At 46.9% G+C, this 144,179-nt stretch overlaps 2 protein-coding genes and 2 long non-coding RNA genes across 4 annotated transcripts; 3 read left to right on the plus strand and 1 right to left on the minus strand.

The window, feature by feature from the left end:
* Nucleotides 1-3,789: 3,789 nt before the first annotated feature.
* On the plus strand, nucleotides 3,790-24,737 carry UBE2M (ubiquitin conjugating enzyme E2 M). The gene is made up of 6 exons (XM_077250451.1): nucleotides 3,790-4,313; nucleotides 12,289-12,383; nucleotides 18,688-18,726; nucleotides 21,154-21,257; nucleotides 22,979-23,042; nucleotides 23,209-24,737. Exons 1-6 carry the CDS (start codon nucleotides 4,205-4,207, stop codon nucleotides 23,347-23,349), a joined length of 552 nt encoding a protein of 183 aa, XP_077106566.1. The 5' UTR covers nucleotides 3,790-4,204; the 3' UTR covers nucleotides 23,350-24,737.
* A 3,737-nt stretch (nucleotides 24,738-28,474) lies between these two features.
* On the plus strand, nucleotides 28,475-35,967 carry CHMP2A (charged multivesicular body protein 2A). The gene is made up of 6 exons (XM_077250452.1): nucleotides 28,475-28,862; nucleotides 29,535-29,717; nucleotides 29,853-30,032; nucleotides 30,345-30,475; nucleotides 30,970-31,031; nucleotides 35,498-35,967. The coding sequence occupies exons 2-6, from the start codon at nucleotides 29,550-29,552 to the stop codon at nucleotides 35,617-35,619; spliced, it is 663 nt and encodes a 220-aa protein (XP_077106567.1). The 5' UTR covers nucleotides 28,475-28,862; nucleotides 29,535-29,549; the 3' UTR covers nucleotides 35,620-35,967.
* A 17,208-nt stretch (nucleotides 35,968-53,175) lies between these two features.
* LOC143764649 (uncharacterized) lies at nucleotides 53,176-99,817 on the minus strand. Its single transcript, XR_013213246.1, has 3 exons — nucleotides 99,562-99,817; nucleotides 69,917-70,005; nucleotides 53,176-53,764 (listed from the first exon to the last, which is right to left on the minus strand). It is a non-coding gene; the product is annotated as an uncharacterized LOC143764649 (long non-coding RNA).
* Nucleotides 99,818-134,381: 34,564 nt separating this feature from the next.
* On the plus strand, nucleotides 134,382-140,738 carry LOC143768896 (uncharacterized). The gene is made up of 3 exons (XR_013214104.1): nucleotides 134,382-134,864; nucleotides 137,666-137,756; nucleotides 137,982-140,738. It is a non-coding gene; the product is annotated as an uncharacterized LOC143768896 (long non-coding RNA).
* The last annotated feature ends 3,441 nt before the right edge of the window (nucleotides 140,739-144,179 follow it).

The raw sequence follows: 144,179 nt of genomic DNA on the forward strand, positions 1-144,179 counted from the left end.
CTGTGAAGCCACCTCCCTGCAGGACCCGGATGCCGCGGCCATTTTGGATCCGGGCCTGCTGCAGGGAGGAGGAGGTAAGAGACCCTCTGAGCAACGCAATCACATTGCGTTGCTCCGGGGGTCTCAGGGAAGCACGCAGGGAGCCCCCTCCCTGCGCGATGCTTCCCTATACCGCCAGAACACTGCGATCATGTTTGATCGCAGTGTGCCGGGGGTTAATATGCCGGGGGCGGTCCGTGACCACTCCTGGCACATAGTGTCGGATGTCAGCTGCGATAGTCAGCCGACACCCGGCCGCGCTCCCCCCGTGAGCGCGGCCGATCGCTATGACGTACTATCCCGTCGAGGGTCCGATAGGCCCAGGTCACCTCGACGGGATAGTACGTCTAAGGTCAGAGAGGGGTTAAAATATAGTATGCCAGGGATGAATATCTCAATTTTTCCCATGTATTGTGTAAATGGGCCACAAAAAATGGTTGACTCTGTATTGAACTTTGAAATTGTACTCCCTTTTAAGTCACATCCCTTAACGAACCCACTTTTTTTTCCTTTGATTTTTTTTGAGAAAAAGATAACAATTCTAGTGGAAGTGGCCATCAGAGTTTGCTACCTAACCCATCCAAGGGGAAGGGGGGATGTGCATTAGGAGTCCTGCTACCTTAGTCTCTGAGCCATTCCTTTGCTTTTGGGTGTGTGTAGGGGATGCCATTGGCTTCATCTGCTTAGGGCACCAAAATACCCTGTCACGGCCCTGGCTGTGGGGGACAATATATTGTATAGAAGGGGCTGGGGGAACCAATATACTGTATCAGGGACTGGAGAGTCATGCTGTATGTGGAAATGCGGGGGCCATAATACTGTAAGAGGTGCTGTGTGGGCCATCACAATGTATATTGTGCGGCTGGTGTGCCCATCATACTGTGTAGGATGACACTGAGGAGAGGACAACGTGGTGGGCAGTGTGAGGACATAGTGTGAAGAGAGGGCAGAAAATGGATGTGGAGAGTGGGCAGTGTGCAATGGGGACACATTATGGAAAAATGTTAGCATGGCGGGTGGACAGTTTAAAGCTAGAGAGAGTGTAAGGGAAAACACTGGAGAGGGGACAGCCATCGTATAGGCCATGCTTCATAAGGGGAGATTGTGTGGGGGGTATATCTGATAATGGCAAGACAGTGGTGTGGTTATAGCTCACAAGGGCAGAGTGTGGTGGTCATATACCATAAGAGGCTTATTTGGGGCACAGTATAGACAGATCTTTTTATGCAGAGGGCAGTTTAATAACACTGTTATTTTTAAGGGCACCGTGTCGGGATGTGCTGCAGAAGACTGGAGAGGATGAAAGTCTGTAGAGACTAGCTGTGTATGAGAGAAGTCATCATGGCGCCTGTAAAAGATGGAGACGAAAAGAAAGACTCCAATCACTGGAGATGTCACCTGTAAGGTACTTGGACGTGATCCTGCCTGTATCTCATCAGTACTATGGTTCCTGTATGGTCCGCAGTCTGATAACAACTTCCAGCATCTCGTTACCATTGTTAAGGACATACTGGGAGTTGTAGGTTCATGCAATGCAAAGATGGGGCTGACCTGACATTACAATTGATTGCGGTACTAAGCTTTGCTCTTGTATTCAAGTACTTATGGTGGCTCTGTTGATGCATTCATGTACTTATGATGGTACTGACGTATTGATTTACTGATAGTGGTTCTGGTGATGTATTTGTGTACTATTGATGGCTCTAGTGTTCTGTTTATGTAATGATTATGAGTTTGGTTTCATATTCATATACTGATGATGGTTTTGGTGATGAATACGTCACTAGAACAACCATGGCTACATGAATACATCACCAGGACCATCATCAAGACATCATCAGAACCAAGGGCTCTGGAGTCAGTAAGCCAAACCTCAAATTCCCTGACCCCACAAAACTGGTCACTACTGAGCATGTACATAAAGTGCAGCACAGATTCATCCCAACTAACAGCCCAGAGCCTTAGATCAGGACTAGAACAGACATTTATAGGCTATTTCACAACTTTCTCAAATTCTTATGAAAAAAATTAAGGCACATACTGCATTGTAGTACTGTACCCAATTTATTATATATTTTAGGAGTCTGAATCTGCCCATGTTATACCAACATCGACTCCAGGACTCCGACTCCACAGCCTTGTGAGAACCATCAGTAGTACATGAATACAGCACTAGAACAACCATTACTACGCAAATTTGACATCAGAACCACTATCAGAACAGGAATATATCGCCAGAACCATGACCAGAACAGTAATACATTGCCAGAACCACGACCAGAACAGGAACACATCACCAAAACCATGACCAGAACAGGAACACATTGCCAGAACCACGACCAGAACAGGAACACATCGCCAGAACCACGACCAGAACAGGAATACATCGCCAGAACCACGACCAGAACAGGAACACATCGCCAGAACCACGACCAGAACAGGAATACATCGCCAGAACCACGACCAGAACAGGAACACATCGCCAGAACCACGACCAGAACAGGAATACATCGCCAGAACCACGAACAGAACAGGAATACATTGCCAGAACCACGATCAGAACAGGAACACATTGCCAGAACTACGACCAGAACAGGAACACATCGCCAGAACCATGACCAGAACAGGAATACATCGCCAGAACCACGACCAGAACAGGAATACATCACCAGAACCACGACCAGAACAGGAACACATTGCCAGAACCACAACCAGAACAGGAATACATTGCCAGAACCACGAACAGAAATACATCACCAGAACCACGATCAGAACAGGAACACATCGCCAGAACCACAAACAGAACAGGTACATCGCCAGAAACACGACCAGAACAGGAATACATCGCCAGAACCACGATCAGAACAGGAACACATCGCCAGAACCACGATCAGAACAGGAACACATCGCCTGAACCACGATCAGAACAGGAATACATCGCCAGAACCACGATCAGAACAGGAATACATTGCCAGAAACACGATCAGCCGAGAGAGTGATTTTATTCGCTGGCACGGCCGATCTCGTCGGCCAATCATTGTGTAGGGTCACGGCTGGGAATGAGCGCTCTCGTTCATCGTCTTTGGATACATACAGCAGGAAACCATCTGATATCATCTGTACAGTAATGGCTATAAGTACTCTGGCTGACGTACATCAGTATCAGGCGCCCCGTCGCCTTAGGCTTCTTTCACACTTCAGTTGTTTGGCGTCAGTCTGCTCCGACATAGTGATGGATCGACGGATCCGTCACAATTGTTGAGAAAACGGTTCTAACGGATCCGTTTTTTTGACGGATCAGTTACTTGGGGGTTGTCTGGGAATAGTATCTACTTTTTGGAGCATGCGCAATTGAAAAAGCGGATTGGGGCGACGGATCCGCCGAAATGACGGTCGCGATGGATCCGTCGCCCATAGGCGGCCATTCTATGGAATGGCGGACGCGACGGATGCGTCGCGAACCGCCATTTCAGCGCAGACAAAAAACGTTATAATGTCCGTCAATGTCTAGACAACGTCCGCCAAATTTCAACGGATCCGTCACATGGCGGATGGAACGGACGACCATCCACCACAATCCGTCGCTAATGCATGTCTATGGGAAAATAGCGGATCCACCCAAAAAAAATGGCGGATCCGCTACTTGAGGAAAATGGCGGTTTTAGACTGACGCCAAAAGACTGAAGTGTGAAAGAGGCCTTAGGTGTGACCCCACTCTGACATACTGGAAGATAAACGGCGCTTTTCGGCAGCATCGTTTCGGGCTCGGTGACTTTTTCCGAACGTTTCCGGAGTTAGCCGAGGGCAAGAACGAGAATTTCCGAACGCCAAGTCTTCTGTATCCGGAACTTGCCGAGTGCCGGGACCAGCGTTTCCGAAGCTGCGCAGTAGGAGCGGCAGAGTGAAGCGCCCGCAGAGCACAGTGTTTCCGCTGCCGGGCTCGGGGTAGAGCCGGCCTAGTGTTTGCTGCGCTCCGGACTCCTGACTAGCGCCCTCCTACGTAGCTGACAGCGGCGGAGACATCACCGGCTGCGGCCTGGCTTGTACGTGAGGCGGAGGGAGGAAAGGACGGAGGGAGGCCGGGAGCTTCCCCCGGTGCGGGACACAGGGAGAGCCGGAGGTACCGGGTGAGAGACCGAGAGAGGCCCGCGGGGAATCCAGCACCATGATCAAACTCTTCTCCCTGAAGCAGCAGAAGAAGGAGGAGGAATCAGCCGGCGGCACCAAGGGCAGCAGCAAGAAGGCGTCCGCCGCACAGCTCCGCATCCAGAAAGGTGAGAGGCCGAGCGTGTGGACGGCCTCTGGGGGGCGCTGTCCTGACACTGAGCTGTCCGGCCTCTGGGGGGCGCTGTCCTGACACTGAGCTGTCCGGCCTCTGGGGGGCGCTGTCCTGACACTGAGCTGTCCGGCCTCTGGGGGGCGCTGTCCTGACACTGAGCTGTCCGGCCTCTGGGGGGCGCTGTCCTGACACTGAGCTGTCCGGCCTCTGGGGGGCGCTGTCCTGACACTGAGCTGTCCGGCCTCTGGGGGGCGCTGTCCTGACACTGAGCTGTCCGGCCTCTGGGGGGCGCTGTCCTGACACTGAGCTGTCCGGCCTCTGGGGGGCGCTGTCCTGACACTGAGCTGTCCGGCCTCTGGGGGGCGCTGTCCTGACACTGAGCTGTCCGGCCTCTGGGGGGCGCTGTCCTGACACTGAGCTGTCCGGCCTCTGGGGGGCGCTGTCCTGACACTGAGCTGTCCGGCCTCTGGGGGGCGCTGTCCTGACACTGAGCTGTCCGGCCTCTGGGGGGCGCTGTCCTGACACTGAGCTGTCCGGCCTCTGGGGGGCGCTGTCCTGACACTGAGCTGTCCGGCCTCTGGGGGGCGCTGTCCTGACACTGAGCTGTCCGGCCTCTGGGGGGCGCTGTCCTGACACTGAGCTGTCCGGCCTCTGGGGGGCGCTGTCCTGACACTGAGCTGTCCGGCCTCTGGGGGGCGCTGTCCTGACACTGAGCTGTCCGGCCTCTGGGGGGCGCTGTCCTGACACTGAGCTGTCCGGCCTCTGGGGGGCGCTGTCCTGACACTGAGCTGTCCGGCCTCTGGGGGGCGCTGTCCTGACACTGAGCTGTCCGGCCTCTGGGGGGCGCTGTCCTGACACTGAGCTGTCCGGCCTCTGGGGGGCGCTGTCCTGACACTGAGCTGTCCGGCCTCTGGGGGGCGCTGTCCTGACACTGAGCTGTCCGGCCTCTGGGGGGCGCTGTCCTGACACTGAGCTGTCCGGCCTCTGGGGGGCGCTGTCCTGACACTGAGCTGTCCGGCCTCTGGGGGGCGCTGTCCTGACACTGAGCTGTCCGGCCTCTGGGGGGCGCTGTCCTGACACTGAGCTGTCCGGCCTCTGGGGGGCGCTGTCCTGACACTGAGCTGTCCGGCCTCTGGGGGGCGCTGTCCTGACACTGAGCTGTCCGGCCTCTGGGGGGCGCTGTCCTGACACTGAGCTGTCCGGCCTCTGGGGGGCGCTGTCCTGACACTGAGCTGTCCGGCCTCTGGGGGGCGCTGTCCTGACACTCGGCTGCCTGGCCTCTGGGGGGCGCTGTCCTGACACTGAGCTGTCCGGCCTCTGGGGGGCGCTGTCCTGACACTCGGCTGCCTGGCCTCTGGGGGGCGCTGTCCTGACAGACATTAATCTCTCTGTTCCCACAATGCACTGGTTTAAGCAAGTGTGTTCTCTGATCCGTAGATGTCAGGGCCGGTCTCTGTGCCCTGGGGAGCGATGATGTCGGGGCCAGGCTCCGTGGCCTGGGGAGAGATGATGTCATGGTCGGGGCCAGGCTCCGTGCCCTGGGGAGAGATGATGTCATCGTCGGGACTAGGCTCCGTGCCCTGGGGAGAGATGATGTCATGGTCAGGGTCGGTCTCCGTGGTTATGGCCTGTCCATCCTCCACACTTTCTATGCGCCGTGTATAGAGATGTTCTGTGCAGTTGCTGTTTTGCCTTTACCTTGTAGCCATAGAGTGTGACACCCCATTGGGGTACTTTGCGGTATTGGAGGGGCTCTCATCGGGGTGTGCGTGGCTCTGCTCTGGAGGACTAATGGTGGGGCATCATATCTATTAGTGAGAGCATAGTCACAGAGATCTCTTGCGATCTGAACTGTGGGCAGCGTCCATTCTTGCTGCCATTGATCCTGTGTCTCACTTGATATGTTCTATTAGATAACTCTTTAATTTTTGTTTCCTTCGCCAGCCGATCATGGAGCTCCTCCAAGCAGCTGATAACAGAAAACAATAGATTCATCTGAATAGTGCCATATAAACACTAGAGAAGTGTTGGCAGGTGACACTAATGTGTATGGCAACTGATCCCCCAAGAAAAAAAATGTAATTAATAAACTGTAATGACCCCCTAAAAAGTAACACTGTGTATAAGGCTTCATCCTCGGCATGGCTGATCCTCTTGTCCCAATACTGCCGGACTCCCTGTTCCTGAGCCCACATCCTGCCCAAAATGATGGGCTTGTCTGACACGTGACATGTACAGGAGATTAACTGGTTCAGGAGTGACCTCTGCTTGATCTGCTGCACATCATCCACCACAAGGAGCTGCCTTGTCAGTCATAGACTGGTACTTCACAGTTGACCTGTTGATTTCGGCACCTACAGCCGCCCCGCACTGCCGCCCCTCACATTCCTCAGCATGCACCGTCTACACACAGTAACATCCACTGCAGACTCACAGCATTTACTGAGAAAAATCGCTATACCAAGACCCACATTATTAACAGTCAGGCATTTCATCCCAATCCTTGTCTCGGGGGCTTCTCAATGGTAGTATTCAGTTCAGGAGATTTGGGGTGGTCCACCAGTGAGATTCCCTGAAATAAGCAGTCCCTCACCTGACTGGGTATGTGTAGTAACGCAGCTAAGCTCCATTGACATTAACGGGGGCTGAGATACAATCGCACCCACCTACGGGCTACTTTTTGTTTACAGACCTTCAGTAGTGCCCCCCTGCCTGCTGCCGAGTCTCCGTAGCTGGTGCCCCCTCCCTGCTACCTAGTCTCTCTAGCCGGTGCCCCCCTGTCTGCTGCCGAGTCTCCGTAGCCGGTGCCCCCCTCCCTGCTACCTAGTCTCTATAGCCGGTGCCCCCCTCCCTGCTACCTAGTCTCTATAGCCGGTGCCCCCCTCCCTGCTACCTAGTCTCTGTAGCCGGTGCCCCCCTGCCTGCTGCCGAGTCTCCGTAGCCGGTGCCCCCTTCCCTGCTACTTAGTCTCTAGCCGGTGCCCCCCTGCCTGCTGCCGAGTCTCCGTAGCCGGTGCCCCCTTCCCTGCTACTTAGTCTCTAGCCGGTGCCCCCCTGCCTGCTGCCGAGTCTCCGTAGCCGGTGCCCCCCTGCCTGCTGCCGAGTCTCCGTAGCCGGTGCCCCCCTCCCTGCTACCTAGTCTCTAGCCGGTGCCCCCCTGCCTGCTGCCGAGTCTCCGTAGCCGGTGCCCCCCTGCCTGCTGCCGAGTCTCCGTAGCCGGTGCCCCCCTGCCTGCTGCCGAGTCTCCGTAGCCGGTGCCCCCCTGCCTGCTGCCGAGTCTCCGTAGCCGGTGCCCCCCTGCCTGCTGCCGAGTCTCCGTAGCCGGTGCCCCCCTGCCTGCTGCCGAGTCTCCGTAGCCGGTGCCCCCCTGCCTGCTGCCGAGTCTCCGTAGCCGGTGCCCCCCTGCCTGCTGCCGAGTCTCCGTAGCCGGTGCCCCCCTGCCTGCTGCCGAGTCTCCGTAGCCGGTGCCCCCCTGCCTGCTGCCGAGTCTCCGTAGCCGGTGCCCCCCTGCCTGCTGCCGAGTCTCCGGTGCCCCCCTGCCTGCTGCCGAGTCTCCGGTGCCCCCCTGCCTGCTGCCGAGTCTCCGGTGCCCCCCTGCCTGCTGCCGAGTCTCCGTAGTCCACCGGTGCCCCCCTCCCTGCTGCCGAGTCTCCGTAGCCGATGGGACACATTTAGAATTGAACGTTCTGTAGGGTTTCTGGACTTAATTTGTTCACCTCCAAGCCGGGCTTTCCCTTCTTCATGAGGTTTACAAGCTGAAGTCTGAGTCAGGTGCTCACTAGCAGCTCACTTGTTGCAGCAGCCGCACCCGTGGTGTGTTTTGTGAAAATGGATAACATAATAGGACTTTACAGTGACTCTGCCTTTTGTTAAATTAGGTTTAGAGCAATACATTTATCATCTAGCCACAGGTTAATTGATGTATCATTCATTGTTTGGGGTCCAACCACTATAACCCCACCAAACTGGAGTCTGGAAGCCTTGTGCATGAATCTGTGTCCGACCGGCGGGAAAAGTAAGAATAGTCTCCTACCTGGCAGTACCAGCTCCTCTTCAGGCTCATCACTTCGCAACAATGATGTGGCACCAGAGATGCTGCTGGGTAGCAGAAGGTTCCTAGGGCCCTCGGCCACAGGTTATTGGCATGGCCACTTAAATGAATTCCATGAATTGATTTGCTCAATCTTTAGTAGCTAGGGGTTCAGCATGGGTCGAGGGAGCAAGCCGCATCTGGGAGGACCCCCAAACCGAGTAACTCATATAACTCTGCCAGGGCTGTGGAGTTGGTAAGCCAGACCTCCGACTGTTCAATTTCTCTGACTCAGACTCCCTCATACACAGCTCATATTTAAGTGATCGTAAAATGGTAACATCAGGCTTTTTATCACCATTATGATACAATAATCAAGCTATTTAGATAGAACATAAAATATGTTTATTGGAATCCAACTTTAGAACACACAGAACTTTAATAAATTGTAAATATGAAATAGACTATGCGTAAGTGGGAAAAAAAACAGTTTTCAACAATAACGTACTGAATAACATTTGTGCTGACTATGATTTTGTTCTGAGAAATAGTATCTCCTCCAATCAGATCCTTCTTCATGACCTCAAATCTGATCTATTTCCTTTAAGTCTAGAGAACAACCTCTCTACACTAACTTGGGTGGGTGGCAAAGCGGTAACCACACGGGTAACATCTCTAACAACCTCAGGTTAAAAAGGAATTGCCTCCTGCACAGTCAGTTTTGATGAACGGTACTCCTCATCTGGTGAGGCTGAAGATAATGGTGGTAGAAGCACTGGTAAGACGCAAGTCCTCTTGGCTGTCCTGTAGCCCACTCATCCTAACCACTACTTCAGTCAGAGCTTCTTTTCCTTTAGTAAGCTGTTGATCATCCAGCAATATACGATGACTCGGGTCCACATAAACAGCTGCCAGAAGAATGTTATTTTCTAATAGCAGTGTCTCTCCGTTTAATTAAAGCAGCAGTACCATCTGCGATTAAATCTCTTTGGGACAAGAAAAACAGCAAGTTCCTCCACTCCTTAATGAAAATTCCAGGAGTTAAATCATCAGGTTCTAATTTTTTTTGTCACTGTAAATGGGTGATGAAGCAATTCCTTCAATTCAGCCACCTGTGTCCATTGACCTTCATGTAGTGTTACCTGAGGGATGGCCATGTCTACAAGAAAGGGTTTCAGCTCAAGCAGTCACTCATTCTTTAATTAGATGCTGCTGCACCTAGTGGCTTGATCTACAATTGCCCCTTTTCCAGCACGTCTCTTCAAGATGGAATCAATTGTAGGGGTTCTGGCAGCAATAGTCAATTTCCTCACTTTGCCAATCAGCATTCCAGCTTGTTCCTCTGCAGACTATATCTTACAGCCAGCTGCAGCATGTGCACAACACAGCGCATGTGATGAATAGGAGAAAGCTTTGAAGCAGCTTCAACAATATCATCCAATTGTAAAGTATCATCTTGCTGCTGTTCTTCTGTAGTAATATCTGTCTGTTCCTCAGTTATAGGAATGTGGCCTTCCATCTCAAACATACTGAATCTGAAGTTTTCTTCTAGCTGCTGTTCACCTTCATTATTCTCATTAATCAGTTTATTTGTACTCATCATGTTTGAAGCATTGTCAGTTACAATAGCAAGAACTTGATATTTTTTGAGTTCATAGTCTTGCAGAACTTTTTCCACTAAGGCCTGGAGAAACTGGCTGGTGTGATGAGCTTTAGTATCTTTTACTGCAGGTGTCTTGGTAACAATTTTCTTGTTGTCACAAACAAATCAAATGTTGAGAGCAAAATAGTTCACTCTGTGACTTCTGCGGGCATCCTTTTTAAGAAATATAGTGTTTCCTGAGAATCTTTTTAAGTCCTCCTTTTGGTTAAGGGCTTCTTCAGTAACTAATTTTCTAATACTTTCTCTTTCAAGAGAATCACCATGTTTGCAGGCCATTTGTGATGAGAAATACGTCTAGGGGAGAGAGCATGATTCTTCGTTTCCCTACCTACCAGCGGAGGTTGGCACCCTATGGGGAAATGCAGTGCTGTCCCCGCTCCACGTTGGCTCGCCCTAACTGACCCTGATGGGGATCCCTCAACAAGCCGCCACCAACATCCGTAAAAGTGCAATACAAATTTTCTGAAACCTGATACTACATTCCCTTTTGGTAGTAACTGTGTGAGTGCCCGTTATTTAATACATGTAGATCACTATGTTCTCACTTCCTAGGTATGTTATTAGATAAATGAATCCCTCTAATCGTCATAAAGATTGTTGCAGCTGGACCAAGAATATATTTACTGGGATCCAGCAGTGGGGGTAGGCGCTCTAATGTGAAGCGGTATGCGCCCCCACTCCACGTCGACTGGCCCTAGGGTCCCTATAAAGTCCCTAATTAGGGATAGAAAGATGAGAAAATGTACCAAAAACACCCCTACACCCAAAAAGAAATTAAATATAATAACAAAAAAGAAAAAATCAAAAGGTCAAAAAATCAAAAACTAGTGAAATATCTCACCTATTGCATAGATACACAAAAATATTCATATATCGGGCATCTGTAGATAGAACAGAGTATGCCCCATCAAAACTAAAAGAGGTAGGTGAACGAGATGTAATAGTATCAATATTGTCCAAAAGATGAAGCGTATATCCAGCTTCCTTGGGAGTAAAACAGATACGTGTAGGATGCCATAATGCAAATAGAGTATTCACAGAAAAGATAATAATGTTACCTCCTAAAATCCAAGGAAATATAGCCTGGATAAGAAAAGCGCCTATTCAATATTAATAACAACAAGCTGATGCTCATTCAATAGTAACAAGCTGGTGCTCAGGACATGCATATAAATCAGCAGATTATATCTAAACTGTTTTCAGTGTGCACTACAATATAGAATGTCCGTAAAAAAGATAATCAGGACATATAAACAAAGCAATAAATCATGTCATTGCCAATTACAGTGCAATATAATCTGTCAAAACAAGACCCACAAGCCTGGGGACCCCAGAGAGGCAATATTCCTTATAAAGGGACCCAATCAATGCAAGGATAATGCTATAACATTAATACTCATCTGTAGGCTTGTAGTGCACTTGTTAGCACCGCTAGATAGAAGAGTCACATCAGGCGCTATACAGCAGTCTCCCCAAACAATGCCCGACGCGTTTCTCCCCCATACAATATGGTGGGGGTTCATCAGGGGTAATGTAGCCGCAACAAAAGAAAGAGCTCTTGATTTTTTCTTTTTTATTATATTTAATTTCTTTTTGGGTGTAGGGGTGTTTTTGGTACATTTTCTCATCTTTCTATCCCTAATTAGGGACTTTATAGGGACCCTAGGGCCAGTCGACGTGGAGTGGGGGCGCATACCGCTTCACATTAGAGCGCCTACCCCCACTGCTAGGTAGTATTTTCCCATAGGGATTTTTTAGGATTGTTTCAGGTTTCCCTATATAGGGATTCTTAGGGACGTTTGAGGGTAAGTCTACGTCGAGTGGGGGCACCTACCGCAGTAATTTAGGGTGCCTACCCCCACTGCTAGGTAGGATTAAGTGTAGTGATGCCCTAGGACCTAACAGGTACATAACTTGTTGTGTGTTATTATTTTTGATAGTTTATGTTAAGAGAGCTTTTTAACTGTTGCTAAATAAAAGTTATATTTTAGGGATCCTTGTGTTTAGGTGTTCTGAGTTGTCTAGGATTCCACTATATCCTGTTTTGTGGTTTGGTTTTTCAACTCTTTTAGGTACTAGGGCATATAGTAATAAGTTGGTGGTGGCTTGTTGAGTAAGGGCTAAACCACCAAAGCAGCAAGTCTCAAAACTTTTGGCGATAACTGTAGACTGAAAAGTAATGCTAATTAAAAAATATATAATTTTCAATCATCTGGTCGCTTCGTCTACATAGCACTGGGTTCTCCTTGCATTCACCAGGCTGTTGTTTGTATTTCAGATATTAACGAACTAAATTTGCCGAAGACGTGTGAAATAGAATTCTCAGACCACGACGACCTTCTTAATTTCAAACTAGTTATCTGCCCCGATGAGGTAAGTGTCTGTTGGTCTGGTGTGAAGCCCCCAGGACTTGCTGGCCATAGTCCCTATTAGAGCGTACTGACTGTAGGTATGCCTGGACGGCAGCCTATGTACTACCGGGACAAAGTAATGTACTAGCATCTATATGTGAGGGGCCACATTATTAGGGACACCCATCTAGTAGTGCATTTCATCTTCATAACTAGTAATTCATTGTTGCATCAACTCCAATGGGTGATACAAGCATTCTGCTGGAATATTGGTCCATGCGGATAGACCGCTTCTGGATCATGGAAATTCAGAGTAGCCCTTACAATCAGATAGACCCCCCACACGGCCCAGTAACAGTCTGTGCTCCCATGTGATGGGCGTTGGGCACAGCTGAGGTTGCAGGGGGCGCTGTGATATTTGGCCGCTGTGCAGTATCCATTTCATTATAGGTATTTATGTTGTAGAGTAGCCTTCACTTGTGATAAGATGCTCAGCTGCTACTCTGCAATACATAGCATTTATTAGTTTTCATTTTCTGGCGAGGGAAATATAATTTAGTGCATTAATAAAAAGCATTCATGCAACTTTTTACTGGGTCTTATCTTGGATGCCAGATGCTGAATACTGAATTACAGGAGACACTCTTCAGTAGTCAGCAATGGAAATGTTTCATTTTTTCCCTATATTTCTATTATTAGGTCAGTTGTAAAAGTGATGGTGCTGCGAGTCACAATAGTGGTGTAATTTTATCACAGCTCATGGATGAGTACTTGTCTCTGTGCAGCTTTGATCACAGTTTACCGCTATATGGGCAAAAGTATTGGGCTAAATTTACATTACACCTACAGGAGGTTTCATGACATCCCAATGTAAATCCACTGGCATTAATATGACCTCCCCTCCATTGCTACTAAAACAGGAACCTTCTACAGGACTTTGGAGGTGTCTGAGGGATGGGCGAACCCAAACAGTTTAGTTCAACGTCCGTACCGAACACCTACTGTTCAGGTTCGGCCCCTGGAACTACTGGTGTTTCTCGTGCTGTCATCTGCACGACAATGCGAGAAATACTGGTGGCTCTAATCGGCAGTAAGATCATTACCACTGGTCAGAGCGCTGTGGCTCCCACTCTGCTGTGAACGGAGGTAAAAAGTTTACCTCTGGTCACAGGTGTAAGCTGATGGGACTACTGATGGGAATATTCATCAGCCGGCTACAAATAAATACCGAATATACTCGTGTATAAGCCGAGATTTTCAGCACATTTTTTTGTGTGGAAAACACCCCCTCGGCTTATACACGAATCATGGCCCAGAAAGCCGGCGGGTGAGGGGAGCAGCGGCAGGAGCCGGCGGCTGTGATATCATACTCCACCTCCTCGCACCTTCGCTGAACGTCCCTGCATATGCGTTTTCCGGTGCTGCAGCGCTTCCTGTGCGGTCACGTGGTACTTCTCATTAAGGCAATGAATATGCATGCGTCTTCAATCCCATAGGTGTGGCGGAGGGTGAGTATGATGGGGGGGGGGACGGGGGAAGCCCAGCCATGCATACAGGAGGGGGGGGAGAGAATGGGGGAAGCCCAGCCATGCATACAAGGAGGGGGGGAGACTGGGGAAGCTCAGCCATGCATACGACGGGGGGAGGAAGGGGGGGGGAGCCCAGCCATGCATACTAGGATGGGGGGAGCTCAGCCATGCATACAAGGACAGGACGGGGGAGCCACACAGAGCAGGACAGGGATGAGGGGACAATGCATTACCTGGCTTATACTCGAGTCAATAAGCTTACCCAGTTTTCCAAGGCAAAATTAGGTGCCTCGGCTTATACTCGAGTATATACGGTAGTAAAAAAAAATGGCGTGGTTTCCCCTGTATTTTTGATAACCAGCCAGGCAAAACAAGACAGCTGCGGATTTCACCCTTCAGGTGTCATCGTTACCAAGGCTGGTTATCAAGAATAGAGGGGACCCCCCCCCCCCATTGTTTTTTTTATTTTATTTTAAATATTAAATAAAAGAAAACAATGTGGGGTCCCCCACCATTTTTGACAACCATCCAAGCTAAAGCAGGCAACAGGGGGCTGGTATGCTTAGGCTTGTAAGGGGTCATGGATATTGCCCCCTCCTAGCCTAAAAATAGACCACAGCTGCCAGAAAAGTCGCATCTATTAGATATACCAATTCTGGTGTTTTGCCCGGGTCTTCCCATTTGCCCTGTAGCGGCAGCAAGTGGGGTTCATATGTGTGGGGTTGATCTCGCCTTTGTATTTTCCGGTGACATCAAGCCCACGGATTAGTAATGGAGAGGCATCTATAAGACAATAAACACACAGCCAGGTTGAAGTCCTTTATTTGCAATAAAAATAAAAATCTTTTATTTATAAGCAACACACACAGTTATACTCACTTAACCCCCATTTCATTGAAGCCAACGTCTCCTGTAAAAAAATAAAAAGCAATCGGAGTGAAAAGGTCTCGCAGGGTAGCGCTGAGCTCAGTCTCAAGGTGAACTCGCTAAGCTCAGCGCTGCACCGACTTTTTCTCACCATGCGAGCGGTAATCACACAGAGGTCACCGCAGTTCAGGGGCCCGGCTGGGAAAGCAGCCTCAGTGACCTGCGGTAACCTCGATGACATTACCGCTACTAGCTCATTCCCCAGTGGTTTTCAGCCTGGACGGTCGCATCTTGGCATCATCCAGGTTGAAAACCAATTATCACAGACATGGCGTGGGACAGAACATCGGACAGGTGAGGAATATGGTTGTTTTTTTATTTTTGTTTTTTACAGGAGACGATGGCTTCAGTGTAATGGGATTTAGGTTAGTATAACTGTCTATTTTTAAATAAAAAAGTAAAAATGGGGAGGACCCGGGCAAAGCGCCAGAATTGGCGCATCTAATAAAAATGGGGTGGCTGTGGGCTGCTATTTTTAGACTGGGGAGGCAGGTGGAGGATATCCATGGCTCCTTATCAGTCTGAGAATACCAGCCCCAGCTGTCTGCATTAGCTTGGCTGGTTGTCAAAAATGGGAGAGACCTAACAACTTTTATTTAAATTATTTAAATAATAATAAAAACGCTGTGGGGATCCCTCTATTCTTGATAACTAGCCTTGCTAACGCTGACAGCTGAGTTATCAAAAATCAGTGGGAGTCGCAGCTCTCTGACCGGCGGTAATGGTCAGAGGCCATGTTTGCTGCGCTGTCATGTGCACGACAGCATGGCAAACACCGGATGCTCGGGCCCCCCATTCATATGAATGGGGTCCGGGTACTGTTCTGGTACCTGAACCAAACTTTTTTTTTTTTTTTTTTAACTGTTCCGCCGAACCCGCCAGACCCAAACATGCAGGGGTTCGCCAATCACTACTTGTGAAGTTAGACACTGATATTGGAGGAAACGGCTGGGCTCACAGTCTCCATTATAGTTCATCCCAAAGGTGTTGGATGAGGCTGAGATCGGGGCTCTGAGCTGCCAGTCATGTTCTTCCACACCAAACTTCCCCAGTCATTTCTTTATGGGCATTGCTTTGGGCACAGTCATGTCAGAAAGTGTCATTCGCCCAACTGTGCCCCACAAAGTATGAGACTACAATTGTCCAAAATACCTTGCTATACTGAAGCATTGAGCCCCCATTGCTAGAATTAAGGGACCGCTGACTGCTCGTATAAAACAACCCAAAGCATTATCTCTGTCCCACAAGCTGTACAGCGGGCACAGCGTGGTCAGACAGGTAACATTCTCCCAGAATTCACCTTAGTCCAGACTCATCCATCAGACCCCAGATAGAGAAGTGTGATCCATCACTGCACAGAATACGTTTCCACTGCGTCAGAGTCCAGTGGTGGCAGCTTTACACCACTCCGTCCGACGCTCAGCATTGTGATTGGTGATGTAAGGTTTGCATGCAGCTGCTCGGCCTTGGAGTTCCTGGCGGGGGTGCAATGTTTTTGCTGGTGTTAAAGGGGTTGTCTAGTCCAAATTGATAAGTCTGCAGTCACTGCAGAGGGTATGTCTGAGTTGTGTATATACTCCCGGCAAGGGCCCATCTGGTGGGTGCGGCCTCGCTCCATACACTTGAATAGAGCGAGGTCTGCCCCGTCCTACTGATGCAGCCTTCCAGTCAGCATGGCCAACTAGAGGCTCTGGCCAGGAGTATGTATAACTTATGCATATCCTCTGGTTCCGGCTCAGAAACCAGCGAATACCCAGGAGTAAATAAGTCTGCAGTCACAGTGACTGCAGACATCGATTTGAACGGGTCAACCCCTTTAATGTTGATGCTGTTAAATGGGGTTTGAACTTTGCACTTGTGGAGTCAGTAGGGCGTTTGTGACTTTTATTCACTCGTTGACCCCACTCTGTAATGTTCGTGGCTGAGTTGATGCGGTTCCTAACACTTCTCAATTAGCTGCCGCCTCACCAACCGCCCGAGCTGCCGCATCCCCGACCTTCTGTCTCTTCAGCAGGATCCCGTAGAATGTAAGTCCGCAAGGAAAGGGTCCTCTCCCCTCTGTACCAGTCTGTCATTGTAAATTTGTGTACTGTAAACGATATCTATAACCCTGTATGTAACCCCTTTCTCATGTACAGCACCATGGAATTAATGGTGTTATATAAATAAATAATAATCATATCACTCACAAGTGATGGCGGAAGATTTAGGAGGAAGAAATGTCATGTTCTGACTTGCTACACCAGTGGCTCCTACTACAGGGCGGCACTGGTATCAGTGATCTCTGCACCACCAGCCGTTCTGTCACATGTTAGTAACTACGGACAGTATTGTGAGGGGCCGGATGTTCTATACCGGGGCCGACATCATGGCGAGGGGCCGTATGTTATATACCAGGACTGACGGCATGGCGAGGGGCCGTATGTTATATACCAGGGCTGACGGCATGGTGAGGGCCCAGATGTTCTATACCTGGGCTGACTGCATGGTGAGGGCCCAGATGTTATATACCGGGGCCGACTGCATGGCGAGGGTCCAGATGTTATATACCGGGGCCGACTGCATGGCGAGGGCCCAGATGTTATATACCGGGGCCGACTGCATGGCGAGGGCCCAAATGTTATATACCGGGGCCGACTGCATGGCGAGGGCCCAGATGTTATATACCGGGGCCGACTGCATGGCGAGGGCCCAGATGTTATATACCGGGGCCGACTGCATGGCGAGGGCCCAGATGTTATATACCGGGGCCGACTGCATGGCGAGGGCCCAGATGTTATATACCGGGGCCGACTGCATGGCGAGGGCCCAGATGTTATATGCCGGGGCCGACTGCATGGCGAGGGCCCAGATGTTATATACAGGGGCCGACGGCATGGCTAGGGCCCAAATGTTATATACCGGGGCCGAAGGCATGGTGAGGGGCCGACGGCATGGCTAGGGCCCAGATGTTATATACCGAGGCCGACTGCATGGCGAGGGCCCAGATGTTATATACCGGGGCCGACTGCATGGCGAGGGCCCAGATGTTATATACCGGAGCCGATGGCATTGTTAGGGCTCAGATGTTATATACCGGGGCCGACTGCCTGGCGAGGGCCCAGATGTTATATACAGGGGCCGACAGCATAGCTAGGGTCCAGATGTTATATACCGGGGACGACGGCATGGCTAGGGCCCAGATGTTATATACCGGGGACGACTGCATGGCGAGGGCCCAGATGTTATATACCGGGGACGACGGCATGGCTAGGGCCCAGATGTTATATACCGGGGCCGATGGCATTGTTAGGGCTCAGATGTTATATACCGGGGCCGATGGCATGGCGAGGGCCCAGGTGTTATATACTGGGGCCAACAGCATGGTGAAGGGCCAGATGTTTTATGCTGGGGCTGACTGCATGGCTAGGGCCCAGGTGTTATATACCGGGGACGACGGCATGGTGGAGGGCCAGATGTTTTATGCTGGGGCTGGGTGTTAGACATGGGGGATGACTGATAGATCTGAATTCAATGATTAAGACATGGGGTTGATACTTTTCTCCATATAGTGTATATACCACCTTCATAAATGGACAATTGGAATGGCCAGATTTGGTAAATGCTATTAATACTATTGCTTGGCGCCATCTAATTTGATTACATGTACAGCTGCAGGTTAGGTTGGTAAGCCCAGTGCCAGTCTGCACCAGGAAAGCTCTGGAAATATTGTCATTGTTTCTGATACAGGTCTGTAAGGAATAATACTGAGGCTTTTAAGAAACTGATCCCTTTAATCCATTCACCTGGAGAGCTGTATCTTGCTATATAGGATTGTTGTAAATCTGATCAGTATTGTGTAACTAACTGTCGCTCTTTTTCTTGCTTTAGGGCTTTTACAAAGGTGGAAAATTTGTTTTCAGCTTTAAGGTAAGTTATCTGAAGGAGTCCACATCTTCTTTCCAGAACAGGGACATTATATATGTATCACCAGGATCTGATGATTTAACGGGATCTGTTGACCCTGTCTCTGGAAGAAGTCCCCAAACTGTGACTGGGGTTGTATGTGCCTCCCGGCTTCCTGCTGCGCAGCGTGTCCTGAGTTATGACCGCATGGAGTGACATTACTGTAGGTAGTGTTCAAAAGTCGCGATAGTAGCAGACACCAGATAGCAAAACCCAATGACTCCATCACATGTAACTAAAGAACACAATCAGGTGTCTCACATCCTCGGTATAGTCGCACCAAAGTGAGACACAGAATCCTACTAGGTGACAAGCCTAAGGCCCGTTCACATGAGCGTATAAAAAATGTCAGTTTCATCCAATAGGTGGCACTAAAGTTCAAGTCCTCTGAAGAGGCAATTTGCATATTTAACTTCCCAGAGGAACATTACAAGGCTTATAAGTCTCCTCACATTGGCATGTCACTCTCCACAACATTACCCCCTTAGATCTTGCTTTGATCAGAGTATTCTTTTTCTCACTTGTCTCCGTGTACAATTTTTTTGCAGCGGTTATTAAAATTTACAAAACCATTTACTGTTTCCTGATATGGAATTACAGGGTGTCTGCTAAAAAAAACCCGGATGCTATACCGATGTGCTGTATGACCTTCATTTTCTGAGTTTTCTTGTTTTGTTTTGTTTTGTGTTTTTTTTCTTCGCTCCCATAGTCTGACCCAGCAAACTAGTACCTACTACAATTTCTTTTTCACGTGTAGATTCAATCAGTGAAAAAATAAAAAAGTCATCTGAAGCCCAATTAAATAGCGCTGGTCTTTTCACAGACAGCATGCTCATGTGAAACCAGCCGCAGGAAAAGTTGAGACTTGACCACAAGTGACTTCAGTAAAACATTCTAACAAAAGAAACTCTAGAGAATGTTGAACAGAAAATTGCAAAAATAACAATGGCAATGTAGAAGTAAGACAGATTAAAAAGGAAAAAAAAAGTTTTTGTAAAAGTTTTTTTTCTCTCCTTGTCTTTTTATTTTATTCTATTATTTGCTATGTGAAACAATGTTTAAATATTGGAATATTGTGTATGTTGTGATATTCACACTTGTTGATCGGTTACACGTGTTTGCATATAATGAACTCTAGTGATGTCACAGTGGGGGGAGCGTTAATGTATGTAAATGAGGGAGGGACATTATAGGATTAAGACGTCGACACCAGAACACTGCCCGCTTTGTGATCTGTGTTAATTGGATATGTAATAAAGCTGACAAGATTATCGGAAACACCAGTTTTTTCTTTTCATTTTTTTCTTTCTTTCTTATATTGAAAATGTAAAATACGCAAGGATTGAAACCAGAAACCCACCAGGTTCGCCATATAGCGGATGTAAGGTCCTGACCTCTGGGGTCTCCCACATGCAGCAAATATCATCACAAGTCATATAGAAAGTGCTGCCTGCTGCTTCTATGCCCTCTACCACGCTCTTCTTTTTTTCTTTTTTCTACCATGACTCCATCTTTCCAGCAAAGTGTAAGATCCTCAACTTGGCTCCCTACACAGGGAATTGGTTGTAACCTCCCAGCCACATGGCCATAGCGGGCAGCGCGTGGTGACGGATTGTGTCTGTCCATTGGCCCTTTGGACTAGATACTATGATAGATGTGGTGCTGACCCCCGTGCACGCCAGGGGCTATTTGTAGTCAGACATTTATCATCTTTCCTTGGGCTTTGCAGGGTCTTGAGTCTGTTTGGCTTGATACATGGCAGGATGTTACAGAGCAAGAGGAGCGGATCTCACTGATACATTGTACATGTTTGTGGGAAAAGTTTCAGCAATACTCTCATGTTATTCTGTAGAATGTAAGCCCCCGAGGGCAGGGTCCTCGCCCCTCTATATCAGTCTGTCACTGTTAGTTTACTGTAAGTGATATCTGTAAGTTGCATGTAACCCCCTTCTCATGTACAGCACCATGGAATCAATGGTGCTGGATAAATAAATAATTCATAGCATAGGAGTCCAGTGGGCAGTCCTACTATTTCTGCATGCACAGTCATGGAGACAGCAAATCACTGAATAGGACCGCCCACTGGACTCCTACACATACAGACCACAGGGATATCAACGAATACACTACAGGAGTCACACCTCTTCTGTTTTTTGGCTTACGAACACTGATGGCAATAAGGTCTTGTATAGAGCAGTGCTGGCGGCGGGGAGCACGAGGCCTCTATACACCGGATTTGCAGATACTGATATTCCTGCAGCGCTGACGCCCCCATACGGGAGGATTGTGGTTTGCGGTGACCGACCATAGGGTTATATGTGGGGTTGATGGCTGCTTTGGTTGGTCATTGATTGCTTGTGTTTGACTCTCATGGTGCTTGTTCTTCTGCAGGTTGGACAGGGCTACCCTCACGATCCGCCAAAAGTGAAGTGTGAGACAATGCTATATCATCCAAACATAGACCTAGAGGGTAACGTCTGCCTAAATATTCTAAGGTATGCCGCCTCATAAACCTTGGGCGATTGGGGTGTGCGTCCTTCCTGCCACCCTCGGGCTGCATTCACATCTGCGCTGGGCGACCTGGCGCCCCCATAATGGCCGAGATCCTGGAACCGTATTGAAGCATTTATTTTGGGCATCCTAAACACTTATGAATGGATAGGACAGGTCGCCATCATTGCATCCCTCCTACAGCTGCCTCTTCTCACCCTTCGCCATGCACCTGAACCCCTGTTACAGGCCTGTGCTCCTGGCGGCACTATTGGAGATAGTATAGTATTATATTAATCCGGTATATTATTCTCCCTGAGGCATTTCATAGAAAATGTACTTTGTAGAGGTAAAGGTGACGGACAGGTATACAAACTTGATATTTTATTTGGCATTCCATAAAACAAAAAACAGAGAAATATTAAAAGACACAAACAAAAAATACCCTGAAGGCGGAACCCCAGCACTATCCAGCAATGTAATGGTAAGTAAAAAATCCTGCACTGGAGCCCTATCATTAGGTGGACGTCCTGAAAATCCTAAAAATGAAAGTAACTGTTCAGGAGCAAGGGCGCAGTAATATCTAGTGTAGGATAAAGGTGCTGCCAAGAGAACAAAGTATAAGGAGTAAGTAAAATGGCTCGTCAAACAAATCTGCACCTAAAGATACATGAAGAGGCCAGAGGAAGCCCCGCCGACGGCATAAATGTAATGCCATGTAGAAAATTATAAGCCGCAGTACCTTGAACACTTGGACCACAATGGAGGTGATACTGGATTGTTCGGGCGTTCCCCCTCACCCTAACGCATGTTTCGCCCTGAGCTTCTTCTGGGGGGCGTGAACTCATGCTGTAATCATACAGACAGGCTAAGATTCTTTTGCCAGCTGACTGGTTCCCTTTAAAGGGAATCTGTCACCAGGTTTTGCCATCTAATCTGAGGCAGCATAGTGTGGTGGCAGAGACCCTGATTCCAGCAATGTTTCACTTACTGGGATGCTTGCTGTGTAGTTTCAATAAAATGACTATTTTATCAACAGATTATCTCTAGAGGACTAGTAAACCTGCTGCCATGTAGTCCTCGACATTCATGAGCTCTGTATAACCCCGCCCCCACCACTGACTGGCAGCTGTACACTCTGCATAGGCAGAAAGCAGCCAGTCAGTGGTGTGGGTGGGGTTATACAGAGCTCAGCATTCAGAGACTTGGCAGATCCACAGCAGATGAAAGGGATTTTATCAAAACTACAGCAAGCTGCTGAGGAAGTGACACTGCTGGAATCAGGGTCTCTGCCCCTACATCATGCTTCTTTCAGATGGGGTAGCAAAATTCTGATGACATATTCCCTTTAAAAGTAATTCTCAAAATTGATCTTCAGGAGATGATTGACAGCTCAGACCAGTAGTACGGTTGAGCCGCTGGTTCAAACAGTTCAGTCTTCCATACTACAAGCGGAGGCAGCATTGTCTCTGCAGCATTGGAGGAGCGCAGCAGGACTGGAGCTGGTGAGATCCGGCGGTCCGGACGTTTTCAGAGCAGCATTTGCTCCTAATATAGGAGACTGTCCTCCTTTTGGTAGATTGCAGAGGTGGCCTACGTAATGAGCAATACAGAAAAAGAATTACAGCTTGCAGGGTTGATTGTTTTTACAAGCACGGTGCATTATATTAATTTAACAAATGTTGAACAAATCCCTTTAACACTTTTTGTTTTTCTGTTCACACAGGGAGGACTGGAAGCCTGTACTCACAGTAAACTCTATAATATATGGCCTGCAGTATCTGTTCTTGGTAAGTAAAGAACCAATAGTTTCTAGAAAGTGTTGTTTTTTTTAATCATAATTCTATGATTTGAGTATGTTAAGTTTTGTCACATGGCTCATGTAATGCCGGTTGCTGCCTGCAGGGGTCGCTGTTGCCATTACAAGCATTCATTCTGCTTTTTACCCCCCTATAGGAGCCAAATCCCGAAGACCCTTTAAATAAAGAAGCTGCTGAAGTTCTTCAGAATAACAGACGCCTGTTTGAACAGAACGTGCAGCGGTCAATGCGGGGGGGTTACATAGGATCCACCTACTTCGAACGCTGCTTGAAATAGAACTACGCAGCTTTTGAGTGCGATACCCGCCATCCAGCTGACCCACCTGTTTCTACCCCTTCATCCTTTGCCATATTAACTCTCTTCGCTCATTTATTCAAGAGTTAACCCCATTTACATTCAGCCAACCCCAACAAAAATAATAATAAAAAAATGATCAAAGATGAGCTCCCAATGTGGAAAGAGCTATGCAAGGCCCTGCGCCTTCCCGTCCCTTTGCCTTCCCGTCCCTTTCTCCTCCGGTCCCTTTCTCCTCCGGTCCCTTTCTCCTCCGGCAGGGAGCACTCGTGCGCACACATAACATAGTACTTGTTGTGCCGCCACCTGGCTCTGTGATACCTCACCATGCTCTTACGTCCTTCTATAATGGAGCGGCTGTTATTTCCTTAGGTTAATAATTGTTCTTGCCCTTTTGTTTTCTCATTTTTTTATGCCATCAAACATAATTCTGAGGTTTTTTCTTTTTTTATCCCCCCATTTTCTAGTTTTGACACACCGTGAGTCGTTTCATCATTTTTTGGTGGCCTTACAATTTTATTTGTCTCATTAACTTGATTTTTGACATTATAAATTCTTCAGAGGGGAAAAAAATGATGGAATTGAACCCAAAAGACAATTTTTATTTAATTTGTAGCAACCATTCTATGAGCAACTTCGTATTTTGAGGCTCTTCTCCATTGTCTGGGAAGGGGGGGAGGGGATATTACATGCAACAAATCGCATATGGACCCCCACACTGTTTACTCGAGGCCTTTTTATTTTTAGTTTTTCTGGGGTCAAACAGCATATACTTCCATAAGCTCAGCCGAGTGGTCTCTGTTAGTGGGATTGGGGGCTCGGTGCATACGAGGCACTGTCCTCCTCCACCCTGATTTGTCCTTAGTCCATATAACAGCCTCATCTGCCCTTTCCCTCCCTTCCTCTGTGCGGGATCAAGGCTTTTTAAGTGCACGTATTTATTAATGAATGGGTTGAATAGACGAGCGGGGGTATAAAGAGCTCCATTCTGGACCTGATCTAAAAACCTGACTGGCATTTTCACCTTCCACGTGAGGAAGCTTTTTCTTTTTTTTTTTTTTGGTGGTCCTTGGGTGGCGATGGGCTCTGTACTCATCAGCTTAAACAGGTTTTAAGGCCAACATAATGGTGCCCCTCTCCCACCTCCTTTAGGACAGCCATGCCTGCGCCCTGATCTGTACGTCAGCGTGCCCGGGGGGCCAGAGGGTGCCCTTCTTCAGATATAGAGTCTCATTCTCAAAACTTGGATTACTGTACAAGTAATGGGTACGTCAGGTTTTGATAAAGGGGCTCTTGGAGTCCACTTATTGATGTGTATGGTTTTAAATAATAAAACAAAAAGACAAAAAATAAATAAAATGTAAACCTGATCCGAGTGGCGTCCAGTGTTTCATGCGGGCACGAGGCGTCCATGGTGCCCGAGAGGAACCACAAGAGCATTTACTGAGTGGTGGTTGTTCCTTTGGGGGGGATTTCGCTTTTTGATTTATGTTGAAGCGTTCACCATGGTGTTTCCCAATTTTACAATGTCAAAAAATGATACTGATGAAAGTGCTAGCACCCCTGCTATGTCCTCATAAACTTCCTCACCCCCTTTTGTGGCACTGGTCAACCTGTGGACTACAGTGGTCCAGCTATAGGAAATGCTGCTCCATTGAAATCAGGGGGAATTAACAATAAAAACTGTATAATTTATTACTTAGACCTGATGAGTCTGGTGACTTACTTTGAAAATCGAGTTCAAAATGGCTGTAGCATCCTGATGCTATGATGAGCATTTCATGAGTTCAGCTATAGAGTCATAGAGCTCATGAGACCAAGACCCCGATTCATCAGTTTTTGGCCTAAATATGTAGCTATGCAAAAGTATAGAGACTTTTGTCATTTTTTACACCAGTCCTGACAGCTTTGTGACAAAGTGGGACTAAGCGAGTCCAAGCCCAGCCGGACAATTCCTGAGATATACTCCAGTTCCTGACCGCTTACACTGGGGCACGGCAGCTGATAGATGCGCCTGAATCACATCTATTAAAGAATGTGTTACATCTTACTCCAGAAGACCTTTCGTCAAGACTGGAATACAAAATACCAGTTTTGATGAATTGGGGGGCCTACGTCTATTCAATCTCTGCCCATCCAGCCTGACTGGCAGCTGCAGCTTGTAGTGAGCAGTGTGAGATCTCAGCAGCAGCTTAGATTATCAAAGTAACTACACCAGTTTCATCCGGTCTGAGAGATTGATTGAATAATGCATGCAGTTCATATCGTGAAATCTGGTGACGGCCACTTTACAGTCAGTCTTCACCTAATATTTAACTTTGAAGGAAACGGTTCATATAACTTTAGGGGTATGTTCACATGATGACATTTTCACCTGGATTATGTGGGAACATATTAATTCTATTGCTTTCAAGGGGAAATCTGCATCTCTGTTCAATGTGGATTTCTTTTTCTCTGTGGCAGAAAGTCACTTGGTTGCCTTCTACAGTGGATCCTCTGCAGGAATGGTGACTGTGTAGCCTCCTACAGATTAACCATGAAAGTGTCTCACCTAGAACCGTCTTATGTGACCACAGCCCAGGTCTGAATTGCTGTGACTACATTCAAGCTGTCTTAATGCTCTGTCAGATAAGAATATGAAAAATCCCATTTTCATCCATATTTCTACAGCAGTTAATGTATGTGATCAAATTCAGTTTCCTGTTAATAATTATAATAATCATTTTATTTATATAGCACCAACATATTCCGCAGCGCTTTACAACTTATAGAGGGGACTTGTACAGACAATAGACATTACAGCATAACAATAAACACAGATCAATACAGATACCAGGAGGAATGAGGGCCCTGCTCGCAAGCTTACAAACTAGGAGGAAAAGGGGAGACATGAGAGGTGGATGGTAACAATTGCTTTCATTATTCGGACCAGCCATAGTGTAAGGATCGGGTGTTCATGTAAAGTTCCATGAACCAGTTAACAGCCTAGGTATGTAACAGTACAGACACAGAGTGCTATTAACTGCATAAAGTGTATGAGAACCTGATGCAAGGAATGGTTTAAAGTTTTTTAATAGGCCACACAGGGATAGTTAGGTTAATGCGTTGAGGCGGTAGGCCAGTCTGAATAAATGCGTTTTTAGGCCAATCTTAAAGTTGTGGGAATTGGGGATTAATCGTATTAACCTGGGTAGTGCATTCCAAAGAATTGGCGCAGCACGTGAAAAGTCTTGGAGACGGGAGTGGGAGGTTCTGATTATTGAGGATGCTAACCTGAGGTCATTAGCGGAGCGGAGGGCACGGGTAGGGTGGTAGACTGAGACCAGAGAGGAGATGTAGGGTGGTACTGAGCCATGGAGTGCTTTGTGGATGAGGGTAGTAGTTTTATACTGGATTCTGGAGTGGATGGGTAACCAGTGTAATGACTGGCACAGGGTAGAGGCATCGGTGTAACGGTTGGTGAGGAATATGATCCTGGCTGCAGCATTCAGGACAGATTGGAGAGGGGAGAGTTTGGTAAGAGGGAGGCCGATTAGTAGAGAGTTACAATAGTCCAGACGAGAGTGAATGAGTGAAACTGTGAGAGATTTTGCAGAGTCGAAAGAAAAGGGCGACTTCTAGAAATGTTTTTCAGATGCAGATAAGAGTGAGCCAGTGATCGGATGTGGGGGGGAGAATGAAAGCTCAGAATCAGGTATGACCCCAAGGCAGCGGGCATGGGTACGCAGGCCAAGCGGATGCCTCCGCATAAGTCGTTTTGACGCGTCGAACGCAACATGTTGCATTTTGTTGTGGTCGGCGCAGCGTCAAAACTATGCATTCGGAGGCATCCGTATACATCCGCATGGCCTGCGTGCCCAATGTTAAAGATAGGGGTACGCAGGACGCATGCCGACATAGGTGGAGCTGAATGGAAGAGGTGTGGCAGTGGGTGGGGCTTAACGGAGGAAGTACGCAGCTCTGTCCTACACAAGTGTGAACCAGCCTTAGAAAGTTGCATATTGTTTTATTCCCCATTCCGCCAGTGGTGCCATGCGATTCTTAGTGCGCATGGTTTCATCTTTGTCCGTGCGTCTGATGAAGGCCTGGGATTGGAGCAAACGTTATGCAGTGAACTGTGTTTTGCACTTGTACATAAGACCACAATTTGCAACGTTCTGTGAGCCCCAACTTCCTTTACTTGTCCCATCCAAATCGCCCAGCAAACCCTGCAGAAGACGACTGCAGCGGCCCTGATAACGGATGATAACGGTTGCTGGTAAGTATCAGACATGGGGCAGTTTCTTCATTTCACCACTGCAGTGGTGCCTTAAGATGACTCCTCTATGTTGAAGCTTGTGTAAAATCCACACCTGGTCCCCAGCTATCAAGTTGACATGGGGGCAGATGGCACTACTTGGACCGTAAGCTCTGCCAGCTCCTGCCCCTACCCATGCCTACCCCGGAGCCGCTCTCTGAGGACCAGTAAAGTGCGGATGACTCTTTTGGGGGGATGTGCTTCACCTAAACTAAAAAAAAAACCAACGAGATGAGTTGCTGGTATAGACTGAAGGCGTATAATTCACCTCTACCCATAGGACGTGATGGCGACGCTCTGTGGGGCTGCGGCCATTGGGACCAGCACCGTTCACAATAGGATTGGCTGCAGTTGGGGGTTATCCCATCTATTATCTATAGGACAGGGTGACAATGTGCTGGGAGCCCCGAGTCCATCGGTGGCGGGGGTGAGACCCTCCACTATGTGACTCCAGCACCCAGCTTTATCCAGCAGTCCCATCGACAATGAATAGAGCTGCGGTGCTCACCCCGCCACCGCTCCATTTAGGGGGGGCTCTGCTCTCGGGATCGATGAGGCCCAAGTGGTCAGACCCACAAATCGATCAGTTTCCTGTGGATAACAGATAGGAATGACCCTTTAATGCACCCAGTGTGATGGGGATCGAGTCCTCTTAAGCCTGGGGTACAGCACATCCCAGCACTATCACCCATAGCAACCACTCCAGCTGTCCATTACTAACTTATATTTGTAACATGAGAGCTGGGCGCTGATTGGTTGCCTGCCCCGGGCTCCATAGACCATCATCCACCTGTGCGCCCCAATAGCAGCACAGGCAGCGCCCTCACAAAGCAGCACTGAGCTCAGGAGCCAGCTGGGAAGCGTTACTGCATTCCAAACACTAGAGGACAAGACGCTCGCAGACAGCACTTCTCGGCGGCCGCCATTTTCTTGAAGACCATTTTACAACAGAATCACATGGACAGCAGCGACGTCACACGCTCCTGCACTGAGGACACCTGGTAGAGCAGACGGTATAGTGCGCACTCACTGCACGAGTCGCTCACCGACATCTCGTCACCGGTGACGAAGCGGCGCTCCCACGTAAAAAAAAAAAAAAAAATCCTTGTGACCGGTGACGTCACGGACCGGACAAACAGGAAGAGAGTGAGGAGACAGAGAGAAGCCCAGGACGAGCTGCGGACTGACCCGGGAGGAGGTGAGTGACGGCGGCGCTTCATGCCATGGACTGGGAACATCACAACTGGGGGGGACGCTGAGCTTTGGGTCTATAGTGCTATACAGGCGGCTGACAGCGGCTCAGACACTGCAGGACTACAAGTCTCAGCACTTCCTGTACTACCTCTCCTGCCTGGGTTATGCTGGGACTTGTGTTCGTTTTGTCCTGTAAAGCCTGGAGTTTGGCGGACATGAGCGTGATCAAGTTCTCCTATATTGCCCCCCAAAATGTGGAGCTGTAATACCTGAGAGGGCGGGTGTCCCTATGATAACTCTTCCTGTCCCGGGATCCTTCTTAGTGATGGCGGAGAGCTTCCTGTAAGCTGCTGTCCTGGCGTGACCTCTCCTTACCGGCCTGATGTAAACAGTGACTCCGTGCCTCCCCATGTGTAGTGGCGCTGCCAGGTACTGCAGATCAGCTCCCGTTCCAGAGCGCCGGGGCTGATCTGCAGTACCTGGCAGTGGCCACTACACGTGGGGCGGAGCTGTGCAGCGCCTGTCAGGCTTTCCAGCGCTGATGACCATTGGGTTGTCGGACCCCCACCTCTCCAATGCTGATGACCTCTCATCAGTGCTGTGGGCCCGCAGAGCCCTTTTCATTAGCTGTTTTCTTAGTGTCTGTGACTCAGAGTTTGATGCTTCGTCCCATCAGATCTAAGAAGCAAAGATGGATTTTTTATTTGGCCGCCGGAAAACCCCAGAGGAGATGCTGAGGCAGAATCAGAGGGCCCTGACGCGCGCCATGAGAGAGCTCGACCGAGAGCGGCAGAAACTGGAGCAACAAGAGAAGAAAATCATAGCGGACATCAAGAAGATGGCCAAGCAGGGGCAGATGGTGAGTGTCGGGGCTTGGGGAGCGGTATGTGACATGCCACAAGGGCTCGTCCATCTGACATTGGGCCGGCATACTGCATCCACGTGTGATGCCGGACTGTACGTCTGATATAGGTGCTGCTTCTGTCTCTCCCAGGACGCTGTGAAGATTATGGCCAAGGATTTGGTTCGCACTCGGCGATATGTGAAGAAGTTCATACTGATGCGGGCAAACATCCAGGCCGTGTCCTTAAAGATCCAGACCCTGAAGTCTAACAACTCCATGGCTCAGGCTATGAAAGGCGTGACTAAAGCCATGGCCACCATGAACCGACAGGTACAGCCTGACTCCACCGTGCTGGGCACCATTAGGCGTCACTACGGAGAGATACCTATGCATATACCACTAGAATATGGCTACAAGTATCCTTCTAATTTTACTTTCTTTTGGCTGGTGTTAGGTTGGCGCTCCCCACTGGGTTTTACCTTCTTTTTTTTTTTTATGTCTACGAACTTTCTTATCGTCGTATCACTAAAAGATTCAGGTTGGCTCCTAAAGCCCCTGGTATTCCTACTCCCCTGCTAAGTATTGGAGGGTTTGTCCTGGTTCTCCGACTTCATGTCTTTAACGTTACTCCTTTTCTTGTAGTTGAAGCTTCCTCAGATCCAGAAAATAATGATGGAATTCGAGAAACAGTCAGAAATCATGGACATGAAGGAGGAGATGATGAATGACGCCATTGACGATGCCATGGGCGATGAGGACGATGAAGAGGAGACGTATGTAGACTTCTCTTAAAATGTCTTTAGTATGGCGGATCAACTAATCCTGTAGATATAGGATTAATTGGGTTCAAAGGGAAAGTCCACCTAAAAGTGACCTCCTGCTTTTGCATAGACATGTTAGAAGATGACAACTGTGAAGTCCATGATTACCCATCTCTGCTCGTTTCTAAAACTAGACCGAGCCCTATGGCACAAAACTGTACATCAGTAGAATCAGACACCGTATCCTAAAGGGCCGCTACAACTATTGGAGCTTTATGATAATGTCATAGATTTTTTTCTTTTAATAGCTAAAGTTGCCAACGCACCTTCTATAAAGGGCCAAAGTCCTCTTTGGGCTTTAAATGATTAGTGATCAGAACTTTATATTTCAAAAGGTCACTTTTGGGTGGTGTTCACGTTATCATTTTTGGAACTGAGGATTTTCTTGGGGTGGGTGGTGTTATATTTTCTAGTACTGTGATTCATTAGTGCTCTTCCCTCTGCAGCGACGCTGTGGTCTCACAAGTACTGGATGAACTGGGCCTGACCCTGACTGATGAGCTGTCCAGTGAGTATTATTCCCTTGTTGTCCTTAAACCCTTGGTCAATTAAAGTGCAAATTCTTTCTGTCAGTCCAAAGCAACGGCACCAGTGGATATTTCATCCGAGAAGACATTACAGGTGATGGGAAGTCAGTTTAGGTCAATTATTCGGCTATCTAGCCCTCCTAGTACCTCTGACCACTTGGGTTTTTATCACATATAATTTTGAAGCTTCACACCTGGTCTGCTGAACAGTTTTATGGAGTGGGGAAAGTCCGTGCTGCTTTGGACTTGTACTTTGAACAGTAAATCCGTTCTGCCAAAGGCTGATTCCCCAGATGTTTGGAAGTTCAGCATGTGGTGCTTTGCAAAGGTATGAACTGACCTAGGAGAGGCTGTCCTGTAGATGTGCTCAGTTGTTACGTAGTTCCTCTACCTCCCCTTGGTCAAATGGGTCCTTATAGTTTGAGGGGACTGAAGATCGTCCTCATAATAGCAGATGGTAATTGTCTGCCTTATCCACCTGGATAGGGAACTTTTAGATACTTTTTCACTTTTTTTTTTTTTTTTTTTTAAACGAAAGGGAATGTTCTGATTTCTTATATTCTGTGATACGATCCACATATATCCTTAGAGATTTTCCTATATTGAGGGAGTGTAGCCTCCTCTCTTCCTAAGCAGGAGGGGTCAGGATTAAAAGCTGCAGCTCTATCTGCTGATTTATATTGTAGGAGGATGACACCATGGGGATAAAGGACGTCAATGTCCTAAGGAGGACTAGATCCTTCAGGGGTATTAAGTAAAGGTCGAAGGAAGTTAGGGCTTTTCTCACTTGCCTTTCTGGACAGTTTTATGACCACCTGAAGACTGGTTTTGAAGATCAGAATTTTTGTCGATTCAAGAGGTTTGAAAAGCTTTTAGCAGAACTTATCTAGGACAAGGCAGAGATCCCATCTGGGTTACTGGGTCTGAAGTAGTTGTAAGAATGCTCTGGGCTGCCTTGATGAACTTCTGGATGAGTGGCTCCTGGAAAAATCTTCTGTGCAGGATTACTGAAAGAGCGTATGGTACCTAATGGCATTGGGTCTAAGGCCTCCTTCCAACACTTGTAGGAAGTTTTGTATATCCTGTACTCTAGCAACAGAGCTGATACTTGGTTTCTGGTGCATCAAGTAGAAAAACTCTCAATCATAGAGTAGGTCTATTGATGGCAGCACTTCTGGAATTGAGGGGTGCATTCACCACAGCACATGAAAACCCAGTGCTGTTCAGAACAGAGCAGTCAGCCTCCAAGTCTCATGTAGTTGGTCCAGGTGAGGACAACATTGACCTCCCTGGGTTAAAAGAAGAGGAATGTTATAAAGCTTCCAAAATGTCCCCTTGGTCATCATCAGAGACGTTCCCTGAGGTTTGACTAGAAGAGCTTCTCCGTCTCCCTCCTGCCCTCCACATGTGAACTCCATCCTGTTAGAGATGCATCCGTTGCTATCTCTGTCCACATATGGGGAGCAAATGATCTGCCATTGCTTAGGCGCAGCCACCATCTTGTGTAGGATTTTCTCTCTTGAATGGATCATCATCTCGTCCATGGATTGTAGGTCTCTGTCTCATTTTCTGCTGTGACACGTGCCACCTGGCCCATTCTATCACATCCCTGGCTACTGTCAAAGTCCCAGTGTCCTCCACATCTGATGAAGGGACAGTGATCCGAGTAATAATCTGATTTCTGACAGCCAGAAGTCTCGTCATCAGAAGCGATATTGACATAACCTTGGTATTCAAGGCAAGCCCAAGAAAACAACCCTCCTGGGATTTAGAAATGTAGGACATTCCCCAATTGATCATCTATTAAAATATAAAATATCAGAAAGTATTCAAATACCATACTTCGATAGATAAAGAGTCACTTGGGATGGAGTCTTCATCAGCCAATCTCCTAAACATGGCAGTCTCCGTCTCCCTCTCCCTCCCATTGGTGGTAGAAGTGCGGTAAACTCCAACACCCCGTTTCCCACTGTGGCGTCAGAAATCCTTCTTGTTGGCTAACGAGGGGTCCTGGACGCATCCGCTTACGCATACTGGAAAGTCCTTCTTGATGTTGGGGCTCACTCTCTAGCTTACTGGTGGTTCATCCTGGCTTTTCTGCTTGGGCCACACACATATATCTCGTGTCTTGGAAAATCTGTCTGATATTAAGGAGAAGTTCCTCCCATCAGTGCATTTAGCTGTACCCCATAGAGATGGCCCGCCTGATATTCCATAGTGAAGAGGGCATCCTTAGAAGGAACATCTGCACTCCATGGTGCCATGGAGCGAGTGGCAATTGCAACCATTTCGACAGCATCGTTACATAGAAAATTAGATGCTGATGCCACCTGTGTAACACTTCAAAATATCATTCCTGCGTACTCCTTTATCGGGGTCTTCCATGTGGATACCTAAGGTCTTTTTCTATTGTGTATGATGCTTTGGCTTATGCAGAGGCAGGCAAATGGCATCTGTGTAAGGCCCCTTTCACACATCAGTTTTTTGCTATCAGTCACAATCCGTCTAATTTTTTAAAAAACCTGATCCGGCGACTGATGCCGCCGGATCCGTTTTTTTCTCATAGACTTGTATTAGCGACCGATTGCCTCACGTTTCATTCGTCGTTCGCTGGATCCGTCGAAAATTGTTTGTCCGGCGGCCGGAGACAACGGACAAAGTAACGTTTTCTGTGTCATTAACCCTTCAGTACCCCATATCCCACTTCTACACAGGAGTGGGAAGAGAGTGGCCAAGTGCCAGAATAGGCGCATCTTCCAGATGTGCCTTTTCTGGGGTGGCTGGGGGCAGATGTTTTTAGCCAGGGGGGGGCCAATGACCATGGACCCTCTCTAGGCTATTAATATCTGCCCTCAGTCACTGGCTTTACCACTCTGGCGGAGAAAATTGCGCAGGAGCCTACGCCAATTTTTTCCGCAATTTAACCCTTTAATAGCTAGAGGGCCCAAATTTTGCACATACACACTACTAACATTAGTAGTGTGGAATATGCAAAAAAAAGGGATATGAGATGGTTTACTGTATGTAAACCATGTCTCATATCATGTTGGGTTTGGGAAGGAGATGGCAAAAGCCGGCAATTGAATTACCGGCTTTTCTGATATCCGGCTTTTCTCTATAACACCGGTGCGTATTTCTTGCAAGTCACACGCATGGTCTGTGTGTAATCCGTATTTTTCTCGCTCCCATAGACTTTCATTGGCGTTTTTTTTTTTTTTTGCGCAATACGGTGACAAACGCAGCATGCTGCGATTTTCTACGGCTGTACAAGACCGTATAATACGGATCAGTAAAATACGGCAGATAGGAGTTAAGCCATAGAGAATCATTGTACCGTATGCAATCCGTATTTTCTGCACCTCTCATACGTCCGTAAAACTCGCTAGTGTGACGCTGGCCTTAGGATCAGGAAAATTAGAGCTGTCCTCACGAAGTCTACTGTATGTTTAAAGACTGTCACCTCTGTAACTATATTAGGGGTCCCCCGATTCTTTTTCTTTTCTGCATCCACAGCATGCATTTTATTGAATCTCTAGTTCAGGAAAGGCCGTTTCTCTGCATCTTTCTATTCATTTATTATTGGCTTTTTAATCATGTGGTTTACTTTAAATACTCGGGTTTTCTTAGAAACTCCATATTTCCCCATATTGACCTTATTGGAGTTAAGATATTTAGTAATTTTAGACATTCTCTCTAGTGGAAAGAGATTGATGTCTGTCACTCTCGCTTCCTGAAAGGGAGGAATAAAGATCATCTATGACCATGAAGTGACCAATATCATCCATCTCTGATGAGTAAAAACTGTGACCTGAACACAGGAGACCTCGGCAGATCTTCCTCCGTCCGTCCTGGGAGGAAGAATTCTTGAAGGGGTGGTCCGAAATCAAGAGTGAACTTCATTCTAAATGTCTATTTTTTTTCAATGATCCAATCACTTTTCTAATATACTTCAATTAAGAATCCCCTACTCTAACTTTCCTGTCTGTAATTTTTTTTTTTGTTTCAGTATACCAGCATGCTCATGGCACTATAATCTTTTCAATGTGCAGTGACAGTGCGCTCCCTTGCCTGTTCTAAGGAGATGAGCCAGAAAGAGAGCGCACTGTCACTGCACATTGGAAATGAGAGAGCAAGGTCTTCAGAGAGAACAGAGACCAGCCCCTGAAACAGGATGTACATATAAAAATCTATGGTGGAAATCATAATGTAATAATCAAATACCTTCCATCTACATGGACCCATATAGACAAAAATTTACAAAAAAGTAGATAAAAATAAGTTACTGCCCAACACTGACACCTGAGTGTCTTTCGCTAAGTTGATCTTTTTCCCAGTGGTGTTCCAACAGCCGGACCCCCATGACTAACCCCACCCCCATTGTACCTCATCCCTATAGAATTGTGCATCCTGTATTCTATAGACACTTACAATTCTTTCCATCTTGCAGATCTTCCCTCCACCGGAGGTTCCCTCAGCGTAGCCGGAGCCAAGAAAGGAGAGCCCACAGCCGCTCTAGCCGACGCGGATGCAGATCTGGAGGAGCGGTTGAACAATCTGCGACGGGATTAACATGTCTGACCCTGCACTACAGACTCTGGGTTTTATCTTTTATTTTATTTTCTGCGTTGTACATGGGGGTGTAGGTTAATGGCTCTGAGCTTCATATACTGAGAGCATTAGGGTGGCTGGATGGCAGACAGCGTGTGTCTGGAGCAGAGTCTCCAGTCCCCGGCCATTAGCTGCCCCTGATTCTGCTCCCGTCCGTGCAGTAGTATCCGGACAAGGAAGACTGTTCTGATTTTTTATTATTCCCTCTTGTGTTGCCGAGTTCTCATTCTCGTGTTCCTGTCTCTATTCCGCTGTCATACAGGGCAACCGGTGTCGATTTCTGTAAATAAAACTTATCTGAGAACCAAAGCTTTTTCTAGCACTCCCTCTGTGTCTCTCCAGCGCCAAATGGAGAGTTACCGTTTTGATGGAAGGAAATAGGTTTATACACAATTAGGCTTTGCATCAATGTAGTCTGGAGAAATGTTAGCAACCAATCCACAGCTCCCATGGTAGTTTAGAACATACACATAGAATACAAATTCAGTTTTATTGTTTATACACAGAGTTAAAGGGGGTTGTACGGGACTTTTATATTGATGACTTACCTTGAAGATGGGTCATCAATATCTGATAATGTGGCACTTGGCTCCCCGTCGATCAGCTGTTCCCGGAGTCGGCGGTGGCTGGGTGTGATGAGTTCTGGAGCTCCATCAATGGATTATTACCTGCGGCTTTGTACTGCAGATCCACCCCCTATTGGAATCAGTAGGGGGCCGATGTGTACAGTACCTGGCCGCGGACAGTGTGCGGTCGATGGAGCTTTGCTTTGCTCCTCATCGGCCGCCACCAGCATCGTGAACAGCTGATCAGCGGTGTGCTAGATCTTAGATATTGACCTATCCTTAAGGTAGGGCATAAGTATAAAAGTCCCGGCCCACCCCTTTAATTCTCTGCATAAGGATCTATGTATAAACCATACACATAGGAGGAGAGGTCACATGAAAGGAAATGTCAGGCACAGAAAAGTCCGTCATGTTTCCAAGGCTGCGTATAAGTGTAGGACCTTTAACCAGATGATGTCTCTGCAGTCCGTCTTCTCCTATCTCCCGCTTACTATTCCCACATGAAGCCGCCACCTGAATCTCTTGATAATTATTGCTCAGCCTGGCATCCATCAGTCCTGCAGGTTCTTACAAAGATTGGAATTCTTGCTGTTTTTAGGATTATCGGTTTGCATTGTGTTTAGTAAAAGCTAATTATTGTGGCTGATGGGTGTATTTGGAGTGGTGAGACTGTGTCTGTGCCCAGGCTCCATATGGACCAGGTCCCATAAACACCCGCACTCCTGTAGGTTAATGGACAGACTTTCTTAGGGCATATTCACGTGCGGCAAATTAGTTGCAGAAATTTTTGCAACAGAAAAATGGGATGGTTTGGAGGAAAGCGCATGGGTTTTGTTGGCCTCCTTTAGACGAATGTAACAAGTTTCTGCCATCTGTAAGTTTTTTTTAGGCTACGTTCACATTCGCGGCTAGCGCCGCAGCGTCGGGCACCGCAGCGGCGCCGCATGCATCATGCGCCCCTATATTTAACATGGGGGCGCATGGACATGCGGTGCACTTGCTTTTTGCGCCGCATGCGTCCCTGCGGCGCCCGCGTCGGGGCGCAGAGGACGCAGCAAGTTGCATTTTTGCTGCGTCCAAAATCAATGGAAAAAAGGACGCATGCGGCGCAAAAAGCAGCGTTGTGCATGTGTTCACATTTGCGCTGTGCGTTGCGGCGGCGACGCTGCGGCGCACACCGCAAATGTGAACGTAGCCTTAAAGGGGTTTTCCTTTGTAATAAACTGCAATGGGAATAACCCTTTTAAACTTAAAGTGCTTATAAAAATCAAGAAATTTGAAGTTGTCTTATTCCAGCTTGGCCTGTTCTTCCTAAATTTTTACTGCTCCTTGCTAAGAAGCCTGGCCGCTGCGCAGGGCTTACAAGCTCTTTGATTGTGAGCTTGCCATCCTCAGGGCAGTGCTTTCAATCTATAGGCGACATGTATCATTCATACCTGGTGGCTTTGCCAGCAATCACATAGACTCTGGATTAGTGTTTTTTCTCTTTCTCTGTTATAGGTCATAGTTTACCGGAAACCCCTTGGGAGGCTATAACAAATAAACGCATCCACAATATGTTCCTGTATCCTTATTTCTTTCATGTTCATTGCTGCCAAACTATTGTTTCAGCCTGGAGAAAATCAGGCCTTGACTTCTTGGAAGTGAAGAGATGGATCTCTTGGTATATGATTAATGATAAACTCTCACCTATATCATCCAATAAGGGAGATAAAGTAGAGTAAATGTGGTCACTGTGTGCAGAATAAAGTAACCAGACTCTTTAACAAGTCCCATCCATTATATAGGGTCGGGCTTCCTCTCCCTAAATGACAGCACGCTGCCCAGTAAGTGACACGTCGCTGGCATCAGGGTATCTGCCCATATATCATGCTGCTATCAGATTACATAGCAAACATGCTGACGGATTCCCTTTATAGAGACCTGTCCTGGCAGCAGGATCCTCTCCAACCTAACCAGTTTGACTGTTATGAAGACTTTCTGCAGTTCATCTGGGCAGGACTGTGTCCTCATCTTGTGTGTGGATATAATAGTAGTCTGCTTCCTTTGTGACTCATGGACTCGTGACTACTGTGAGGTGAGCAGTGGTTGCGTCACCTGGAGGGTACGGGCCGGGCTCCGTCATTACCTGGGTCAGGTGTCTGCTGGAAATGAGGTCATGAGCCTGAAGGTGTCGAGCGATAAGTGACAGGAAATGTATAAATCTTATTATACAGACCTCATGGTAATGTGATTCAGCCCCTCTACCACTAAGAGGTGTAGATGATGAGCGGCAGTCAGGCGGGGGCTGCAGTCCGTGCCCCGACAGGATTTACTAATGTTCTCCCACAACTTGTCTTATACTATATATGTTATTTACTACCCATATACGTGCTATGAGCAGATGAGCGCACTGTACTTCTTTCTCAGTTTACTGCATAGACAAAAGTGAGCGTTCCTGCATTGCCCAGCATGTTTCTAATATTATTATTTTTTTAGATCGAAAAACTACATTTCCAAGAATGTGAAAATCAAATGGTTACCTTTGACAATTATGACGCATGTATATTAGTTCTACTAGCCGTCAGTGGCGAATACATAAAGCGTCTACAATCATGGAAAACATATACGTGTTCAACGCTATATACGTGAAATCATATAGGAAAAAAAATGCGTATACTGAACAATTACAGAAACAATCTTTATTATAAATAAAACACAAGGGATATGATCCCCATCACATACATAATGCAAGAAAGAGAAACACACACCTGGAAACCATATGTGTGTAGCATTGGTGAGCCAACAAAAATGAGTGGCACCCCTCTAAGTGTATATAAATATCAAAAGAGAAAAAAGAGCTGGAACTGAACTACCACGTGTTATATCTAGGTAATGGTGGCCAAACCAATAATAGTATAATATAGGTAATAACTAGAGTCAGACCATCCTAACATCTAATATAATATTAAGGCCACTGTGGCAAAAAAGTCACTAGATACCAACACGCAAGATGGCAATAGTTAGATAGACATATAAACCAGACAGTAGTGAAAATACCTTACCCAAACACTCAGAGGATGGTGCCACGACCCCTACGCGCGTTTCGGCGGCGTGCCTTCGTCAGGGGGAGTCGGGGAGCCCCTGACGAAGGCACGGCGCCGAAACGCACGTAGGGGTCGTGGCACCATCCTCTGAGTGTTTGGGTAAGGTATTTTCACTACTGTCTGGTTTATATTTAGCACAAAAACTAGATTCATAGTGGTGACTGGAAATCAGTCACCCCACAATAGGATGTACTTCCATATACCAAAGATGCTTAAACAAGAGAAACAATGGAAGCTTTTATAGAAAGTTAAAATACAATCTTTATTAAGAAATAACACATAAAAACACGGCACATACCAAAATTGTGATGATAGTGCAATACAAAAAAGAATGACAAAACTGACATAAGACACCAGATAAGTGAGATTTGACCGCACAAAAAGTGTAGTATGTTAGGGAGAAGTCCCATAAAAAAAGGCATAGGCATGTGTCTTAAACCTCCAAAACACCCATAACCGTTCTCAGGGATATATCATAAATCCCTTGCTTGAATTTGTAGCGGAAACTGGGTCCATACCAGGAACCGGTAATCAAATATAGGGGAAAGAGCGGAGAAAGCTGAAAGATGCCTCACCTAAATGTGGGTAAACCTCTGTACGCACCCCGACGCGCGTTTCGCCGCCATTATGGCCTTGCTTCTTCAAGGGGAAGTGTGTTATTAGTTGCCTACAGGACCTTAAATAGTGTAACACATAAACCACCTGATAGATCACATGGCGCTGTGTGTATATAGCGCATGCGCGCGACGTCGTCCGGGTCCGCCCACCCGCGTCCGGACGTGCCCAGCCCCGGAGCCGGCGAGAACAGCTGTTCTCGCCCGAAGCCGCTGCAGGACGTTGCCGGAAGCAGGGGGGCGGAGCCAAGACGGAGCCGCGCGCACGCGCATCGCAGCGCCAGGGAGAACCGCTCAGTACCAACCATTGAGACGCCAAAAGACACAGCGCCAACCGAGGAGATTCAGAAACCATTAGGGCACAAACAATCAATAAGACAATGAACATCTGAGAAAACTTTCTACACATCCAAAGATAATTATAAAATGCCCATAATGTTCAATAAATATACCACATGAGAAAAATGAATGAAAAATACACATAGAAAAAGGGGGGATCCTCAAAAACTTTCTCCTTAGTAGTGCAGATATTGCAACCCATTTGTCTTCTGGGTTCATGGTCTATTCTGATGTTAAGCGGATTTCAGTTCGTTTACAAGAGTCCCATGATGGAGGATGAACATCAGATCCAGGTGGGGAATAAAATCTAGACACAATATAATATAAAAAGAACATGTTAAAAACAACAACTTATATACACTTAAAATACAGGGTCAGGGAGAGTGTAGGGAAGGCAGACACAAACAGGCACACAAGGTAATGAGAACGGATAAAGAACCGCGCATATCTTTTACAAATAAGGCGCAAAATTGAGTGCTTCGTTCAATCCAGCGGGTTTCGTGGTTCCAAGTGTGACAATCCACTTTAGTTCCCGCTGTGCTAGTAGTTTCTTTACGTTTCCACCCCTGATGCCGACATGTACCACATCAATGCCCCTAACTTTGAAACTTTTGGGATCACTCTTATGTACTAGTCGGAAATGACGTGGAATTGTCTTTAAAGTTGATATGTCTTCCACAGATTTGGCCGCACCAATGTCCCTCACATGTTCTCTAGTGCGGACCCTCAATTCACGCGATGTGAGTCCCACGTATATTAAGGGACAGCCACATGTTGCGTAGTAGATTACGTTTTTCGTACTACATGAAATGTATTCTCTGATATCAAATATTTTGCCGTCCACCGAGCTAAATGAGGATGTTTGAGAGACATTGGTGCATGCCAAACAGTGGCCACATTTAAAGCAGCCCTTTCTGGGTTGTGTTACACCAAAAAAGTTGCGACTTGGGGCCACATAGTGGCTTTGGATAAGTAAGTCATTCAAGTTTTTAGAACGACGAGGGGTCATGAGTGGTCTATCAGCCAGAAAAGGTCTCAGGGAGGGCTCTGCGCTAAGAACGGGCCAATATTTAGTCATAACACTCCGCATAGTATCCCATTCGTGGTTAAACACTGAGATAAAACGTATCTTGTCATCATTTTTCTCCCTAGTTTTTTTATGGTACAGCAGCACGTCCCGAGACACCGACTTAGCTCGATTGTAGCCGTTTTTAATGCATCTTTTACTATAACCACGCTGTTCGAATCTTTTCTTCAAATCCGTGGCTTGAACCTCAAATTTTTGATCCGTTGAGCAGATCCGCCTCATCCGTAAAAACTGCCCAACAGGAACGGCCCTGACTGTGGAGTGGCTATGTGCGGTGGTAGCATGTATTAGAGAGTTGACTGATGTCTCCTTGCGGAAGACATCAGTCTGAATCACGGAAGAAACATCAACCTCTAAACTAATGTCCAAAAAATCAATTTTGGTTCTATGATATCGGTAAGTAAGTTTGATATTAAAGTTGTTGTTATTTAGCATAGCCATAAACCCATCGAGCTGCTGCACCGTCCCCCGCCACAAAAATAATACATCATCAATATAACGTAGCCAGCACAGCACATGGTCAGCGGCCCCCGCCCCCGAGCAACCAAAAACCAACCTCTCCCAAAAACCCAAGAAGAGGTTGGCGTACGCGGGGGCACAGGCCGCGCCCATGGCTGCGCCGCGCTTCTGATGGTAAAATTGGTCTTTGAAAGTAAAAAAATTGTGGGTGAGAACAAAATGCAGCAGCTCCAGGATGAGCTCACACAGTGGACCGTCCAAATTGGACATCTCCAGAAAGAAGCGGACCGCTCGGATCCCATCATCGTGACCAATACATGTATATAACGTTTCAACGTCTGCAGTCACGAGGATGGTCTGTTCATCAACAAGGAGGCCGTCAACCCTAGCGAGGACGTCCGTTGTGTCCTTTACATATGAAGGTAATATCTCTACAATCGGTTTCAAGTAGAAATCGATGAATTTGCAAATGGGATCACACAAACCATCTATTCCTGACACAATCGGACGTCCCGGAGGGTTGACGGCATCCTTGTGTATTTTAGGGAGCAAATATAGTGTCGGTGTCTTCGGGAACTGTACTGTCAGACCATCAAGAACTTTTTTGCTAATGATACCCAAATCAAATGCCTTACCAAGTATTTTTTGAAGTCGTACCGAGAAAGACACCACCGGATTATACCCCAATTTTGTATAAACCTGACTATCCCGCAATTGTCGGAAAGCTTCACGTTCATATTTACTCGTAGGCCAGATCACAATGTTCCCTCCCTTGTCAGCCGCTTTAAAAACCACATCGTCCAATGCCTGTAGCTGCCGTATTGCCACTCTTTGTCTCCCAGTTAGATTGTCAAAACGGCGGCGTGAGGATAGCATTTTAAATTCGCTAGACACTAGTTTAGTAAATACCTCAATGGCTGGGCAGAGTGACAAGGGAGGGAACCTTGTAGATCTGGGGAGGATGGACTTGGGGATGCCGACCTCCTCATGTGCTGTTTGCTCGTCGAGTAGTTCCTCCAATATACGTATGGTGTCTCTCTCCGTAGCACTCCACTCTTCCAAATCATTGGTGCCCTTACAATGTAATTTCTTGAGAATCAACTTGCGTGAAAAAAGGTGGAGGTCTTTCAACGCTGTAAAGTAATTAAAACCATTAGTAGGAGAAAATGATAAACCTTTACTCAATACCTCTAGTTGAATATCTGTTAGCACATGATTTGACAAATTAATTACCTGTAGACCTCCCTGAGACTTGTTCTCTGGCTGTTTCCCATCAGGTCCTTTTTTAGCATTTTGTCTGGTATTCATTTTTGTTTGGCCCCCACTCATTAAGGTCCCTTCGTTATCCGTATCTGACCGATTTTTACTCATAGTTTGCTGCTGCATTCCTCCTCGTCTCGATTTGACGGAGTTTGACCGTGACCGTGACTGAGACTCATTTCTATAGAATGACCGTGCTCTTTCCCCTGAGTTTTTCCATTTATACATCTTATTTTGTTGTTTATCATTAATATCCCTTTGGAATTTTTTTGACTTCATTTGTTGTATTTCATCAGCCAATTTTTGGGTCTCATCCTGTATTTCATTATTGAATTTTTTTAGAGATTCTGCTGTCATCTCAGTCCTAATATTAGTTTGTAATTCTTCCATCTCTTTTTCAATATTTTGGAGTGACTCAGTGTTCATCTGTTTCAATATCTCCATAAACCCAAAAGAGCATATATTGGCATGACTTTCCCATTTTTCTCGTATCTCTAAATTTTCAACAGGAAAAGAGGGGAACACTTGGACTCTCAATCCTCTCGGGATTAGTCCTGTCTGTAAATATTTGTCAAGGAATGCACGGTTCCACCAAACTTTGGTCCTTTTTCTAATGAGATCCTTGAATTTACCCGTCATGTCTACCAATCCCCCACTCCCCTCGGCACCTGTAAGACTGGTGTCTTTACATACGTCATTCAGCTGTGAGAGCCATGCTCCGTCGCGGGCTCTGAAATCCATTATGATAATTTTAGAATCTACTGTGAAAAACACAGAAATCAATATAGTTAGCACAAAAACTAGATTCATAGTGGTGACTGGAAATCAGTCACCCCACAATAGGATGTACTTCCATATACCAAAGATGCTTAAACAAGAGAAACAATGGAAGCTTTTATAGAAAGTTAAAATACAATCTTTATTAAGAAATAACACATAAAAACACGGCACATACCAAAATTGTGATGATAGTGCAATACAAAAAAGAATGACAAAACTGACATAAGACACCAGATAAGTGAGATTTGACCGCACAAAAAGTGTAGTATGTTAGGGAGAAGTCCCATAAAAAAAGGCATAGGCATGTGTCTTAAACCTCCAAAACACCCATAACCGTTCTCAGGGATATATCATAAATCCCTTGCTTGAATTTGTAGCGGAAACTGGGTCCATACCAGGAACCGGTAATCAAATATAGGGGAAAGAGCGGAGAAAGCTGAAAGATGCCTCACCTAAATGTGGGTAAACCTCTGTACGCACCCCGACGCGCGTTTCGCCGCCATTATGGCCTTGCTTCTTCAAGGGGAAGTGTGTTATTAGTTGCCTACAGGACCTTAAATAGTGTAACACATAAACCACCTGATAGATCACATGGCGCTGTGTGTATATAGCGCATGCGCGCGACGTCGTCCGGGTCCGCCCACCCGCGTCCGGACGTGCCCAGCCCCGGAGCCGGCGAGAACAGAAATTACATTGGTACGACTTCAAAAAATACTTGGTAAGGCATTTGATTTGGGTATCATTAGCAAAAAAGTTCTTGATGGTCTGACAGTACAGTTCCCGAAGACACCGACACTATATTTGCTCCCTAAAATACACAAGGATGCCGTCAACCCTCCGGGACGTCCGATTGTGTCAGGAATAGATGGTTTGTGTGATCCCATTTGCAAATTCATCGATTTCTACTTGAAACCGATTGTAGAGATATTACCTTCATATGTAAAGGACACAACGGACGTCCTCGCTAGGGTTGACGGCCTCCTTGTTGATGAACAGACCATCCTCGTGACTGCAGACGTTGAAACGTTATATACATGTATTGGTCACGATGATGGGATCCGAGCGGTCCGCTTCTTTCTGGAGATGTCCAATTTGGACGGTCCACTGTGTGAGCTCATCCTGGAGCTGCTGCATTTTGTTCTCACCCACAATTTTTTTACTTTCAAAGACCAATTTTACCATCAGAAGCGCGGCGCAGCCATGGGCGCGGCCTGTGCCCCCGCGTACGCCAACCTCTTCTTGGGTTTTTGGGAGAGGTTGGTTTTTGGTTGCTCGGGGGCGGGGGCCGCTGACCATGTGCTGTGCTGGCTACGTTATATTGATGATGTATTATTTTTGTGGCGGGGGACGGTGCAGCAGCTCGATGGGTTTATGGCTATGCTAAATAACAACAACTTTAATATCAAACTTACTTACCGATATCATAGAACCAAAATTGATTTTTTGGACATTAGTTTAGAGGTTGATGTTTCTTCCGTGATTCAGACTGATGTCTTCCGCAAGGAGACATCAGTCAACTCTCTAATACATGCTACCACCGCACATAGCCACTCCACAGTCAGGGCCGTTCCTGTTGGGCAGTTTTTACGGATGAGGCGGATCTGCTCAACGGATCAAAAATTTGAGGTTCAAGCCACGGATTTGAAGAAAAGATTCGAACAGCGTGGTTATAGTAAAAGATGCATTAAAAACGGCTACAATCGAGCTAAGTCGGTGTCTCGGGACGTGCTGCTGTACCATAAAAAAACTAGGGAGAAAAATGATGACAAGATACGTTTTATCTCAGTGTTTAACCACGAATGGGATACTATGCGGAGTGTTATGACTAAATATTGGCCCGTTCTTAGCGCAGAGCCCTCCCTGAGACCTTTTCTGGCTGATAGACCACTCATGACCCCTCGTCGTTCTAAAAACTTGAATGACTTACTTATCCAAAGCCACTATGTGGCCCCAAGTCGCAATTTTTTTGGTGTAACACAACCCAGAAAGGGCTGCTTTAAATGTGGCCACTGTTTGGCATGCACCAATGTCTCTCAAACATCCTCATTTAGCTCGGTGGACGGCAAAATATTTGATATCAGAGAATACATTTCATGTAGTACGAAAAACGTAATCTACTACGCAACATGTGGCTGTCCCTTAATATACGTGGGACTCACATCGCGTGAATTGAGGGTCCGCACTAGAGAACATGTGAGGGACATTGGTGCGGCCAAATCTGTGGAAGACATATCAACTTTAAAGACAATTCCACGTCATTTCCGACTAGTACATAAGAGTGATCCCAAAAGTTTCAAAGTTAGGGGCATTGATGTGGTACATGTCGGCATCAGGGGTGGAAACGTAAAGAAACTACTAGCACAGCGGGAACTAAAGTGGATTGTTACACTTGGAACCACGAAACCCGCTGGATTGAACGAAGCACTCAATTTTGCGCCTTATTTGTAAAAGATATGCGCGGTTCTTTATCCGTTCTCATTACCTTGTGTGCCTGTTTGTGTCTGCCTTCCCTACACTCTCCCTGACCCTGTATTTTAAGTGTATATAAGTTGTTGTTTTTAACATGTTCTTTTTATATTATATTGTGTCTAGATTTTATTCCCCACCTGGATCTGATGTTCATCCTCCATCATGGGACTCTTGTAAACGAACTGAAATCCGCTTAACATCAGAATAGACCATGAACCCAGAAGACAAATGGGTTGCAATATCTGCACTACTAAGGAGAAAGTTTTTGAGGATCCCCCCTTTTTCTATGTGTATTTTTCATTCATTTTTCTCATGTGGTATATTTATTGAACATTATGGGCATTTTATAATTATCTTTGGATGTGTAGAAAGTTTTCTCAGATGTTCATTGTCTTATTGATTGTTTGTGCCCTAATGGTTTCTGAATCTCCTCGGTTGGCGCTGTGTCTTTTGGCGTCTCAATGGTTGGTACTGAGCGGTTCTCCCTGGCGCTGCGATGCGCGTGCGCGCGGCTCCGTCTTGGCTCCGCCCCCCTGCTTCCGGCAACGTCCTGCAGCGGCTTCGGGCGAGAACAGCTGTTCTCGCCGGCTCCGGGGCTGGGCACGTCCGGACGCGGGTGGGCGGACCCGGACGACGTCGCGCGCATGCGCTATATACACACAGCGCCATGTGATCTATCAGGTGGTTTATGTGTTACACTATTTAAGGTCCTGTAGGCAACTAATAACACACTTCCCCTTGAAGAAGCAAGGCCATAATGGCGGCGAAACGCGCGTCGGGGTGCGTACAGAGGTTTACCCACATTTAGGTGAGGCATCTTTCAGCTTTCTCCGCTCTTTCCCCTATATTTGATTACCGGTTCCTGGTATGGACCCAGTTTCCGCTACAAATTCAAGCAAGGGATTTATGATATATCCCTGAGAACGGTTATGGGTGTTTTGGAGGTTTAAGACACATGCCTATGCCTTTTTTTATGGGACTTCTCCCTAACATACTACACTTTTTGTGCGGTCAAATCTCACTTATCTGGTGTCTTATGTCAGTTTTGTCATTCTTTTTTGTATTGCACTATCATCACAATTTTGGTATGTGCCGTGTTTTTATGTGTTATTTCTTAATAAAGATTGTATTTTAACTTTCTATAAAAGCTTCCATTGTTTCTCTTGTTTAAGCATGTCTGGTTTATATGTCTATCTAACTATTGCCATCTTGCGTGTTGGTATCTAGTGACTTTTTTGCCACAGTGGCCTTAATATTATATTAGATGTTAGGATGGTCTGACTCTAGTTATTACCTATATTATACTATTATTGGTTTGGCCACCATTACCTAGATATAACACGTGGTAGTTCAGTTCCAGCTCTTTTTTCTCTTTTGATATTTATATACACTTAGAGGGGTGCCACTCATTTTTGTTGGCTCACCAATGCTACACACATATGGTTTCCAGGTGTGTGTTTCTCTTTCTTGCATTATGTATGTGATGGGGATCATATCCCTTGTGTTTTATTTATAATAAAGATTGTTTCTGTAATTGTTCAGTATACGCATTTTTTTCTATATGATTTCATTTCCAAGAATGTGTTGTGCTTGTCCTACCTCTCCTCTCCGCTGCTGTTTCCACACATCCCGCCCCCGGTGTCCTACCTCTCCTCCCTGCTGCTATTTCCACACCTCCTGCACCATGTCCTATCTCTCCTCACCAGTTTCCACACCTCCCGCACCGTATCCTACCTCTCCTCCCCGCTGCAGTTTCCACACCTCCCGCACCCTGTGTCCTACCTCTCCTCCCCGCTGCAGTTTCCACACCTCCCGCACCCTGTGTCCTACCTCTCCTCCCCGCTGCAGTTTCCACACCTCCCGCACCCTGTGTCCTACCTCTCCTCCCCGCTGCAGTTTCCACACCTCCCGCACCCTGTGTCCTACCTCTCCTCCCCGCTGCAGTTTCCACACCTCCCGCACCCTGTGTCCTACCTCTCCTCCCCGCTGCAGTTTCCACACCTCCCGCACCCTGTGTCCTACCTCTCCTCCCCGCTGCAGTTTCCACACCTCCCGCACCGTGTCCTACCTCTCCTCCCCGCTGCAGTTTCCACACCTCCCGCACCCTGTGTCCTACCTCTCCTCCCCGCTGCAGTTTCCACACCTCCCGCACCCTGTGTCCTACCTCTCCTCCCCGCTGCAGTTTCCACACCTCCCGCACCCTGTGTCCTACCTCTCCTCCCCGCTGCAGTTTCCACACCTCCCGCATCCTGTGTCCTACCTCTCCTCCCCGCTGCAGTTTCCACACCTCCCGCACCCATGTTTTTGCATGCAAATTTTCGGCTGCGTTTCGCAGTACCAGCAAAGTCAATGAGATTTCAGATATCTCACGTACACACATTGGGTTTATTTCCTCTGTTTTGCCAAAGAGCTTGACATACTGCATTTTGGAAAAAAAACACTCGTTTCAGCATTTTTCACCCATTGAAAGCAATGGGTAGTACAAAAACACTCTAAAAACTAGGTAAAAAACACAGGTATTAGGTTTTGTCTTTAGTGCCAAAATCTGATGAAGTTGAATCATCTTTTATGCACTTTATCGGCATGCACAGGAGACAAATGTACCATGATAAAACCACAGTAAAAAAAAGCCTTTTTTTTTGTAAACGAGGATCAAAAAAACTCACAATAAAAATGCAACGTGTGAACGTAGCCTATTTAATTAGGTTTATGGAATGCATTTGGGCATGTTAAGAATTGTGGTAATATTAAACAAGAACAGGGACCCCCAACCAGTGGCGTTCAGGACCATAATGTGTGGTTCGTGGCGGTCTACCAGCGTGGTGCATTAGTACCAGGTCTAGCAAACTGCTATGAAGAGCAAGTTTACAGATGGTGACTTTTCTGAGTAGCCCCAACATAAAAGAACTGATCTGGATGTGCAGGTACCACCTCTGGGGTAGGAAGATAAGTGTGAAGCTGCACATAGGATGTATGCTGGATAGAGGGGGTGCTTGAAGCTGGATACCACAGTGTGGTGGGAGTACTTGATGCAAGAATCAAGAATAAGGGTAAGGTGGGAATCCCTTGATGTGATTTCTGTGACGGAACCAATGCTGTCATTGTACAGATGATGGGGGCTCTGGGTGTCACTATTGTGGGGGTGGCAGCAGCTGAATGTCACTATTTGGGGAGGGGTGGGGGGAAGAGCAGCCTACGCATATTGCTCTCGACGTTAGTGCGGCGCCCCAGGGTATTGCTTTCCTCTCGGGGAGAGTGATGCTACGTTTGGAGGCAAAGAAGGAGAACTGCATCCAGGTATCACAAACATGCAACACATTTCACACTCCAGACCACAAGGGGGAGCGTCTGCTCCTATTTATTAGGTCACTCCCCATCTATAAATAACTGGTAGTCTGTAGGGAGAGTTAGTAAGTTCCAGACCAGAGTCTGAGGAGGATGGAAGGTAAAAGGAGCTGTGCATGCCCTCAGAGCTGCAGCTCCCAGAAAGAGACATTCAGAAGGCAGAACTGTGTTGCAGCGAGTGTGAAGGAAGTCGTAGCAAAGGAGAGGATACCAGAAGAGGACCAGCCCTACACAGGCTGCCTCCTTCTGAGGTGCAGAATCCCGGTAGCCAGAACACCGAGGGAGTAAGGACCTTTATGCTTTGCTCCAGAGACCGGCAGGACAGCTAATTTCAAGTTACCTGTCTGCCCTACACCCAGGAGGCACGGTGGCAACCATTGGAGGCCGGGGTGTGCTAGAGTCCCTATAAACAGCCTCAAGCCACCAGTCATACGGGTTCTCCCCTATCCGACTACGGGGGACAGTGAGAAAGACACCACATCTGTGAGACCCTTATGTGAAGCCATAGGCAGTAAGGGACTACACCATTGCAGCGCAAGGGAAGGCTACTGATTTCCACCTGGACAAGGGGACTCTGGACTTGCCTCCAAACCGGCCGGACTCTGCCTGCCCTGTGATCTGGTGCCCTGGACTGTGGATGCTGAAGACTTCAGTAAAGGTAAAGAGACTGCAACCTTGTGTCCTCGTTCTTCTCTGCGCCTCTCACCATCTACACACCGGGAAGCCCTGGGGACATACTTCACCTGTGGGAAGGTATACCATCTAGCTGCCATAACATCACCCCAGCGGACCCCTTAAAGCAGCATCGGTCACCCTGAACGAATGCCACAAGGTGGCGTCACGAACACAAACTTTATCCCTTTAAAGACCTTTCCCTTTTACACAGACGTCCCAGGGCCACGGACCGGGTCAGCCACCGTGACATCCCCCTGTGAACCCCAGGACCCTGTACCGAGTTGGGGATCACTGAATTATATAGGAGTATATTGTAGGATTGTACATCCCAGTGGGATGTCATTAATTTATTATCCACCTGACACTGCACAATATTTTGAAGTGCTGTGGCCGGGACCCCTAGAAAACCTGTATAGGGAATTACTCGACTAGTAATAATTATGCTCATTTACTCCACCTGCAAAACATAGAGTGCAGTTCTAGAGTATAAGCTGCTCTGCTTACCCAGCCAGCTCTTTAATTACATGTACAATTCAGGCTCAAAGTAAATGTAAGTAAAAATGTATCCTCAGTGCTGTACTGAACTGGGGATCTTCAACAGTAATGTGGTATTTTTTAACCAATTTTCTAGTCTAAATTTAAAAAAAATATTCTGAAACAGTCTGGATAAATCTACTATTTTGTCTATACAGCTTCTAAGCAGATCGTTCAGAGACTTGTGAAACCCCCTATTCACCCCCTTGACTTTTTTTTGTTTTGCTGCCTCAAACAACAAATAGGACAAAATAACTGAAAGCTTCAATTTGCATATCTATTCACCCCCTAAAGTCAGTACTTTGTAGAGCCTCCCTTTGCTGCAATCACAGCTGCAAGTTGCTTTGGATGAGTCCATATGCACTTTCCACATCTGGCCACTGGGATTTTTGCCCGTTAGTCAAAGTAAGGGTGGAGTCACACTAGCGTATGGCATCCAATGCGAGAGCATCGGGTGCGATATGCTAATGACCCTCGGCTCCTGCTCTGCTGTCAGCAGGAGCCAAGTGTCATGCGTCTGTGCTCCAAGCCTGTCGCACAGAGCGGATCGGAGCTCAGCTGCAGAGGAGGCAGAGATTAATTTCTCCATCTCCTCCATTGCCGGGGTCAGCGTACATCGCACATCACTCGGATGATATCTGAGTGATGTGCGTTGTCTCACTCTCACTCATAGGCTTATATGGGTGAGAGTGAGACGAGACTCAGATGAGTGTTGGTGACAATCGCAGCATGCTGCGATTTCACTCGCACGTTGAAAATGGCCAATGAAAAAAAACGGTGAAGTGAGCGGCCCCATAGAAGAATTCTGGTCTGAGTGCTATGCAATTTTTTTTTTTTATCTCATAACACTGGTCTGTATTATACTGTAGTGTGACTCCTTAAACTGCTCCAGCTCCTTCAAGTTTCCTCTGGTGACCAGCAATCTTCAAGTCTGACCACATTCATAATTGGATTATGGTCTGGGCTTTGACTAGGCTACTCCAAAACATTTATACTTTTCCCCTTAAATCACTTGAGTGTTGCTGCAGCAGTATGCTTTGGGTAATTGTCTTGTTGGAAGGCGAACCTCCATCCCAGTCTCAAATCATAGACAGACTGAAACAGGTCTTGCTCAAGAATAACAACCCATCTTACCCTCTATTCAGTCAATTTTCCCATTTTTCCTGTCCCTGCTTCCAAAAACATCCCCACAGCATGATGCTGCCACCACCATGTTTCACTGTGGGGATGGTGTCCTTGAGGTGATGAGAGCTGTGTTAGTTTGGCTCCAGACATAGCGTTTACCTTGTTGGCCAATTTTCGTCTCATCTGACCACAGCACTTTACTTGATACGTTTGGGAAGTCTCCCACATGTGTTTTTGCCTACTGAAAATGAGCCTTACAATTTTAGTTTGTACGTAAAGGCCACTTCTATGGAGTGTACAGCTTATTGTGGTTGTATGGACAGATCCAGTCTCTGCTTGGAAACTCTGCAGCTCCTTCAGGGTTATCTTTGGCCTCTGTGCTGCGTCTCTGAATAATCCCCTCCTTGTCTGGGCTGAGAGTTTTGGTGGTCATCCCTCTCTTGGCAGGTTTGTTGTGGTATCATGTTCTTTCCATTTGATGATAATGGATTTGATGGAGCTTCGGGGATCTACAGAGATTGGGATATATTTATAACCCAACCCTGACTTGTTCTTCAACAACTTTACCACTTACTTGTTTGGAGATCTCCTTGGTCTACTCTTCATGGTGGTGTTTGGTTAGTGGTGCCTCTTGCTTAATGGAGGTGCAGCCTCTGTGGCCTTTCTGAAAAGGTGAAGTGTATATACTGACAGACCATGGGACACTTAGATTGCACACAGGTGGACGTCCTGTCACTAAGTATATGACTTATGAAGGGAATTGCTTGCACCAGAAATTTTGAGGGGCTTCGTAGTAAAAGGGGTGAATACATATGCCCATGCCAATATTTAATTATTTGATCCCATAAATTTAATTACTGCCAATATTTTTCTCACTTGACCAATTTAGACTATTTAGGGCTGATGCATCACACACAAATTAGGTTACAAAAATATTTAATCCAGGGTGTAATGTAACAAAATTGGTAAGCCAAGAGGGGTTGGGGGTTGAATACTTATTCAAGCCACTGTATGTGTCTCCATAGTTACAGACCACAAGCAAACGCTGTAGTCTGATCCTACAGTGACGTGTTACACTGTTCTCTGCCCCCTCTATGGGATGGAGAAGTGGAGTATAGGACCTGGGGTGGGGTCTGCGAGGAGACTTTATAATAAAGATTAAAGTGATAACTTTCCACTCAACAGGTAAAATATTCCTTTTATTGATAATCCCAGTATCGGCAAATGTTTCCATGTTTTTACAAGTTTCTGAGGCTGACAGGGCACAGGCCACTGCAACAGAAAAAATGTCCACTCTGCCTGAGTTTCCGTTTCATTGATGGACAACATGGACCCACAAAGGAAATCCCATAAATCAGTGCTTACATATTTGAAAAATGTCCGACTTTTTTTTTTTTTTTTTAAATCATGTCCTGATATTATTTTCCCTGTTTAACTTTATTGACGGGTTCTCCTAATGCACCTGTAACAATCATACATAAGAAATAAGATAAATTCTAGACATATACAGTTTTATGGTGGTCATCGTGGTTCCGAGGTTTCTGGCAGCTTCGTCCGAGTCTGCTTGTAGCCCATTGATGGGAGAAATTGTACAAGGTAGAGTAAGAGGTGACCAGCAGCTAGGACACACTTACACAGCTCGTCATCTCATGGAGCAAGGCTCTCCCACCGAATGTCCAAAGAGAGTGGTCAGATGTGAAGAAGACAGGTTTATGATGGGAAAGTAGAGGACTCGGAACACACACACCCTCTTAGGAATGACGGAACCTGGTGAGAAGAGAAGGAAAAACAGAAATGTTAAACAAGAACCTTAAATGTGTTACTGTTGTTACCAAAAACAGTATTATTTCCCTTTCTTAATGCCCAATTCCACCTGCTTTTACCTCTTGGGCCCCTTATCATGAGTTCTCCATAGAAAACTTTACGTTTCTTATCATAAATATGGCATTTAACCATTTCCTACCATGACATACAGTTACGTCAAGGGTCGAATCCTGACTTTGATGCCTCTAATAGCTGCAGGTGGAGCGGAGGTGTTAACATATTAATTCCCACTGTCAATCTCTGACAGTGACATTTGACGCGCGTCTGGGGCGCATCTTTCCAGAGTACTTGATGAAAAATGCCACTTCTCATAATGAAAAATTTCAAAGTACATGCTGTGCAGTCACTGACCAAGTAAGGAATGCTGGGAGATTTCATTCCTGAAGGTTGCAGAATAGTGAGTGCAGCTCTGGGGTATAATGCAGGATGCAACTCAGGATCAGTACAGGATAAGTAATGTATGTGCACAGTGATTGCACCAGCAGAATAGTGAGTGCAGCTCTGGAGTATAACACAGGATGTATCTCAGGATCAGTACAGGATCAGTAATGTAATGTATGTACGCAGTGACTGCATCAGCAGAATAGTGAGTGCAGCTCTGGAGTATAATACAGGATGTAACTCAGGATCAGCACAGGATCAGTAATGTAATGTATGTACGCAGTGACTGCATCAGCAGAATAGTGAGTGCAGCTCTGGAATATAACAGGATGTAACTCAGGGTCAGTAAAGGATAAGTAATGCAATGTCTCTACCAGCAGAATAGTGACTGCAGCTCTGGAGTAAAATACAGGATGTACCTCAGGGCAGTACAGGATCAGTAATGTATGTACGCAGTGACTGCACCAGCAGAACAGTGAGTACAGCTCTGGGGTATAATACAGGATATAACTCTGGATCAGTACAGGATCAATAATGTAATGTATGTACACAGTGACTCCACCAGCAGAATAGTGAGTGCAGCTCTGGAGTATAATACAGGATGTAACTCAGGATCAGTACAGGATCAGTAATGTAATGTATGTACACGGTGACTGCACCAACAGAATAGTGAGTGCAGCTCTGGAGTATAATACAGGATGTAACTCAGGATCAGTACAGGATCAGTAATGTAATGTATGTACGCAGTGACTGCATCAGCAGAATAGTGAGTGCAGCTCTGGAATATAACAGGATGTAACTCAGGGTCAGTAAAGGATAAGTAATGCAATGTCTCTACCAGCAGAATAGTGACTGCAGCTCTGGAGTAAAATACAGGATGTACCTCAGGGCAGTACAGGATCAGTAATGTATGTACGCAGTGACTGCATCAGCAGAACAGTGAGTACAGCTCTGGGGTATAATACAGGATATAACTCTGGATCAGTACAGGATCAATAATGTAATGTATGTACACAGTGACTCCACCAGCAGAATAGTGAGTGCAGCTCTGGAGTATAATACAGGATGTAACTCTGGATCAGTACAGGATCAATAATGTAATGTATGTGCACAGTGACTGCACCAGCAGGATAGTGGGTGCAGCTCTGCTCAGCTGCTACTCACTGTGCTGATTGTGGGTGCGGTCGCTGCTGAACCTGCAGTGTGCTCCTGAGCTCCTGAGAACCACCACCTCTCCACCCGGGGACCTGCTCTCTCTCTTACCCAGGGAGGGAGTGGGTTTCCTGGGATGAGTGAAGGAGCCAAGTCCCAGGCTTCTGCTTCCCGGACCAGGCTGGCGGGGGGCAGAAGGAACCAGCAACCAGCCTGCACATCAGAGGATTCGGGGGTGAGACGCTCCACCAGGAGTCGCAGCAATGTGGCTCCTACTCCCCCCAGGTCTGCAGAGACCCAGAGAAGCCGCAAGGCTTCCATGGAGGAGAAGCCTGCTAGTGTGCAAGACGGCGGTCCTTCTGGAGGAAAGCTGAGTGCTCACGGAGGTGAAGCCGACCTCGCTGAGGAGGGTTGGGCGCTGCAGAGCCCCCGGGAGTCTGTGTCCACCTATGCCTCCCGGGTCATGAGCCACCTCCGTGAGTATGAAGACGCAAGCAAGACCATCACGAGGCTCCGAGAGGAGCTGCGCTGCACAAGCAACAAAGCTGCAGGTTCCTCCAAACCGAGGAAGAATCAGCTCCAGGCAGAGGTAAGGAGACTGAAGGATGACATCAATGAGCTTGAAGTCAGAAAAGCTTTCATCAGAGAAAAAAGTGGACCATTTAAGGAAAAACTTATTAATGAAGATCGATTCAGAGAAATGGCTGATAACAGAGAGCAAAGGCAGATGGGGCTGCAGCCTGAGTGCCAGGTGGATGATGATGAGGAGGAGGAGGATGATGACCAGCAGAAAGCCCCACCTGGCAGCCTGCTTAGTCACTCACAGGCCACGTGCAGCGAGCTCCCTGCTGGACAGGCGACAATGACATCTCGTCGCAGTTCTGCTGGCTCTGGGGAGGACAGTGACATCGGCCAGGGAGGGGCACTAATGGCCGAGATCAAGCTCCTGGAGTCCCCAGTGTGCCTTCAGAACTTCCATCTTGGTGATGATTTGCCAGAGGAGGCACCTGGGGGCCGGAAAAAAAAGGTGAAGAAGATCAAACCTAAGCTGCAGGAAGCGGTAAGCTATGTATATGCCCCCCTCCCTGTACCCCCTGAGTCGGCTGCAGGGTCAGCTCGCTGTATAAGCCCCGTTGCCCAGCCCAGCCCGGGTTCTGCTGTGGATCCGGTGCAAAGGCGCGGGGAGACTACAAAGCAATGTAGTGAGGCGCAGAGCTCCGTTTCTGCTTGTAGTAGCGGGGACGTAGCAGCAGGTGCATCAGCCGAGAGGCTGGACAGTGAGGGCGGCCCGGCGGCGGGCGAAAAATCAGGCCACGATACTGTGGTGCGCTCCCCAGTGGGAGGGGGGAGCAGCCCGGTGTCAGGGGCAGCTCCGGTAGCCTCGGTGCCCCTGAATGCTGTTGCCGCTGATCACTTAGTTGAGAAGCGGCGGCAGTGTGAGGGGGTTACCGGGGCTGGGCGTTCCGGTCCTCCCACCAAAGTCCTGTTCTGTGTTGGCGCCGCTGGTCAACAAGATCCTGATGCTAAGGATCAGCGGTGCCTCACAACAGCGAAAGATCAGCGGCGCCTGGTAGCAACCATGAAGCAGCGGAAAATATCAACTGATGATGCGGAGGGCACACATAAAACCAGGGGTGAGGTCACCTCCAGTTCTGTGGAGGAGACTCAGCCCCTTGTGCCTGATGATGCGGAGGCCAAAATGTCACCCCCTGTTGTCACTGGTCCAGCAGGAGTGAATGTGGTGGTGGGTATGGATGAGGAAAACTCTTTGTCTAGTGGTGTGGTTGCTGGTTTGGTGGAGGGTGAGGAGGTTATGGAGGTGGGTAATGGTGATACTGTTGGTGTGGATGTGGTCACTGGTCCGGTTGCCCCCCCGGTGGTGGCAGCACCTGTCAGGAGTTATGCCGCTGTCACCTCCGGGGGAAATAGGGCGTCCTCCTCGTCTCTGGGCTCTGGGGACGGCATGTTGCAACGGCATCTCCTGGAGGCTCTAAAGAAGGGAGAGAGATCACTAATGGTAGAGGGTCGAGAGGTTGATCTATCCTTCTGGATAGAGAGGCATGGCCTCGGGGCCTTCCGAGAGCAAAGAGGGGGGGATACAGTGTGGTCCCTCCCAACAGCCGGGCCGGGTAGTGTGCGTAGGAATGTGGTCCGTCTTCGGTGGAGGGGCAGTGATGCGTGTCCTCCAAGGTCGAAGGTTGTGGAGCTCCTGCTGAGGATGGGCTTCAAGGCGATTGACATCTACGCCTTGATACATCCCTATTCCACACCTGAGTTTGATGTCAGCTTTGTTCGGCCGGAGGGGCTTGAACTTTTCTGGTCGAACTATGAGTTGGCAAAAAATGAGCCCGGCTGGCGAGACTTTGCCGTTCAGGCGGTGTCTCGCCAAAATCAAGTCAAGAAAGTGACCGTGATGACATGTAACGAGTCGCTTTCTTGTTATGACATCATGACGTGGCTTGGCCGGTATGGAGAGGTAGTGGAGATGCCAAAGAAAAACCGTGACGAGTTTGGTATCTGGTCAGGGGCCTGGACGTTTATGGTAAAACTTAAGCGTTCAGGTGGTACGGTTGCCCACATACCATCATCTGCCTTCCTGGGTAGGGATCGTATCCTGGTCTTCTACCAGGGGCAACCGAAGCTCTGTCACAAGTGCGGCGACCCCACACACTTCAGCGCAAACTGCACTGTGCAGAAGTGTGCATTGTGTGGGGATGTCGGCCATCTTGCTGCATCTTGTGTGGAGATTAGGTGCCACCTGTGTGGTGAGTTAGGTCACCCATTCAGCCGTTGTCCTCGCTCCTTCGCTAACGCAGTCGTGACCCCGGTGGGAGAAAGCCGTGAGGCTGATTCTGCTGGGGAAGGGACTAGCAAGGGTGAGGGAGCTGAGGGGCCAAGGAAGAAAAGCAATAAAAAGACGCCTGCCCAGCTAAGGCGTCTAGACAAGCGCAGACAGGATAGGGAGCTGGGCGAGCCTCGGGCTACTGGGGCGGCCCCTGTCCTGGATGCCAGTCTTGCTGCTGAGGCCCCAAGGGATGATGAGTTGGATGAGGAGGTCAGGAGGATCCACAGGGAGGAGAGTGCCACTGCCTCAGAGTCCTCCCATTATGAAAGTATGGATGAGGATAATAGGCAGTGGCTAGAGGACAAGCGTAAGCTCGGCACCAAAAAGAAGAGAAAGAAGGGAGATAAAAAATCTTCTCTCACTCTGACCAAGGTACCTAAGGAAGGAAAAACCGACTCCCCTCTGGTTGGTCTTTCTAACCGGTTCCAAGCCCTTGAAAACATCTCTTCCTCTGAGGAGGAAGCTGAGGGTGAGGTTCTGGCTTCGGCGGGGCTCACAGGGGGCGCCGAGTCTCCTCCTTCTGGGAACGTAAGATCCTTGGAGGGAGGGACTGGCCCAGAGTCTGGAGACGAGGACGAAAAAAATAAAAAACGCGTGGAAATGGATACCTCCATGTCATTAAAGAGGGGGAAGGATTCCTCCTCTGAGGCAGAGGATAAGGGGAGTGGGAAAAAGAAAGCCATCTAACTCAATCACCAATGATGGCGGAACCCACTCCGTTGACGCTGGCGTCCATTAATGTCGCCAGCATAAAGTCAAATACAGCTAGATTTGCGGCCTTTGATTTTCTCAGCCGGGTTGAAGCTGACATTTTCTTTTTGCAAGAGACCAGGCTGCCAAACATGGCAGATGTGTTTAAAGCTAAGAGGGAGTGGAGACTCGGGCCCTCCTATTGGTCTCTTGCGGCCGAGCCGTATAGCGGAGTGGCGGTCCTTTTTACCGCACCGGTGGAATGCCGACGGGTTATTGAGTTAGAAATGGGGAGGTGCCTGATCTTAGATGTCCTCATGAAGGGACAAGAGCTCCGGCTCATTAACATCTATGGTCCCCAATCTAAGTGGGACCGGAAGTGTCTCTTTATGAGGATCAAGCCCTACCTTTTTACAAGTCGGCAGGTTGTCTTTGGAGGGGACTTCAATGCTGTCACGAGGCCCCGAGATAGAGGAGGTTCCAGAGACAAGCTGACTTATGATAGCGTCGCCCTTAATAGTATAGCTAGTGAGGCTCGCCTGGTGGATGTCCACATTCGGCACACCCCAGGCCACGAGGGGTTCACCTATCATAGAGGTAACTGTAGGTCCAGAATAGATAGGTTTTATTTAAAGGAGGAAGCTGTCTCTTCAGCAGTGTCTGTTGTTGAGGTGGAGTTCTCCGACCACTGTTTAATTTTGTTTTCTCTGAATGTTACAGAGACCCTCCGGATGGGAAGAGGCTTTTGGAGGCTCAATTCGTCTCTCTTGGAAGAAGCGGAGATAAGACAGTCCTTTGAGGATTTTCTTCAGAGCCAGGTACCCTTACTGGATCTTTGTAGTAGTAGGTCAGAGTGGTGGGAGATGTTCAAGGAAAGGGTGGCGAGATTCTTCCGCCAGCTCTCGAGCCTCAGGAGTCTGAGCAGGTACCGCCTGTATCAGGGTCTGAGGAGGAAACTCGAGCATCTTGTCTCAACTGGAGGTAGCCGCGAGGAGATCTCCAGAGTGAAATCTTTGCTTATGAGGTGTCAGTACGATAGACAGGCATCTTTGGTTTTTGAGAGGGATTACGGGAAGTACCGCTCACCCGACCCTTACAGAAACTGCAAGATGTCAGTGAATAGTAAAGTGGTTACAGGACTGGTCGACACTACGGGGTCCCTGAGGCGATCCAGATCAGGGATCCTGGAGGTTGTCAGATCCTTCTACTCGCACCTCTTGGGGAAGAGGGATCTTGATTGGGATGAGATGTCGGCTTTCCTGGCAGAAGCTGTCCCCGAACCAGGGGTAGACCCCTCTCTTGACGTTTTGACAGAAATGATCAGGGAAGAGAAAGTTCAGTTGGCGATTGAAGGGCTTGCTCCCAAAAAATCGCCTGGTCCAGATGGCTTAACATCTGAATTCTATAAGACCTTTAAGGACGTTTTGGTTCCCCTCTTGACTGAGGTATTCAATGAGTGTCTTTCCTCGGGCACTCTGCCGAAGTCAATGAGGAGGTCTGCTCTGATCATCTTGTCAAAGGGTAAGGACCCGTCTTGCATTGAGAATTGGCGTCCCATAGCGCTTCTCAATGCAGACAGGAAGGTTCTAGCAAAGGTGCTGTTTAATCGGCTGGTGAAATTTGCACCCCGACTCCTTTCGGGGGCCCAGCATTGCTCTGTTCCAGGCCGCAGCACATTTAGTGCTGTGCTCTGTGTCCGAGAGGCAGTGGAGCAGGGTAGGGCTGGTCACTGGAAGGGGTACATGCTGTCACTGGACCAGGCAAAAGCGTTTGATCGGGTTAATCCGAGTACCTCTGGTCCGTCCTTCTGAGATATGGCCTGCCGGGGGGGTTTGTTGATTGGCTTAAGACCTTGTACAGTGGGGCAGAGAGTTTCCCGCTTGTGAATGGTTGGATTGGTAGCTCTTTTGAGGTTGGGTCCGGTGTTCGCCAGGGTTGTCCCTTGAGCCCGCTGCTGTACGTGTTTGCGATTGACCCTCTTCTTAGGAGGGTGGAGCGTGGACCGTTGGCCGGGATCGGGATGGATCAGGCAGCACCGGAAGCCACTCTGAGGGTGGTGGCGTATGCCGATGATGTCACTGTGTTTGCTTCCTCTCACGAGGAGGCAGGGTGGCTGATGTCAGAGGTAGATCGCTACTCGGAGGCATCCGGGTCCAAGATCAACCGGGATAAGTGTGAGAGTCTCTGGCTGGGAGGAGGAGATCCTGAGCAAAACTTACCTGCTCCCTTTACTGATTTATCTGGGCAGTGTGTGCATCTTGCCGGAATCTCTCTGGACTCGGGTCTACAGTTTGTTCTTCCAACTGTTATGGGGGAATAGACTGAACCTGGTCAAGAGGGAGGTTACTTACCGTACGAGGAGACTAGGAGGGTTGGGTATGGTCAACCCTGTGGTATTCCTTGTGGATACCTTCATTAAGATCAATATCGCAAACCTCTGGAAAGAGAGGGCTCCTCCGTGGGTATTCTCCTGTAGGGGATGGTTTCAGCCTTTCTTCCAGGAATGGGAGACAGGAGGGCAAGTGAAGGATCTTCGCACACCGCATGGACATCTTCCGGCTTACGCTACCTTGGTTCTGAAGGTAATTCGTCGGTGGGGTCTGGGAATGTGGGAGATCAGGACTCTGCCAAGGAAACTACTTGACAGTAGGGTTCTGTTGACCCATTTCCAGAGGTCTCTGGCGCTCAGGGACTGCCCAAGTCGGGATCTTGGGGTGGGTTTGCATCTTTTGAATTCTATCAGGATCCCCTCGAAGTTTTGGGACTTGGCTTGGCGCTGCTTCCATGGGAAACTGTGTGTGAGGGACAATCTGAAGTGTAGGAGCTCTGAGGACAGGAATTGTCCTCGGGAGCATTGTGGTACCTTGCTGGAAAGCATGGACCACTTCCTGCTTCATTGTCCCTTCAACACAGAGGTGTACAACAGGGTGGGCGCCTTCATTGGCTGGTCTCGGCTGGCCGGTCTCTCCTATGCGGAATGGGCCTATGGAGCATTCGGAGACCTGGGTGGTCGGGACCGCTGCACCTTATTTCTAGTTAGCGCAGTGGTTAGGTATCACACGTGGAACGCACGGTGCTTAGTATCGACGCAACGAAAAATCCTCCCAGTGGACGATGTGTTTAGGACCATACTCGGTGACCTGGTGAAGGTGCGCTCTCTGGAGTATGGGCGACTGGGCGCACGGAGGGCCGCGCTCCTCTGGAGGGGCTTTTCTTTTAGTGTGCCCTAGTCTGGTCATCTCCTTTCCTGGTGGTGGGCTGCTGCTGACACTGTAGATTTTTGTTTTGTTTGATCATTATACAGTGATGTAGGGCTGCAGGCGCCGAACTTGGGCTTCGTGTTTTGTAATTATTGTGGTGTGTGCTGCTGTATATAATGTATATATTGTATATGGGGATATAGATTTGGGTGTAGGTGTTAGGTTGGGTGGTGGGAAAAGGGGGGAGGTGGGATTATCTTGTGGGACTATGGGACACTGGGTTGTTTGGGGGAAAAACTGGCACTGCCTGATCTGGCCTATGGACGTTGGACATGGACTGAGGCATGAGACGCAGGACCAGCTCTCAGGTCAGTGCGGGGGGTTGGGAATGGAGGATAGCTTGTAGTATTGTATATATTTGTTTAATTTGTAGTTATTTTATTTAAAACTAAAAAAAAAAAAAAGTTCCTGTATATAGTCTTTGTTTTCCATTGTTTATTTTATTTGTTATTATTATTTTTTTGGTGACCGGACCTGAAGTTATTGTTCTGTATATACTGTATAATATGTGTGAGAGGAGAGAATGAGCGGCTGGACCAGTGTTCAGTATACTGATTATTTTCTGGCTAATATTTTTGTTATGTTTTCTGCTATTATTGTTATGTTTTTCATTTTTATAATAAAAGATCTACAGGATGTAACTCAGGATCAGTACAGGATCAGTAATGTAATGTATGTACACGGTGACTGCACCAACAGAATAGTGAGTGCAGCTCTGGAGTATAATACAGGATGTAACTCAGGATCAGTACAGGATCAGTAATATAATGTATGTACACAGTGACTGCACCAGCAGAATAGTGAGTGCAGCTCTGGAGTATACGACAGGATGTAACTCAGGATCAGTACAGGATCAGTAATGTAATGTATATACACAGGGACTGCACCATCAGTATAGTGAGTGCAGCTCTGGGGTATAATACAGGATGTAACTCAGGATCAGTACAGGATAAGTAATGTAATGTATATACACAGGGACTGCACCATCAGTATAGTGAGTGCAGCTCTGGGGTATAATACAGGATATAACTCTGGATCAGTACAGGATCAGTAATGTAATGTATGTACACAGTGACTCCACCAGCAGAATAGTGAGTGCAGGTCTGGAGTATATATACAGGATGTAACTCAGGATCAGTACAGGATTAGTAATGCAATGTATGTACACAGTGATTGCACCAGCAGAATAGTGAGTGCAGCTCTGGAGTATAACACAGGATTTATCTCAGGATCACTAATGTAATGTATGTACGCAGTGACTGCATCAGCAGAATAGTGAGTGCAGCTCTGGAGTATAATACAGGATGTAACTCAGGATCAGTAATGTAATGTATGTACACAGTGACAGTACCAGCAGAATAGTGAGTGCAGCTCTGGAGTATAACACAGGATGTAACTCAGGATCAGTACAGGATCAGTAATGTAATGTATGTATGCAGTGACTGCATCAGCAGAATAGTGAGTGCAGCTCTGGAGTATAATACAGGATGTAACTCAGGATCAGTAATGTATGTACACAGTGACAGTACCAGCAGAATAGTGAGTGCAGCTCTGGAGTATAACACAGGATGTAACTCAGGATCAGTACAGGATCAGTAATGTAATGTATGTACACGGTGACTGCACCAGCAGAATAGTGAGTGCAGCTCTGTGGTATAATACAGGATGTAACTCAGGATCAGTACAGGATAACTAATGTAATGTATGTATACCGTGACTGCACCAGCAGAATAGTAAGTGCAGCTCTGGGGTATAATACAGGATGTAACTAAGGATCAGTACAGGATCAGTAATGTAATGTATGCACACAGTGACTGCACGAGCAGAATAGTAAGTGCAGCTCTGCAGCATAATACAGGATGTACCTTATGATCATTACAGGACAGTAGAGTGACTGCAGCAGCAGTAACTCAGGATCAGTAATGTATGTACACAGTGATAGTACCAGCAGAATAGTGAGTGCAGCTCTGGAGTATAACACAGGATGTAACTCAGGATCAGTACAGGATCAGTAATGTAATGTATGTACACGGTGACTGCACCAGCAGAATAGTGAGTGCAGCTCTGTGGTATAATACAGGATGTAACTCAGGATCAGTACAGGATAACTAATGTAATGTATGTATACCGTGACTGCACCAGCAGAATAGTAAGTGCAGCTCTGGAGTATAATACAGGATGTAACTCAGGATCAGTGCAGGATCAGTAATGTAATGTATGTACACAGTGACTCCACCAGCAGAATAGTGAGTGCAGCTCTGGAGTATAATACAGGATGTAACTCAGGATCAGTACAGGATCAGTAATGTATGTACACAGTGACTGCACCAGCAGAATAGTGAGTGCAGCACTGGGGTATAATACAGGATGTAACTCAGGATCAGTAGAGGATCAGTAATGTAATGTATGTACATGCAGCGCCCCAGAGTCCTGGTCGTTGCAGTACTGTGGCTCCGCCACTAAGGGGAGCTATGGTACGTCTGATGGCACTGAAGGAGTTCATCTGATCAGGTATCACAGACACCAATACATTTCACCGCCGGGCCTCCAGGGGGAGCTAAGGGTTCTATTCATTAGGCCACTCCCCACACACTGGTAAAACTGGGGGTCAGGCAGGAAGTTAGACAGAAGCTGACTGGGTTGGAACCAGGCAACACCTTGTGGCAGAAGGTGTTGCGGGAGAAGATTCGGTAGGGTCTCTGTCAGGGGTGGGATCCTGACAGAGGCTTGGCAACTTGAGCGAACGTAACGGGACCGTGCCTGCTCAGTATAGCGGCGGTACCCAAGGAGGGATTGAAAGCGAGATAGATTGTGCTGAGTGAGAAACGAGATCAAAGCAACAAGGAGAATACCAGTAGGGGTCGTGCTGTAAGACCGAGGCAACATCCTACTGAGGCACATAACCGGCGGCCGGAACGCCGAGGGAGTATTACAATATCAGCTTCAAGCAATACTCTAAACCAACGGCAGGACAGTCAGTCTATGGCGGGCTGTCTCACCTAAATCACCTATGCAGTCTTGGGGGGCAACTTGTGGAGAGGGGCGACTCTAGGGTCCCGGAAGAGCTCCGAGCCTACCCGTCATACGGGTGCCGTTCCAACCGTAACATCAGGGAGGGACGGAGGATTAGCAGAACATCATCTAATCGAGTTGTGAGGGAACTTAAGAAACGGACACAACAGTTGTGGGGACTTTCCGTAAGCACAGCAGGGAAGGACCGCAACACACAGCGCTAGGAGGTAGGCGCAGATTTCCACCTGTTAAGAGAACTCTGGAGGTGCCATTGGACCGGCCGGACTTGCGCAGCCTGGTGATTCGGACTCCGGACTGAGGACCCAGAGATCTTCAGTAAAGAGGTAAATAGACTGCAACCTGGTGTCCTCGTTATTTACTGCACCGCACCACTACAGCCTCACCACCACCATCATCCATCATATCTATCACTGTACGCCCCTCAGCAGGGTCACGGACCGGGCCTAGCCACCGTGACAACCCCAGAGCAGAGACTCAGAGGCCCGGTACCGGGTACCCCTCGGCCCTGCGGCAGTGGGGGCGCTACAACTTGGCGTCACGAACAGGATCTACTTAAGCCTGAAGAATCAGGTCATGTGTGCCTTGGAACTGTGATTTATCGTGCTTGGACTGTGCTTTATTACAAGGACTGTGTGTTGCCACTTGCCGCCAGAAGTTCCCGCCAAAACCGCCGCCATTACAGCGCTAAGGAGAGCGCAGGAGAAGAAGAAGGGCGTGGAGTGGGCGTGAACAAGCTGAAGAGCGCGAAAGACAATGGCCGCCCAGTCTAAATATCTCGGCCCCTTGAGGACATGTCCGTCAGCAGCCGAGATCCGCCTCCTGATCCTCAATGGTGGGCAGAGACAACGAAAACGAAACCGCCCACGAAGGAGAGAGCGGGAAAAGGACCAGGAAGAAGAAGTCAGTGACATGGAGGACGACATGGCGAGCCACCCGGAGCGGGAGCGTGGGGTCGGAGCCGAGGACTCCCCCAGCTACCCGGAGAGGCACCGCAGCCAGACCTCCACAGCTGACGCTGACCTCCAGCAGACCAAAGCGGACGAGCTGACCCACCAACTCCTGCAGACGCAGCTGAGCACTGAGGCCGGGTGGAAGAAGACCATCATCGGGAGCCTCGCCAGACGTCTGTCGGCAGCCTCGTTTGGTCCAGAGCAAGAAGGAAGTTACAGCACTCCAAAGCCAGAAAGCAAGGCTCTGCCAGAAAGCGAGATGCTGCAAACGGAGATGACAACGCCGCAGCGCGAGGCCCTGCAACCAGCGCTACAGGCCGCAGTGGAGACGGAGCAGACCGGCACCGGAGGGACCGCATCTGAAGCAGGTATGAAGGACGACCCTGCCCTGACGACCGACACCACTCCAGTGACTGCTGGTGCCCCAGCTGCTGACTCCGTTCCAGTGACTGATCTTGCAGCAGCCGCTACCTCTGCTGCAGCAAATGCCCATACTCAAGCTGCGCAGACCTCCATCGCTGCGCATGATTTAACTGTACATGAAAGACGGATTAACGGCGTTTGTCCAGCACTGGGTGCAACCCTGGACCTCACTTTGCCCAGGCCAAGAAGGGTTAAGTGCCAGGTGCAGCCCTGGAAGCCATCCAACTAAACCTCGGAAACCTGAAACTGTACATAGTTAACTGTTTGTTTCCCTGCTTTTTGCTACTTTAAACCCGACCTGGGTTATTCTTAAAGGGATCCCTTTGTTTACCCGGGATCCCTTCTTCTGCTTTTTGTTTTGTTTCCTGTTTATTCATCATTGAAAGAACTGCTGGATCATGAACAGTGCATGATACAAACTGCTTGTAAATAGTCTGCACCTTCTTAAAGGTGCTCCCTACTGGTTTTACTTAAAGAAGGACTCTTTGTGAAGTTACCGCACCGGAGCCTTTGCTGAGTATGGACTGGTAGCTTGAGAAGATGTGCTACCTCATAGAGACTTGGTCCCCTCTTAAAGGGGATGTTCACTTGTTGCATTTAAAGGATAGTATTGCTTTAAGACTGAAAGATAGCAATAATGTCTTGACAGAAAGAAAGTGATGATGATGCTTACATGTAAAAGTTATGTGTATTTAACAAGTTAATTGTGGAAAATGTTTGATAATGTTGATAGAAAGATGAGGACAGAGAGTGAACCCGTACGGGGTTAGTTAGCGAGTCCTCTTAGGAGCCTTGAAGAAATGGCTCATTGATCCTAAACTGAAGGTAATGTTATGTTCTATACTGTGTATAGTAGTTGAAAAGACAGAAGGCTCGGGCTGAAAGGAGCGGTCCTGTAAGAAAGGAGAGGCAGTAGGTCTGGCGCCGTTAGGACAGGCGGTCCTGCAGATTTAAAGAAGGAGAATGTAAAAGTTAAATTGCCTTATAATGTGATTATAAGAAGGTCTTTAGCGGATTCAGAGTGTACGTCCTTAAAGGCAATGTTAAATTATTGTTCAAAAATTTGTACTAAGTAGAATACCCGGTTGGGTAAGAAAAGTTATTTATAGCATGTTGCTATGATATTTCACCATGTTTGTAACGTTCAAGTGTTCTTACCTCCCATAAAGGGAAGCTCTGTTTAAATATGCTTATTGTTATTGCACTCAACAAATTGTATGTCTTTTTGCTAACCTGTATTGTTGTTTTCTTCCCAGTCCCGGAGTACTGGATTTAACCGGGGGGGAGTGCAGCGCCCCAGAGTCCTGGTCGTTGCAGTACTGTGGCTCCGCCACTAAGGGGAGCTATGGTACGTCTGATGGCACTGAAGGAGTTCATCTGATCAGGTATCACAGACACCAATACATTTCACCACTGGGCCTCCAGGGGGAGCTAAGGGTTCTATTCATTAGGTCACTCCCCACACACTGGTAAAACTGGGGGTCAGGCAGGAAGTTAGACAGAAAGCTGACTGGGTTGGAACCAGGCAACACCTTGTGGCAGAAGGTGTTGCGGGAGAAGATTCGGTAGGGTCTCTGTCAGGGGTGGGATCCTGACAGAGGCTTGGCAACTTGAGCGAACGTAACGGGACCGTGCCTGCTCAGTATAGCGGCGGTACCCAAGGAGGGATTGAAAGCGAGATAGATTGTGCTGAGTGAGAAACGAGATCAAAGCAACAAGGAGAATACCAGTAGGGGTCGTGCTGTAAGACCGAGGCATCATCCTACTGAGGCGCATAACCGGCGGCCGGAACGCCGAGGGAGTATTACAATATCAGCTTCAAGCAATACTCTAAACCAACGGCAGGACAGTCAGTCTAAGGCGGGCTGTCTCAACTACATCACCTATGCAGTCTTGGGGGGCAACTTGTGGAGAGGGGCGACTCTAGGGTCCCGGAAGAGCTCCGAGCCTACCCGTCATACGGGTGCCGTTCCAACCGTAACATCAGGGAGGGACGGAGGATTAGCAGAACATCATCTAATCGAGTTGTGAGGGAACTTAAGAAACGGACACAACAGTTGTGGGGACTTTCCGTAAGCACAGCAGGGAAGGACCGCAACACACAGCGCTAGCAGGTAGGCGCAGATTTCCACCTGTTAAGAGAACTCTGGAGGTGCCATTGGACCGGCCGGACTTGCGCAGCCTGGTGATTCGGACTCCGGACTGAGGACCCAGAGATCTTCAGTAAAGAGGTAAATAGACTGCAACCTGGTGTCCTCGTTATTTACTGCACCGCACCACTACAGCCTCACCACCACCATCATCCATCATATCTATCACTGTACGCCCCTCAGCAGGGTCACGGACCGGGCCTAGCCACTGTGACAACCCCAGAGCAGAGACTCAGAGGCCCGGTACCGGGTACCCCTCGGCCCTGCGGCAGTGGGGGCGCTACATACACAGTGACTGTACGAGCAGAATAGTGAGTGCAGCTCTGCGGCATAATACAGGATGTAACTCCGGATCAGTACAGGACAGTAGAGTGACTGCAGCAGCAGAATAGCTGTCTGACAAATTAAAGGGGTTGTCAGACCTTAACTTCAAGTATGCAGTCAGTCTATGACTATGCGTGCTGTGAGGATTCTCTGGTGGGCGGCCATGAGAAAACAAGTATGTGATTTACATACTCCTGGCCACATTCCGGCTAGACGTGGCCAACCGTGCTCAATGCACTTACACTGAGCGACACTTCGCACGTCTAGTGGGCATGTTACCCCATATATGTATCTCGCATACTTGCTGCCATGTACCTCCACTCTCGGCAGCGGAGAATTCCTACAGCATGCAGTGCAGGCAATTTTAGTATTCACAAATCTGCAGTCACACAGAGAGACAGTGGACTTGTGTCCTAAGGCCGGACAACCCCTTTTAAGTGAACCAGCTGGCACATGCTGCCTAAGCCACGGGCATCATGTATCAGGCAGTGGCTATATGATCCCTGCCAGGTATGTGTGACCCTGAGACACTGCAGCCTTCCAGAGAAAAACCTAGATTATAATCACTGGGGTCCGAGCTGCGCTGTAGACTAGTCAGACTGGCGGATCCCCTGCGGTTCTCCCTGCCCGCTGCCCTGGAGTGACAGGTCTCTGTCTATACATGTGTAGTATACCATTCATGCAGTGGTCCAGGAGAGATGGTGCCAGGAGGATCTATGGGATGAAGCCAGCACAGGCAATATGACGCCTTGAGCTCTGCCTTTGGTGTAGATGTTACTTGGACACGCATCATCCACCTAACCCTGGTGTAGACCCCGCACAGCAGTCCCTAATGGCAGTGACCTCCACCTCACCGTCCGCCATGTCACCCTGCACGTCGCTCTCACCTTGTTAGATTTGCAGTCCCAGAGATTTCATACATTCTTTATAGGCTTGGATTAGGTCCTGGCACTTTTCTTCTCCTCTGTCCACGGCACTGCAGTAACGAGAGCAAGCAGCACGTTACAGTCACACTCCTGCCGGCATATGGAGTCTGCCTATATTCAGGCCTCACTTTTATTGACAATGTATTGTCATCTAACTTTCTCAGAAACAGACATTCCTATCTGCCTTCGCTGTGCGCTCCCACCCTGGAGTCCTAGACAATATTGCAGGGATTTGTCTATTCTGCAAACATCTGAGAGTCAAGGACGGACTTATTGGTGCAACGTGTGCCGCACATGTCTGAGATTTTGAAAAGCTGCAAAAATTTTTGCAAATGTTTTCCTACACTCTTTAGTGATTTTATGTACACCGAGATTTTTGGCATAAATTTTGCAAAACTCCGGGCCAAAAAGTGGCAAAGAAGGCTAAAGACAAACATAAAGACCATTTTTGACTTTGGACAAAATTCTTGAACCGTGTGCGCCATTTTGAAGAATTAGGTGCAAAAAAGGTAAGAAATATCTCAAGCCAAAAAAGTTACTTAAACCCCCCTCCCCTCACATAATTAATGGGGTGGGGGGCATCTTTGTGTTTTATTTTCTTAGTTCCATGTGTAATAGAATCAGTGTTATAGCACCCTCTTGTGGTGTAGTGCTGTAACATCACACTAAAATATGTGCAGTACCTCGTCAGAGAGGAAGAGCAATTCTAAGGCTATGTGCACACGTTGCGGATTAGGCTTAGGAATTTCTGGTGCGGATTCTGCATCTCTTGGCAGAAAACGCAGGTGCGGATTTGATGCGTTTTTTTGTGCGGATTTCTTGCGTTTTTTACCCCTGCGGATTTCTATAATGGAATGGGTACAAAAACACTGCAGATCCGCAAAAAAGAAGTGACATGCTACTTTTTATTCGCAGCGTTTCTGCATGGAATTTTCCGCACCATTAGCACAGCATTTTATTTTTTAATATTGATTTACATTGTAGTGTAAATCACTTGCGTTTCTGCACCACAAAAAAACAATCCGCAACGTGTGTGCATAGCCTTAAAGTCTATATTCACTTTTTAACCCCTTTACAAGCAGAGAGGTATTTCCGTTTTCGCTCCCCTTCTTCCCAGAGCCATAACTTTTTTTTTTTTTCCCGTCAATATGGCCATGTGAGGGCTTATTTTTTGTGGGACGAGTTGTGCTTTTGCACAACACCATTGGTTTTACCATATCGTGTACTAAAAAAAGGGAAAAAATTCCAAGTGCAGTGAAATTGCAAAAAAACGCAATTTAACATTTTTTTTTAAATTTTTTACCATGTTCACTAAATACTGAAACTGACCTGCCATTATGATTCTCCAGGTCATTATGAGTTTATAGACATCTTTTTTTATTTAAGAGGTGAAAAAAAAAAATCCAAATTTTGTTGAAAAAATGGCGCCATTTTCCGATACCCGTAGCAGCTCCATTTCTCGTGATCTGGGGCTGGGCGAGGGCTTACATTTTGCGCTCCGAGCTGATGTTTTTATTTATACCATTTTTGTGCAGATAGGTTCTTTTGATCGCCCGTTATTGCATTTTAATGCAATGTAGCGGCGACCAAAAAAATGTAATTCTTTTTCTATATTGATATATCGGGCAATTCTGAACGCGGCGATACCAAATATGTGTATGTTTGATTTTTTTTTTCTTTGTTTTATTTTGAATGGGGCGAAAGGGGGGTGATATATCAGCGCCCAGTGCCGCAGCCTGCAAAAACAGGGGGATTCCGACATCGGTATACTATTACGCCCGATGGCGGAAAGGGGTTAATGACACTTGCCACGGGACTTATGATACAAGCCAAACCAGACACTATTTTCAGATGCATAACCTATAAATCTCCTTATGCTAGTTTGACTCTCCGCAATAGAGACGTTACCCTTTAGATCCCCATCAGAAACCTCTCACCCAGCCAAATTCGAACTCCTGCTTTGCACTGAGGAGGGGCAAACATCCTGAAACACCTATTTGCAAATAGATTCTCTGGCTGGCTTTTAATCCAAGTCGTGTGGCAAGGTTTATTTCTAGGATTGCTTCCTCCAATAGTTGGCGATAGCGTTCAACTCCTCTTCCTCTCTGAAGACATACATTTTCAAATTTATTTTCCTAGAGGAGCATTGCACGGCCTATAAGTCTCCTTACACTTGGCACTCTCCAAAAGGAAAATTGTTACCAGTTTGGACATCACACTGAAGGCATATGCGCCCTTATGACCTGGATGGGTGATTTTACCCTAAAAGCAACTAAGACATAGTAGACCCCAAAATATATACCTTAAACTGACATAGAATTATGTAATCTCTGCCCAGAAACTAATTTTCATTTAAGATACTAAAAAACCCCTGCAAAACCAAAAATCAGAATGATATTCCATCTTCTCTATTCACAGCCAGAGCTGCATTCAGAATCCTTTTAGCAGCAGTGTGATGGCAAAGACAACTTACCAGGATCCCATATTGCATCGGTGAGTGTACTGCTGAGGCCAGTGATTGGCTGCAGACATATCATGGCTGCAGCATAAAGACCATTGTGGAGAAGGAACACGGGGGGGTTTATCAGGGGAGAAATATGCCTCCTTAATTTATGCCATTTACCTCCTATGGCCAAGCAGGGCCGGTTTTAGGCAAAGTGGGGCCCTAGGCAAAGTTTATAATGGGGCCCCAAATGCTAACATATTGCACATCACACAGAAGCATTTCGTTTGTATTTACATTCCCTGAGTTCAGGCCGCTAAACGAGTGTGATCGACAATACTGAAGTTGTTGGACGCTTGTTTTCCGGCCTCTTTCCACCTTCTGAGAAAGAATGATGGGACAGAACCATCACTAATAGATCACTAACAGATCACCATATAGTATCATGTTATCAGCAGCACATCTACAGTTTACATCGGCGATGTGCTGCTGAGAACAATGATTTTTATTCCGGCATAAACAATCCAATCACCCAATGAATATGCAGCATTTTGCTTGTTTAGTATAATACACCCCATACTCCTCCATATATTATAATGTACACCACAGTCCTCCATATTGTAAAATGCACACCCCATAGTGCTCCATATAATATAATGTGCCCCATAGTCCTCCTTGTAGTATAATACACTCCTCATAGTCCTCCATATATTAAAATACACTCCTCGGTCCTCCATATATTCATAATACACTCCTCACAGTGCTCCATATAGTATAATGCACCGCCATAGTCATCCATGTAGTACAATTCACTTCCCATAGTATAATGCACCCCATAGTTCTTCATATAGTATAATGTATTCCCCATAGTCCTCAATACAGTACAATGCAGCCCACATATAGTATAATGCAGCCACCACCCCAGAGTATAATGCAGCCACCCCACAGAGTATAATGCAGCCCCCCAGAGTATAATGTAACCCCCCCACAGAGTATAATGTAACCTCCCCATAGAATATAATGCAGCCCCCCCATAGAGTATGATGCAATCACCCCTCATAGAATATAAATATAATACACCCCCCCCATAGAATATAATGTAGCCCTGAACAGGATATAATACAGCCCACCTCCCCATAGAATATAATGTAGCCCCATCAATAATAATAATCTTTATTTTTATATAGCGCTAACATATTCCACAGCGCTTTACAGTTTGCACACATTATCATCACTGTCCCCGATTGGGCTCACAATCTAAATTCCTTATCAGTATGTCTTTGGAAAGAGTATGCAATCATCCCTCATAAAATCTAATAAAGCCCCCCACAGAATATAATGCAGCCCCCCATAGTTTATAGCACAGCCTCCTCCATAGAATAATGTATAATGTACCCCCCAAATATATAACAGTCACATAGTATATAACACAGCCTCCCCCATAGAATATAATATACCCCCATAGTATACAGCACAGCCCACATAGTAGTATATAGCACTGCCACGTACTATAGAGCACAGCCCACACAGTAGTATATAGAAAAGCCCACACAGTAGCATACAGCACTGCCCATACAGTAGTATACAGCACAGCCTACACAGTAGTATACAGCACTGCCCAAACAGTAGTATACAGCACTGCCCACACAGTAGTATACAGCACTGCCCACACAGTAGTATACAGCACAGCCTACACAGTAGTATACAGCACAGCCCACACAGTAGTATACAGCACAGCCCACACAGTAGTATACAGCACAGCCCACACAGTAGTATACAGCACAGCCCACACAGTAGTATACAGCACTGCCTACACAGTAGTGTACAGCACTGCCTACACAGTAGTGTACAGCACTGCCTACACAGTAGTATACAGCACTGCGCACACAGTAGTATACAGCACTGCCTACACAGTAGTATACAGCACTGCCCACACAGTAGTATACAGCACTGTCCACACAGTAGTATACAGCACTGCCCACACAGTAGTATACAGCACTGCCCACACAGTAGTATACAGCACTGCCCACACAGTAGTATACAGCACTGCCCACACAGTAGTATACAGCACTGCCTACACAGTAGTATACAGCACTGCCTACACAGTAGTATACAGCACTGCCTACACAGTAGTATACAGCACTGCCTACACAGTAGTATACAGCACTGCCTACACAGTAGTATACAGCACTGCCTACACACACCAAGTAGTCTTCTGAGACTGGGAGACCTCTTCTAGGCACAAACAGCCACTCAATGGACAGAGGCAGTAATGGGATATGACATTCTGCAGCCTGAGAGACAACAGGAACTCAGCAGAATTTTGAATGCAGCTCTGGATGTGACTGTAGTATAAGACATTATGTAACTCAAGAGCAATATGAAATCCAGAATATGAACACATGATAAAGAAATATGAAATTCTGTATACTGAAATTTAGGCCGGGATCACACATGCGAGAAATACGGCCGAGTCTCGCATGTTAATACCTGGCATTGCCGCCGCCACTCAGGAGCGGAGCGTGCGGGTACATAGCAGCATAGCATAGCAGTACATGGAGCTGCATGCTCCGCTCCTGAGTGACGGCGGCAATGACGAGTATTAACATGCAAGACTCGGACGTATTTCTCGCATGTGTGATCCCGGCCTAACTGGAAGAAAAAAAAACTTTGAAAAATTCTGACTGCAGCTCTGGCTGTGACCTGTTTTCTCCAGATTAATGCAAGTTACCAAGTATGTAAATATTATCGGCGTTCTATATAGGGTAATGGATCAATGCCTGTGGGTCACATCTGGAGAGTAACAAGAAGAACGTCATTGGTTCCTAGTAGATCCAGTGGATTATTAGGTCTCTGTGAATGAAAGGTGCTATAAGTGCTCAGTGACCCCCATCATGCACCAGGTCCGGAATGCAGAAACGTGTTCCAGAACATTCTCAGCCTGATGGCCCGAGGCCGATCTGTGCTCTTCATTTCCTGCTCGGCGCACAAACCGAGAGGACATGGGTCATGGAGCAGATGGCACAATCACAAGAAGACACGAGAGCCCCGATGTGCACATTTATAGAGTGTACAGGGTTAATCCTGGCGTTTCCATGCCACTATCGGTGAATTTGGGGCCCCTCCAGGTCTGGTTATAGGGCCCCTTTATCACTAATTTTGTCTCTGTTAGCGTGTTTTCATTTTTTGACCGGTAGGTTAGGATTGTGCTGCGCGCCTCCTCCCTGTGTATGTCAGGCAGATAGGGAAATATGGGGGACTTGTTACTGTAGATAAGGAGATGACTGCGCCTGTGGTCAGAGGATAGGAGTAGTAGAAGATAGCTAATCGTGGAAAGGGTTAAAAAAAGCGCCTAATCATCCTATAGTGAAAAATTCTGCAATTTCCAATATGCTTTGTGCTCCGATTCCTCCCCATTTTCAGCATCTCTGCTTGCTGCCTATGAATGCGAACACTTTTCAGAGGTTGCCCCTTTATAGATTTATTACTTCCCTCAGCTGAAAATTTGCTATGATTGTACTCAGTCTAGACCGGTGGGCACAACGTTTTTTGGTCCAAGGGCCACACTGTCCCGCTAAACCAACCCGGGGGCGCAGTAAAAATTAAAGGGGTATTAGCTTACCTTGTAGCATAGTGGAAGCATATACCATAAATGTCTGCTTACAGGACTCTCACCTCCCAAAATGAGCCCCTCTGAGGCCGTGTGCTCATGATGAGTTTTTCATGCGTTTTGACTTTGCTTTTTTTTTTTGTTGCATCAAAAACATGGCGTCTTACATTTCAAGCAGAGCAGATGGATTTATAGAGATATCCGGCCCCGTGTGCTTTATGTTACTCAGTGTATACTGACCCACGGTGCGGGGTTTCAAATCCACAACATGTCAATTTCTCTTACAGGTACGCTGAGTTATTTGGGCATAATTTACCCATGGACTTGTATTAAAATCCACAGGTAAAACCGCAAAGGAAATACAACAAGAGCGCATGGAATCCACAACCTAAGTATATCAATAAAGTTTTGTTAAAGGGAACCTGTCACCACGTTTTTGGAAGATGGGATAAAAATAGCGTTAAATAGGGGCAGAGGTGGGCGTTACATTAGTGTGTTTGTTATGCGTTTATTACCCACCTAAGTTGCCGAAATACCTTTGCAAAGTCTCCGTTTTCGCCTGTCAATCAGGCTGGTCTGGTCAAAAGGGCGTGTTGTCTTCCCCCAGATTTTGCGTAGTTTTCCGTTGGTGGCGTAGTGGTGTGCGCATGTCCAAGGTCCCGAATCCTCTGCCAGGGGATTTAAAAGAGCGCGCTGTTTGTTATTTCATTGGTGATCGGTGGGCGCGGCCATCTTCCTTTGGCCGCGCGTGCGCAGAAGCGGCGCTCTGCTGGCCGCGGCTTCAGGAAAATGGCCGCAGGATGCTGCGCGTGCGCAGATGGATATCGCGGCGGCCATTTTCCTGCCGCTTCTGCGCACGCGCGGCCAAAGGAAGATGGCCGCGCCCACCGATCACCAATGAAATAACGAACAGCGCGTTCTTTTAAATCCCCTGGCAGAGGATTCGGGACCTTGCGCATGCGCACACCACTACGCCACCAACGATAAACTACGCAAAATCTGGGGGAAGACAACACGCCCTTTTGACCAGACCAGCCTGATTGACAGGCGAAAACGGAGACTTTGCAAAGGTATTTCGGCAACTTAGGTGGGTAATAAACGCATAACAAACACACTAATGTAACGCCCACCTCTGCCCCTATTTAACGCTATTTTTATCCCATCTTCCAAAAACGTGGTGACAGGTTCCCTTTAAAGCCAAATACCAGGAAGTATCAAAAACAAAGCAGCTTTATTTAAAACATACAGTAACATGCAAAAAAGAGACAAAAAACACAGCGTCAAAATTGGCAATAAAACTCATGTTAAAAAAAATGCACACAAACGCATGAGAAATGCAAGTAAGCTGCTGTAATTTAAACAATAGATGCAGAAATTCTGCAGCCTCAAACCTCACCGAAAGCTCATTGTGGGAACGTTGCTTAATGGTACATTCACACTGAGGTTTTTACACGAGGATTTAGAAATTGATTCTGTTCCTATATACACATCAAAAATCACGTCAAATACTGAATACGTTGCCGACTGATTTTTAGTGGGAAAAGCTCCTTTAGTGCACACAGTTCTGTTTTCTTCACGTTATTTGTAATAGTTTGCAGTTTTAATAATTCAAAGTTTATTCAAAGAGTATTTGAAGCATTTTTAGGTGGATTTGCTGTAAAATCTGCTTCTAAATACTTGTAAAAACTCTGTGAATAATATGTGGGCTCATACTGTATATAATAGGGTTTATGTGGGGCTCATACTGTATATGGGGTCTATGTGGGGGTTCATACTGTATATAGAGGTCTTTGATAGGGGCTAATACTGTATATGGGGTCTATGTGGGGGTTCATACTGTATACAGAGGTCTTTGATAGGGGCTAATACTGTATATGGGGTCTATGTGGGGGCTCATACTGTATACAGAGGTCTCTGGTAGGGGCTCATACTGTATATGGGGTCTATGTGGGGGTTCATACTGTATACAGAGGTCTTTGGTAGGGGCTCATACTGTATATGGGGTCTATGTGGGGGCTCATACTGTATATATGGGTCTATGTGGGGGTTCATACTGTATATAGAGGTATATGTAGAGGCTCATATTGTATATAGAGGGGCTATGTGGAGCTCATACATATAGGGGTATGCAAGCATATTAAATTCTGCTTAACCCTTTTACCCCCCAAGGTGGTTTGCACGTTAATGAGCAGGCTTATTTTTACAATTTTGACCAGTGTAACTTTATGAGATAATAACTCTGGAACGCTTTAACGATAAGTCACACAAAATAGTTAATAAATAATATTTCCCACATGTGTACTTTACATCAGCACAATTTTTTAAACAAAATATGTTTTTTTATTAGGCAGCTATAAGGATTAAAATTTGACCAGCGATTTCTCATTTTTTCAACAAATTTACAAAACCAATTTTTTTAGGGACCACCTCACACTTGAAGTTACCTTGAGTCGTCTATATGAACGGAAATACTCAAAAGTGACACCATTCTAAAAACTTCACCCCTCAAGGTGCTCAAAACCAAATGTGGGAAAAAAATGAACATTTTACTTTTTCTTACAAAAATGTAACTTGAGGCCCAATTTTTTTATTATCACAAGGGTAACAGGAAAAATGCCCCCCCCCCAATTTGTTGTGCAATTTCTCCTGAGCATTCCGATACCCCATATGTGGGGAAAAGTACTGTTTAGGCGCATGACAGAGCTCAAAAGGGAAGGAGCACCATTTGACTTTTTGAATTAAAAATTGGCTGGAACAATTAGCGAACATCATGTCGTGTTTGAAGAGCCCCTGATGTACCAAAACAGTAAAAATTCCATTTTGGAAACTAGACCTCTTAGAGAACTTAACTAGATATATAGTGAGCACATTGAACCCCCTGGTGTTTCACAGAAGTTTATAACCGTGAAAAAAAAAAAAATCACATTTTCCCCACTAAAAAAAATTTTTGCCCCAAATTTTGCATTTTCATAAGGGTAACAGGAGAAATTGCACCATGTAAATTGTTGTGCAATTTTTCCTGAGTATGCCGATGCCACATATGTGGGGGAAAACTACTTTTTATGCACAGTGCAAAGCTCAGAAGGGAAGATCTCCATATTGAATTTCTGATTTTGCTGGAACGGTTTGAGGGTGCCATGTCACATAGGCAGAGCCCCTGAGGTGCCAGAATGGCAGAAATTCCCTATATGTGAACTCATTTTACAAACTACTCTCCCCAATGAATTCATGTAGGGGTGCAGTGATCATATTGACACCACATGTGCCTCATAGAATTTTATACTATTGAGCGGTGAAGAAAGAATAAATTAAATCTTTACTACTAAAATATTGTTTTAGCCCCAAGCACTTAATTTTTCTAAGGGCTAATAGGAAAAGTTTTTCAACAAACTGAGGTCGACTTTTTCCTGAGTGTGCCAATACCCTACATGTAATCGGGAAATATGCAGTGCAAAGCTCAGAAGGGAAGGAGAGCCATATTATAGTGCAGATTTTACTGTTCTGGTTTGCGGGTGCCATGGCCCACTGGGAGAGCCCCTGAGGTGCCAGCACAGCAGAACCCCCCATAAGTGACACCATTTTACAAACTACACCTCTCAACAAATAAATCTAGGGGTGTGTCACAAAATGTTTTTACCATTGTTTAGTAAAGAAAAAATAATTACATTTTTACCACCCAAATTTTGTTTTAGCTCCAGATTTTACATTTTCACACAAGAAGTGAATAAAAATGGCACCTTAATTTTCACACGGCGAGACTCAGGAGGGATTAAGGGCTATTTGCCTGCTGGAGAGCAGATTTTCCTCGTATAGTTTGCGGACTCCATATGCAGCGCCCCCAGACGCAGGGCTGCGGGGCACTCGGTACCGGGCCTCTCTGTCTCGGTCTTGGGGTTGTCACGGTGGCTAGACCCGGTCCGTGACCCTGCTAAGGGGCGTCCAATGAAAGGTGTGATGGTGATGGTGCGTGGTGCAGGTCGCGATGAATAACGAGGACACAGGGTTGCAGTCTCTTTACCTCTTTACTGAAGGCTTCAGGATCCTCAATCCAGAGTACTGCTAACAGGGCTGGCTGAGACCGGCCGGTCCGAAGGCACGTCCAGAGTTCCCTTTGCAGGTGGAAATCTGTGCCTACCTTCTAGCGCCTGTGTGTTGTAGTACTTCCCTGCTGAGCACCACGGGATAGTCCTCGCAACTGTTGTGTCTGCTTCTGATGTTCTTTTCCCACAACTCTCGTTCCTATTCTGATGTTCGTTCTCTCCGTCCCCCAGATGATATGGCTAGGACGCACCCGTATGACGGGTAGGCCTGGAGTTCTTCCGGGACCCTAGAGTCGCCCCTCTCCCACAATTGCCCCCTATGTCTGCTTAGGTGATTTAGGTGAGACAGCCAACCTATAATTAACTGTCCTGCCGTTGGTTTAAAGTAATGCTTGGAGCCTAATACTTCCTCGGCGTTCCGGCCACCGGCTACGCACCTCAGTAGGATGTTGCCTCGATCTTACGGCACGACTCCTACTGGTGTTATCTCCTTTTTGCTGTGATCTCGTTTCTCACTTCTCCACAATAAACCTCGCTTCTTGTCCTTTCTTGAGATACCGCCGCAATTTCGTGCAGGCGTGGTTCCTTAACGTTCTGACTTGTTCACTAGGCCTCTGTCAGGATCCCACCCCTGACAGGGACCCCCCTGAGTCTTTCCCCGCAACACTCTCTTCCACAGGATGTTGCCTGGTTCCAACCCAGTCAGCTTTCTGTCTAACTTTCTATCCAACCCCCAGTTTTACCAGATTGTGAGGAGTGGCCTAATACATAGTACCCTTTGCTCCCCCTGGAGGCCAGACTGTGAAGTGTATTGGTGCCTGTGATACCTGGTCAGATGAACTCATTCAGTGCAATCAGACGTACCATCACTCCCCTTAGTGGCGGAGCAACAGTACTGCAACGACCAGGACTCTGGGGCGCTGCACATATACAGAGCACCTAAGTGCTAGAAGAGCAGAATCCCTCCCTCTGAAGCTTTAACTTCTGCATCATCTATATATCTATCTATATATATAATTGTCTAAGGGTTTTTCTGTCTGTCTGTCCTGGAAATCCCGCGTATCTGATTGGTCAAGGCCGCCAGGCCTCGACCAATCCGCGACGGGCACAGTATCGACGTAGATGTCATAATGGTTGCCATGGCGACGATGATGTCATAAAGGTTGCCTCGACCAATCAGCGACAGGCCTTGACCAATCAGATACGCGGGATTTCCAGGACAGACAGACAGAAAAACCCTTAGACAATTATATATATAGACTAGACTGTGGCCCGATTCTAACGCATCGGGTATTCTAGAATATGCATGTCCCCGTAGTATATGGACAATGATGATTCCAGAATTCGCGGCAGACTGTGCCCGTCGCTGATTGGTCGAGGCAACCTTTATGACATCATCGTTGCCATGGCAACCATTATGACATCTACGTCGATACTGTGCTCATCGCTGATTGGTCGAGGCCTGGCGGCCTCGACCAATCAGAGAGGCGGGATTTCCAGGACAGACAGACAGACAGACAGACAGACAGACAGACAGACAGACGGAAAAACCCTTAGACAATTATATATATAGATGGTTGCCATGGCGACGATGATGTCATAAAGGTTGCCTCGACCAATCAGCGACGGGCACAGTCTGCCGCAAATTCTGGAATCATCATTGTCCATATACTACGGGGACATGCATATTCTAGAATACCCGATGCGTTAGAATCGGGCCACAATCTAGTCTATATATATAATTGTCTAAGGGTTTTTCTGTCTGTCCTGGAAATCCTGCGTCTCTGATTGGTCGAGGCCGCCAGGCCTCTATCGACGTAGATGTCATAATGGTTGCCATGGCGACGATGATGTCATAAAGGTTGCCTCGACCAATCAGCGACGGGCACAGTATCGACGTAGAAATCCCGCGTCTCTGACTGGTCGAGGCCGCCAGGCCTCTATCGACGTAGATGTCATAATGGTTGCCATGGCAACGATGATGTCATAAAGGTTGCCTCGACCAATCAGCGACGGGCACAGTCTGCCACGAATTCTGGAATCATCATTGTCCATATACTACGGGGACATGCATATTCTAGAATACCCGATGCGTTAGAATCGGGCCACAGTCTAGTTTTAATATAATTTGCATTTTAAGTCCTCATCATTTTTAAATATATCTGCTTGCTGTCAATAAATATGTATATGCTTTAGGCCTCCTTCACACATCCGTATAAAACACATACATGAAAAACTGGACGTGATGTCCTCAGTGTTCCCCATTAGTGTTCGCCATCAGTGTTCTCCATCAGTGTGCCATCAATGTCCTCAATCAGTGTTCTCCATCGGTATGCCATCAGTGTCCTCCATCATTGTCCTCCATCGTTGACCTCCGTCGGTGTTCTCCATCAATGCGCCATCGATATTCCCCATCAGTGTTTTTTTCGATCGGTGTTCTCCATCAGTGTTTTTGATCAGTGTGCCATCAGTGTTCTCCATCAATGTCCTCCATTGGTATGCCATCAGTGTCCTCCATCATTGTCCTCCATCGTTGACCTCCATCGGTGTTCTCCATCAATGCGCCATCAGTATTCTCCATCAGTGTTTTTTTCGATCGGTGTTCTCCATCAGTGTTCCTCATCAGTGTCCTCCATCAGTGTTCTCCATCAGTGTTCTCCATCAATGTCCTCCATCAGTGTTCTCCATCAATGTCCTCCATCAGTGTTTTCGATCAGTGTCCCATCAGTGTTCTCATCAGTGTCCCATCAGTGTTCTCATCAGTGTGCCATCAGTGTTCCCCATCAGTGTTTTCGATCAGTGTTATCAATCAGTGTTCTCCATCAGTGTTTTTGATCAGTGTGCCATCAGTGTTCTCCATCAATGTCCTCCATCAGTGTTTTCGATCAGTGTCCCATCAGTGTTCTCCATCAGTGTTCCCTATCAGTGTTTTTGATCAGTGTGCCATCAGTGTTCTCCATCAATGTCCTCCATCAGTGTTTTCGATTAGTGTCCCATCAGTGTTCTCCATCAGTGTGCCATCAGTGTTCCCCATCAGTGTTTTCAATCAGTGTTATCAATCAGTGTTCTCCATCAGTGGTTTTGATCAGTGTGCCATCAGTATTCTCCATCAATGTCCTCCATCAGTGTTTTCGATCAGTGTCCCATAAGTGTTCTCCATCAGTGTGCCATCAGTGTTCCCCATCAGTGTTTTTGATCAGTGTGCCATCAGTGTTCTCCATCAATGTCCTCCATCAGTGTTTTCGATCAGTGTCCCATCAGTGTTCTCCATCAGTGTGCCATCAGTGTTTTCGATCAGTGTTATCAATCAGTGTTCTCCATCAGTGTCCTCCATCAGTGTTCTCCATCAATGTCCTCCATCAGTGTTTTCGATCAGTGTCCCATCAGTGTCCTCAATCAGTGTTTTCGATCAGTGTCCCATCAGTGTTCTCCATCAGTGTACCATCAGTGTTTTCGATCAGTGTTATCAATCAGTGTCCTCCATCAGTGTCCTCCATCAGTGTTATCAATCAGTGTTCTCCATCAGTGTCCTCCATCAGTGTTCTCCATCAATGTCCTCCATCAGTGTTTTCGATCAGTGTCCCATCAGTGTCCTCAATCAGTGTTTTCGATCAGTGTCCCATCAGTGTTCTCCATCAGTGTACCATCAGTGTTTTCGATCAGTGTTATCAATCAGTGTCCTCCATCAGTGTCCTCCATCAGTGTTCTCCATCAGTGTTCTCCATCAGTGTTCTCCATCAGTGTTTTCGATCAGTGTTATCAATCAGTGTTATCAATCAGTTTTCTCCATCAGTGTTCCCCATCAGTGTTTTTGATCAGTGTGCCATCAGTGTTCTCCATCAATGTCCTTCATCAGTATTTTCGATCAGTGTCCCATCAGTGTTCTCCATCAGTGTGCCATCAGTGTTCCCCATCAGTGTTATCAATCAGTGTTCTCCATCAGTGTCCTCCATCAGTGTTCCCCATCAGTGTTTTCGATCAGTTATCAATCAGTGTTCTCCATCAGTGGTTTTGATCAGTGTGCCATCAGTATTCTCCATCAATGTCCTCCATCAGTGTTTTCGATCAGTGTCCCATAAGTGTTCTCCATCAGTGTGCCATCAGTGTTCCCCATCAGTGTTTTTGATCAGTGTGCCATCAGTGTTCTCCATCAATGTCCTCCATCAGTGTTTTCGATAAGTGTCCCATCAGTGTTCTCCATCAGTGTGCCATCAGTGTTTTCGATCAGTGTTATCAATCAGTGTCCTCCATCAGTGTTCTCCATCAATGTCCTCCATCAGTGTTTTCGATCAGTGTCCCATCAGTGTTCTCCATCAGTGTGCCATCAGTGTTTTTGATCAGTGTTATCAATCAGTGTTATCAATCAGTGTTCTCCATCAGTGTTCCCCATCAGTGTTTTTGATCAGTGTGCCATCAGTGTTCTCCATCAATGTCCTCCATCAGTATTTTCGATCAGTGTGCCATCAGTGTTATCAATCAGTGTCCTCCATCAGTGTCCTCCATCAGTGTCCTCCATCAGTGTTCTCCATCAGTGTTTTCGATCAGTGTTTTCGATCAGTGTTCTCCATCAGTCTTTTTGATCAGTGTGCCATCAGAGTCCTCCATCATTGTCCTCCATCGTTGACCTCCATCGCTCCATCGGTGTTCTCCATCAGTGTCCTCCATCGGTGTTCTCCATCAATGTGCCATCAGTATTCCCCATCAGTGTTTTTTCGATTGGTGTTCTCCATCAGTGTTCCTCATCAGTGTCCTCCATCAGTGTCCTCCATCAGTGTTCTCCATCAATGTCCTCCATCAGTGTTTTCGATCAGTGTCCCATCAGTGTTCTCCATCAGTGTGCCATCAGTGTTACCCATCAGTGTTTTAGATCAGTGTTATCAATCAGTGTCCTCCATCAGTGTTCCCCATCAGTGTTTTTGATCAGTGTGCCATCAGTGTTTTCCATCAATGTCCTCCATCAGTATTTTCGATCAGTGTGCCATCAGTGTTCCCCATCAGTGTTATCAAGCAGTGTTATCAATCAGTGTTTTTGATCAGTGTGCCATCAGTGTTCTCCATCAATGTCCTCCATCAGTATTTTCGATCAGTGTCCCATCAGTGTTCCCCATCAGTGTTTTTGATCAGTGTTCCTCATCAGTGTCCTCCATCAGTGTGCCCTTATTTTTACCATCAGTGTTTTTCCAGTATGGATAAAGAAATAAATAAGTTTCTCTTATACTTTGCAATGTTAATCATGGACAGTCCACAGAGTGTACACTACTGCCATCCATGTGCTGTATGTGTTTTTCACGGACCCATAGTCTTGTGTTGGCCCTTGTCATTTGTGTTGATGGAAAAAAAACAGACATTTGTATGGCAGCATAGGTTATAATGAGTATGTGTGGTAGCCATGAGAAAATCGGATACACCCAAGTGCTGGAAACACGGACGTGTGCAGGATGTGTTACATCAAGGAGGAATAACTAAACTTGTGCAGATCTAATGCTCCTCCCAACTGACTGCTACCCCTGCACTTCCTTGTGGCTTAGGCTACTTTCACACTAGCGTCGTACTCGGCCCGTCGCAGTGCGTCGGGCCGACGTACCGAAGCTAGCGTTGTGTGCGCCGCACAACGGGTGCAGCGGATGCTGTTTTTAAACGCATCCGCTGCCCCATTGTGAGGTGCGGGGAGGAGGAGGTGGAGTTCCGGCCGCGCATGCGCAGTCGGAAAAGACGTTCTCGACGCACCAAAAAACGTTGCATGCAACGTTTTTTGGTGGCGACGGACCGACACAACACGACGCAACCATCGCACGACGGTTGCGACGTGTGGCACTGCGTCGCAATGCGTCGCTAATAAAAGTCTATGGAGAAAAAACGCATCCTGCAAGCACTTTTGCAGGATGCGTTTTTTCTGCAAAACGACGCATTGCGACGGATTGCAAAAAACGCTAGTGTGAAAGTAGCCTTATCCAGGTTACAGAAATGCTGGCTGCCTTCCTCTGATGCTGAAATCTCTCAACGTGCAGCCATGTACTGGGGACAGAACTTGACTCGCCAGATTATCCCTGCATAACTGCACCCCGGCTATCCTGCCCGCTTTATCTGCAGCTAATGAGGCCCAGGCTGACTCAGCAAACCCCCTGCTTTCTACAGGTTGCGGGAAGGGAGCGTCAGCCCCTGGGGGTTGTGCTGTCAGATAACCAGCCAGCTATCTGTCAATTTGCATCAGCAGCCATGCATGTGGACAGCGCCTATGTGCCAAGTAATCACTTACATCGTGAGAGGAGGAAAACGGCCCACGTTCCCTTAACTGAACGCAGGGTGCACATACTTTTGCTGTAAATCAATTTCTGGAGCAGAAATGTCATTACTTTTTACATTTGCTTTCCATGGGGTATTTGTGCAACACGTGCAAATCTTCTCATTGGGACGACTAAAAATATGGTTGAGAAAACGTTAAAACTATTGTATTCCACTGGAAGGTTTTCTATTACAATTTCACTGAAGTGGTCATTTTTGGCCCCTCATACACTGAGACATTGAGGTCTCACAGCATATGTGTTATAATACTACACTATATTACTACCATACAGTGCCCGCATAAGACTGCAGAAGAATATCCACATATAGTGCTGCACTGCACCCAAATAACATACCACTATACTCCACTAGATGCCACAACTATGCGGTGCCACATAATACACAATTATTGTCTGTGTCATTGTGCCCCGTGGCAGGCATGTAGCCTTAGTAGATGCAATGGTTGTAATCCCATCCAAGTCTTGGGTTCGGCCCATACTTGGACTGGCCCACAGGAGAACAGGAGAATCCTCTGGCAGGCCCCTGTAAAAGACTGCTAATGAGCGGTGCAATTGCTTTTGATTTACAGTTTGCAGAAAAAGGTGTAAACTAATAATGTATTAAACAAACTAGTCAAATAAATATTACATAGAAGCAAAAATAAATTTATCTTCTAGGATCAGGTTATTTTTGCATGTAGCTGAACAGCCTGAAGAATCAATGTTACTGGTTGGTTGCCAACCCAGTCCGACCCTGCAAGTTCAGCCCAAATGAGAAAACTAATCCTTTTGAAGACCCATGATGGTTGGGCAGTCTGTTAGAGATTTTACATGAGGGTCCATAAGCTTCAAGTTATACCACTGACACACGGTGCCAACATAATATCACCATTCGATTCCTATTCCCTACTCAATACTGTTTTGCAATACTAAAAGATTACAATCATTCAGTGATTAAACGATAGCACCGTAATAACATCTACAAAAAAAATGCAATACAGTACCAACATAGTGTTCCCATAAATTTATCTCATAATAGTGACAAATTGTACCTAAATAATAAACTTCTATAAAACCCTAGTGCTAATAGTGACATACTGTACCTAAATACTACACCGCTATACAGCACCAGCACAATGATAGTGACATAGTGTACCTAAATAATATAGCATTACACAGCACCAGTACTATAATAGTGACATACTGTATCTAAATACTACACTGCTATACAGCACCAGCACAATGATAGTGACATAGTGTACCTAAATAATACAGCATTACACAGCACCAGTACTATAATAGTGACATACTGTATCTACATAGTGCACCGCATCAGGGCATCAGTGCTATAATAGTGTCATACTGTACCTAAATACTACACCGCTATACAGCACCAGCACAATGATAGTGACATAGTGTACCTAAATAATACAGCATTACACAGCACCAGTACTATAATAGTGACATACTGTATCTACATAGTGCACCGCATCAGTGCTATAATAGTGTCATACTGTACCTAAATAATACACCGCTATACAGCACCAGCAAAATGATAGTGACATACTGTGCCTAAATAATACAGCATTATACAGCACCAGTACAATAATAGTGACATACTGTAGTTAAACAGTGCACAGCTTCAGAGCATCAGTACTATAATAGTGTCATACTGTACCTAAATAGTGCACCACTATACAGCTCCATTATAATAATAGTGACATACTGTCTAACTAGTGCACCGCTACACAGCATCAATACTATAATACTGACACTGTACCTAAGTAATACACCATGCAGCTCAAGTACAATAATAGTGACTGACAAACTGTGCCTAAATAATACACCTCTATACAGCTCCAGTACAAAAATAGTGACATACTGTACCTAAATAGTGCACCACTACACATCATCAATACTATAATACTGACATACTGTACCTAAGTAATACACCGCCATGCAGCTCCAGTACAATAATAGTGACATACTGTACCTAAATAGTGCACCACTATACAGCTCCATTACAATAATAGTGACATACTGTCTAACTATTGCACCGCTACACAGCATCAATACTATAATACTGACACTGTACCTAAGTAATACACCACCATGCAGCTCAAGTACAATAATAGTGACAAACTGTGCCTAAATAATACACCTCTATACAGCTCCAGTACAAAAATAGTGACATACTGTACCTAAATAGTGCACCGCTACACATCATCAATACTATAATACTGACATACTGTACCTAAGTAATACACCGCCATGCAGCTCCAGTACAATAATAGTGACATACTGTACCTAAATAGTGCACTGCTACACAGCATTAATACTACACTCACCGGCCACTTTATTAGGTACACCATGCTAGTAACGGGTTGGACCCCCTTTTGCCTTCAGAACTGCCTCAATTCTTCGTGGCATAGATTCAACAAGGTGCTGGAAGCATTCCTCAGAGATTTTGGTCCATATTGACATGATGGCATCACACAGTTGCCGCAGATTTGTCGGCTGCACATCCCAAATATGCTCCATACAAGGCAGGATGGATCCATGCTTTCATGTTGTTTACGCCAAATTCTGACCCTACCATCCGAATGTCGCAGCAGAAATCGAGACTCATCAGACCAAGCAACGTTTTTCCAATCTTCTACTGTCCAATTTCGATGAGCTTGTACAAATTGTAGCCTCAGTTTCCTGTTCTTAGCTGAAAGGAGTGGTACCCGGTGTGGTCTTCTGCTGCTGTAGCCCATCTGCCTCAAAGTTCGACGCACTGTGCGTTCAGAGATGCTCTTAGGCCTACCTTGGTTGTAACGGGTGGCGATTTGAGTCACTGTTGCCTTTCTATCAGCTCGAACCAGTCTGCCCATTCTCCTCTGACCTCTGGCATCAACAAGGCATTTCCGCCCACAGAACTGCCGCTCACTGGATTTTTTTTCTTTTTCGGACCATTCTCTGTAAACCCTAGAGATGGTTGTGCGTGAAAATCCCAGTAGATCAGCAGTTTCTGAAATACTCAGACCAGCCCTTCTGGCGCCAACAACCATGCCACGTTCAAAGGCACTCAAATCACCTTTCTTCCCCATACTAATGCTCGGTTTGAACTGCAGGAGAATGTCTTGACCATGTCTACATGCCTAAATGCACTGAGTTGCCGCCATGTGATTGGCTGATTAGAAATTAAGTGTTAACAAGAAGTTGGACAGGTGTACCTAATAAAGTGGCCGGTGAGTGTATAATACTGACATTCTGTACCTAAATAATACACCGCCATACAGCTCCAGTACAATAATAGTCACATACTGTACCTAAATAATACAGTATTATGCGGCACCAGTACTATAATAGTGACAATTTATACCTAAATAATACACTTCTATACCTCACCAGTACAATGTACATTAATAGTGACATTGTGTACCCAAATACTACCGCTATACTGTACGTACATAATACTGTCATATAATGTCCACATAATATACCCATACAGGAACTACACCATACCAGCAGCAATATGAACATTTCTGGACCATACCAGCAGCAATATGAACATTTCTGGACCATACCAGCAGCAATATGAACATTTCTGGATGATCAGATGCCGCCATAACACAATCCTGTGTATGATGCCAGGCACACTCTTTGCCGGCTTCCTGTGGCCTTTATGCCTGGCAGGGCCCAGTTGTTCCACAGAAAAAGACCAAGTTATTTCATGAGCGGATAACTGTAACCATGGCGATATGCCAGGGAAAATGTGGGTCACTTGCAGCTTGGACGGAGAGATAAAAGCTGCACCGTCAGAACCTGACATTGTGGTTAGAATAAGGTGGCTTGTGGATAGCAAAATGTATTAAAAGTCGCATAACAGATGCTCCGGAGGGTCCAACACCTACACCGTACAGTCCTCTCCATGTATGCTTCTTCTGGTGGTGGGTAGGTGGCATGTATATGGGCTACGGGTCAGATTTGTGCTACTTCCATGTTTAGTCTCCAATGCCAGAAGTCTTACTCTGCTAGAGTCAGATGTGCCAAATTCACCAAGAAATGCGCCCCTCTTCATGAATTTGGCCTCAGGCTGCCGCGTGCTATAGTCTGAGATCTACTCTAAATGCAGCTGAAGTATTCTTAGGCCTAAGTCGTCCCACTTTTCGTAAATCTGTCAAACCAGGCACCTGTGGTGCAAAACTGTACTACTTATGTCAGCCAGAAAAATGGCGGAAACTGCATGATGGAAGTTGTAGAAAATGTGATCAAGGAGAACGGTCAGAGCAGGGGTGTAGACTTTGGCAGCGGGCGGTCAGAGCGGCCTTTGCACCTGTAGCTCGTGATAACAAGAGGTCATTGACCAAAACTTATACAGAGATAATGTTCACATGGTGCCATAAAGGAGCCTGTAATACTGATACTGGCCTTATATCTGTAGAATAAGCCGTCCCTTGGCTCTATCTATGTCTATCTATCTATTATCTATCTACTTATCTATCTATCTATCTATCTATCTATCTATTATCTATCTGTCTAATCTATTATCTATCTATCATCTATCTATCTATTATCTATTTATCTATCATCTATCTATTATCTATCTATTATTTACCGTATCTATCTATTTATTATCTTTCTATCTATTATCTATCTATCTATCTATCTATCTATGTACAGTATAGATGTATCTACTAGCTGAAGAGCCCGGCGTTGCCTGGGCATAGTAAATATCTGTGGTTAGTTATAGCACCTCACTTCTCTTATTTTCCCATCAGGCCTCTCATTTAGCACCTCACTTCTCTCATTTTCCCATCACGCCTCTCATTTTCTCCCTCACATCTTTCATTTTCCCCCTCACATCTCTCATTTTCTCCCCCACACCTCTCATTTTCCCTCTCACTCCTCTCATTCCCCCCTCACTCCTCTCATTCCCCCTAACACTTGTCATTTCGACCTCACATCTGTCATTTTCTGATCACTCCACTATTTTCCCTCACTCCTCTCATTTTGCACTCACACCTTTTCATTTCCACCTCACACCTCTCATTTTCACCTCACACCTCTCATTTTCACCTCACACCTCTCATTTTCACCTCACACCTCTCATTTTCCCCTCAGTATATACATGTTTGTCATCTCCCTTATATATATTATACACCTGTATGTCATCTCCTGTATATAGTATATACCTGTATGTAATCTCCCCTGTATATAGTATATACCTGTATCTCATCTCCCCTGAAATAGTATATACCTGCTGTATGTCATCTCCTCCTGTATATTGTATATACCTATGTGTCATCTCCTCCTGTATATAGTATATATCTGTATGACACCTCTTCTGTACATAGTATATACCTGTATGTCATCTCTTCCTATATATAGTATATACCTGTATGTCATCTCCTGTACATAGTATATGTCTGTATGTCATCTCCCCTGTATATAGTATATACCTGCTGTATGTCATCTCCTCCTGTATATACTTATGTGTCATCTCCTCTTTTATATAGTATATACCTGTATGTCATCTCCTCCTGTATATAGTATACACCTGTGTCATCTCCTCCTGTATGTAGTATATACCTGTATGTTATCTCCTCCTGTATATAGTATATACCTGTATGTCATCTCCTCCTGTATATAGTATATACCTGTAAGTCATGTCCTCCTGTATATAGTACATATGTGTCATCTGCTCCTGTATTAGACCTCGTTCACACGTTATTTGGTCAGTATTTTTACCTCAGTATTTGTAAGCTAAATTGGCAGCCTGATAAATCCCCAGCCAACAGGAAGCCCTCCCCCCTGGCAGTATATATTAGCTCACACATACACATAATCGACAGGTCATGTGACTGACAGCTGCCGTATTTCCTATATGGTACAATTGTGGTGCATTTTGAGTATGTGCAAGTTTTGTGTGACGCAACTTTTGCATGTGTTGCAACTGTTGTGCATGTGGCAATTTTTCCGCGTGTGCAAGTTTTGCGTGTGGTGAGTTTTCCATGAGGTGAGTTTTGCACGTGTGGCGAGTTTTGCGTGAGCCTAGTTTTGCACGTGGCGAGTTTTGCATGTGGCGAGTTTTGAGCGGCGACTTTTGTGTTTCGACTTTTATGTGGCGAGGTTGGTGTATGTGTGGTGAAATGTGTGCTGAGGGTGGTATATGTGTTCAAGCACGTGGCAGTGTGTGGCGCATTTTGTGTGTGTGTTCATATCCCCGTGTGTGGTGAGTATCCCATGTCGGGGCCCCACCTTAGCAACTGTACGGTATATACTCTTTGGCACCATCGCTCTCACTCTTTAAGTCCCCCTTGTTCACATCTGGCAGCTGTCAATTCGCCTCCAACACTTTTCCTTTCACTTTTTCCCTATTATGTAGATAGGGGCAAAATTGTTTGGTGAATTGTAACGTGCGGGGTTAAAATTTTGCCTCATAACATAGCCTATGACGCTCTCAGGGACCAGACGTGTGACTGTGCAAAATTTTGTGGCTGTAGCTGCGACGGTGCAGATGCCAATCACGGACATACACACATACATACATACACACACACATTCAGCTTTATATATTAGATCTATCATCTATCTATTATCTATCAATTATTTATCTATCTACCTATCTGTCTCATATCTATCTGTCAGGGGCGGACACTGCTAGCAAAGGTCATCCTTTCGTCTTTCCCCACCAACACACACACACACACTTACATGCATGTTCACATATAGGCACACATATACAGACATAGATAAACATATACCAATGTATTACACTCACATGTACACATTACAAAACATATATGAATGCGTGTGTATGTTTGTATACGTACAGTATATATGTATGTGTATATATATATATATATGTGTGTGTATATACAGACCAAAAGTTTGGACACACCTTCTCATTTAAAGATTTTTCTGTATTTTCATGACTATGAAAATTGTAAATTCACACTGAAGGCATCAAAATTATGAATTTACACATGTGGAATTATATACTTAACAAAAAAGTGTGAAACTGAACATATGTCTTATATTCTAGGTTCTTCAAAGTAGCCACCTTTTGCTTTGATGACTGCTTTGCACACTCTTGGCATTCTTTTGATGAGCTTCAAGAGGTAGTCACCGGGAATGGATTTCTTGCCTTATAAATGGGGTTGGGACCATCAGTTGGGTTGAGCAGAAGTCTGGTGGGTACACAGCTGATAGTCCTACTAAATAGACTGTTAGCTGCTTTTTTCTTGCCATAACACAAATTCTAAGTAAAGAAAAATGAGTGGCCATCATTACTTTAAGAAATGGAGGTCAGTCAGTCTGAAAAATTGGGAAAACTTTGAAAGTGTCCCCAAGTGCAGTTGCAAAAACCATCAAGGACTACAAAGAAACTGGCTTACATGAGGACCGCCCCAGGAAAGGAAGACCAAGAGTCACCTCTGCTTCTGAGGATAAGTTTATCTGAGTCACCTGCCTCAGAAATCACAGGTTAAAAGCAGTTCAGATTAGAGACCAGGTCAATGCCACACAGAGTTCTAGCAGCAGACACATCTCTACAACAACTGTTAAGAGGAGACTTTGTGCAGCAGGCCTTCATGGTAAAATAGCTGCTAGGAAACCACTGCTAAGGACAGGCAACAAGCAGAAGAGACTTGTTTGGGCTAAAGAACACAAGGAATGGACATTAGACAAGTGGAAATCTGTGCTTTGGTCTGATGAGTCCAAATTTGAGATCTTTGGTTCCAACCACCGTGTCTTTGTGCGACGTAGAAAAGGTAAACGGATGGACTCTACATGCCTGGTTCCGATCGTGAAGCATGGAGGAGGATGTGTGATGATGTGGGGGTGCTTAGCTGGTGACACTGTTGGGGATTTATTCAAAATTGAAGGCATACTGAACCAGCATGGCTACCACAGCATCTTGCAGCGGCATGATATTCCATCTGGTTTGCGTTTAGTTGGACCATCATTTATTTTTCAACAGGACAATGACCTCAAACACACCTTCAGGCTGTTTAAGGGCTATTTGACCAACAAGGAGAGTCATGGGGTGCTACGCCAGATGACCTGGCATCCACAGTCACCAGACCTGAACCAAATCGAGATGGTTTGTGGTGAGCTGGACCGCACAGTGAAGGCAAAAGGGCAGGGCCGTATTTGCCTCTAGGCACTTGAGGGCATGTGCCTAGGGCGGGGATGATGTGGGGGGCGGCACCTGAGCAAGGTTTTTTTTTTTTTAAATTTATTTAAGTCCTGGGTCACCTCCCGACCGACCGCCCCCCAGCCATAACCCCCCCGGGGCCGCACGCCCCCTGCCTCCCACCCTCCTTGAAGATATCATACTCACCCTGCTCCAGCGATGCCTGGTCTCAGCGTCTGCAGCACGTCCTGAGTGAGCGGTCACGTGGTACCGCTCATTAAAGTCATGAATATGAGCATATTCATGACCTTAATGATTGGTACCACATGACCGCTCACTCAGGAAAAAGGTGCAGTGCGCCGGGAGTCAGGACAGAGCTAGATGTTCGGCGCTGCCGCGCGGTGTGGGAAAGGTGAGTATGAGGGACGGGGGGATGAAGAACGGGGAGCAGAGCCATGCAAGATGGGAGCAGCCGAGCGGGAGCCAGGGGGTTGAGAGATGAGCCATGCATACAGGGGGGCCAATATGGGCCATGCATACAGGAGGAAGGGGGGAATATGAGCCATGCATATGGGGGGGGAATATGAGCCATGCATACAGGAGGGTGGGGGGGGAATATGTGCCATGCATACAGGAGGAGGGGGAATATGGGCCATGCATACAGGGGGGGAATATGAGCCATGCATACAGGAGGGTGGGGGGATATGAGCCATGCATACAGGAGGGTGGGGGGAATATGAGCCATGCATACAGGTGGGGGGAATATGAGCCATGCATGCAGGAGGAGGGGGGAATATGAGCCATGCATACAGGGGGAGGAATATGAGCCATGCATACAGGAGGGTGGGGGGAATATGAGCCATGCATACAGGAGGGAGGGAGGAATATGAGCCATGCATACAGGAGGGGGGGAATATGAGCCATGCATACAGGAGGGGGAATATGAGCCATGCATATAGGTGGGGGGGAATATGGGATGGGAGGGAGATGAGCCATGCATGCAGGAGGGGGATTTGAGCCATGCATACAGGATGTAGGGGAGATGAGCCATGTATGCAAGATGGGAGGGGGGCATTATACAGTATTGAGCATCATATGTGGCCATTATACAGTATGGAGCATCATATGTGGCCATTATACAGTATGGAGCATCATGTGTGGCCATTATACAGTATGGAGCATCATGTGTGGCCATTATACAGTATGGAGCATCATGTGTGACCATTATACAGTATTGAGCATCATGTGGGATCATTATACAGTATGGAGAACTGTGTGTGGTCATTATACAGTAGGGAGCATCATGTGTGGCCATTATACAGTATGAAGCATCATGTGCGGCCGTTATACAGTATGGAGCATCATGTGTGGCCAAAGGCCATTATACAATATTGAGCATCGTGTGTGGCCATTATACAGTATGGAGCATCATGTGTGGCCATTATACAGTATTGAGCATCATGTGTGGCCATTATACAGTATTGAGCATCATGTGGGATCATTATACAGTATGGAGAACTGTGTGTGGCCATTATACAGTATGGAGCATCATGTGTGGCGTTATACAGTATTGAGCGTCATGTGTGGCCATTATACAGTATGGAGCATCATGTGTGGCCATTATACAGTATGGAGCATCATATGTGGCCATTATACAGTATGGAGCATCATGTGTGGCCATTATACAGTATGGAGCATCATGTGGGGCCATTATACAGTATGGAGCATCATGTGTGGCTGTTATACAGTATTGAGCATCATGTGGGGCCATTATACAGTATTGAGCATCATGTGTGGCCATTATACAGTATGGAGCACTGTGTGGCCATATTTTTTTGTTTATAATTATTGTATATGAAGCAGTGCTAAATAGGTGTGGTTGGGACATGGATATGGGTGTGACTAGTTGTGAAATGGGTGTGTTCAGAGGCGCGGCCTAAAATTTGCCACGGCACACTACGCGCGCCGCAAACTTTATACCTCTTTTCCTTCTTCAAAAGTTGGGAGGTATGGTACCGCATTTGCCAGATGACGGCAAATCCCATAGGGAATGAATGAGGCCGAACGCAGTGTTGCCGTGAGTGATCCGTTACGCGGCAGATGCAGAAAAACTGCCGGATCTGCTGCAAAAGGCTACTTTCACATCAGCGATTCTTGCCAAAGTCACTGCCGATAGTGTCATACTCACCAAAGGGGGAGGCAGCACTAAAAGTTCCTAGGGCAGCAGAAACTCTAAATACGGCCCTGCAAAAGGGCCAACAAGTGCTAAGCATCTCTGGGAACTCCTTCAAGATTGTTGGAAGACCATTCCCGGTGACTACCTCTTGAAGCTCATCAAGAGAATGCCAAGAGTTTGCAAAGCAGTCATCAAAGCGAAAGGTGGCTACTTTGAAGTACCTAGAATATAAGACATAATTTCAGTTGTTTCACACTTTTTGTTAAGTATATAATTCCACATGTGTTAATTCATAGTTTTGATGCCTTCAGTGTGAATGTACAATATTCATAGTCATGAAATACAGAAAAATCTTTAAATGAGGTGTGTCCAAACTTTTGGTCTGTACTGTATATAACGTATATATATATATATATATATATATATATATATATATATATATATATATATATATATATACAGTATGTAAATATATATTTTTTGTGTGTATGTGTATATATATATCGTATATATGTGTAAATATAAACAGTATGTATATATGTATGTGTCTATAGTATACACATGCACATAGCATAAAACACATGCATCACAATTACATTGATATATATCATTTTGTTTTCCCCTTTGCTCATTCACAGTGTAACATAAGAACGTGTGGTCTCTATATCCACGGTATCGCGGCCCTGCGGCTGTGCACTTTGAGGTGTTGGATGTGGCAGTGAGCGGCTCCATAAATATAACTGCTGTGTGTGTAGTTTCCTGAGACTTGTATTACTTGTTTACTCCTGTGACTCCGGCAGTGAGTTCTGGGGACGTGTGGGTGGTCGCGCCATAGGAGAGCTGCCAGTGAGGTCGTCTCTGATGTTCAATGTAAGTTTTTTTTTCTGTTGGATTTTTCACAGATCTGACAGAAAGAAAATGGTGACTTGCTCCACTGGAGGTAAAAGGAAGCATGGCTTCTAGGAGGAAATGTCTCCGTACACCCAGTGACTGACAGCCTGACAGCCTGACAGCCTGTGCAGCAGCACATGTAGGCCATTGTACGTGAACATTGGACAAAATATCATATGGTAACAAAAATTGGGTTGTATTGTGTTACATGGAGTCCTGACTGGTTACTATTGGTGTTACCATTTTAGAATTGGGATTTGGGGGGTTAAAAGTAAAAACTGTCAGACTCTTTCCATTCATATATTTTATGATCTGTACATACAGCATTGGACTGGGGTAATAAGGGCCCAGCGGTAACATTGACTCTGGGGGCCCACTGTTACGCTACATGCAAATATTACATTACCCCCATTCACAAATTACCTATGCTGCTATATACGGTAATAATAAAATAATTAAAAAGAGCAGTTTGTTAAATAAATGAAGAGATTCTGTATTTGTCTGCACATAGTAAATCAAGTGTACTGTGTATTCTGCCAATTACTGTTCATATGATGGATTGGGGGCGCAGTTCTGCACTGCGGCCCCCCGGGGGATTCACCTGTTCCCCAGTTGGCCAGTCCAGGCCTGTGTATATATCAGCAGCATCATCACGTATTCTCCAGATTACAGTTTTTGTTTATTTTAATCAGTTGAAAAAATACAAAAATCAAAACATAAAAGTGGTAAAATTTTCAGCTTTATTTTGCAAAATTTGCAATTTTTCTCAGTTCTGATCCAATTTCTGGCCAATTTAATTGTACATGTGGCAAAAGGGGTTATGAATAATATTTTACAGAAACGGAAAATAATTCTCTAAATCTAGAATTAAAGTAAGGAAGTCAGGGACGGACTTACAGCTATAAAACACATATACAGCATGAACTGCACATGAATACTGTACGTTTCCTGACCTCTGGGATCTACTCATAGAAACGCAAAGGTCACAGGACCAACAATTTTATAACATAAATATTTAACACTGGGATTTTTTACATTTTATTTTAAATACTTTAAGTACTGTCCCTTTATGTGTTTTCCTGCTCTTCTTCATGTTTCATCATGCGGCCTGTATATATTATATAATCCACGAGACTTCTCTCTACCTCTCTCTCTCTATAAACCGTGTCACAGGCTGAAAGTCAGAGAGCTCGTAAAGGACACCGAATGTCCAAGAACTCAACAGAATATTTTAGTCAAATGTTAGATAACCATGATTACCCAGAATAATCCAGATTAGATTAGAAATCTGCAGCCGTATTACTGAATAAACCGAATAATCTAAAACTCTGTTACATAGCTCTACGAGGTTATCTATCTATCTATCTATCTATCTATTTATCTATCTCTATCTCATATCTGTATATATCTATCTATCTATCTATCTATCTATCTATCTATCATCTATCTATCTATCTATCTATCTATCTCTATCTCATATCTGTATATATCTATCTTTCTATCATCTTTCTATGTATTATCTATCTATCGATCTTATCTAGTAATCTATTATCTATCTATATACAGTATATTATCTATTAATCTATTATCTATCTATCTATCTATCTATCTATCTATCTAAGTTATATCCTTTTATCTACATCATTTTCACTGACTCAGACAAGAAGTCATGTACTTAGGCAGAATCACAAAAAAATGTGCAGACAAAAAGTGACGGCCTCTGGAGTCAAGGACATTAAGTACAAGGTTGCGTGACAGACATTTTATTTCTTTCACATCTGGCTGTTGTAACCTATGGGAAATTACATAAAATTACTGACACTTATTATGGATCATATGGGTGGGCTGAATAGTATATATTGTAATTTGCTATAAAATTCATCAAACTGGTAACACAGTATATAATAGCGTAATAATATAAAGTAACATCTAATATACAATAAAACATCGAATATAGAATGTAACATATACCATATAATTAATAAAATACGTTCACGGCCTGTTAACCTTTCAGTTCTAGATTATATGAGGGTCACTCACCATTTTTCCATGGCGGCTTTGAGTTCAGTGCAGGGGTTCTCTACGGGCGCCGTACTGACCTCCTCTACGGTCGGCGCTGAGTCTTCGGATGGAGCGTCAGACATATTGGCTGCTGGATCTTATCGGTGCACAGCTCTGAGGACACTTGACACAGGCTGTACTTGTAGGAGATCTCTAGCTGTGTTACTGGTCTAACTCCCCCTTCGATCCCTATCTATGTCTGGTAGGCAGTGGACTAGAAGAATTTTGTCACACTGACAGGAGGTAGAGCAAGGCCAGCCCATCAGCAGGGAGGAGTGATAAGAGGACAGAGGTCTAGGAGAGGAGTTGTCTGCTTACTAACTTGGGAGTAATTCACAAAAACAGAAAAGGATTTGGCGTTCAGTAGCAGAAGTAATAATCATTGTCGGGTCAGGTGGTGAAGGTATATTGTGGGGTCAAGTGGGGCAGCCATGCTGATCGTGGGGTTATGCGGTGAAGTAATGCTAAGTCTGGGGTCAGGTGATCCAGTTGTGCTGATGGAGGGGTCAGATGGTTCAGGCATGCTGATTTAGGGGTCAGACCGTGCCGTCATGCTAATCGCGGGATCAAGTAGTGCTGTCATGCTGATCATGGGGTCAGACCATGCCATCACGAAGATCGTGGGGTTAGGTGATACTGTCACGCTGAACATGATGTCAGGCCATGCCGTCACTTTGATCATGGGGTCAGGCCATGTGGAATGCCCGCCAGGGCCATGGGGTACTCGGTACCGGGTCCAGTACTTAAAGGGACGTGTCACGGCAGCGACCCGGTCCGTGGCCCTCGGCGCCCATGTAAAAGGGATATAGATTAAAGTTTATGTTCGTGACGCCACCTGTGGTATTCGGTCAGTAGGTACCGACGCTGCTTAAAGGGGTCCTCTGGGGTGATGGTATGGCAGCTAGATGGTACAACTTCCCAAGGGAGAAGTATGTCCCCAGGGCACCCGGTGAGTAAGTGAAGATGGTGAGAAGTGCTTATTAACTTCATAAGTCACATACTTAGTGACAGGAAGTCCAACTGTGTACAATCTAAGTGTCAGATGGTCAGTCAGTGTTACGGAACCCCCCAGTACCCAGAATATGTTGTGCAGTTATATGTAAGTGCAGCGCCCCAGAGTCCTGGTCGTTGCAGTACTGTGGCTCCGCCACTATGGGGAGCTATGGTGCGTCCGATGGCACTGAAGGAGTTCATCTGATCAGGTATCACAGACACCAATACATTTCACAGCTGGGCCTCCGGGGGGAGCTAAGGGTTCTATTCATTAGGCCACTCCTCACATACTGGTAAAACTGGGGGTCAGGCAGGAAGTTAGATCAGAAAGCTGACTGGGTTGGAACCAGGCAACACCTTGTGGCAGAGGGTGTTGTGGGGGAAGATACAGTAGGGTCTCTGTCAGGGGTGGGATCCTGACAGAGGCTTGGCAACAAGAAAGAACAATACGGGACCGTGCCTGCTCCGGGTAGCGGCAGTCCCCAAGAAAGGATTAGAAGCGAGATAGATTGTGCTGAGTGAGAAATGAGATCAAGCAAAAGGAGAAATACCAGTAGGAGTCGTGCTGTAAGACCGAAGCAACATCCTACTGAGGCGCGTAGCCGGCGGCCGGAACGCCGAGGGAGTAGAATAACATTCAGCTTCAAGCAATACTTCAAACCGCGGCAGGACAGTCAGTCTAAGGCGGGCTGTCTAACACATATCACCTATGCAGTCTTGGGGGGCAACTTGTGGAGAGGGGCGACTCTAGGGTCCCGGAAGAGCTCCGAGCCTACCCGTCAAACGGGTGCCGTCCCAACCAGAACATCAGGGAGGGACGGAGGATTAGCAGAACATCATCTAATCGAGTTGTGAGGGAACATCAGAAACAGGCACAACAGTTGTGGGGTACTTTCCGTAAGCACAGCAGGGAAGGACCACAACACATAGCGCTAGTAGGAAGGCACCGATTTCCACCTGTGAAGAGAACTCTGGAGGTGCCATTGGACCGGCCGGACTTGCGCAGCCTGGTGAACCGTGTTCCGGACTGAGGACCCAGAGATCTTCAGTAAAGAGGTAAAGAGACTGCAACCTGGTGTCCTCGTTATTTACTGCACCGCACCACAGCATTCCCACCATCATCCACACCCCATCTACATCCGTCCTATTATTCACTGTGCGCCCCTCGGCAGGGTCACGGATCGGGCCTAGCCACCGCGACAACCCCAGAGCAGAGACTCAGAGGCCCGGTACCGGGTACCCCTCGGCCCTGCGGCAGTGGGGGCGCTACAACTTGGCGTCACGAACAGGATCTACTTAAGCCTGAAGAATCAGGTCATGTGTGCCTTGGAACGGTGATTTACTGTACTTTATTGGAAGAGCTGTGTATTGCCGCTTGCCGCCAGAAGTTCCCGCCAAAATCGCCGCCATTGCTGCGCCAAAGAAGAAGGAGGGCGTGCCATGGGAGGAGCCTATCAAAGTGGCGCCAGAAACGGCGACCACCCCCTGCGTCTCTTGCTGCAGAGCGGTGACCTGCCTCAAAGCAGAGAACAGCCCCCTGACTTCCAACGGCGGGAACGAGGTGAAGAAGGAGGCCGACCTTGGAGAAATGGCGGAGCCAGGTGCATGCGTTGCCGCCGAATGCCCGACAGCAACGATGAGCAGCAAGTGCCCGAGCAGCGGCGAGGTGATCCCGGCCTGCCCTTACCCATTAGAGGCGGACCCGCGTCCACCGCCAGTGGAGGAGCCGAGCCTGCCTATCCCAACCACGGAACCATGGAGGGCGGAGCTACATCAGGAGGTGACGCCGGAGGAGCCGCGGTTCGGGCTGCAGCCGATTCCAGTGTCCTTGTCAACGGACCGGAGCGACACCGGTGGAATCACATCAGGCGCAGGTATGGACGGCATCCCTACTCCCCTGGTCGATTCTGCTCTCCCGACCGATCCGGCTCCCCTGACCGATCCCGCTCCAGTGACCGTTCCTCACCCCAGCAATGATCGTTCCTTCTTGGTGGAGCGGGTCATCCTCACCTCTAACGCGATGGGAAAGCTGGTGCCTCCGCTACCAACCAAGATGGGAGAACCCATAGATGTGGGCCCAGACGGAGTGATCCTCCGGTGGGACACCCCCTGGACCGGGCCGGATGGGACCCGGGAGGATGGCCTCACCCTTGCGGTGCTTACCTGGGAACAGTATAAGCAATGTCTAATACAACACTGGAAAGATCGAGACGAGACCGAACCACCGGACACACAACGTAGGAAGTCTACTCCCGGCAAGAAAGACGTGGTAAAGCGGGGAACCGTGCTGGCCTACCACCCGAAGAGGGGATGGGGCTCCATACAGGAATCGGGGCTACCAACTGAAGTCTTTGTTACTAGCTATAACGTGAAGACCCCCTGCTGCAGCCGAAATGGTGAGCCGTTACAAAGGGGGGATCAGGTGACCTACACCCGCCATCGGAGTACACAAGGATGGTGTGCCCGGAACGTTCGACGGTGTGAGCCTGAGAGAGCGCCCCCTGTTGCCCCGATCATGACTGATCCCGATTTGCCAGATCTTATTCCTATCACCACCGTACGCCTCGTAGCGGCTCCTGAACTTGCGAGCAGGATTAGCCTTCAAATTCAGGCACCGGCTGATCTGATGGCACCTGAGAGACCAACTACCAGCTCAGGAGCTGCCTCAACCGGGGGTGGGAGACCACCCCCAGACTTGGAAGAATAAACCTCGGAAACCTGAAACTGTATATAGTTACTGTTCTCTTATTTTGCTGCTAAACCCGTTCAGAGTAAACTCTTAAAGGGATCCCTTTGTTGACCCGGGATCCCTATTGTTTTGCTTTTGTTTGATTTTTCTAAAGTTTTATTTGCACAAGTTTCTAGAACTGCTGAAATCATGAACAGCGCATGATCCGAACTTCTTGTATATAGTTTGCACCTTATTAAAGGCGCTCCCTACTGGTTTTACTTAAAGAAGGACTCTTTGTGAAGATACCACACTGGAACCTTTGCTGAGTATGGACTGGTAGCTTGAGAAGACGTGCTACCTCATAGAGACTTGGTCCCCTCTTAAAGGGGATGTTCATTTGTTACGCTTAAACTGTGATATTGCTTAAGATAGGAAGCAATAATGTCTTGACCAAAGAAAGAGATGATAATGTTTACATGAGAAAGTTATATGTATCTAATTAGTTAATTGTGAAGAAATACTGATGATGTTCTTTGAGAAGAAAAAGGTGGAAGATAGAAGAAGGATGCAGTGGGCCCGTAGGGATAGACGTGGTGTCCAGCATGCATGATAGAAAGATAATGAGAAGGCTTAACGTTCAATAGAAAATGTTCTGATAATGTTGATAGATAGTTAGGATAGAAGGTAAACCCTGAGTCCTCATAGGAGTCATGTAGAGATGGCTCAGTGCTCTTAAACGGAAAGTAAAGTTATGTTCTATACTGTGTATAGTAGTTGAAAAGGCAGTAGGCCCTGGCTGAACGGGGCGGTCCTGTAATTGAAAGGAGAGGCAGAAGGTCTGGTGCCGATAGGACAGGCGGTCCTGCAGATCTAAAGAAGGAGAATGAGAAAGTTAAATTACCTTATAATGTGATTATAGGAAGGTCTTTAGTGGATAAAGAGTGTATGTCCTTAAAGGCGATGTTAAATTATTGTCCAACAATTTTGCACTTAGTAGAATACCCGGTTGGGTAACAGGAGTTATTTATAGCCTGTAATTTATAATGTTAACTATGTTTGTAACGTTCAAGTGTCCTTACCTCCCATAAAGGGAAGCCTGTTCAAGTATACTTATTGTTATTACACTCAACGAAACTGTATGTCTTTTTGCTAACTTGTATTGTTGTTTTCTTCCCAGTCCCGGAGTACTGTGTTTAACCAGGGGGGAGTGCAGCGCCCCAGAGTCCTGGTCGTTGCAGTACTGTGGCTCCGCCACTATGGGGAGCCATGGTGCGTCCGATGGCACTGAAGGAGTTCATCTGATCAGGTATCACAGACACCAATACATTTCACAGCTGGGCCTCCGGGGGGAGCTAAGGGTTCTATTCATTAGGCCACTCCCCACCATAGTGGGTAAACTGGGGGTCAGGCAGGAAGTTAGATCAGAAAGCTGACTGGGTTGGAACCAGGCAACACCTTGTGGCAGAGGGTGTTGTGGGGGAAGATACAGTAGGGTCTCTGTCAGGGGTGGGATCCTGACAGAGGCTTGGCAACAAGAAAGAACGTTACGGGACCGTGCCTGCTCCGGGTAGCGGCAGTCCCCAAGAAAGGATTAGAAGCGAGATAGATTGTGCTGAGTGAGAAACGAGATCAAGCAAAAGGAGAAATACCAGTAGGAGTCGTGCTGTAAGACCGAAGCAACATCCTACTGAGGCGCGTAGCCGGCGGCCGGAACGCCGAGGGAGTAGAATAACATTCAGCTTCAAGCAATACTCCAAACCGCGGCAGGACAGTCAGTCTAAGGCGGGCTGTCTAACACATATCACCTATGCAGTCTTGGGGGGCAACTTGTGGAGAGGGGCGACTCTAGGGTCCCGGAAGAGCTCCGAGCCTACCCGTCAAACGGGTGCCGTCCCAACCAGAACATCAGGGAGGGACGGAGGATTAGCAGAACATCATCTAATCGAGTTGTGAGGGAACATCAGAAACAGACACAACAGTTGTGGGGTACTTTCCGTAAGCACAGCAGGGAAGGACCACAACACATAGCGCTAGTAGGAAGGCACCGATTTCCACCTGTGAAGAGAACTCTGGAGGTGCCATTGGACCGGCCGGACTTGCGCAGCCTGGTGAACCGTGTTCCGGACTGAGGACCCAGAGATCTTCAGTAAAGAGGTAAAGAGACTGCAACCTGGTGTCCTCGTTATTTACTGCACCGCACCACAGCATTCCCACCATCATCCACACCCCATCTACATCCGTCCTATTATTCACTGTGCGCCCCTCGGCAGGGTCACGGATCGGGCCTAGCCACCGCGACAACCCCAGAGCAGAGACTCAGAGGCCCGGTACCGGGTACCCCTCGGCCCTGCGGCAGTGGGGGCGCTACATATGTATAATAGTTTCCATGTGAGATGCATGTCCCTAATGCATCAGCCCACAGGCTGCGCCCCTGGGCAGAGGGGACAAGATATCCCCTGTCTGACCTCCCCCACCTTTGTAATTCCCACAGTAAATATCGGCAGGCTCCGGCCACCTGCAGCTATTGTAATGTATGTCTGGCCTGCCGCTTTTCAATGGGCCTGCCCTCTGTATCTGTGTGATATATTCTGTGTCCTGTGAGTAAAGCGTTGACACACTGGAAATAGGGTGGAGAAGCAGTGATCTTTTATATGCGCCCATGTAACCAAGCAATTCCAGCCAGCATCCTTCATTCAGACTCCAGCCAAAGCAGAGTGGACCTCCTGAAACACGGGGTGGTACTGAAAGAGGTACTCCAGCACGGTAGACCCCGTTACAGTCAGTATATACACACCTTTTATGAAAGGCCACAGAGGCTGGAACACCATTAAGCAAGAGACGCCACTAGCCAAACAACACCATGAAGACCAAAGAGATCTCCAAACAAGTCAGGGACAAAGTTGTTGAGAAGTAAAAGTCAGAGTTGGGTTATAAAAAAAATATCCCAATCTCTGTTGATCCCCGGAGCACCATTAAATCCATTATCATCAGATAGAAAGAACATGATACCACAACCTGTGGTATTCGGTCAGTAGGGACCGACGCTGCTTAAAGGGGTCCTCTGGGGTGATGGTATGGCAGCTAGATGGTACAACTTCCCAAGGGTGAAGTATGTCCCCAGGGCACCCGGTGAGTAAGTGAAGATGGTGAGAAGTGCAGTGAAGAACGAGGATATAGGTTTGCAGTCTTTTTACCTGGTTTACTGAAGCTTCAGGCAACCGGAGTCCAGGGTACCAGATCAAAGGGCAGGCAGAGTCCGGCCGGCTTGGAAGTGAATCCTGAGTCCCCTTCACCAGGTGGAGATGAAAGCCTTCCTCAAAGCGCGGTGGTGTTGTAGTCCCTTACTGCCTATGGCTTCTGATAAGGTCCTCACTGTTCCTCTCTGTCCCCCATAAAGGTTAGGTCACAACCCATATGACAGGTGAAACAGGCCTTTTTATAGGGTCTATATCACGACTCGGGCCCTATAAGTATCACTGTGTCTCCTTGGTGTAAAGGCGGACAGGTAACTTGAAGTTCAGCTGTCCTGCCGGTTTCAGCTATGCCACTTAGAGTTCAGCACGGCCACAGTCTTCCGGCTACCGGAATCTGCACCAGCCAGGGAGGAAGCTAATTCACTGCTCTGCTCCACTGGTATCACTCTCCTGTGCCTTTTCTCTCCTGCACACTTTCCACAAGTTGTTCATTCTTTCTAAATTCTCTTTTCTCCAGGAGCTGTAGGCCATGCCTTCGCTGATCATGGGGTAAGGTTGTGCCATCACGCTGAATATGGGGTCAGGCTGTGCGGTCACTTTGATCATGGGGTCAGGCCGTGGTGTGGTGCAGCGGTGTCCACGCTGCACAGTGACGAGGCAGTGACCAGGAAAGTTCAAAGTAAAATGTAGACTTAATGTCCAAACTTACAAACAAAACACAATGATATCCTCCGGATCACAGCCAGGAAACAAGACAGTCCGTAAAAGCATCCAGTTGCCGAGGGTGACTGCACCACCATAGCACACTGCGGGGTGCCAGGAGTTCGCTCTGTTCGGCTCTGTGTTCCCTCACACAGGTTAAGCTTTTGCAGAGCCGACTGCACTGCTTGCTGCAAACTCCACACTGACACACCCAAACCCTATACTGCAGGGTTTTTAACTGGAATATGTGGCCATAGGCTACCTGTAAGACCCAGCTTGGAGGAAACAGACCGTACCACTACCATACTGTAGTCTGCTTCAAAAATAAAAGCCCTTACTGGGTTTTCCTGAACATTGCCTTGGTCAAACAGCTTGACCAGGTCCACGCTTACTTTTACCTTGCCTTGTGACTCACAGGCGTCCTACTGTGAATACAAGGCACTCCAGCTGGTCTAATAGGACTCCGGCCTCATCCTGGGGAATATATATCGACCCAAGCATATGATCCCCCTCACTGCCTCACAGGGCTTATTAACTTGATAAGTCACATACTTAGTGACAGGAAGTCCAACTGTGTACATTCTAAGTGTCACATGGTCAGTCAGTATATACACACCTTTTATGAAATTCTACAGAGGCTGGAACACCATTAAGCAAGAGACGCCACCAGTCAAGCAACACCATGAAGACCAAAGAGATCTCCAAACAAGTCAGGGACAAAGTGGTTGAGAAGTAAAAGTCAGAGTTGGGTTATAAAAAAAATATCCCAATCTCTGTTGATCCCCGGAGCACCATCAAATCCATTATCATCAGATAGAAAGAACATGATACCACAACAAACCTGCCAAGAGAGGGAAGTCCAGCAAAACTCTTAGCCCGGGCAAGGGCTAATTAATCAGAGAGGTAGCACATTGACCAAGGGTAACCTTGAATGAGCTGCAGACTTCCCAAGCAGAGACTGGAGTATCTGTCCATATGACCACAATAAGTCTTACACTCCATACAGGTGAGCTTTATGGAAAAGTGGGCAGAAAAAAACCTTTACTTATACACAAAAATTGTAAGGCTCGTTTTGGGCTTACAAATAGACATGTGGTAGACTCCCCAAATGTAAGGAGGAAAGTGCTGTGGTCAGCTGAGATAAAAATTTAATTTTTTGGACACGAAGGTAAAGGCTATGTCTGGCGCTAGACCAACACAGCTCCTCATCCCTAGAACACCATTCCCACAGTGAAACATAGCGGTGGCAGAATCATTCTGTTGGGATGTTTTTCAGCAGCAGGGAAAAGGAAAATGGTCTGAGTCGTGAGTTGAGGGAAAGATGGATAGTTCAAAATGCAAGGATATTTTTCAACAAAACCTTTTTCAGTTTGTCAGCGATTTAAGACTGGAATGGAGGTTCACTTTCCAACAAGACAATGAAACAAAGCATATTGCTAAAGCAACACTCGAGTGGTTTAAGGGGAAACATGTAAATGCTTTGGAGTGGCCCAGACTTTAATCCAATTTAGAAACTGTGGTCAGACTTGAAGATTGCTGTTAACCAGATTAAACCATCTAACTTGAGGAAGATGGAGCAGTTTTGCCTTGAAGTGTGGGCAAAAATCCCAGTGGCCAGATGTGGAAAGCTTAAAGGGACTTATCTAAAGTGACTTGAAGCAGTAAATGCAGCAAAAGGAGGCTCTACAAAGTACTGACTTTAGGGGGTGAATAGTTATGCACCCTGAAGTTTTCAGTAATGTTGTCCTACTTGCTGTTTGCTTCACAATAAAAAGAAAACTAAATCTTCACAGTTATAGGCATGATCTTTACATGAACTGATGCAACACCTCAAAAAAGCAGCGAGATTCCAGTTTGTGAGGTAGCAAAACATGAAAAACGCCAAGGGGTTGAATACTTTCACAAGCCACTATTTATTACTGAAGTTAGGACTTGTAGGACAGTGTGGCTTTATGGCATTTTGTCATGATGTGAACTGATTTTCTAACTGAAAAAATGTCCCATGGTAGGAATACTATAGTGCCAGTCTGACTTTATAAGAGGAGGCCATATAGTATTTTCCAAATTAACGGCTTTTGTAGCAGCCCCACATCATGGCAGAAAAGATGTGTGATGACTAATTTTGCTACATGTAACTTTAATGTTGCCAGCAAAAAAAAGTTTCTCCAACTCAAGCTTAACATCAGCATTTTTTCAGTAAATCTTTCAAATTCACCACTGACCTGTAATGACATTTTTGTTGGGTGGTAACTTGTGCATGACGGGAGGGTGGACACAGGTAGAGGGGACTGAGTAAATCAATGACATTCTGTGAGCCTCCGCTTTTTATATACCCAATTTCACAAGTTCCTTGCAGAGAGTGGTAAACAAACTTCTACATTTATCTCGCCTTCCTTTTCTTTCAGCTATGGTCGATTCACTTAAATCCACTTCCAAGGTCATGGAGAAGTTAGCTACTTTCACCTTCTCTCAATGTCACCATTGGACTTTTCAGCTTTTCTGTTCATAATTTGGGTAAGAAATGCAACAAATCCTGATGGCATTTTGGGGGTGAAAATTCTGATTTGACAGACCACGACTGTCCTGGGATAGGGATGTCTGTGTTTTTGGTGTGTGTTTGTGGAGGAATTAGTTATGGCTTTTAAAGAGTAAGTAAACTTTGAACATGATTTTTCAGATTTGGGATTTTGAAGACGATAGATCTCCTTGTACATCTAAAGATATTTTTTTACAGCTGCATCACCTCTTAAAATTATTTTAAATTGTAAATAATTTTTATCATTATTATCTATAAGAACAATACACTCCAAGTACATGTGGACCCAAGACTTATTAATATTTTGAATGTAAGGATCATATAAAAAACCACGAAGAATAAACCTCTTCTCTCTTTTGAAAACTGCTTTCAGCTAAATGTTTCCTGCAGCCCTATTTAACACTACATTTAAAGGGAACCTGTCACCCCCAAAATCGAAGGTGAGCTAAGCCCATCAGCATCAGGGGCTTAGCTACAGCATTCTGGAATGCTGTAGATAAGCCCCGATGTATCCTAAAAGATGAGAAAAAAAGGTTAGATTATACTCACCCAGGGGCGGTCCCGGTACGATGGACGTCGCGGTCCGGGGCCTTCCATCTTCTTACGATGACGTCCTCTTCTTGTATTCACGCTGCGGCTCCGGCGCAGGCGTACTTTGTCTGTCCTGTTGAGGGCAGAGCAAAGTACTGCAGTGCACAGGCACTGGGCCTCTCTGACTTTTCCCGGCGCCTGCGCACTGCAGTACTTTGCTCTGCCCTCAACAGGACAAACAAAGTACGCCTGCGCCGGAGCCGCAGCGTGAAGACAAGAAGAGGACGTCATCATAAGAAGATGGGAGGCCCCGGACGGACCGCGATGCCTATTGCACCGGACTGCAGCGAAACCTCCCCTGCATGAGTATAATCTAACCTCTATTCTCATCTTTCAGGTTACATCGGGGGCTTATCTACAGCATTACAGAATGCTGTAGATAAGCCCCTGATGCTGGTGGGCTTAGCTCATCTTCGATTTTGGGGGTGACAGGTTCCCTTTAATGCAGTGACATCTTTCTGAGTACAGATTATGTAGTAGAAGTTACTTGCAGTCCTATGCAACACCCCACATAATCATTTAACCATCCTGGTTCTAGCGGGACAGTCTTGATTTCAGGGGACAGTCTTGTACCGACAGGTCGGAGCTGTGACCTGACTTCCACTCACTCTCATACCTCCCAACCGTCCCGATTTCAGCGTGACAGTCCCGCTTTGGCACCGGGGTCCCGCTGTCCCGCTTCGGGCATTTAAAATCCCGAATTTGCGGCCGCCGGTGAAGCCCCGCCCACTTCCGGGACGTAGAGAGAGCCCGATTAGATTAGGACTCCCACACTCCGGGCGGGGTCAGGAGTGACGTAAGCGGCCGGCATGATCTATTGTCTGGTCATGCTGCTGCATCACTCCTGATCGTTTCCGGAGGTCTTGGTGGCGGGCAGCCCGTGCAGTAAGCAAAGTGCGGTGGAAGATTCTGGAGGCGGCGGAGAGGTGAGTAATGGGGAGGGGGGTCGGCAGCATACTTATTACCGCATCATTATTGCTTTGCGGTAAGCATTGCTGCCGTATTTAGCGTTTTGGGGTGGCAATAGCCACAGGACCTGTGATGAGGTCACAGGAGGGGAGGAGTCAGCGGTCACATGATCGGCAGACCGGGACCTCCGTGGATTACAGGACTTGGCTGTGCTGGTTTCTGCCACCTTGCCACACACATGGTCCTGCAGGAGTTAAGTAATGCCTTTGTATGGGGTCAGGAGGTGTGCGGTGTGGATGTAGCAGAGCCGTGTGTGTACGAGGTGTGCGGAGTGGAGCCGTGTGTGTACGAGGTGTGCGGAGCGGAGCCATCTGTGTGCGAGGTGTGCGGAGTGGAGCCGAGTGTGTGCGAGGTGTACGGAGCGGAGCCGTGTGTGTACGAGGTGTGCGGAGCGGAGCCGTGTGTGTGCGAGGTGTGCGGAGCGGAGCCGTGTGTGTGCGAGGTGTGCGGAGCGGAGCCGAGTGTGTAGGAGGTGTGCGGAGCGGAGCCGAGTGTGTAGGAGGTGTACGGAGCGGAGCCGAGTGTGTAGGAGGTGTGCGGAGCGGAGCCGAGTGTGTACGAGGTGTGCGGAGCGGAGCCGAGTGTGTACGAGGTGTGCGGAGCGGAGCCGAGTGTGTACGAGGTGTGCGGAGCGGAGCCGAGTGTGTACGAGGTGTGCGGAGCGGAGCCGAGTGTGTACGAGGTGTGCGGAGCGGAGCCGAGTGTGTACGAGGTGTGCGGAGCGGAGCCGTGTGTGTGCGAGGTGTGCGGAGCGGAGCCGTGTGTGTACGAGGTGTAAGGAGCGGAGCCGCGTGTGTGCGAGGTGTGCGGAGCGGAGCCGCGTGTGTGCGCGAGGTGTGCGGAGCGGAGCCGCGTGTGTGCGCGAGGTGTGCGGAGCGGAGCCGTGTGTGTGAGCGAGGTGTGCGGAGCGGAGCCGTGTGTGTGCACGAGGTGTGCGGAGCGGAGCCGTGTGTGTGCGCGAGGTGTGCGGAGCGGAGCCGTGTGTGTGCGCGAGGTGTCTGGAGCGGAGCAGTGTGTGTACGAGGTGTCTGGAGCAGAGCCACGTGTGTACGAGGTGTATGGAGCGGAGCACGTGTGTACGGAGCGGAGCCGTGTGCAAAGTGTACGGAGCGCAGCCGCGTGTGTAAGAGTAGCTATGTGTGGCCATTATATGGTACGAAGTATCATGTGCGGCCATTATACAGTATGGAGCATCATGTGCAGCCAATATACAGTATGGAGCATCATGTGCGGTCATTATACAGTATGGAGCATCATGTGCGGTCATTATACGGTATGGAGCATCATGTGCGGTCATTATACAGTATGGAGCATCATGTGCGGTCATTATACGGTATGGGGCATCATGTGCGGTCATTATACGGTATGGAGCATCATGTGCGGTCATTATACAGTATGGAGCATCATGTGCGGTCATTATACAGTATGCAGCATCATGTGTGGCTATTATACAGTATGGAGCATCATGTGCAGCCAGTATACAGTATGGAGCATCATGTGCGGTCATTATACAGTATGGAGCATCATGTGCGGTCATTATACAGTATGGAGCATCATGTGCGGTCATTATACAGTATGGAGCACTGTGTGGCCATATTTTTTTGTTTATAATTATTATATATGAAACAGTGTGATCGGCAGTGCTAAATGGGTGTGGTTGGGACGTGGATATGGGTGTGGCTAATTATGAATGGGTGTGGTCAGAGGCGTGGCCTAAAATTTGCCGCGACGCGCGTTGCGCGCCGCAAACTTTGTCCCTCTTTCCCATCTTCAGAAGTTGGGAGGTATGCACTCTCTGTCATGGGGATACTGCGACAGAGTGGGGTCAGACAATCGCAACGTCTGCTGACACATACACCAGCTTTACTAGCAGTTCTGGCTTTTTTTGCTCTGGTGCTGCAAGGGTTAAACAGCGCAGTTGGACTCCTGGCGTTCTCTGTCTTGGTTTGGATCAGCTGTTCTGAGTTAATTACTTCCAGAAGGTACAGTGTCTGATTTGGTAAGATTTATTTTTCAAATTATGGTGGAAAATAAGTATTTGGTCATAAACAAAAGTTCATCTCAATATTTTGTTATATATCATTTGCTGGCAATGACAGGTCAAAAGTTTTCTGTAAGTCTTCACAAGGTTGGCACACACTGTTGGTGGGTTGTTGGCCCATTCCTCCATGCAGATCTCCTCTATAGCAGTGTTGTTTTGGGCCTGTCACTGGGCAGCACAGACTTTCAACTCCCGCCAAAGGTTTTTCTTTGTGGTTGAGATCTGAAGACTGGCTAGGCCACTCCAGGACCTTCATATGCTTCTTATGAAGCCACTTCTTCGTTGGCCTGGTGGTGTGCTTGGGATCATTATCATGCTGAAAGACCCATCCACATTTCATCTTCAATGCCCTTGCTGATGTAAGGAGGTTTGCACTCAAAATCTCACGATACATGGCCCCATTCATTCTTTCATGTACAGGGATCAGTCATCCTGGTCCCTTTGCAGAGAAACAGCCCCAAAGGATGATGTTGCCACCCCCATGCTTCACAGTAGGTATGGTGTTCTTTGGATGCAACTCAGCATTCTGTCTCCTCCAAGTATGACAAGTTTTGTTTCTATGAAACAGTTCTACTTTAGTTTCATCAGACGATATGATATTCTCCCAGTACTCTTCTGGATAATCCAAATGCTCTCTAGCAAACTTCAGACGGGCCTGGACATGTACTGGCTTAAGTAAGGGAAAATGTCTGGCACTGCAGGCTCTGAGTCCCTGGCGGCGTATTGTGTTACTGATGTGTAAGAGTCATGTCGGTCTGGTAGTCGGGGGCAGGTATATCTCGCCCAGGTATTTGTCCTATGTGAATTAGGCCGCTCAGTATCTTCAGGATACCGAGGGGTTAATAAGTGCAGGAATAAAGGCTGACCAGCTGGAGGATTCAGGTGTCAGCCTGGGGCACACAGAATGCCTGTCTGTGTGAGACAAACGTGAGTGAGAGCTGTGCTCATGATCTGTGTAATGTTAGCTGGGAGGGAGAAGCCCCCCCAGTTGTTAGATAGCAACGTATTTGTTTAGTTAGCGCCGGACAGGCTAGGATTTATTTTTATGTTTTGTTTTCTGTATTTGCTTTCACTTTAATAAACCTGACCCGAGGTCAGTCAACTTGGAAACCTGCTGTCGCCTCAGAGTTCAATGCACAAACCACGTGACCTTTGACCCCAGCAAAGGCGATCCCGGAGTGTTTTGTCACATTGTGGTGGAGAACGCGGGCATCGCGTGGCACAGGCGACAGTATGGAAGACGTGGTGAAAGCCCTAGTACAGTCCACTGCCGTACAGAGGCAGGCCACTGCCGCACAGCATGAAGCTAATCGCTTGATGGCCGCACAGCTGAAGGAGTTAATGGACATGACGGTTGCAGACCGCCAGCTTCTCCAACAGGTGGCGCAGCGCCTGGTGAGCATGCCTGAGGTAGACCCGGAAGCAGAGTCCAGAAGGATCCATGTGAGTCGGTACTGGCAAAAGTTGACTGCAGAAGATGACGTCGAAGCATACCTGACAACGTCTGAGCGGACGGCGCTGAGGGAGAAGTGGCCGAAGGCACGATGGGCCGATTTGATTGCTCCGATTCTCTCCGGCGAGGCCCAAAAAGCTTACCATGACTTGGACCCGGAAGTCGCTCAGGACTTTGAGAAGCTGAAAGTTGAGATCCTGGCCCGGCTAGGTGTGACGACGGCTGTCCGTGCGCAGAGGGTACACCAGTGGACATACCAGCCAGATAAACCGCCGCGGTCTCAGATGTTCGACCTGATCTACTTGACAAAGAAATGGCTGCAACCCGAGGTACTGACAACCCCAGAAATAATCCAGCGGGTTGTCCTGGACAAGTATCTGAGAGTGCTACCTCCAGCGCTGAAAAGGTGGGTAAGCCAAGGAAATCCCACGACAGCGGATCAACTTGTGGAGTTGGTCGAGCGTTATTCCGTGGCAGAAGGACTTCCCGACGAAACCGCTAGCACCCGGTCTGTGCCTTCTCCTCGTGGAACCGGTAAGACTGTTCCAGCGACTACGGGTGAAGGAAAATCGCCAAAAACTGTGGGGGAGGAACCCGGGACTGCTCGCACTCCGAGACCGAGAGTATGGGACGGTGGTCTCAGTAGGGGGCCTGTTACGTGTTTCCGTTGCCGTGAGAAGGGCCATGTTTCTGCGAACTGTCCTGTTACCACTGAACCCATGCAGTGGGATGTTATAGACTCTAAGAAATGCATGTCTTTGGTTACACGGCTGGTGAATGTGAATGCGGGCCAAAATGATATAGCAAAACACCTGTGTGAATTATCTGTTGATGGGAAAAGTGTTGTGGCGTTACTAGACTCTGGAAGTGTGGTGACTCTGGTGAAAGCTAGTCTGGTGGCACTTCCGTCTGGTTCGTCTGATAAATTCTCTGTAACGTGTGTGCATGGTGACACCTGCTCATACCTAACAGAAGTCATACCGATTTCCACTCCCTATGGGTCTGTGCAACACAAAGTGGGACTCGTTCCCGCATTGTTACATGATATAATCCTGGGTAGGGATTTCCCCCATTTCTGGCAGTTATGGGAGAATCAGTTGCTCCTTCACGGTAGCTGTGAACCTTCCCCCATGCCATCTGGAGGTCCCGAGTTCCTAGACGAGACCCCACAGGAAGATGTTGCTGGGGAGGTTATTGAATCTAACCTTCAGTTCCCCTTCTCATTTATGGCGGGGGAAACTGAGGAAACTGAGGAAACTCAGCGAGAGGCGGAGGCAGACAGCCATCCAGCACCCTGCCTACCAGATTTGGGAGTCCAGTTGGATGACTTCCACAGCGAACAAATGAAAGATCCTACCCTGACTCAGGCTAGGAAAAATGTAAAAGTGATAGATAGCGTACCCGTAGAACCTGACACTAGGCTAGCGTACCCGTACATGGTTCTTGAGAATGATTTACTCTACCAGGTAGAAAAAAAAGGGGAAGACACTGTGCAACAGTTAGTGGTACCCAAACCTTATCGGCGGAAGGTACTGGACCTGGCCCACGGACATATAATGGGGGGACATCTGGGGGTACAAAAAACCACAGAAAGGATATTGCATTGTTTTGTGTGGCCTGGAATACACAATGATGTGCGTAACTATTGTGAGTCCTGTCCAGAGTGCCAAATCTCGGCACCTAAACCTCGGTTCTGTAGCCCTTTGGTACCCCTCCCTATCATTGGGGTCCCATTTGAGAGAATTGGGATGGATTTGGTTGGGCCCCTTCCCCGGTCCGCACGTGGGCATCAACATATCCTCGTCATCATGGACTATGCCACTCGTTACCCAGAAGCCATCCCTTTGCGTAACACTGCTACCAAAACGATCGCCAAAGAGTTGGTACAAGTGTTTAGTCGGGTGGGAATTCCAAAACAGATACTCACCGACCAGGGGACTCCCTTTATGTCAAGGATGATGAAGGAGCTCTGCAGGCTCTTAGGGTACCGTCACACAGTACCATTTTAATCGCTACGACGGCACGATCCGTGACGTCGCAGCGATCGTATGATTATCGCTCCAGCGTCGTAGACTGCGGTCACACTTTGCAATCACGGCGCTGGAGCGATGCCGAAGTCCCCGGGTAACCAGGGTAAACATCGGGTAACTAAGCGCAGGGCCGCGCTTAGTAACCCGATGTTTACCCTGGTTACCAGCGTAAACGTAAAAAAAACAAACAGTACATACTTACATTCCGGTGTCTGTCCTCCGGCGTCTCAGCTTCTCTGCACTGTGTAAGCGCCATAGCCGGAAAGCAGAGCGGTGACGTCAGACGTCACCGCTGTGCTCGCTTTCCGGCTGGCCGGCGCTCACACTGCAGAGAAGCTGAGACGCCGGAGGACAGACACCGGAATGTAAGTATGTACTGTTTGTTTTTTTTACGTTTACGCTGGTAACCAGGGTAAACATCGGGTTACTAAGCGCGGCCCTGCGCTTAGTTACCCGATGTTTACCCTGGTTACAAGCGAACACATCGCTGGATCGCTGTCACACACAACGATCCAGCGATGTCAGCGGGTGATCAAGCGACGAAAGAAAGTTCCAAACGATCTGCTACGACGTACGATTCTCAGCAGGATCCCTGATCGCTGCTGCGTGTCAGACACTGCGATATCGTAACGATATCGCTAGAACGTCACGAATCGTACCGTCGTAGCGATCAAAATGGTACTGTGTGACAGTACCCTTACAAATAGACCAGTTGCGTACGTCTGTCTATCACCCTCAAACAGATGGCCTGGTTGAGCGGTTCAATAAAACCTTAAAACAGATGCTCCGGAAGGCGATAGACAAAGATGGGAAGAACTGGGATTACTTGTTACCCTATTTGCTGTTTGCCATTAGGGAAGTTCCCCAGTCTTCCACAGGATTCTCGCCTTTCGAGCTATTATACGCCCGTCGTCCCCGTGGACTGTTGGACGTCGCAAAAGAAACCTGGGAAGGTCAAGTCACTCCCTTTAAAACGGTGATAGACCATGTAACGCAAATGCAGGACCGTATTGCCGTTGTCATGCCCATTGTTAGGGACCATATGCTACAGGCCCAGGGAGCCCAGAGGCAAAGTTATGATAGAGGCGCCAAGGTCCGTACATTTGCACCCGGGGATAGGGTGTTGATCCTAATCCCTACGGTGGATAGTAAATTTCTGGCGAAATGGCAGGGCCCCTTTGAGGTCATGGAACGAGTTGGAGAAGTGAACTATAAAGTGCACCAGCCTGGTAAGAGAAAACCAGAACAGATTTATCATGTAAATCTGATAAAACCCTGGAAAGACCGCGCTGCCCTAACAGCGGATCTGCCCCGTCCGGTTTGCTCACCTACTGTACCGGAGGTGCAGATTGCCGAGACTCTCTCTGAACGACAAAAATCTGAGGTTAAGCAGTTTTTGTTACAGAACCAACAGTTTTTCTCGGAAAAACCTGGCCAGACTAGGCTAGTGAAACATGAGATTGTCACAGAGCCTGGTGTCACAGTTCATGTGAAGCCATACCGGATTCCGGAAGCACGCCGTGAAGCCGTCTCCCGGGAGGTGAAGGCAATGTTGGACTTAGGAGTCATTGAAGAGTCGCACAGCGCCTGGTCCAGTCCAATCGTGTTGATACCTAAGCCGGATGGTTCTATACGGTTTTGCAATGACTTTAGGAAACTGAATGCGGTTTCTAAATTTGATGCCTACCCTATGCCCCGGGTCGATGAGTTGATCGATCGGCTGGGTAAAGCCCGATATATTACGACCCTGGATCTAACAAAGGGGTACTGGCAGATCCCTCTGGCCGAGGCGGCCAGAGAGAAGACGGCATTTGCTACACCAGAAGGGCTGTTCCAGTATATCTACATGCCGTTTGGACTTCACGGAGCCCCAGCAACGTTCCAGAGATTGATGGATCGAGTCTTGAGGCCCCACAGGCAGTACGCTTCTGCCTACCTAGACGACATCATAATTTACAGCGTGGACTGGGAAGCTCACCTCCGGAAGGTACAGGCGGTGATTGATGACCTGAGAGACGCAGGCTTAACGGCGAATCCCAAGAAATGTCACGTCGGCCTTGAAGAAGCCCGATACTTGGGCTACGTGATTGGCAGAGGAGTGGTTAAACCCCAGATCGACAAAATACAGGCAATTCAGGGCTGGCCGCAACCAGTGAACAAGAAACAAGTTCAAGCTTTCCTGGGCATTGTCGGCTATTATCGCCGGTTCATACCCAACTTTGCGGCCATGGCTACCCCCTTGACGGATCTTACCAAAGGGAGGGATTCCGTCATGGTAAAATGGACCTCAGCGGCTGAAGAGGCCTTCCACAGTCTGAAACGGGCTTTGTGCTCTCAGCCCGTACTAGAGACTCCTGATTTCAGCAGCGAGTTTGTGGTGCAAACTGATCCTTCTGATACTGGTGTCGGAGCTGTACTTTCCCAGGTAAGGGACGGAGTCGAACACCCGGTCCTCTACCTCAGTCGGAAACTGAATGTACATGAGCAGAGGTATGCCGTGATTGAAAAAGAGTGCCTAGCCATCAAATGGGCTCTCGACTCCCTCAAATATTACCTGGCAGGTAGGAAGTTTAGGCTGGTCACGGACCATGCCCCTCTCAAGTGGATGCATCTCCACAAGGACCGTAATAGTCGGGTAACCCGGTGGTTCCTTGCCCTGCAGGCTTACTCTTTCACGGTGGAGCACCACCCCGGGGTACAGATGGGGAACGCTGATGCCCTGTCCCGAGTACACTGTTTCGAGAGTATTCTTGCTCGACCTGAGTGGTCTGAGCAGGGGGGGAGGATATGTAAGAGTCATGTCGGTCTGGTAGTCGGGGGCAGGTATATCTCGCCCAGGTATTTGTCCTATGTGAATTAGGCCGCTCAGTATCTTCAGGATACCGAGGGGTTAATAAGTGCAGGAATAAAGGCTGACCAGCTGGAGGATTCAGGTGTCAGCCTGGGGCACACAGAATGCCTGTCTGTGTGAGACAAACGTGAGTGAGAGCTGTGCTCATGATCTGTGTAATGTTAGCTGGGAGGGAGAAGCCCCCCCAGTTGTTAGATAGCAACGTATTTGTTTAGTTAGCGCCGGACAGGCTAGGATTTATTTTTATGTTTTGTTTTCTGTATTTGCTTTCACTTTAATAAACCTGACCCGAGGTCAGTCAACTTGGAAACCTGCTGTCGCCTCAGAGTTCAATGCACAAACCACGTTACCTTTGACCCCAGCAAAGGCGATCCCAGAGTGTTTTGTCACATGATGGTAGCCTTTGTTACGGTGGTCCCAGCTCTATGCAAGTCATTCACTAGGTCCCCCGTGTGGTTCTGGGATTTTTGATCACCGCTCCTGTGATCATTTTGACCCCATGGGGTGAGATCTTGCGTGGAGCCCCAGATTCAGGGAGATTATCAGTGGTCCTATATGTCTTCCATTTTCTTATTATTGCTCCCACAGTTGATTTCATCACACCAAGCTGCTTGCCTTTTGCAGATTCAGTCTTCCCACCCTGGTGCAGGGTTACAATATTGTGTCTGGTGTCTTTCGACAGCTCTTTGGTCTTCACCATAGATGAGTTTGGAGTGTGACTGTTTGAGGTTGTCGACAGGTGTCTTTTATACTGTTAACAAGTTCAAACAGGTGCCATTACTACAGGTAATGAGTGGAGGACAGAGGAGCCTCTTAAAGAAGAAGTTACAGGTCTGTGAGAGCCAGAAATCTTGCACGTTTTTAAGTGACCAAATACTTATTTTCCACCATAATTTGCAAATTAAATCTTGCCAAATCAGACAAGGTGATTTTCTGGATATGTTTTCTCAATTTTGACTCTCATAGTTGTGATCTACCTATGATGTTAATTACAGGCCTCTCTCATCTCAAGGAGAACTTGCACAATTGGTGGCTGACAAAATACTTTTTTTTCTCCACTGTTTAAGAACCCTCATTCTTCTCTGACCTTGGCAGTGATGTTTTTTTTTTACCACTTCCTAGTTTGAGGTTGTAGTTGTTGGAGTGTTTAGAGTTTGTAGCAGCTGATTGGAGTTGTATTCAGGAGAATTCTGCATGGATTTGGTTTGTGTGATTCCTCCTAATCCTCTGCTCATTAGTTTTTTCCACCTTGTTTTCCTCTTGTTTGGTGAGTGTTTTTGTTTGATTGTTGTTGTTTTTTTAACCCTATCTGTTTACCCCTGTCTGTCTGGTTTGTGTTACCTTATACACTTCTGTCTCATACTTCTCAGGGTGAGGGAGGGAACAGATAAGTGTTATAAGAGCAAGGTACGATACTCCGGCGTCTACACCATCGGCAGTAATCTGGGGGACAGGCAAAGTCTTAAGGTACCGTCACACTAAACGATATCGCTAGCAATCCGTGACGTTGCAGCGTCCTGGCTAGCGATATCGTTTAGTTTGACACGCAGCAGCGATCAGGATCCTGCTGTGATATCGCTGGTCGTTGAACAAAGTTCAGAACTTTATTTGGTCATCAGACCGGCGTGTATCGTCGTGTTTGACACCAAAAGCAATGATACCAGCGATGTTTTACACTGGTAACCAGGGTAAACATCGGGTTACTAAGCGCAGGGCCGCGCTTAGTAACCCGATGTTTACCCTGGTTACCAGCGTAAAATGTAAAAAAACAAACAGTACATGCTCACCTTCGCATCCCCCGGCGTCCGCTTCCCACACTGACTGAGCGCCGTAAAGTGAAAGTGAAAGCACAGCACAGCGGTGACGTCACCGCTCTGCTGTTAGGGCCAGCGCTCAGTCAGTGCAGGGAAGCGGATGCCGGGGGACGCGGAGGTGAGTATGTACTGTTTGTTTTTTTACATTTTACGCTGGTAACCAGGGTAAACATCGGGTTACTAAGCGCGGCCCTGCGCTTAGTAACCCGATGTTTACCCTGGTTACCCAGGGACCTCGGCATCGTTGGTCGCTGGAGAGCGGTCTGTGTGACAGCTCTCCAGCGACCAAACAGCGACTCTGCAGCGATCGGCATCGTCTGTATCGCTGCAGCGTCGCTTAGTGTGACGGTACCTTAAGGTTCCCCTAGCTCAAGGGACAGGGTAGGTGCTCATTGTTCCTGGCAATAATGTGACATTATCACTGGCTGCACCTTATCTGCATAAACTATGGATTCTGTGGCTGCACTGGCAGAGCAGTTACAAAAGCTTTGGAGGTGGCAGATCGCCGTTCCATTTGCTTTGCAGCACCCACCTTTAACTCCAGGTTTAGGGTCCACTGCTCCCGGGCTACCTGTGTCTGAGCCTAGACTAGCCTTGCCAGTTAGGTTCTCTGGGGGCTGGGGCAAGCTTGGGGTGTTTAGGGAGGCCTGCAAACTGAACTTTAGGCTACATCCATATTCCTCGGGCATCGAGGAGAAGGGGGTTGGAATGGTCATCTCCCTGCTCCGGCCAGACCCTCAAGCCTGGGCATGCTCCCTACCATCTGGTTCCCAGTCACGCAAGACAGTCGAGGACTTTTTTTCATGCTCTGGGTCTCATTTATGTTTTTGTGCTGCAAGGGTTAAACTGCATAGTTGGACTCCTGGAGTTCTGTCTTGGGTTGTATCAGCAGTCCCAAGTTCCTTATTCCCATCAGGTAAAAGAACCCTCCTCCTTCCTTCTGACCTTGCCAGTGATAGTTTTACCACTTCCTGGTTTGGAGTAAGGGTACCGTCTCACATTGGCACTTTGGTCGCTACGACGGCACGATCCGTGACGTTCCAGCGATATAGTTACGATCTCGCTGTGTCTGACACGCTACTGCAATCAGGGACCCCGCTGAGAATCGTACGTCGTAGCAGATCGTTTGAAACTTTATTTCGTCGCTGGATCACCCGCTGACATCACTGCATCGGCGTGTGTGACGCCGATGCAGCGATGTCTTCACTGGTAACCAGGGTAAATATCAGGTTACTAAGCGCAGGGCCGCGCTTAGTAACCCGATGTTTACCCTGGTTACCATTGTAAATGTAAAAAAAACAAAACACTACATACTTACATTCCGGTGCCTGTCACGTCCCCGGGCGTCCGCTTCCCTGCACTCCTCCTGCATCCTGTGTCAGCGCCGGCCGTACATCAGAGCACAGCGGTGACGTCACCGCTCTGCTTTACGGCCGCGCTTACACAGGATGCAGGAGGAGTGCAGGGAAGCGGACGCCCGGGGACGTGACAGGCACCGGAATGTGAGTATGTGTTTTTTTTTTTTTACATTTACAATGGTAACCAGGGTAAACATCGGGTTACTAAGCGCGGCCCTGCGCTTAGTAACCCGATGTTTACCCTGGTTCCCCGGGGACTTCGGCATCGTTGGTCGCTGGAGAGAGCTGTCTGTGTGACAGCTCTCCAGCGACCACACAAGGACTTTCCAACGATCACGGCCAGGTCGTATCGCTGGTCGTGATCGTTGGAAAGTTGCTGAGTGTGACGGTACCCTTATTGGAGTGTTTGGAGTTTGTAGCAGGCAATTTAAGTTGTATTCAGGAGATTTCTGGTGGATTTGGTTTGTGTGATTCCTCCTAATCCTCTTCTCTTTTGTTTTGTTTTTCACACCTATTCCTTCCTTGTCTCTCACTCAGTTGTTTGATGAGTGCTTTTGTATGATCATGGCTTTCTTTTTATCACTGTCTGTTTACCCCTGTCTGTCTGGCTTGTGTTATCCTATACACTTCTGTCTCATACCTCCCTGGGTGGAGGAGTGAAGAGATAAGTGTTATTTTAGGCGCATAACAAGGTATGAGACCCTGGTGTCTCCACCATCAGGAATAATCCGGGGGACAAGGATAGCCTAGCATTTGCTAGCTGGAGGAACATGGTAGGAGGTTATTATCCCTGGCAATAATGTGACCCTCTCTCTGAGCAATGTCTACTCTCCTGTCTTCATTGTTCTGTAGCGCCTCCTCGGGGGTGGGGCTGGCATCTCTTTGTTCTATACACACAATTAATTCAATAAATAATTATTTTCTTGTGATCTGGTCTCCGAGGGAATCAAACCCACAACCTGTATCATTGTAGGCAGTAGCTAAATCTATGAGCCACAACCTTCACTGACAAGTATAGGAAAATGTTCTATACTTGAATCTGCAGTGCAGGCTCTGAAATCATAGGCAGATTATAGCGATACATCTCTACATACCAATATTTTAATATTTTTGTCTTTTATTGATGTTAATTAATCTTTACTTGTATATATTGGTTTTTCAGCAGGACCTTCTGGCTCCCTCTATCCCTAATGTATGTTTATGACTGATGGCTGCAATTCTCAAATCTACTACTGGATATGCCCAGTTATCAACGTCGGCCTCCTGCTGTATATATATATATACATATGTACTGTCTCTCTGTATTGTATATTAATTGTGTTAGTTTATTTGTAAATTATATTTACCTGCTAAATATGACTTTATATATGTATACTCCATGTAAATAGTTCAATTTATATCAATGGTGGCTTTAATATAACAGCGGATGTGCCCCTTTTCTCTTGATATCGGTGGGCTATACCCACTTGTAGTCCTTTTTCTTCTTTTTCTTTCATCATTGACGCTTCTGTGGGAGTGTGCATGCGCTCCGACGCTCTGCGTCTCCGGCATGCACTGGCACATCTATTTGCCTTCCTCGCACGCATGGGGTTACATTTCCTTTTCCCCATGTGTGCGCAGGAATGTGTGATGCTCTGGTGCATTGTGCGGGGCCTGAGCAGTGCGGTGCGCATGCGCCGGTACAACCACCCTCATTGGCCATACGGACATCACATGTCCGGTCACATGGCCATAAAAGGTCCTGCTCTTCCTGATAAACACATTCCCCTTGATAAAGCGGTGCTTCTGCCACGCGAAACGTGCGTCGGGGTCTGCCTACACCTGTGCCCAGGGTCCCCCAGCTCTGCCCTTGGTAAGCTTTGCTTCTTTTCTGACTTCTTTTCTGTGGTACTACCAATATAAAGACGGGTCTGCAATGGCGATCTTACCATGGTAATGAAATCCTATGCACTGACACTTTACCTATTGATTTTTGTATTTATCTATGTGGGCATGTGCAATGGTGGATTTTCTGGGCATTTCTGCCTCTATCCTGTATTTGTATTTTATCTAATATTTTGGTGTCACTTGTTGGTTTATATACTTGGTACTATCTCTAATAAAAATTAACCTTTTGTATACCTAGTTGCTCCGGTGTCTCCTTCTCTTATCTCTACATACCAGTTGTAACACTAATGTTGGTGCCCCTGCACGATTTCCCTTCCCCCTCCATGAAGAGATGCTGACATACTCACTGTCCTGGCCACATGCCCTGGTCCCGCCCTAACACCGGCCCTGCTCCTACTCAATGGGAAAGCGGTTTTCACCGGAGAGCCCCTATTAATGCAAGCCAGTGTAATCACAGAAAGGCTGCCATCACACTAGCGAGTTTTACGGACGTAAGAGCGCATAAAATACGTCCGTAAAACACGCCTAACAAACGTCCCAATTATTCACAATGGGTCAGGTCCTATCAGCCGTATATAACGCATCTGTATTATACGCCTTTCTACGGCTGTACAAAATCGCAGCATGCTGCGTTTGTCACCGTATTGCGCAAAAATACGCCAATGAAAGTCTATGGGGGCGAGAAAAATACGGATTCCACACGGACCAGCAGTGTGACTTGCGAGAAATACGCAGCGGTGTTAGTGAAAAGCCGGTAATTCAATTGCCGGCTTGGCTTTTCATTTCTCCTTCCCAAACCCGACATGATATGAGACATGGTTTACATACAGTAAACCATCTCATATCTCCTTTTTTTTTGCATATTCCACACTACTAATGTTAGTAGTGTGTATGTGCAAAATGTGGGCGCTGTAGCTGCTAAAATAAAGGGTTAAATGGCGGAAAAAATTGGCGTGGGCTCCCGCACAATTTTCTCCGCCAGAGTGGTAAAGCCAGTGACTGACGGCAGATATTAATAGCCAGGAGAGGGTCCATGGTTATTGGCCCCCCCGTGGCTAAAAACATCTGCCCCCAGCCACCCCAGAAAAGGCACATCTGGAAGATGCGCCTATTCTGGCACTTGGCCTCTCTCTTCCCACTCCCGTGTAGCGGTGGGATATGGGGTAATGAAGGGTTAATGCCACCTTGCTATTGTAATGTGACATTAAGCCAGATTAATAATGGAGAGGCGTCAATTATGACACCTATCCATTATTAATCCAATTGTATGAAAGGGTTAAAAAAACACACACACATTATTAAAAAGTATTTTAATGAAATAAAGACACAGGTTGTTTTAGTATTTTATTGCTCTCTCAATCCATCCGGAAGACCCTCGCTTGGCAAAATAATAAACCAACAATATACATACCCTCTGATGAACTGTCAGGTCCCACGAAGTAAATCCATCTGAAGGGGTTAAATCATTTTACAGCCAGGAGCTGTGCTAAAGCACTCGCTCGTGCCTGTAAACCCCGGGTACTGAAAGGAAAGCTGGGTGATCTGTACTTACATTGAGTCGTGGTGAGGCGCCCTCTGGTGGATGAACTCATGAACTGGAGCCTTGGAAAAGTTCCCACGCTCGAGTTCATATGAGTTCATCCAGCAGAGGGCACCTCACCGCGACTCAATGTAAGTACAGATCACCCAGCTTTCCTTTCAGCACCCGGGGTTTTTACAGCCACGAGCGAGTGCTTTAGCGCAGCTCCTGGCTGTAAAATGAATTAACCCCTTCAGATGGATTTACTTCGTGGGACCTGACAGTTCATCAGAGGGTATGTATATTGTTGGTTTATTATTTTGCCAAGCGAGGGTCTTCCGGATGGATTGAGAGAGCAATAAAATACTAAAACAACCTGTTTGTTTATTTCATTAAAATACTTTGTAATAATGTGTGTGTGTTTTTAACCCTTTCAGACAATTGGATTAATAATGGATAGGTGTCATAATTGACGCCTCTCCATTATTAATCTGGCTTAATGTCACCTTACAATAGCAAGGTGGCATTAACCCTTCATTACCCCATATCCCACCGCTACACGGGAGTGGGAAGAGAGTGGCCAAGTGCCAGAATAGGCGCATCTTCCAGATGTGCCTTTTCTGGGGTGGCTGGGGGCAGATGTTTGTAGCCAGGGGGGGCCAATAACCATGGACCCTCTCTAGGCTATTAATATCTGCCGTCAGTCACTGGCTTTACCACTCTGGCGGAGAAAATTGCGCGGGAGCCCACGCCAATTTTTTCCGCCATTTAACCCTTTATTTAAGAAGCTACAGCGCCCAAATTTTGCACATACACACTACTAACATTAGTAGTGTGGAATATGCAAAAAAAAAGGGATATGAGATGGTTTACTGTATGTAAACCATGTCTCATATCCTGTCGGGTTTGGGAAGGAGAAATGAAAAGCCGGCAATTGAATTACCGGCTTTTCACATATATCGCGCTGAATTAAATATAGATACAGAATATATATATATGTGTCTCAATGACATATATATATATATATATATATATATATACTATATATATGTTTTACCGAACATTTGAGCACATAAATCCATTAGATGTCGGTTTTGCAAGCCTGCGAGAAAATATCGCAGTACGGATGCCATACGGATTACATACGGAGGATGCCATGCGCAAAATACGCTGACACACCCTGCCTACGGATGACATACGGACCACTATTTTGGGAACATTTCTCCGTATTACGGCCGTAAAAAACGGACCATATTGTCTTACGCTGAGTGTGACGCCGGCCTAAGGCTCAGTTCACACATCCCTATTTTCGGTTCATGTGCTGTCCTTAAACAAAACTGACAGCGCTAAGACCATTGTTAGTCAGTTGGGCTATTCAGATGATCGTTTGTATGTTTTTTTCAAAGGACCACTAATCCACGTGAAAGAGAAAATGGCAGCATGCACTAGTCTTCTATTGAAGTCTATGAGTGAGCCAAAAAAAAATTGGATTCCAAATGGATCAACGATATAACATCCGATTTTTACGGCTACCTTGCAATTCTTATACATAGGAAACTGGAAGTGATCTTGTAAATGTTAATAACTGCTGATGTATAAAAAATGAATGCCATATGGATGACAATACAGATGACAAGTTATCTGCTTTTTCTGGATGAAATATGGACACAGTTCCAGTGTCACCACCTGGTGCACCCGAGCAAGTACTGGGGCTCTGGACAAATGGGGGAGCACTCAGTGGCGTACCGCCAATGGCGGCAGACCAAGCAGCTGCTATGGGGCCCATGAGTCGGAGGGGGCCCGGTGTCAGTGTGAATGACCTCCCCATCGCATTGCATTTTCAACTGTTTGTTGATACAGTTGAAAACAATGATGGCAGAAGAAGTCGTCCACTGACGCTCCCTCTTCCATCATTCCTCCTCTGTGTCTGAGCTCTGTGAGAGCAATGACATTGTTTCTGGGGAATAGTTTTTTCAGGGTACACTGTTCTGTAATAATGACCCTGCATTATGATTCTCCTCATTAGGGCTTGTTTCCATTTGCGAGAAACACGTCCGTGTCTCGCATGTGGAAACCAAGCTTTGGTGCCGGCACTTGGGAGCGGAGCATGCGGCCGCATAGGAACACATGGAGCCGCACGCTTCCACATGCGAGACACGGACGTGTTTCTCGCAAATGGAAACAAGCCCTTAGTATGAATACTGCGAGACCAAGCATGTCCTGTTTTTTTATTATTTTAGTATGGAAAAAAAATCAGAAGTTTGAAAAAATAAAAAATAAATTTAGGCTTTGTGTCTCCATTTTTTGACACCCGTAACGCTTTAATTTTTCGGTCAGTGGAGATGTCACAGCTTTTTTTTTTTGCGGGGCAAGATGGCTGTTTTTTTATACCATTTTAAGATATTTATGAACTTTTGATCGCTTACTACAGCATTTTTTGGGTACTGCAGCGACCAAAAAACATTAATTTTGACGTTCTTTATTTTTTTTCCATTTACAGCGGTTACTGGTCAGATTATTTTTATATTTTGATAGATGAGATTTTTCTGAATGCAGCAATACGACATATGTGTATTTTTTTTACTATTATTTTTTAATATAATTTTCTTTATGTTTAATAGGAGAAAAGGAGGGTGATTTGAACTTTTTAATACTTTTCACTGTACTTGTAAGTCCCTTTAGGGGACTTCATCCTGCTGTATATAGCAAACATCAGGGTCTCCTTTTGAAGCCTGGCCAAGGGGCTGGATTTCAAGGGAGGTCCGTAATGACAAGTAAGGGTATGTGCACACGTCAAGATTTCTTGCAGAAATTTTCCTGACAAAATCCGGACATTTCTGCCAGAAATCCGCATGCGTTTTTTTTTGCGTTTTTTTGTGCGGATTTTTTTGCGTTTTTTTTTTCCTGACACTCCAATTTAATGGGAAATTCGCAAAAAATCCGCAAAAATAATGAACATGTTGCTTCTTTTTCCGGAATGTGCACAAATGCGGAATGCATTCTAAATGATAGAATGCATAATGTATGCGTTTTTTATGCGGTATTATAGCGTTTTTATCGGGGAAATCCGCAAAAAAAAAAAAAAAACGCAAAAATTCCTGAAGAAATCCTGACGTGTGCACATACCCTAAGGCTGGTTTCACACTTGCGTTTTGATCTGCAGCGTTTGTAAAAAAAACCGCAGGTGGTGAAAAAACGCATGTAAACGCGTGCAAACGCTGTGTTTTTTAGACGCATGCGTTTTTGCATGCAGTAAAAAAACACGGCGTTTTGACGCGTTTACATGCGTTTTTTCCTGCGTTTGCGTTTTTGAAACGCATGCTGAGAAGTGTGTGACAGCTGCCAATCATCAAAATCAACTAGAAAACCCACTATTAATAGAATTAGCTAGGGTTAGGGTTAGGGTTAGTGTTAGGGGTAGGGTTAGGGTTTGGATCCCTAGGGTTAGGGTTAGGGGTAGCTTTTTATTAGAAGAATGTCCTGGTCACCAGGTCACTGATAAGCCACCCCCCACCATCAAGGTGATAAAGGGATCCAAACCCTAACCCTACCCCTAACCCTAGGGATCCAAACCCTAACCCTACCCCTAACCCTACCCCTAACCCTAGAGATCCAAACCCTAACCCTACCCCTAACCCTAACCCAAGGGATCCTAGGGATCCATAGGGATTGGCTATTATGTTGACCTGGAGACCAGGACATTCTTCTAATAAAAAGCTTTGTTCAATGTGGACACCCCAAGATATACGGTATTGCTATAGAGTACTAAAAATATAAACTCGAAGAGTATTCACTGTCATATTGTTAGGGTTAGGGTTAGGGGTAGGGTTAGGGGTAGGGGTAGGGTTAAGGTTAGGGTTAGGGTTTGGACACACTGGGGGCAATGCTGGACACTGGGGCAGATTGCTGGACACACTGGGGGCAGTGCTGGACACACTGGGGCAATGCTGTACACTGGGGCAGATTGCTGGACACACTGGGGGCAGTGCTGGACATACTGGGGCAGATTGCTGGACACACTGGGGGTAATTTGCTGGACACACTGTCTGGGGGCAATGCTGGACACTCTGGGGTAATATGCTGGACACACTGGGGCAGATTTCTGGACACACTGGGGGAAATGCGGGACACACTGGGGCAATATGCTGGACATACTGGGGCAGATTGCTGGACACACTGGGGGCAGGACTGGAGGCATGGGCAGAATGTAGACACGGGGCATGATTGGAGACGGGGCAGAATGAAAGACATGGGGCAGGATTGGATCATGGGGCAGGATGGATACGAAGGAGACAGAATGGGGCAGGATGGGGAGATCATATGGGGTAGAATGGATACTCATGAGGGCAGGATGTGAGAACATATGGCTGCAGCCAGGAATGAGATAAACGGGGCCAGGGTGGGGAATATTATTACCATAGGGGCTAATTAAGGGATATTATTACTGCAGTGATGTATTTATTTTATTTTTTGAGGACACTGTTTTAAATGGGGGGGGGGCGGTCCTGTTAGTGTGCAGAGTGACACTATGTCGCCTTTTTTTTCTTCATGTGGTGTAATGTAGAAGTTGTGAAAAATTAAGTAATGTGTTCTGCAAGCGGAGCTCGAGATAACTGTGTTATTTCCTGCAGAAACGAGTCCTGGCTTGGTGAAGTGACGGCGGTCTGTGCTGGATGAAAGATGAAGGACTTCACCTAGAGACGTCACTGGTGAGTCTGTGTTACCTATACACTGTATACTATATACAGAGGTCCTGTGTACAATGTCACCAGTGATCTCTGTATTACCTCTACACACACTGCATACTAAGTACAGATCTCCTGTGTATAATGTCACTTAGGCTGCCTTCACACATTCAGTATTTGGTCTGTAATTTACATCAGTATTTGTAAGCCAAAACCAGGAGTGGGTGAAAAATACAGATGTGGTGCATATGTTTCTATTATACTTTTCCTCTGATTGTTCCACTCCTGGTTTTGGCTTACAAATACTGATGTAAAATACTGACCAAATACTGCTAGTGTGACGGCAGCCTTATGATGATAGTATTGTGTTTTTGTTTTTTTTTTGTTTTTTTTATTTCTGATCAGTATTGTAGTATTCAGTCACTATGTGGTGGTAATATGTGGTCTGGAAATGGTGTTGTGGTATTTGTCCCTTGTATGTGCTATTTGGTCACCAAGTGGTGGTAATATGTGGTCTGGAAATGGTGTTGTGGTATTTGTCCCTTGTATGTGCTATTTGGTCACCAAGTGGTGATAATATGTGGTCTTGACATGGTGCGGTGGTATTTGTCCTTTGTATGTAGTATTATTCGGTCACTATGTGGTCTGGTCATGGTGTGGTGGTATTTCTTCCTGTATGTGGTATTATTGGTCTTGGTATAGTGGATTGTGTTGTGTATGGCGGTCATTTGTTCTCTCTGATATTAATTAGGAGAAGATTCTTTATTTCCATTAGAGTTGTAATGCTTTGTACACAGCGGCGGAGATGCACTTACAGGGGTTTCCTGTGGAAAAAAGTAATCACCTCTCCACAGGATAAGTGATAACGTATTGATTGGTGGGGGTCTGACTGCTTGGACCCACTCCGCAAAATGTGGAACTTTTTATCCCCATTAGACTGGAGTGGCATGTCCGACTAGATCACTGATCCATTCATTCCCTTAGTGGCTGCACTTGTTTTTTTCTGGAAGCCCCAAAGAGAATGAATGGAGCTGCGGTCAGAAATCCCACCTGCCGCTGCATTTTAAAATAGTGATAAAAGTGTCCTGTCAGGGATAAAACTTCCCCATTCTTCCGATCGGTGCAATTTCTAATGGTCGGATCTAAGCGATCACCTATCCTGTGGAGCCCATGGATCAGTGATAACTTGTTTTAACCAAGAACCCCATTAATGTAAACTACCGTAATTATACATCCCAGTTATTGGGGTACACGGTAGATGTGCAGCAGCCGCCGGTGTTTTACAGCCGATGCTCCACTATAATGACAGATATTTGCATATAGCTGTAGGGTGGGCCCCTAGAGTCCATTCCTCTGGTGGGCCCCAGACACCCCAGTCCGACGCTGGTGTGGAGTGGCGGTATTTGTGGGCGGTCATGAAGGCTATGGGTTTTGGTGAGAGGTTCATACGTTGGGTGCAGCTGATGTATGCGTCTCCAAGAGCCAGGATACGGGTGAATGGCGTCTTGTCGGGGGATTTCCCTTTATATAGGGGAACGCGGCAGGGGTGCCCCTTGTCTCCTCTGCTGTTTGCAATTGCTGTTGAGCCCTTGGCGGTGGCAAAACGGAGGGACAGGGACGTAAAGGGGTTTCGGTATGGAAACTATGAAGAAAAAATAACCCTGTACGCTGACGACGTGTTATTGTTCTTGGAAGATGCACAGGAGTCTCTGGGGGCCGCTATGATCAGTATTTCTAAATTTGGGGCTCTTTCCGGATTATCTATTAATTGGGAGGTCTGTGGTGTTGCCCATGGACGCGGCGGCTCCTCTGACTCTTGACACTGGGTTCCCTTAAGAGTAGTACATGAGTTTAAGTATCTGGGCATTGTGGTTTCGGACAAAATAGAGGACTATGTGCGGCTCAACCTGACTCCTTTGCTTGGGAAGCTCCAGCAGAAGATTGGGGCCTGGAAGAAGCTATTTCTGTCGGTCGCAGGCAGAGCCAATTTGATCAAAATGATACTTATGCCTCAGCTCCTCTACATATTGCATAATGCTCCAGTGTGGCTGCCTCAGAGTAAATTTTATAGGATCAATACTCTATTTAGGGATTTAATTTGGAGGGGTGGATGGGCGCACATCAAATTGGAACATCTGCAAAGGGAAAAGGATGAGGGTGGTCTGGCGGTCCCCAATCCATGGATTTACTATATAGCATCTCAATGCCAGCACATGGTAGGTTGGGGAGAGCCAGAACAGAGCTCTTCAGCGGGGATAATCATTGAACACGCGGTAGGGAAGGGCCCATTGTTGGCCAGTCTTGAAGCAGGTAGATTCAGAATTAACCCCCAAAAATTCCCAACAATAGCTATGATGGGGAAAGTATGGCAGAAAATTAAGCAATGGAGGGGAGTAACAGAATTTACGAGATATACGCCAATTTGGTTTGAACCTAGGTTGGCAGAGCTCATGAGATTGCAGGGGTTCAGTCAGTGGAGGCGCATTGGCAATTTGGTTCGTGTCTCAGTTGCTTGATGGAGATGTTATTAAAAATTCAAGACACTTAGGACTGAGTTTCCTTTAACCCAGAAGTCATTCTTTCAGTACCTGCAGTTGAGACATGCCCTATACTGTCAAAATGAGGTGTCGCGCATGAATCTGCAGTCAGATAGCTTGTTGAATCTTATTGGGCCTCGGAGGAGTACGAGGGGGTTCATTACCTTGATGTACAGGGGTCTGATGGATACCTTTTTATTGAAGCATCCGTTAAGGATTAAGGAGAAATGGGTGGTGGATGTGGGCCCCTTGTCGGAGTCCCAGTGGGAGTCAATACTTCAATATATCCCCAGGGCTTCCCTGAGTGAGGCTGAGAGGGTGTCAGTTATACCTGGTGTATAGGGTGTACAGGACCCCGGCATGGATGAGGAAGGCAGGACTGAGAGGTGACTCAGAATGTCCCAGGTGTGGTGAGGAAGGCGCTGATCTGCTACATATGATGTGGTCGTGTGCTCGCCTACAACCCTTTTGGGTGAAGGTGCTTAACTTGATCCAGGAGGTGACAGGAGTAGCTGTGGTGCGTAACCCGCTGACTTGCCTTTTGGGCTGTATGGATGATATTGCTACGGATGAATGTGGAAGGCTGACTATCGCAAGATTGTTGTATGCTGCGAGAAAGCTTATAGCAATGCACTGGTTGGATGAAAAACCGCCAGAGAAAAAGGAATTTATCAACAAGATAAATTTTATTGTCCTTATGGAAAGAAATATATACAGTAAGAGGTCAGAATACAAAATTTGAAAATGTGTGGGGTGGATGGATGGATTACCCAGGTGTGGCATCTGCTGAGTTACTGCAAAGTAGAATGGGTGTTGTGTAGTTGATTCTGGGGGGACTCCTACATGTACAGGCGTTTTTGTAAAGCTTGTTATCTTTTCTCTAGAGGTGATGCTGTCAGATGGCTGTATTGGATAATGGGCAAGAGATTGGGGGGAGGGAGAGGGGGGTTGGTTAGATGATAAGAGTGGTGTTTAGTAAAATGAAAATATATTATCAGGTCATGTATCTAATGTATGGTATTTGTCTGGAAATTGTATCGGACCGTGTTAATGGCGTGTCATATGCTTTAATAAAAAATACATGATTTAAAAAAAAAAAAAAATTAACTTTTATTCGGTCTCCCATGACAGCACCACGAGAGAGGGGATCCGCCCTTCAGGAACGAGAAAACTGCAGACATTAAAAGGCGGCACCCCTCTCCTGCATTAGTTGGTTTCCTGTCCCTGACAGGGAAAACCTCGCCAGACATACCTTTTTGAAGAAGGTAGAAGATTGAAGCTTTGCCCGGGCCTGGCTGGCCAACTCGGGTAGCAAGGGTCCCCTGCCTCGGTCTGTCCGGTGTGCTGGAAGCGCCACACTGCAGGGGGACTGCAGGTGTAGGAGACAGCAGAGGAAGCAGCCTCCAGGAAGGAGAGCTAGCTTGAAGATGGTCCGTCGCTACGGGTGCTGGGTGAGTATGCCGCATCTGTCCCTGGGGTCCACGACCAGGCTAGCAGTGGTGTTTCCCGAAGGCGGTGGCCTGTGCGGTGGTGGGCTCGCGTGTCCATGTCGGGGCAGTTGCAGGGTGTCTGGCGTGCTGATGGCGGGGTCGTGACCTGTGATGTGGCCAGCGTGGGGTGAAGCCCAATGATGCAGGTGTGACGTGTCAGGCATGCGCTGTAGAGGCTGCAGCGGTCCTTGATGGCGTGCCCTGATGACATTATGGGGTCACTGGAAAACATGGTGGCCCCCGACAGAAGGTGCAGTGGGTTGTGCGGGATGCCATGCATGGAGCGGAGGTCTGGGGCCAAAGGGGAGGTAGCCTCACGTGGCCTGGGGGCGCAGTCATGGGGAGGGGCATTCAGCAGCCAGAAGGGCACCGGGCAGGCCATTGGAAAATCCTGCTGGCTGGGGGTGACCGGCTATTTAAGGAGGCCAGGATGGGGCCAGGTGCTTCCAGGTCCATTCTAAAATGGAGGCAGCAGCTCACCAAGAAGCCCCATGTAAGACCACCTAGCGGTGGTCGAGTAACAGTGGTCGTGCTGATGGCTTAAGGAATAGGCAGGACAAATCTCCCCCATAAGGACAACCCGGTGGCTGAGTACATACATACATACATACATACATACATACATTATCACGCAGCTACACATCACAGGTAAATTATATTTGGGAAAGTTCACTTGGTGGTATACTGCAAACCCCCCCCCCCCCCTCCAATCTTATTAGGGGAGGAAATGTACCTCTAAGGCCAAGCACAAGGAGTGTGCGGAGTGCCGCTGCCGGAGTACTATGAGGGGGGGGGAGCTGTGCCCACCATGCATACAGCTTTTAGTGTCAGAAGAGACTCCAGACTTTACATCCTTTTTAAAGGATCGATATTGACTTTTAGGATTGCGATTTCCAATAGGTGGCGCCAGAGTTCAAGTCCTCTCCCTTTCTGAAGAGGCTATTTTTATATTAATAATGGTACACCGCTCCTTGGGAGACACCACGTGGCGGCACACAGAAAACCTACCAGTTCATATTAGTCTACTGCTTAAACCCTCAGGTGATGTCATGTACAGTACAGAGCAAAAGTTTGGACACACCTTCTCATTTAAAGATTTTTCTGTATTTTCATGACTATGAAAATTGTACATTCACACTGAAGGCATCAAAACTATGAATTAACACATGTGGAATTATATACTTAACAAAAAAGTGTGAAACAACTGAAAATATGTCTTATATTCTAGGTTCTTCAAAGTAGCCACCTTTTTCTTTGATTACTGCTTTGCACACTCTTGCCATTCTCTTTATGAGCTTCAAGAGGTAGTCACCGGGAATGGTCTTCCAACAATCTTGAAGGAGTTCCCAGAAAAGCTTAGCACTTGTTGGCCCTTTTACCTTCACTCTGCGGTCCAGCTCACCCCAAACCATCTCAATTGGGTTCAGGTCTGGTGACTGTGGAGGCCAGGTCATCTGGCGTAGCACCCCATCGCTCTCCTTCTTGGTGAAATAGCCCTTACACAGCCTGGAGGTGCGTTTGGGGTCATTGTCCTGTTGAAAAATAAAAGATGCTGTGGTAGCCATGCTGGTTCAGTATGCCTTCAATTTTGAATAAATCCATAACAGTGTCACCAGCAAAGCATCCCCACACCATCACACCTCCTCCTCCATGCTTCACGGTGGGAACCAGGCATGTAGAGTCCATCCGTTCATCTTTTCTGCATCGCACAAAGACTCAGTGGTTGGAACCAAAGATCTCAAATTTGGACTCATCAGACCAAAGCACAGATTTCCACTTCCTTGTGTTGTTTAGCCCAAAAAAGTCTCTTCTGCTTGTTGTCTGTCCTTAGCAGTGGTTTCCTAGCAGCTATTTTACCATGAAGGCCTGCTGCACAAAGTCTCCTCTTAACAGTTGTTGTAGAGATGTGTCTGCTGCTAGAACTCTGTGTGGCATTGACCTGGTCTCTAATCTGAGCTGCTGTTAACCTGCGATTTCTAAAGCTGGTGACCCGGATAAACTTATCCTCAGAAGCAGAGGTGACTCTTGGTCTTCCTTTCCTGGGGCGGTCCTCATGTGAGCCAGTTTCTTTGTAGCGCTTGATGGTTTTTGCCACTGCACTTGGGGACACTTTCAAAGTTTTCCCAATTTTTCGGACTGACTGACCTTCAATTCTTAAAGTAATGATGGCCACTCGTTTTTCCTTACTTAGCTGCTTTTTTCTTGCCATAATACAAATTCTAACAGTCTATTCAGTAGTACTATCAGCTGTGTATCCACCAGACTTCTGCACAACACAACTGATGGTCCCAACCCCATTTATAAGGCAAGAAATCCCACTTATTAAACCTGACAGGGCACACCTGTGAATTGAAAACCATTTCCGGTGACTACCTCTTGAAGCTCATCAAGAGAATGCCAAGAGTGTGCAAAGCAGTCATCCAAGCAGAAGGTGGCTACTTTTGAAGAACCTAGAATATGAGACATATTTTCAGTTGTTTCACACTTTTTTGTTAAGTATATAATTCCACATGTGTTAATTCATAGTTTTGATGCCTTCAGTGTGAATTTACAATTTTCATAGTCATGAAAATACAGAAAAATCTTTAAATGAGGTGTGTCCAAACTTTTGCTCTGTACTGTACATGAGACCTATTCTGCGCTGATGAAATTCCAGAATGCCCGGACTATAGGATATAAGAATAAAATGGTTCTACTACATAAAGATATACGGCTAATGTGTTAGGAGATTAAAATAACTTTTTGTTTCTTTTTTTCATAAGAATTTCCAGTTAAGAAGAACAGAAAATGTGCATTAAAACTGAGAAAAAAAACAAAATACGGAGAAAGTAGAAGAGGTGGAAAATAGAAGAGGTAAGTGTGACAAAGGACTCCATGTAGGATGACGTCAGTGAGAAGAATTAATGTGGAGCAGACGTTATCTGCCAGTGGTGGGATTGTCACATGTATGATGGCGGACAATGATCTGTACCTCTGCATGGATAAGATCCCTGTACTGTCCTGTCCCAGTGACACCAGACCATTATCCTCCAATATGGAGTCCCATTACTTACATTAGTTTTATATGTCTTCTTGTAGGTTCCATCATCTGCCTGGTGATATCATCCTTTTGGTGTGGATTTTCCAAGGCTGCTCACTTCATCCGGGAAGCTGCACTCCTGCCGGCTGCCGCTGAGGCACAAAAAATACCTCATAGAAAGAAAACCTCCACATGTAGGGCCCTGAGGGAAGTACAGCAACTCCACCATCATGGCTGTACCTGTGTGGGAGGACTTGTGCCATCTACCTGTGGCCTTCTGCCCAGCAGAAGACAATGACCCCTCCAAAAACATTGATTAATTCTTCCATACAATTCTTTTTTAAAAAAAACAAAAAAACTACATTTGAAATTTCTTTGCATTTAATATTACTAACATTTATGGCATATCAATGATATACAACATACATGTCTGATTAGTAAGGTCTGAAATGGAGGAATGTTGGTTCCTTGTATTCTATTAATCCTTTAAAACCTGGAGAAGAGGACTAGTGATTCTGGTCCAATTACGGGTGTGGAGGCACAGAGGGTCGGATTCATCATTGCATTTCTGCCAGTTTTTTGGCATTATTACTACTTAGTGGTGAGCAAGCACTAAAATGCTCGGTACTCCAATCGAGCAGGTCAGGCTTGAGTAACGAGTATAATGGAAGTCAATGGGGAAACTCCAGCATTTTTTCAACAGACCCTAACAGGAGGGCTGAAGAGGGAAATGAAAATCGCTGAAATGGATGGAAGCGGCTCTTAAATAGAATGGAAACAGAATGAGGAAGACGCCTGGACGAATCTCTGACTCCCAGGTCGCTGCTGGGAACAATGTTGTCAGAGTAATACTCCACTTTTACTGACAATAAAACATACAGAACTGAAGATAAAATGGATTTTACAGGAAAAGTGTTAGGAAACATTCTTTCCTGTATGATGACTTGTATATAAGGCAAAATTAAAAACAGAAAAAAACCTGCCTCATCCGCCCATTAATAGCCGTACCATCTCTCATCATATGTCCCCGTCGCCTGTGTCTACAGTAGATGACATAGTAGACGGGGAAATAAAATTACACCCACCGATAGTCAATTTTAACATTTTCCTACCTTATCTGGGCATGTGCTGCATGTGACATGGTCAGACACATCCTTGTGTAATTTATGAAAGACGGACTCTGAAACACACAGAGCCTATGTGGACAATGCAAGAACTGCCAAATATTAGAAGAAAGAAGGACTCCGATACACCCTGTACCAGACATTAAGGAGGGCCTCATACACATTCTGTTCAAATTGTTAGTTAGTGCGACTCCTAGACTAATAAAGCCTATGCACGAAGTGCAAGGGCTGCCAAAAATTAGAAGGAGGGACTGCAATAACACCCTGGAAGACATGTAATGGAGAAGAAAAAATTACCATTTTTAAGGAGAGACTTCTAGACTGGTAAAGCCTATGCACTAAGGGCAAATAGCTGACGAAGCTTGTGTGAAACGCGTGTTGGGGCTTGGAGACCACACTATACACATTCCTACCTGGTCATCACTTGATGTAAGCACACTGCCTGTTATCATATGGGACATTACCCTCATTGGAGTATATAGGGACATTAGGATCTTTTCTTCAATTTTTGTAAGCATCTTTTCACATATATATGTTAGTGTATGGTTGTGCTCTATTTGGGCACTCTTTCTTCATTGTATTATTATAATCTATTATTGTTTTAAATATTTTTTTAAAAAATATATGATTTATGAGACTTATCAATCACAGTAATGCCAGTAGCCCACTTGTTCATTGGCTGTCTGACAATATTAGGGACGGGGACTCAACCCAGCAACCGCAATACTCGATCTAGTAATGAGAGTACCCGATGCTCCATCGAGTATTGGGCAGTGGGGAGTACACTCACTCATCACTATTACTTCTCAAATAATGACTTTTGGGCCAAATTCATCAAACAATTTGTTCATTTTTTAAGTTGTATGGCTTTTCCATATGTTTAAGACAAATTCATGAAATTTCTAAAAAGTCGACAAATTTAGCTCAGCTCTACTCCAGTCCCCCACTGGAGTGATTTTATGTATGACAGTTATTTTAGTGCATTTTTCATATCCTTTAACAGAACTTTTCCAGCTGAAAGGACAATACTGGATTTTGTGCTAAATTCATGATTTACATGTACCATTTTGATTAATTTTAATTAAAAAAAATCTGAAAGCCACAGGTCGAAAAGAAAAAGCGATTTATTTATTTTTTTTTATTTTTTTTTTAAAACTGCCATTGATGAATTAGGGCCTCGAAGTAGCGTTTTCTATTGGAAACTGCTTAAGGAAATATTTTTTCTTTGAAGAGTTTTTCTTCCGTGCTTCCTGTGGATGACGAGTGCTACATCATCCACACAGTGTTCCCCGACATCGCCCTCCTGCGCAGGCGTACTTCGGTGCCCAGACTAGGACAGAGTACAGTACTTCAGTGCACATGTGTCACGGCTCTTTGACCTTTAGCGATTAAGGTAAACACAAGTGCAGCACCCCAGAGTCTGGTCGTTGCAGTAACGTCGCTCTTCCACCAGGGGGAGTGATGGTACGTCTGATTGTACTAAAAGAGTTCACCTTGCCAGGTATCACAGTCACACATTACACTTCACACTCCGGCCACCAGGGGGAGCAAAAGGTCCTATCTACTAGGCCACTCCTCACACATGGGTAAAACTGGGGGTTGGATAGGAAGTTAGGTCAGAAAGCAGCCTGGTAGAGTTCCAGGGAGGACCTGTCAGGTGTGGGATCCTGACAGCAGCCTAGCAAGAGACAGATCATTACGGAGCCGCGCCTGCACTACATTGCGGCGGCATCCTAAGAAAGGACAAGAAGCGGAGTATATTGTGGAGAAGTGAGAAACGGGATCACAGCACTAGGAGATAACACCGGGAGGAGTCGTACCCTAAGATCGGCAACATCCTTCTGAGGCGCGTAGCCGGTGGCCGGAACACCGAGGTAGTACTGACTACACGCATTACTCCGGATAGCGACAGGGGCAGCTAATTCCAAGTTGGCTGTCCACCCTTTACACCTACGAAGACAACGGAGGCAAGTTGTGGGAGAGGGGCGTCTCTAGGGTCCCTATAAACTAACTCCAGGCCTACCCCGTCATACGGGTGCGTCCTATCCATATCATCTGGGGGACGGAGAGAGAACATCAGAAACAGATTCAAGAGTTGTGAGGACTATCCCGTGGTGCTCAGCAGGGAGGTACTACAACACACAGGCGCTGGTAGGAAGGCTACTGATTTCCACCTGCAAAGGGAACTCTGGATGTGCCTTCGGACCGGCCGGTCTCAGCCAGCCCTGTTAACAGTACTCTGGATTGTGGACGCTGAAGTCTACAGTAAAAGGTAAAGAGACTGCAACCTTGTGTCCTCGTTATTCACTGCGACCTACACCATTACCATCTACTCGTCAAGGGAAGCCCTGGGGACATACTTCACCTGTGGGAAGGTATACCATCTAGCTGCCATTCCATCACCCCAGAGGACCCCTAGCAGCGTCGGTCACCCTGACCGAACACCACAGGTGGCGTCACGAACACTTGACAGACTTCTACCTACACCTTTAATTGGACGCCCCTTAGCAGGGCCACGGACCGGGTCGGGCCACCGTGACATCCCCAGAACCGAGACAGAGGGACCCGGTACCGAGTACCCCATTGCCCTGCATCTGGGGGCGCTCCAAATTTTGGCGTCACGAACAGGATCTACTTAAGCCTGAGAATCAGGTCATGTGTGCCTTGGAACTGTGTCTGAATTGTGCTTGAACTGTGTACTGCCATTTGCCGCCAAAATCCGCCATTGCCGCGCCGTGTGGAGCGCGAGGGGAGGAGCCACAGCTTTGTGGGTGGAGCCGGCCGAAAAGAGTGCGAAGCGGGAAGACGGGTGCTGTGCTGCTGCCTGGAAAGCCGGAAGTGGAGATGCAGTGAAGTGCTGACCCCAAGGGGACCCCCCGACTTCCACCAGGTTAGCAGAAGGGAGGAGCGGCCATGTCCGACCCGGAAGGGGAGGCAGCGGTGGTCGCAGCCGCAGATGCAGAAGCCCCTCTAGGCCCCACAGTAGGCGCAGCCGCGGGCCTGGTACCGCCACCAGGTCCTGCAGGGCTTGCCGCTCCCATCAGCCAGCCGGACACCGCCGCAGCTACGGCGGCCATAATGCCCTTCTCCTTGCCATACATACCTGGAGCAGCCTGGTCCCACCATACTCGGGAGAATCGCATACATTAACTGACTTTAAAGAAGGGATCTGCAGCCTGGTTGAGTTTTATCCCCTGACAGAGCCTCAGAAAGTTCACATGATATTTGGAGCGGCCCTGAAGGAAGTAAAGTCCTGGCCCGCTGCAGATAAGAGAACTGCGCAGCAGGTCTTTGCGAAGCTTAAAACCACCTTTGACACCCGCACCGCCACAGAAATTAAATTGACGTTCTATGGGTGCAAGCAGAGACCGCAGGATAGCTTACAGTACTATGCCCTTAATCTCCAGGAGGCATTGCGGGCCATCAAGCAGAATGACCCAAACAGCATGCAAGATGAGGATAAACTCTTAAAGGAGCGGTTCATCGAGGGACTCCTGTGCAGTCACCAAAGGGCCCAACTGCACCTCATGGCTATGTGTCATGAATCCCAATGGCTAGGGATAGCACAGGACAAGCAAAGTACAAATATATTACGGACGAGCTCTAGGGTGATGGAACCTGGGCTGACCGCTGCCCTACGCCTGACAAACGCAACTAGAGATAGCCAGGGAGCGTGCCTACGTTGGTTCTAGACGCCACGCACCAGCCTAAGAGCTAACTAGCACTGCAGAGAAAATAAAGACCTCACTTGCCTCCAGCGGAATGAACCCCAAAAGATATAGTTGCCCCCCACATGTATTGACGGTGAAATGAGAGGAAGGCACACACATAGAGATGATATATATAGTTTTAGCAAATTGAGGCCCGCTGTAAACTAGAAAGCAGAACGATACAAAAGGGGACTGAGCGGTCAGCAAAAAACCCTAATCAAAAAAAACATCCTGAGATTACAAGAACCCATGTGCCAACTCATGGCACATGGGGAGAGCCTCAGTCCACTAGAGCTACCAGCTAGCATAGAGACATAATAAGCAAGCTGGACAAAAAACCAAACAACTGAAAATCAGCACTTAGCTTATCCTGAAAGATCTGGGAGCAGGTAGGCAGGAACCAAACAGAGCACATCTGAATACATTGATAGCCGGCAAGGGAAATGACAGAAAGGCCAGGTAAAATAGGAAACACCCAGCCACTGATGGACAGGTGGAAACCAAAGGCCGCAACCCACCAAAGTCACCCAGTACCAGCAGTAACCACCAGAGGGAGCCCACAAACAGAATCCACAACAGTACCCCCCCCTTGAGGAGTGGTCACCGAACCCTCACGAGAACCCCCAGGGCGATCAGGATGAGCTCTATGGAAGGCGCGGACCAAATCAGTCGCATGAACATCGGAGGCGACCACCCAGGAATTATCCTCCTGACCATAACCCTTCCACTTAACCAAATACTGGAGTTTGCGTCTGGAAACACGAGAATCCAAGATCTTCTCAACAACATACTCCAATTCTCCCTCCACCAGCACCGGAGCAGGAGGCTCAACCGAAGGAACAACGGGCACCTCATACCTCCGCAACAACGACCGATGGAACACATTATGAATAGCAAACGATGCTGGGAGATCCAAACGAAAAGATACAGGGTTAAGAATCTCCGAGATCCTATAAGGACCGATGAACCGAGGCTTGAACTTAGGAGAAGAGACCTTCATAGGGACAAAACGAGAAGACAACCACACCAAATCCCCAACAAGAAGTCGGGGACCCACGCGGCGACGGCGATTAGCAAACTGCTGAGTCTTCTCCTGAGATAACTTCAAATTGTCCACCACCTGATTCCAAATCTGATGTAGCCTGTCCACCACCACGTCCACTCCAGGACAATCCGAAGGCTCCACCTGACCAGAGGAAAAACGAGGATGAAACCCCGAATTACAAAAAAAAGGAGAGACCAACGTGGCCGAACTAGCCCGATTATTAAGAGCAAATTCGGCCAGTGGCAAAAAAGCAACCCAGTCATCTTGATCAGCAGAAACAAAACACCTCAAATAAGTTTCCAAGGTCTGATTAGTTCGCTCCGTCTGGCCATTCGTCTGAGGATGGAATGCAGACGAGAAAGACAAATCAATGCCCAT

Source organism: Ranitomeya variabilis, chromosome 4 (genome assembly GCF_051348905.1).
Source record: "Ranitomeya variabilis isolate aRanVar5 chromosome 4, aRanVar5.hap1, whole genome shotgun sequence".
NCBI lineage: Eukaryota > Metazoa > Chordata > Amphibia > Anura > Dendrobatidae > Ranitomeya > Ranitomeya variabilis.

Coding starts and splice junctions, on each gene's coding strand:
- UBE2M (XM_077250451.1), top strand. CDS start 4,205: ATGATCAAACTCTTCTCCCTGAAGCAGCAGAAGAAGGAGGAGGAATCA. Junction 18,727..21,153: donor AATTTGTTTTCAGCTTTAAG/GTAAGTTATCTG, acceptor GTTCTTCTGCAG/GTTGGACAGGGCTACCCTCA. Junction 21,258..22,978: donor GTCTGCCTAAATATTCTAAG/GTATGCCGCCTC, acceptor CTGTTCACACAG/GGAGGACTGGAAGCCTGTAC.
- CHMP2A (XM_077250452.1), top strand. CDS start 29,550: ATGGATTTTTTATTTGGCCGCCGGAAAACCCCAGAGGAGATGCTGAGG. Junction 30,033..30,344: donor TGGCCACCATGAACCGACAG/GTACAGCCTGAC, acceptor CTTTTCTTGTAG/TTGAAGCTTCCTCAGATCCA. Junction 31,032..35,497: donor CCTGACTGATGAGCTGTCCA/GTGAGTATTATT, acceptor TCCATCTTGCAG/ATCTTCCCTCCACCGGAGGT.